Below are 117,925 nucleotides of genomic sequence, written 5' to 3' on the forward strand. Positions count from 1 at the left end.
CTTAAGATAGATTTGAGGACTAGGTCTCCCCTATTCTTGGTTGGTACTTTCTCAATGAATAAACTCTGGCATTTTGAGTTTGGCCTTTTGAAGCATTGGGCACACGGACTTTGGATTGGTAGGATTCCTACCACATGGCCCCCACTGGAGGGAGGAGGCTGGGCTAGGCCACCTCAGGCACTCTGTCTGGGATCCTGAGCCCAGCTTGTGAGCTTTCCCCAGTCATTACCCACCCAGCCACAACCGCACCACATGGCATGCACAGGGGACCCAGACCCATCTTCTACTTCCCCACAGTCGGAAGGCCTGCCCTATACTGCCACAAGTGGGGTGGGGGTGGGGGCAACAGAGAACCCCACCCAGCATTTGAGGGCTCTCCTGCCAAGGAGGCATAAATAGGAGCAGCAAAGCCTGGGGCTGTGACAAGGCATTGCTAAGACAAACATCAGTGATGGGGTTCTGGGGCCTGGCCTCCTCTCTCTCTCAAGCCCTCTGGATCTAGATCCCCAAGCCTATTTCTTCACCAGGAGCTGCAGCTCAAGGACATAGCTGAGCAGCTCCTGAGTAGCCAACTGAGGTGATGTTGTCCAGCCACAGACAGAATAGGGAAATCCTCAGGCCACCAGTCTAGACTTCCAAGTTTCAGGGCCTCCCTGGCCACAAACTCACCTTCCCAAGATGGCAGCCGAGAACAGAGTTCTGCCTGCCCCTACGCACAAAGGAGACCTGCACATAGGACCTGGGCTCTCCCTAGCCTCTTACGTCAAGCACCAAGCTCAAAACACCCATTCAGACACCCTGAGCTTCTGCACGTCAGCTTCTTCATGAGCCACAGCCAAGCCAGACCAATGCCAGACCTGGGGCTTCATGACAGACCCCAGGGGTCGGTGACAGAGGATACCGGGCAATCTTGGCTACCTGCTCATTGCCTCTCTGACCAGACAGGCAGCTCTTTGAAGACCCTGATCCCTTCAGAACCCAGCCCTGCTCAAAGAAGGCCCTTAGTCCCAACCGCCAGGCCCAAAGCACGTGACTCCAGGTCTAACAGTGGCCTCCTCTGCGGTCCTGCCTGTGCCACTGGCTGGACATCTGAGCAGCAGGTAATGGTAGCCCTTCCAAGAGCAGAAATGCAGGGCCTAGGGGTTCAATCTCATGTCAGCGACCAAGGCCAAGACTCTGCCTCTTTCCCCAGCCAACAGCATAAGAGCTTCCCAGCTCAGGAATTCAGACAGGTTCGGGTCTCATTTGGAAATGAATCATCACCAGGCACCCAGAATCCAGGGCTGAACAAAGACTGCACCCCACAGCCATTCCCCTCCCTCTCCCGGTTCTGTTCCAGCCCCATACTCCATAGCCAATGTCAGGTTCCCTTCCAGCCCAGGCCACAGGTGCTGCCCAAACTCCAGCTCCCTTTCTCCTTCCTACTCCACCCATCGTTAGGTGGGAATGCTACACGGCTGTGCCCCAGGGGTTCCTCGGCCCAGGTGGCTGAGAGGTCCCCAGGTAGGCTGCTGGGCTGAGAACATTGTCCCCCATCTCCTCTGATCAGGGCTACCTCAGAACCTCCTTCCCTGGATAAGGCTGCCAGGCCCCATCCAACCAGAGCCGCCTGGGAGGGGGACAGAGTCCTGGTAAAGGCAGGACCTACATCCCCTTAGGACCTATGCCAGGTCAGCAGCCTCCGACTCCGAGCCCTGGCCACCAGATAACACCAAGCTGAGGGCAGGTCGGTCCTCAGAGTTCCCACACCGTCTCCTCCCAAGTCAGACAGGCATAGCCAGTGAGCAAGACAGTCATCTTCTCCCGGCCCAGAGCAAGCACATCACCTGGAGAGGCAGCCTTCAGCCTGGTGGTCCCAGCCTTCTCTCCCACCTTCATCTCCAGCCACCAGTGTGCGTGCGTCCCCTAGGCCATGGCTTTCCTAGAACCAGGCGTCCCCTTTATAAAGAGCCAGGCAGGTGTGAGCACCTCCCAGCCCCGTCAGTACTTCCTGCCCACTGGCCATGAACTGTCTGTCATAGTTCAGCCAACACTTATCCAGGGCCTGTTGTATGGCGGGCACTGTGCTAGGTGCTGGGAGGGGGCAGTAAAAGATGCCACCCTTTGCCTGGAGGCAAAAGACCTCCAGAGGCCGGCTGGGCATGCAGCTACAGCAGAGAGGAGGCAGTGCAGTCTGGTGAGGGACAGACAGGAAAACAGGGGTGAGTACAGGCGGCAGCAAGGAGCCCCTCCTCTTGCCCTCTGCACATCCTTTCCCCTGGAACCTGAAGAGAAGAAAAAGCAGCCAGAGGGGAAGGCCCCTCCAGTTTTTTGGCGGCCAGTGGTCTCCCCAGTTCTGAAAACCAGCTTTCAGGGGGAAGCATGTATTTAAATTAATGCAAAACCAAGCTTTTACAATTTATTCTCCTTACCCCTGCAAAACACATCTGAGGCAGACTGCAGGCCTATGGGAGCTGATGTTTCATTGTTTATACTGAGCTTATAGCTCACCAAGTGTCACATGGGTTAAGATACCAGGCTCACAGACTCTGGGGGCAAGACCCAGGCATTGGAGGTGGTCTGTGCAATCTTTGGCTGGTTGGTTGGAGAATCACTGGTCTAGACTAGGAGGAAAAAGACCTCCAGACGCCAGCTGGGCGGGCAGTTCCAGCAGAGAGGAGGCGGTGCAGACCGGGTTCGGAAGGCAAAGCTCCCTGTGTGACTGCGGGAGGCAGAGTGACAGAGGGTGGAAAGGTGGGTTGGGCCCGGTTTTGCAAACTAAGGGATTAGGCTTTTCCTTCAAAGCCAATGGGGGCATGGTGCCATCAAAGCTGAGTGCCAGCCTCAGCCTCCTCCTGCCACTTCCATCCCTCATACACTTGATTGTCTCAGTCATGTGATAAAAAGGAAAGGGCTTGGGCCTCAGGGGCCCATTGTATTAGAGAATGCAGTTTTGGGTGGACATTGGTCCAGAACAAGAGATGAGAGATGACAACTGTCAAAGCCGATGCCTGTTCTTTCGCAATCATGAGCACTTTCCTGTGTGGCCTTAGGCAAGTTGGTTACCGTCTCTGAGCCCCAGTGGTCAAAGATGGCTCCTCCTGCCTGCCCAGGATTCACAGGCAGCACGCAGAGGCATGCTGTGAGGAGAAAGCTGGACCTCACACAGGATTCATTAGTACCCTTTGCTGAACCCAGCTTGGCCGGAAGTGCTGAGAGGCTAGGAATCAGATGGCTGGGAGAACATTTGAGCTTCCTGTTAAGTCCCAAACCTGGGAAAAGTATAAGGGTGTGTGAAGTAAACACATCTATTTTTCATGATCCCAAGCTCAAATGTGAGAAGACGGTAGTGAGGTGATCTGAGATAGAAAGCAGATGAAACATTGATAAGAACAAGATTAATATTGCAGAAGGGGGCAGGCTGCAGGTGTAGAGGCAGGACCCTAGGACATCCCTCCCAGATGTGGTGTACCTGGAAAAATGCAATTGTACCCATGGCTTTAACAGAAACTGCCTGAGAACCAAGCTAGGGCAGGAGCTGGGACAGGGGCAGGGGCAGGGGCAGGGGCAGGGGCAGGGGCAGGGACAGGTGCTAGGCCTGGGGCTGGGGCGGGGGCAGGGCCTGGGGTTATGATGAAGAGTATTCTCTTCAGAATTCAAGCTCCAGTTTTGCTGTGTGACTTGGACACAGAGTGTCACCTCTCTGGGACTTATTAGTGCTGCTTTACCTGCTCCCCCTAATGAGGCTAGAACTCAAACCCTTGCTTGGGTTACTAACTCATGGCTCTGATCATGTTGGCATCAATACAGGACCATGTGGTGTAAAGAGGTAAGATGAGTCTAAAATGAGTGATGAGAAATAAAAGAGTCATTTAAATAACTAGAATCAGCCCGGCTGGTGTGGCTCAGTGGTTGAACATGGATCCATGAACTTCGATTCCTGGTCAGGGCACATGACCGGGTTTTGGACTCAATCCCCGGGTTGGGGTTGAAAGGGCGGGGACTACGCCCTCCATCTTGCCCTGGGTCCTCCATTTTTGGGCAGAGCCATGTGCTCAGCAAGGCTTCTTCCCGGAAGCCCAAACCTCTGCTAGCCACACCCAGGATTTCTCTGGACTAACCAATGATAATCAAGGGAAGTGCACGCCATCAATATGACCACATCCTGTGTACCGACTTGCGCCTGGCCAATCGGCAGGACCCACAGTCACCTCTCCACCCCTTACTCCACCCCCCTATAAAACTCCTCGTTCCATCGGGCTAGCTCTCTCTCTGCCACCTGCTGCTGTGTCAGTAAGGAGGGTGGGGGACCCAGACCTAGGTTTGAAATAAAGGACTCTTTGCTTTTGCATCGGACTCGCTGGCTCCCTGGTGGGCTCTTGGGAATCTTGAAATCTGGGCATAACAGGGTGTGCAGAAGACAACCGATCAATGATTCTCTCTCATCATTGATGTTTCTATCCCTCTCTCCCTCTCCCTTCCTCTCTCTGAAATCAATTAAAACATAGAAAATTTTTTTAAATAAAAATAAAATAATAAATAACCATGATCCTTCAAAATGATTCACTTGGCTCCACCCCAGCCTCAGGCCCCCAGGACTCAGCCAGCAGGGCCCTCCCCAGGTGGCCAGCCCTAGGGCAACTGGGCCCAGCTGCTGGTGGCCTGCCAATTCTAGCTCCCTGACTGGGGTGAGTCCTTTGATCCTTGGCGCTAGGGACTGGCTGCCCCCAAATAAAAGTCTCGCCCCAGGGTGGGCTACCTAGTGCTCGTACAGCCAGCAGCTCCCCCAAAGGTCCCTCTGCTGTAAGGCCTCAGTCGCCTCCAGCCCTCCCCACCCCCACCCAACCCCACCCTGAAATCTACTGCTGAGAGTCTGGGCATCACAACAACTTGGCTTTCATTTCTTTTCTTTTCCTTTTCTCTTTAAAACTTGTTTTTTAACCAGTATGTCACCTCAAACAGCCTAGTAGCGTACAACACAGGTCACCTTATTTAACAACTGCCATGTTCCTGTCCCCAACCAAGATGCCAGGGAAATGGAAAAGTAATTTAAAACTTTGGCTTCTCGTTCTACTTTCCTTTTTACACAAATGCTTATTGAGTACCTAACAGGAGCCAGGCACTTCCTCGGATGCCATCTGCTTGGGTCCCCACAGCAGCCCCACCAGGACGGGAGACCAGGCTCTGAGAGTCACAGAGCTGGCAGGCCAGGATCCCAGTCCAGGCTGACTACCCTCGGAGCTGTGCTCTGCCCCAGGGCCCTGCCACGAGGCGGGAAAAGCTCCACTGTGGCCTCAACATCCCCCTCTGGACAGTGGGTATAGTTTGCTCTGCCCTGCCCCCAGTCAGGGTGGTCGTGAGGAGCTGGGGGAGGGGGCAGGGCCCTGAGAGCCCCACAGACCTCATCCCAGCTTTGCAGATGGCGGGTGGGCTTCTCTCCATGGCTCCCCCACTCCTCTCCCACCCACGGCAATGGGTCCCACGCCAGACAGCACATGCACCTCCACCCACTTTGGGGCAGAAGAATGCAGGGAGGGTTGAGATCTGGAGCTCGACACACTTGGGTTAGTATTTGGCTCTCACAGGCATGGTCTCCCACGGTCTGTGTGGCCTTGGTAAGTCGCTTCACTTCTCTGAGCCTCAGGGGTTTGCTTATTTTCCCCTGTCCCGTAAGTGGGGATCCTGCTACCTCACAGGAGTGTTGTGAGGCTTTGACATGACAGTGGCATAGCAAGCACAGCAGGTAGAAGGCCCGGCGCTGAGGTTAGAGTGAGCAGCCCCGATTGGCCACAGACGGAATTCAGCTGGAGGGAGGCTGACCGACACCCTGCCCGGGGACTAATTACCAAAAACCAAAGACATCCGTGCCCAGGTGGTCTCACCTGTGAGGGGCTTCCAAAGGATGGCCCGAGAGCTGTGGCCTACAGAGCCTCGTGAAGCCTGGGCAGGGGGTATTGCTGCCCCCTTCTTCACTTTTAGGGGGCACCTTTAAGCCTCCCCAACCCCAAACTGCCTGGCCTGTGACACCTGCTGAAAGCTGAGCCCCAGACTCGGCCGCCCCAGCTGGACCTTTGAAATATTTCTGCACTGGCCTTAGAGCTGGAGGAGCCTCAGTGAGCACCACACTCCTGTTACACGGACGGGGAGAGGAGGTTCGGAGAAGAGGGAGCTGCCGTCGGCATACCCGGTGGGGCTGGACCAGACCCAGCTTCCCCACCCCTAAGCTTGTTAGTTGCTCTGTGCTGGCTAGAAGTGTCTTCTTTTCTTGGAAAAACAGAAAAAGCAACCACTTTGTAGGTCAAACTAGTAGCTGGGGCCAGCTTTGCCCACTGGTGGATTTGCTTTGCCAGTTCCCCTCCTTTCAATATTTAAGGTTTTAACCCACATGTAAAACTCAGGAGCTTTTTCATCCGCATTCCCACTTCTGATCTCTAAGTGAACGTGGCAACGCTAGACCCATATACCCGGCTGGCATCATTAGCTGTGGCCGAGTGGTCGCCCCCTATTTTAGTCACGACATGCATCTCCAATTTGCCACAATCCCCACCATGCCTTATAGTCTCACACCCAGCTAGCTTCATTCACTGTGTAGTCCCTACAGGAAGCTTGTATGTGTTCTCAGTGTTTCACCCCCTTTCTCTCCAGCCCCCAAAGTGTATGGCCTCGATGCTGCCCAAATAGCAATAACGACCACCCTCAGACATTCATCCTGTCAGTCTTGGCTTGCAAAATGCCTTCCCCAGCTTTCCAAGGCAGTAACATGCCTGCTTCCCACACCACCCTGAAGTGTGGTTGGAGTGGGGAGAGTGAATATCAGCAGCCCCATTTTACAGGTGAGAAAACTGATGATCAAGTGGGTGTAGGATCAGAACTAAATAAACTGACAGCTGCCCATGGGGTGGGCTCTGGAGGCACTACCTGTCTGTTTGAATGTTAGACTGAAAGGCAGGCCCCGCGTAGGGAGCGGGGTGGAGTCTGAGGCCTGGCCTGGCTCAGTGTTTGGAAGAGACAGCTCTGTGAGGTGGGAAGAGCTGGTCCAGCAGCCTGACACCCTCCCTCCCACCTTGGCCAGCCCAGCTCTTCTCTTAGGTCAATGGGGGCGGAATGGTCAGCAGGCCCAGGGCCAGGACCAGCCCTGCATACATTAGGAGTAACACAATTGCGCAGAGAGCTGTAGGACATCATTGCCTGTGCATTATTGATAGTTATTGTACCCTGCAAGCCATAAATTATTGACAGGACAGGGGATGGAGAGGTGGGGGCTGTGGGCTAAGGGGAGGGGACTGGGGCTGGACATGCAGAATGCCTGCCTGGGTGAGTTTGGGCAAGAGAACCCAAGTTGGGGGGAGGGGTGTCCCTATGCTCACTCCCAGGCAAGGGAGTAATGAGTTTCTGTCTCTCACCTCTTCTCAATCTTTTCTTGACTTCCCTCTTCCTAGATGCCATCATCTGTTCCCTCCTTCCCCTTCTTCCTCCTCTCCTGCTCCTCCTCCTCCTCCTCCTCCTCCTCCTCCTCCTCCTCCTCCTCCTGCTCTCTGACCTCTGGTGGACTGATTGACATCCAAAAGAGGCCTCGAGGACAACTCCAAGTGCCAGACACCCAAGCACTGGGGATACCGTGTCGTGAAATGGAGGAAAGCTAGGAACAGACAATTGGGTGGGGTGGATCCAATAGTTCCGGTTTAGGCAGGTTCAGTTTAAGAAAATTGTCAGCCGTGAGGTAGAGGTATGGGGGTTGTTATCGTAACAATGGCTAACACGTAGTGGTCACCTTCTACGCGTCAAGCGCTTTAGTCATGTTCCCTTAGTCCTCAGAGCGAAGTTCTCGGGCAGTACAGAGGGGTTAAGGCATTTGCCCAAGGCCACACAGCTAGTTAGTGGCAGAGCAGGGGCTCAAGCCCAGGTAGTTAGGCCCCACGTCTGGGCTCTTAACCGTCACACGGATATGTGAGTGTCCCTGAGTGGGGAGATTAGGAGGGGCGTTATTTGCCTTTTGTGCTTATCTCTATTTTCCAAATTTTCTACAATGAATATTCATTGCTTTTGTAATCAGAAAAACACACACAACAAATTACTTTTTTAATAGCATCTCCCCCCCTCCCAGTCCCCATATGCCTCTAGCCTATTGCCCCCACACATGCCCAGCCCCGTGGCAGCCCCAGCACCATCCTCCAAGCAGGAGGGAGAAGGAAGAGGGCCGCTGACTGCATACACTCCCTCCTGCAGGTGAGAAGGGGATGCCTCCTCCATCCACCTCAGCCAAGTCCAGAGCTGCAACCACAGGCCCTGGGGATGGGGCTCCCTCCAGCGCTCTGCCAGGCTTGGCAGCTTCTCTGTTGGCTCTTCAAGGACTGGGGGGTCAGCTCCAAGCCACCCCTACCTCAGTTCTCTCTGCCACAGCAGCTGGATTGGCAACTGGGCCCAGGGCCAGTACCATGGAAGGGGCCTCCATAAGCCATTCCCAGCCCTTCCTGTGCCTCCCAGAACACCATCTCCATCGCTTGGTACCAAGTTCCCCGGATTAATTCATGTTTCTAAACTGGGGCCACGGGGATGCTGCTCCGCTTTCATCCTCACAGCTCCAGCTAGGACATTCTCCTACCCTCGCCCCTCCTGGCTCTCCCCAGGAGAGACTGGGAGGGGTCCAGCCCAGCCTGCGTGGCTCTGTGGTTGAGTGTCTACCTATGAACCATGATATCATGGTTCAATTCCCAATCAGGGCACATGCCCAGATTGCAGGCTTGGTCCCCAGTAGGGGGTATGCAGGAAGCAGCCAATAAATTAGTCTCTCTTATCATTGATGTTTTTTATCTCTCTCTCCCTCTCTGAAATCAGTAAAAATATACTGATTCCAAAAAAAAGACTGGGAAGGGTCCAGGAGGGAGCCAGAGCCCATGCTAGAGAATAGCTACTTAGGAGAAAGCCTGAAAGCTGCCATCAGCCTGCCTGCCCACCTTCCCAGCAGTAGGCAGAAGGTGCTCACCCAGGCCTCCAGCATCCCAGGGACTTACAGCGCCCACTTATACGGCTGCTGGCAGGGACATCAAGTACACCTAAGAGAGAGCATTTGTGAGACCACTGGCCTAGGCAGCCTTGAAGCATAGCTTGTGCGCGCACACACACACACACACACACACACACACACACACACACACACAAAGAGAGACCTGAAAACAACTCAAGTGTCCATTGGTGAAGGACTGGCTAACCAAATGAGGATGCATCCAGTCTATGGAACACCATGTAGGCATTGAAAGAATGATGTAGATCTTTGTGTGTTGACCTCCAATAACATCAATGTGATAATGTCATGTGGAGAGGCAAGTTGTACCTCAATATAAAACATTCACCCATTTTTAATTTTTAAAATAGCTATTTTAGCCACGTTGATCTAAATTGACATGTTTGCACAATCTTAGGACTTGATTGAGAAATGCACCCGGAAACTGTTAACAGAGGTTAGGAGGTTAGTTGGCTGCATTGATAAGGGCAGACCAGGAGGAAACTAACACATCTTGTTTCACGTGATACACACACACACACACACACACACACACACACACACGTGACATTCTGTATTATTTTTCCCTACTCATCATAAATAACACTTCAATAGGAATTAAGTATGGTCATAGTCTTCAGACTCTAGCAACTACTGTGCAGACTGGAGAGCAAGTGACAGGTCTTCTTGCCTCCGAGCAGTGTCCCTCTCCAGGGTGTGCCGGGCACCGCCTTGGCAACTGCTGGTCCGTGGGCACTGAGGCCAGGTGGCTCTGGGCTCCTTTGCCAGACTGGTCTCGGCGCTGGGAAGATTCGATCATTCTTTCAACAATTGTGTCAGGCACCTCCTCTGTGCCCGCCTCCGTCCCTGGATCCTTCTATCGCATTTCCAGCCTATTCCCTGAGAGGTCCTTGCTGAGGAGAGGGACCTCTGACCTGCTCCTCAGAGGAGACTAAGTCCACGCCTTCTTTCAACTTAGGAAGCCCCCAATACTAGTATGTGCTGGGCATTATGCTAGACAGTCTCCTTCCCCATCTTGACATGGCTGTGTAACTTCTCTGGGCAGAAAGCTGGGCAGGTGTAGGAATAACCAGGGATGGGATAGGTAACCTGGAAAAGCACATGTAACATGCGTATCTATTGTTCTTGCAACCACAACTGTGCAAAGTTGCGTTCAAGGCCACCTGGGCTGGCAGGAGCCACGAAGACAGAGGGGAGTGTGAGTGTTTCACTGGAAAGAATTGGAGCTCATAGGACACCATCCCAAACTCATGGCCCAGAATGAAGCAAAAACATCTCCCAGGGGAAGGAACTGAGAAGCAGAGAGAGCTGGTCCTTCTTTGATGGGGGATTGACAGGGGAGGAGCTGGTGGCGATATGAGGGCCTGTGCATATGCTACAAGGGGCCTCAGATCCACTCTGGATTGACATGGACTCCATAGGCACAGGCCCTGGGGCCTGGCTGAGCAAATGCTCCAGGTGTCCATAGCGGCAGCTGCAGCGTGGGCTGGATTTGGCAGGTGCACCCTGCTGTCCTCCCAGAGGTCACCATCTTCAAAGAATGAGGAGGTCCCAAAGGCAGATAGAAAAACTGGAGGCCCAGAGAGGGTGGGCGGGCCGGAGTTAGAGTCGATGCAGGGGCTGTTCTTGGGTAACGGCCATGCCTACTCTGAGTGGGGATCAGTGCCCCCTGGGAACCCTGCACCCCTGCCACAGTTGCTCCTCTCCCTGCTCCGGAGCTCAGCGTTCTGACGAAGGGAAGCAAGGCTGCATAGTCCCTTTCCCCCTCCCCCCCCCCCGGCCACCTCCCCACCACACACACACACACACACACACACACACACACACACAGGCAAGGCCTGGAAAGCCCCGGAGAAGGGAGTCTGCGAGGACGCCAGCATTAGGTTATAGAGCATCACGCTGTATCTGCCTCCCTAAGCCTGGCCCAGCTCCAGGGGATCCAGCTCCAGGGGGACGAGGGGAAGAGGTGGAGGAAGGATCTGGGAAAAGGGAAGGGTGGGCCCTGGTTCCAGCTCTGCCGCCAACTTTCCAGGTGGTGACAGATGACCCTCACAGGCCTCGGGGCAGGAAATGACAGGTCACAGCGAGAGCAGGGGACTCTCGGGTGGGGTGCTCATTCCTGACACCTGCTGGTGGGGCTGAACATTGTGGGGTCTGGGTCAGGGGGTGTGGACAGGAGGGAAGGGCAACCTGGGGAGTGACCTGTGTGAGGGACAGGAAGGGGGGGGAGCTGGGCCCGTTGAGGAGAGGCTGCAGGGAAGGGAGCATGAGCACAGGCTGGGGATGAAATCTAAGGTGCTCGTCCATGTCTGTGCGGTCCCGTGCGGTAGCCACTGCCACTGCCACAAGTGGCTACTGAGCACTTGAAATGTGGCTGGAGTGACTAAGGAGCTGAATTTTTAGTTTTAATTTTATTTTTAAATTTTAAAAATTGACTCGAGAGAGGGGGGAGGGAGAGAGAGAGAAAAAAAAACACATCAATTTGTTGTTCCACTTATCTATGCATTCATTGATTGATTCCTGTATATGCCCTGACCGAGGATCGAACCAGCAACCTTGGGGTACTGGGACGATGCTCTAACCACTGAGTAACTGGCCAAGGCCTTGATTTTTAAGATTTTAATTCACTAAAAAAAATTTTAAATTTAAAACTAATACTATTGGAAAACTTGGTATGTTTAGAACAACACGGGCACTTTTCTACTATAAATTTTATGAAATCTAAACACTGATAAGTGTTTCTAATGAGAATGTAGCGTCCAAATCGAGACGTGCTTTAAGTGTAAAATGCACACCAGGTTTTCAAGATTTAGTATTTTAAAAAGGGAATGTAATACCTATTAATAACTTTTATGTTGATTACATGTTGAAATAGTATGTTGGGTATTTGAGCTAAATCAAATACATCAGAATAAATTCCACTTTATTTCTTTTTAGTTTTTTTCTCAAGATAGCTGCTAGCAAGTTTTAAATTACGTATGTGACTTCTGTTGTATTTCAAGGAGACAGAGCCGAAGGTCTTGAATGCTGGCCTAAATTTAGCATTAGAATATGCATTATCCAGTAAGTGGCTCAGGTGCGAGCGGCCCTGGGAAGTCTGTGTGCTTCCAGCGGATCCCATTTTCATCTCAACACCGAAGAAAAAAAGCGCTATGACACGGAGGACTTTATAAGTGTATTTTATTCCGGATGCCCAGCATCTGACTGCAGCGTGTGAGTTGGAGGATCTGGTTCTAGGCTCTGGTGCCCCCCCACCACCACCCTGAGCTGTCAGCAGGCCCATGCCTAGAGTGTCCTAAATCCAGCCAGGCGTGAAAAGCAGGCATCACCTACCCTCCCTGCCTCCCTGCCTGTCACTTAATCAAGCGCAGACAGACCCAGGGCCACATTATAAGCCCAGACCTCTGCAGGCTGGCCTGCAGCCGGGTGCTGGCAGGGGCCTCCCAGGGGAGCACATGGTGACGCGTCAGACCTGTCAGCTTTGATGCTACAGAAGGGATACACAGGCCAGTGAAATATAACCCCAGTTCCTGCTTCATGATGTCTGGGCTTGGGTCAACAGCGTGCAGGGCCGCCCAGGTCCCAGGCCTGCCAGGAACTCCCTCGCCCAAGAGGGATCTGCCTGAGGGGAAAGAAGGCTGGAGCCAGTCTTCCCCAGCCCAAGGGCGGAACCAGATGGACTTGCCTGTCCTGTTATATTTCTCTCTGTCCCTAGTGTCTCTGAACCCTTTTCATGGGGCAGGTTTCACTCAGTCCTTGAAATCACCTTTGACCTGGTCCTTGTCACAGGGAGAGACTCTAGAGGCCCAAATTTTGGACAAGACCATTTCTAGGGGCTGCAGTGCTGGAGTGGAATTACTGTGTGGTCTTAGGAGAGTCACTTTGCCAGTCTGTTCCAAAGGGGTGAGTTAATTAGATGTTTGACCAAATATAGCAGGCTAATTTTTAGGCCGAGAAGACTCTCCCGGAACCCCCTCTTATGTCCCACCCCTGATGTTGGTCAGGCCTTGAGGAGGAAGGAAAGCTGTGCGAATGTGCAGACAGGAGACCCAAAAGGAAGCAGCGATGCTGTGGAGAGCTGGGCTTGCAGGCCAGATGGTACATGAAGGCGGCAAACATCCTGCTTCCCATTGCTCTTCACAGATTCCTCTCTCTGTCTGAACACTTTGGGCACCTTACCAGCCTCTCTGTACAGGAACAGGCCCACCTTGTTATTTTTTTTTTCCATCAACAAACATCAATTTCATACCTTATGAAAAATGCCTGGCCTGAAGCTGAAAACACACTAAAATGCATTATTATTATTACAATCATCATCTTCTTCTTCTCTGCCAGGTGTTGACATGCTCTTTCCCTGGACATCACGTGCTTCCCTGAGGACTGTCAGCAACTAAATATTCTTTTCCTGCACCAAACTGTCCCAGGAGAGGTGTGGGTGGGGCCTGCACAGCCTCACACAGTCTTCACCCTGCATGCCCCTTACCAGGATTGGCGGTTTCTCAACATATTTCTTCCAGTAGTAGGCCTCCTCCTTTACACAGACTCCCTAATTTGTAAACCAGCTACTCTTGAGGAGGTGGGTAGGATCCTGAAGTCCTGCACCATCCCACTCTGTGGCAGCGTCCTCTGCAGAGCCCTGGGACTCCCTGGAGCACAGATGGAAATCACTGAGGAGAAGAAAGCCTGGGAGTCCGAAGGACTGGGCTGTATAGCACAGGCCCATTATCTTACTGTGTGATTTCGGGCAAGCTACTACTCTCTCTGGGCTGCAGGTCCATTTTCGTTGAATGAGGACGTGGGGATGGGGGAGGCTGAAAAGATGACCACCCTATAATGGGGAGAAAGGGGAGAGTTACCACTCACATGGGTGAGACCACTTCGCCATCCTTCCTGAGACCGGGGACCAGCCACATGTCTTCAGGTGGCAGATCCCCTCTGGAGTGAGTCACCGCACACGAGAAAGGCTTAAAGGTTTTGCTTAGTCACTAGTTGCCCCCAAATATGTCTCCTCTAGTCTTCCACCATGTCTAAAATTCCACCATTACCACTGCATCCTGGAGTCCCAGTACTTCATGTTCCACTCAGATCTTGTGAAAATACAGGTAACTATACACTGAGTGGCCAGATTATTATGACCGGCCAGATTATTATGACCACCCCATCAGTACTTCCTTGGGCCACCTTTTGCCTTCAATACTGTGGCGATTCTTCTTGGCATTGACTCCTCGAGATGTGGAAAGGTGATGCGAGGAATCTGACACCATGCCTGATGAATAGCACTGTCCAGTTCTGTGAGATTGGATGGTTGTGGAACCAGCTGCCTGATGGCTCTTTTAACTTCATCCCACAAATGCTCAATTGGATTGAGATTGGTGATTGTGGGGCCACCTAAGCAAGGTAAAGTCTCCCTCATGTTCTTGAAACCACTCCTGCACAATACGAGCACCGTGGCATGGCGCATTGTCTTGTTGGAAGAAGCCATCTCCATTGGGATACGCCATCAACATGATAGGATGAACTTGATCAGCAACGATACTTAGGTATGTTGTGCCATTCAGACGTTTATAATGATCTGGCCCTCTAGCAACGTCAGCGCAAAATTATAGCCAATTTGCCTACAAATGTCAGGTGGTCATAATAATCTGGCCACTCAGTGTATATGAGACAAAAACAACTCATCAGCTAAGACCTTGGTGACAGTGAGCTGTCATCTGACAGAGTTGGGCTTGGGGTGACAGTCAAGGGGCTCGGCCCAAGAACCAAAGACCAAGTTCACCAATGTCATCATTTTCTGCAACTAATACTCAGGCAGACAAGCTTGAGATTCTAACCAACTGCAGGATCAACCCAGTGCAGCCAAGCTGCCCCTACAAACTCACCTCCCATCAGCCCCATTCCTGCCTCTCAGCCCAGCCACCGTGCTTTGCTGATTCCACGTCATCAACAGCCACTGCCAGGCACCTACTATTCACCAGGCACTGTGCTCTGGGCCAGGGATTCAGCCATGAGAGGACAGACATCTTGGGTAGCCCCCTCTGATGCTGAGGTCAATAACAATGGCTCTGCTTACTGAGCACCAACTATGCTTCCTGTCCTCACAGGAAGACCCACAACAAACAAGCAAACAACGCCCCTGACAACTGTGCAAGGGTATGATCTGGTTTATGCTTTAAAGCAGGGTGAGGAACATCTGGCCTCCAGGCAGTATAAGGCCTGCGAAATCATTTGGTCTGGCCCTCTCAAGGGACTAGGGGTGACTTAATTAAATGCCTGACCAAATATAGCAGGCTAAATTTTAAGTTGATAATTTTGGATGGCCTGGGAATGATGTGATAAATATCTAAATGGCCCTTGGCAGAAAAAAAGGTTCCCCATTCCTGCTTTAAAGGGTCACTGGCCACTGGATGGAGAAGGGGCTTCTAGGGGACAAAAATGGAGCCACTTCCCATGAAGCTGGAAAGGAACTAATCTGGTCCAATCCCTCGTTCACAATTGGGGAAACTGGGACCCAGAGGGGGAAGTAGCAGCAGAGTGGAGTAGTGGAAACATCCCAGCGGATTGGCCTCGTCTTAACCCCAGCTTTGATGTTACTCATTAGGTGGCCTTTGCTGGAGTTACTCAGCCTTCCTGAGCCCCACCTCCCACATCTGGACGTGTTCCCCACCCATCCCACCTCATACAGGTCTATGAGTGTGGATGAGATCACTTGTGCAAAGAGCCCAGAGCATAGTAGGTGCTCAGTAAACAGAGCCATTATTATTGGCCTCAGCATCAGAGGGAGCTGCACAAGGTCACATAGGAAGTGAGGGGACAAGTCAGAACTGGACCCAGGTCTCCCAGTGCCCTGACCACCCCACCAAGATCCAGTCAGCTATCTGGAGTTTCCAGGTCAGATCATGGAGGATGAAAAAAATTAATAGGATGTTATGCAATTGACTAGCATCCAGTTAAATGATTTTTTTTAAAAAAGGAAGGAAAGTGCTTACGCGAACACACGCAGGCTGCTACTCTCTGTTTCCCAGCATGCTTTTCCCTGAGGTAAGCTCAGTGGGAGACACAATAAATTACTGTTCAATAGGAAAAGATCATCTCAGCCCAGGGGAACCCTTCACCCCCCCCCCGCCTCTCCACCCCCCCCCCCCACCTCCTCCAACCAGAGCCACCAGGAAGGGGACTTGCTTCTCTAGCAAGAATGCCTGAAGGCTGCAGGAGTGCTTCCCTGGACCAGGCAGGCCTGGGGACAGCCTCAGAGCAAGCAGAGGCCCAGTGCAGGCCAGCCTGGGGCAGGGCAAACAGGAAGGCTTTGGAGCCACGCAGTCTGATTCCTGCCATTCCCCTCAGCTGCCCTCCTGCGTTGGGCAGGTTACCCAACCACTGTGAGCTCAGGGTCTTCACATGTGACCACAGGGCCCGCAGCACCCTCCTTGTAGAGGTGGGGCTGCAAGATCCCGTGGGCCATGCAGAGCTCAGGAGCACAGGAAGGGCTCAAGACTTGCTTGGCTCCCTGTGGCCCCAGGTGTACCCTTTGGAGAGTGAGGGGAGAGGTGGTTCCTGGGAGTGAGAGCAGGATGAGACTGGGTGCAAACAAAGGGGAGAACCTGTAGCTTATTCTCCGGGTGGGGCAAGGACAGTGGCAGCCCCAGAGCTCAACTAGGAGGGACTCAGAGGAAGAAACTTGATACTGAGGGAGCACAGAGAGGGGTGGGGTGGGGATCGTTCCTGGTTGTATACTAGTATAGGGCCAATAGAGTAACACTTTCTAAAGGCGCATGAATTCTTTCCCTAGGCTGCCACGACAAGGTGCCACAAGCTAGGGGCCTTAAAACAACAGACGCTCACTGTCCTGCAGCTCTAGAGGTCACAGGTCTGAGCAGGTGCCAGCAGGGCTGTGCCCCCTCTGAGGATGGATAGAAACCCTCTTTGCCTCTTCTCAGCTTCTGGTGGTGCTGGCTGTCCTTGGGTGTCTTGGCTGGCGCTGCATCTCCCAAATCTCTGTCTTCACAGGGCATTCTCCTTGTGTCTTCATGTCACCTTCGCTCTGTCTGCGTCTGTGTCCAGATTTCTTCTTTTATAAGGACACCAGTCATATTGGATGCAGGCCCACCTAAATGACCTCATCTTAACTTGGCTAAATCTGCAAAGATTCTATTTCCAAATAAGGTCACCTTCTGAGATACTTGAGGTTAGGACTTCAATGTATCTTTCCTTAAGATGTGGACACAATTCAACCCATAACAGTACCCTTAGATATACTTTTATATCAGCTTGCTAAAAAGTGCCAATTGGCCCTAACCGGTCTGGCTCAGTGGATAGAGCATCGGCCTGCAGACTGAGGGGTTCCAGGTTCGATTCTGGTCAAGGGCATATACCTTGGTTTCGGGCACATCCCCAGTGGGGGGTGTGTAGGAAGCAGCTGATCAATGTTTCTCTCTCATTGATGTTTCTAACTCTCTATCCCTCTCCCTTCCTCTCTGTAAAAAAATCAATAAAATATATATTTTTTTAAAAGTGCCAATCGTTCAGATCTAGCAATATTATTTTGGGTGATGGCTTGAAGAAAGGGCAGGTAGCAATTATAGGGGGACTAAAGCTCTTAATAGGTCCCCTTTGTTGTTGCCACTGGTAAGAGATGGGGCTAAGGCAACCCCCTGAGATGAGTGCTTTGCCCTCAGAGGACTGGAATAGCAGTGAAAAGGAGTTACTGTGTGTCAGGCACTGTGCTGTTCGGATTACATACCTCATCTCATTTCTTCCTCATAATAATCCCAAAAAGCAGGCATCAAGCCCATTTCCAAGACAGGGATTGAGGGTGAGACAGGCTAGATAGAGGTCTTGTTCAAAGTCACAAAACTGTCAAAAAACAAAAACAGTCAAGGAGAGGAGCCCAGATCCCAATCCAAGCAGTCTGACTCAGCCTCCGGGTGCTACCACTAAGCTAAGCAGCCTTCACATGAGAGAATGGCGTGGTGCTACGCCTTCTCCCAGCACTTCAGTTCCAAGGTCCTGCCAGAATCGAAACCAAAGCTAAACCCAAAGGCCATCTGAAACTGCAGCCAAACCCTTTCCCAGCTCAATAACAAGATCAAAAAGCTGCTCATTGCACTTGAGGTTGGGAATAGAGTTAATCATAGGTGAACTCAATCTATTTAAAGCTGAAGCCCAACACCAATCAACTCAGCCTCGGAAGAATCTGATCGACCTGTTCCTTATTGTATGACAGAGGAAAGTGTTTATACTGTCTGTGGAAGACTTAAGCATATAAAACAAAATTATGTTTCAGTCTTCACATTTTTTTCTAGATAGCAATCATAAAAATTAAAATAATTTTATTGATTTTTTAAGTATATATATATATATATATACACACTTTAGAGCAGCGGTTCTCAACCTTTGGGTCACGACCCCTTTGGGGGTTGAACGACCCTTTCACAGGGGTCGCCTAAGACCATCGGAAAACACATATATAATTACATATTGTTTTTGTGATTAACCACTATGCTTTAATTATGGTCAATTTGTAACAATGAAAATACATCCTGCATATCAGATATTTACATTACGAATTCATAACAGTAGCAAAATTACAGTTATGAAGTAGCAACGCAAATAATTTTATGGTTGGGGGTCACCACAACATGAGGAACTGTATGAAAGGGTCGCGGCATTAGGAAGGTTGAGAATCACTGCTTTAGAGAGGGGGAGAGGAAGGGAAAGGAAGAGAAAAAGAAAAACATTGATGTGAGAGTAGAACATTGATCGGCCGCCCCTTCCATGCCCCCCAGCAGTAACTGAGCCCAGAAACCCAGCATGTGCCCTGACCAGGAATCGAACCAGCAACCTTTTGGTGCGTGAGATGACGCCCGACTAACTGAGCCACACCAGCCAGAATTAAAATATTCATTGGTATTCTGGAACCAGCTCTGCTCATGAAAGCCAGTTGTGCACGTCTTTTTATAACTCTGTATTCAGTTATATCATTATGTTATGTTGATAAATTGAACTCAGCTATGGTGGAGTTTTTACAGAATGGAAATTGGCAAACACTACAAATCAGGGCCATTGATGCTGCTTCTGCTTTTTCTTTTCTCCCTATTCTCTTCCTCCTCTTCCTCTTCCTCCTCCTCCTCCTCCTCCTTTTCCTTCTTCTCCTCCTTCAGAGAGCTGATTGTTAAACATTTATAACATACCACTGAAAATATGATGCAAAAACAAGAGAAAAAATACCCACTAGAAGCTGATCAATAGATGACCTACTTATTGCAATAAGCAGAAAAGGCCTTTTAAAAAATATCATAAATATTTTAAAGAATATATAGGGAAAGATGGGCATAAAAGGTGAAGAGAAGGAGGGTTTCAAATGAGAAGTAGTAACTCTAAAATGAACTAAACAGAAATAATATAAAAGAAATTATATGAAATAAAGAATTACTTATGGACTTAGACTGCAAAAAAGGGCATAAGTAAAACTTGAAGCTAGCTCAATACAATTGTTCAAACAGAAGCAGAAGAAGAAAAGTGATAGAAAAACAGTGACCTATGGAATGACAGTAAGCTGTTTGACATGTATTTGTCGTCCCAGAAGGAAAAAGTAGATAATGGGGCAAAAAATTATTTTGAAGAAATAATGATTAAATGATGAAAAATATTAACTCACAGATCTAAGAAGCTCAATGAACCCTAAGCAAGTTGAGTATGTCCAAAATTACAAAACAAAACAATAAAGCCCCACCGTTTTCAAACTGATGAAAATAAAAAATGAGTGTGGGCTGGACTCAGTGACTCCCTTATACTAAAGACTGTGGCAGAGGAGACAGTGTGCGAGTGAAGACTAGGACATTGAGAGGTGCCTTCCTCTGTGCTCACTCTTGGATCACAAACTGTAGGGAAGTCAGAGGCCATGTCACGAGGGGACTAAAGCCGACCCGTGGGGAGAAACTGGGACCTCCTGCCAACAACCAGCAAGGAGCTGATGCCGCCTGCCAGTGGCCATGTGAGCAAAGGATCTTGGGAGTTCACTCTCAGTCAGACCTTTAGATTACTGTGGTCCGCATGCCTGGAAACCAAAAGAGAGCAGGGGCAGCCATACTTCTATCAGGCAAAGCAGACTGTAAGCCAAAAATGGTAACAAGAAGCAAAGAATGTCATTCATAATGATAAAGGGGTCAATTCATTAAGTAGGTATAATAATCATGAATATATATGTACCCAACATCAGAGCACTTGGTTAGGGAGGGATTGGAAAAGTCAATAACCAGTAAGATGTCAATTCTCCTCAAATGGATCGATACATTCAATGGCATTTTATCAAAATCTCAAAGGTTGGGTTTTTGTGTGTGTGTGGAAATTAACAAGCTGATTCTAAAGGTAATGGAAATGTTAATGATCTGGAAGAGCCAACACAATATTGAAAAGATGAACAGAGTTAGAGGACTTAAGATTACCTATAAACCTATATAGCATTGAAGATGGTGTGGTATTGGGGTAAGGACAGATAAACAGATTGATGACTAGAGGATTCAGAAATAAATCCACACGTATATAGTCTATTGACTATATAAGTAAAAATAACTCAATGGGGAAAGGAAAGTCATCTCTTTAAAAATGTTATTTCTCAATTACAGTTTACATTCAATATTATTTTGTATTAGTGTCGAACGTACAACGTAGTAGTTTGACAATCATATACTTTACAAAGTGCTCCCTCAATATTTTAAGTACCCATCTGATACCATACATAGTTATTACAATATTATTGACTATATTCCCTATGCTGTACTTTACAACAGAATGGAGAACCCAGAAATAAGCCCAAGTCTATATGGTCAATTAATTTATGACAAAGGAGGCAAGAACATACGATGGAGTAAAAACAGCCTATTCAATAAATGGTGTTGGGAAAATTGGACAGATATATGCAGAAAAATAAAACTAGACCACCTTCTTACACCCTATATAAGAATAAACTCAAAATGGATTAAAAACTTAAATGTACGACTTGAAACCATAAAACTCCTAGAAGAAAATATAGGCAGTAACATCTCTGACATTTCTCTTAGCAATATTTTTTTCTGACATATCTCCTTGGGCAAGGGAAACAAAAGAAAAAAATAAACAAATGAAACTACATCAAACTAAAAAGTTTTTGCACAGCAAAGGGAACTATTTACAAAATGGACAACCTACTAAATGAGGAGGAAAGTCTTTTAAAAAATATGATGCTGGAACAACTGGATAATCATTTGGAAGCAAATGAATTTCAACTTCTAGAGATGGATAAACTTACGGAGGTCAAGAGATACAAGCTTCCAGCTATACAATTATTAAGTCATGGGGCCGATGGTTAATAATAATGTATTGTATATTTGGAAGTTGCTAAGAGAGTAGATCTTAAAAGTTCTCATTACAAGAAAAAAAGTTGTAACTTTGTATGGTGATGGATGAAACTTATAGTGGTGATCATTTTACAGTGTATACAAATATAGAATCATTATGTTGTACACTTGAAATTAATATAATGTTAAATGTCTATTATATCTCAATGAAAAAAAGATGGCTAGACTTGAACAAAAAGGCTAATGGCCATAAAACTTTTGGAAAGAAACAGGAGAATACCTTTATAGTACAAAATGCAGTAACCATAAAAGAAAAATTTGTAGAATTGATTTTTATCAATTTAAAAATGAAAACATTAGCCGAAACCGGTTTGGCTCAGTGGATAGAGCGTCGGCCTGCGGACTGAAAGGTCCCGGGTTCGATTCCGGTCAGGGGCATGTGCCTGGGTTGCGGGCACATCCCCAGTGGGAGATGTGCAGGAGGCAGCTGATCGATGTTTCTCTCTCATCGATGTTTCTAACTCTCTAGCTCTCTCCCTTCCTCTCTGTAAAAAATCAATAAAATATATTTAAAAAAAAAAAAAATGAAAACATTAGCTCTTTGAAACACGTTAACAAAATGAAAAAGCAAACTATAGACAGGGAGAAAATATTCGCAATGCATGTCTGACAAAGGATATGTAATCAGAATGTTTAAGGAACTCCTACCAAACAATAATTAAAAGACAAACATCTCAATAAAAATTTGGACAATAGGCCCTGGCTGGTGTGGCTCAGTGGATAGAGCATCGGCCCAAGGACTGAAGGGCTCGGGTTTGATTCCCAGTCAAGGGCATGTACCTGGGTTGCAGGTTTGATCCCCAGCCCAGGTCCCAGAGGCAACCAATTGATGTGTCTCTCTTGCGTCAAAGTTCTCGCTCTCTCTCCTCTCTCTCTCTCCTCCCCCTCCTCGCTTCCATTCTCTCTAAAAATCAATCGAAAAAAATATCCTTGGGTGAGGATTAACAACAAAAAAAAATGGACAACAGGTTTGAACAGATTCTTCAGAAAAGGAGATATACAAATGGCTAATAAGCATATAGAAAGGCGATCAGCATCACTAGTCATCAGGGAAGTGCTAATTGAAACTAAATTGAGATACCCCTTCTCACCCACTGGCTAACACTAATAAGACTGACAGTGTGGGTGCTGGGGAGGGTGTGGAACAACTGGAGTTCTCATGCATTGAAGGTGGGAATAGAAAAGGTTACAGTAACTTTGGAAAACTGGGCAGTTTTCTATAAATTTAAGCAGGTACTTACCTGATGACCCAGTAATTTCCTCCCTGGGTATTTGCTACAAAGAAATGAAAACATATGTCCACACATACACACAAAAAGGTTTGTTCAAGAATATTCCTGGCAGCTTCATTCATACCAGACTAAAATGAGAGACAATCCATATGTCCATTATAAGAGAATGAATAAACAAATTACAGTGTGTTCATATAATACTCCTCGGTAATAACAAGGAATGAACTTCTCTCACCACAACGACAACACCCTGGAATAAATCCCAGTCATTATGCTGAGCAAAAGAAGCCAGTCACAGAAGACTACGTGCTCTCTGATTCCATGTAGGTGGCATTCAAGAACAAGCAAAACTGCCCACCGTTGTGGCTCAGCCATTGAGCATTGATCTATGAACGAGCAGGTCCTGGTTAGATTCCAGTCAGGGCACATGCCCAGGCTGTGGGCTTGATCCCCAGTAGGGGGCATGCAAGAGGCAGCCGATCAATGATTCTCTCTCATTATTGATGTTTCTATCTCTCTCTCTCCCTCTCCTTTCCTCTCCGAAATCAATAAAAATATAAGGGGGAAAAGAAGAGTGAGCAAAACTAGTCTATGGTGTTACAAACCAGAGCAGTGGTTGCCTCTGCAGGGTGAGAACTGACGGAAGAGGCGGGAGGGAATTGTTGGAGGTGGTGGATATGTTCATATATGGATTGGGACTGGGGTTACTAGGTGTTTTCCCTTGTCAAATGCCATAGGACTTTACATTTAAGGTCTGTATATCCCATATGTAAATTAATACCTGACTCAAATATTTTCAAATGGGTTTTAGAGAAAGAGAGGAAGGAAAGAAACATCTATTTGTTGTTCCGCCCATTCGTGCATTCTTTGGTTGATTCCTGTATGTGCCCCAACCGGGGATTGAACCCGAAACCCTGGCACATGGGGATGACCCTCCAGCCAACTGAGCTAGCCGGCCACCAAGGCTACCTCACTCAGATGTTTAAAAAGAGAGAGAGAAGCCTGGCTGGTGTGGCTCGGTTGGCTGGGTGTCATTCCATGCACCAAAAGGATGCTGGTTTGATTACGGATCAGGGAACATCCCCGGGTTGTCAGCTTGATCTCCAGTAGGGGCTGTGGAGGAGGCAGCCGATCAATGTTTGTCTCTCTCTCTCTCAAAATTAATAAAAAAAAAAATATTGGAGAGGGAGTGAGAGAATACAGGAGAGAGGAAGCACTGGCCAGGAACATGAGTGTGTCAGTTCTTCACTCTTCCTTTCCCCAACCTTGACCTTCACCACTCGCCTCTCCTAGTTCCAGCAAGTAACACCAACCAGGCAACAGCAGTCTAAGTCCTGATTTCTGCTCATGTCCTTGGGTGATGATGCTCTGGGCATCAGTCGCTGGAATTTTTTATAGCTCTCTTAATTTATAGACGTTTTCACTTGTTTAAAAAATGATCACCATACAACTTAGCAAACAATTGAAAGAACAGGTAACATTCTCAAAAAGCTTAGCTATATTCAAAGAAAACATATATCTCTATACACATGCAGACTGGCAGCCTGGAGTTCTGCTAAAAAGATGCCAGCAATGATAGAGTCATCAGAACAGCAGATCTAGAAGCAACCACTGGAAAGCTAAATACGTCCAGCTTCATAGTTCAGAGTGGAATCGATTTATAGCAGAAGAGCTGAAGGAAGAGAATGCTACATATTCAGAACCAGATGAATGACTGCTGATGTTACAAGAAAGATAGAGCCGGGGATCTGACAAGGAGCGCTCCCCATCTGGCCCTTCATCAAAGAGTCAGTATTCACAAGACAGGTTTTCGTTATTCCCCCTACACGCTTCCACGCAAAAACACATACCCTCTCCAGGTTACTATCGGGTTTCTTTCCTCTGCCTGATCCTCCAATTAAGATCTTTGTTGCCAATCATCCAAAAGAACCTGCTACCGAAAATGCAGACCCACAACAAGAAACAGGGATTCTGTCTCTCTTCCAAGTTAATTCTGAATTATCTCTCCATTTCAGTTTAAGGAACAGCTTTAACTTAAGTGATTATACATCTGCCCAAATGAAAGCTTTACAGAATTATGATTAAGATATAGCTTGTAAATAGTGTTGATTTAATAGGAACCTCACTGAGTGAATTATTTACGTTACCTTGTACTCTTTGAATAGTATTAATATTGTGTTTAAATTGGTTAACAGTCCATTATTACATCACTGGGAGCATCACATGAGCAATTCTGAAACTGGACATATTTGAAATGGCAAAGGCATTTTTATATGCCAAGATCTGTATTATCATAGTTTTAAGACAAATGTGAAGTGACTTGATGGTTACCTAAATATATTTAAATTGAAATGTTTAAAAGAATAAAATAGGAGAAAGTTTAAAAGGTCTATACTGTTACTCTAAACCACTGGTTCTCAACCTTCCTAATGCCTCGACCCTTTAATACGGTTCCTCATGTGGTGGTGACCCCCAACCATAAAATTATTTTCGTTGCTACTTCATCACTGTAATTTTGCTACTGTTATGAATCGTAATGTAAATATCTGATATGCAGGATGTATTTTCATTGTTACAAATTGAACATAATTAAAGCATAGTGGTTAATCACAAAAACAATATGTAATTATATATGTGTTTTCTGATGGTCTTAGGCGACCCCTGTGAAAGGGTCGTTCAACCCCCAAAGGGGTCGCGACCCACAGTCTATTAGAACCGCTGCTCTAAACAGTCTATTAGACTGTAATTCCCCACTCAGAACTCCTGGCAGGGCCTGGAAGAGGCTAGTAGTGTGGACTGGTCCTTAGAATGTGGGCTCAAAGCTGAGAGTCAGTACTTAACAGCAGTCCCTTCCCCTCTGGGAGCCCCAGTTTCCATTTTAATGGGTTCACGATTAACACCTACCTCCAAGAACAATGGAGATGAACAATGGGAAATTGAGTCAGGATAAAAGAACTAAGCACACCCAGGCCGCTGTCTCTAGGGAAGCAGGAAAAGCTGAGGTACAGTTTCCCCCATTTTTCAAATGGGGATGATCCTAGCATCTACCTCACGGGTTACAATGGAGGTGAGGAGCTGATTCAGGAAGAGCTTTGGGTCATGTCTGGCTGTAATCGTTAATCCCTCAGTGTGCATTAGCTGGCCTTGTAATTTTCTAAGACAGCGACCACTCCCAGAAGCACTGGTCAGTCCTGTGTTCACAGCTGTGTGCCGAAAAGTCCACAGGCACCTCTAACTCACCGTGTACAAACCCAAACTCTCCACCTTCTCCCTAGCCCACCCCTCCTCCTCATCTCACAGTTTCTCCCATTGAAACCCCCTTCCTCTGTTTCCCTTCCATCCACCCCCCCGCCCCCCAAATCCCACTCTCACAGAGGCTCAAAGTCTGGAGACTTCCTCCTCTCTCCCAGAGTCCCCAGGCACCCCCATCTGCAGCTCTGGCCAGGCCCTCTGGGGGGCAGGAATAAATCTCACTAGTTTCCCCCTCCCCTCTGAACTGTCCGCCTCAGTCGGCGCCATACCCCAGCCTGAAATGTGCTCCCACAGCACAGCTCCCATGTCAGCACCCACGACTCCCATTTCCTACAGAATCAGTCTCTAGCACCGCAGTCCGTGCCCTCCCTGAGAGATTTCCCCTCCTGCCTTCACTGCCATTTTACTCCCTGGTGGGTACGCAGTTGGATGGAAAGACCAGGACCTGGCTACCCCCTGACCACACCAGCCCCACCCCTGACCTCAGGCTTTTCTCACACTGTTCCACGTGCCTGAAATGCGTTCCATTCTGTGTTTAGGCTCCCTTCTCTCCCCGGGTCTAGCTCCCAAATCCCGCTTCAGAGCACAGAACCCACCCACACCCTCTCAGAACTGAGGCATGCCTGCCAGTCTGCAGCATGTCCCAGCCCTGGCCCCATAATGCGCGGGACTTAGTGCAAACGTATTTTTAACAGGGCCCCTTATTGAAAAATTAAGAACTTCAAGGCAGACAAGTCCCAATTGAGGGACATGCTACACAAGACCGGATCAATAAGCCCAAAACTGTCGAGATCATTCATGTCTGAGAAATGGTCACAGCCAAGAGACGCCTCGGGGGTCCTGACTACCATGCGTCATGTGGTGTCCTGGTTGGGATCCTGGAACAGCAAAACGACATTAGGGGAAAACTAAGGAAAGTGAATGAACTTTGCTTCATAATAATATATCAATACTGGCTTATTAATTGTAGCACCATACTAATGTCAGACATTACTAATGGGGAAACTGGGTGAGGGGTAAATGGAAACTTTCTCTACTACATTTGCAGTTTTTCTGTAAATCTAAAACTACTCTAAAATAAAAAGTTTATTTTTAAAAATTAACAACAAAAAAAATTTTTTTTTTTTTTTTGAAAAGGTGACAGCACAGTATATTGTTTAAGACACAGTCAGGATTTGAAACTGGATCTACATGACCCCAAGGCTCTTGAACTCTCCCCTAAAGCCCTCCCCTAAAGGGAAAATAAAACTGTTTATGAGGGTGGGGGCTGGGGGGGGGAGGTGGGGGAGGAAGGTTGTCACAGTATTTAGTAGAGGTTATGATTCCAAGCTTGATGACCCAGGTCACACAGTGTATGATTCCATTTATATGAAATTCCCAGAACAGGCAAAGCCATAGAGACCAAAAGTATATTCTTGGTCGCCAGGGGCTGGGGGAGGGGGAATAGGGAGTGACTGTTGAAGGTATGGGGCTTCTTTTGGGGGTGACGAAATGCTATCAGATTAGATAGTAGTGATGGCTGCACAACATCGTGAACATACTAAAGAACACTGAATTGTATCCTTTAGAATAGTTAAAATGGTACATTTTGTCTCAATTAAAAATAAGAGTACAAACTTGAGATCCAGTCTGTCTGCGCTGCGCCATCTACTAGCTGTATGTGAGCGTGGGCAAGTTACCTGTCCCTGCCTCAATTTCCTCATCTGATAAATAGTAGTAATAACCGCTCTTATCTTCGGCATGTAATGGACCAGGACAGTACCGGCACACAGCAGCACTCAGCATTACCTAGAATAACATTATTACAAAGAGGTGGCAGAGCGGCAAGGACTTCAACCCTGCATGCCTCTCTCCCCAGGGTCCAGGCGTTTGGAGTGCATGCTGAACGGGACAGTGTGGGGGTGGGGAGCCGAGCGGATTGTGAACTCATCTCCAAACCTTCCCACCCAAAATCCTGCAAACCCAGTTGTCTGAGAGGTTCCTCTCCATGACAGTCCCGGGTCTGAGATCCACTCCAGGGCGGGCCGCAGGTGGAAGCCTTCCGGAGCCCAGGCTCTGGAAAGAGGCTGAAGCCGACGGAGGAGGTGTGAGCTGCAGCGCGCCGCCTAGTGGCACCCGTGAGCACATGGGTACCGGCCGCCAGCTGTGGGTGCAGGGAACCGACAGCTGCCTTTAAATCCTCATTGGTAGTTTGTCTTCGGCCGAAGTAGGGGATTTCCGTATATTCTTTACAATCCTATGGGCTAGTTATTGTTCTCATTTTAAGACGGAGGAAACTGATGCTTGGAAAGGCTCAGCAGCCAGCCCAAGGTCTCCCAGCAGGTAAGAGCATCCGTCAGCTCCGATTCCTGAACTCCGGCTCTCACACTCTTCTGGTTTTTGAGAAACGAGGGAGCCCTGGAAGCATTTGCAGTCCCCTCTAAGAGTCTAAACTGGCTTCGTGACTGATTTTGAAGCAGCTATATTGTACAAAGGCTTCCCCACCGCCAGCCTCCAGCCTAGATGACCGCCCCCCCCCCCCCAATCACCCAGGAAACGGAAGGGAGGTGGGAGGCTCCTTGTAGGACTCACTTGGCTAGGCTGTAGGCCCTTTGACCAGTAACCCCTCTCTCCCCAATCTTACTGATGTATCCATTCAACCAATACTAATGTATGCCTACTACGTGCAGGATACTGTGTTAGGTGCTGCTTATTCAATGGTGAACAAGAAAGAGTGTGGACCTCTCCTCCAAGCAGCTCACTGCATCATCCTTTTTCTTAACTCACAGCAGGACCCCTTTGCTGTGAGTCCCGTGGCTCTGGGTTTGGGAATACACTGGTGTAAGTCTTAATCCAGCCACTCCAAGGTATTATCCCAGACTTGGGCCTTGTCTGTTCTTCACTCATCCCAGGGAAAGGGGTGGGCTCAGGGCAACCTGACTCCCTCTAAAGTCCTCTCCCTGGACCCCAGAGATGCCCAGGCTGCAGAGGAATCCCATCTTCAGCAGGTTGCTTAGCTGCAGGTGGCTGAGGAACGGGCACATCCCAGATGCTTGCAGGGCATGGGATGGGGTGCAGGGGAGTTAGGGAGCGATCCACAATGTGGGATGCTGGAGTCCTGGAGGGGAAACAGGGCCTAGGACCTCCCATGGGTATATTTCAAGAATTGAAAGAGTTTTTAGGCTGGGAAGGGGTGCAGGGACCGGCAGGAGAGGGGAAAATCACCACTCTCCCTTTGCTTGCCCCGCCCCCTACCCCCACCCCCCCCAAGACTCCCATTTCTCCAGCCAGAAATTAAACAAAGTCATGAAACCTGACACTTGGACTAGAGGCCTGCCTGGTGCAATTACTGCCTGAACAGGACTGGACCTTGTTTGAAAAATCTCCAATATCCCACTATCCCACTGGCCTTCTGACAGAGAGAGAGAGAGAGAGAGAGAGAGAGAGAGAGAGAGAGAGGAGAGAATGCAGGCCAGGTCCTCTGCTCAGATCTTTGCTGAGTTATCCAGTAGAGTGTCCTTGACCATATGCCTACATACAGGGGTTGACAGGCAGATGTGGGTCTTGGTACCTGTGTCCCTGAATGATACTTAAGTATCTAAATATCTATTTGTCTTTAGTGTCTTCTGCCTAAGAGTATATTTGCGCTTCTGGGTGTATGTGCCTGTGTATGTGTTTGTGTCTGTGATGAGGCATATGTGTGTGCTTTTCTGAGTCCTGTATTTTGGGTATGTGGTTGTCTCTGCAGTTGGGTTCCTGTTTGTACACAGATGTTTCTGGGAAAGTCATTTTGCACCTGTGAGTTTTTGTTGTATGTCTACTGTGTGTACCTTTGTCGGTGTGTATCAGCCACGTGTACCCTGTAACTGTGTCTAGGGATTTGGGTGTGCATAGGTGCCTGTAGTTATGTGGATAGGTGGAGCTGGCTGGGTAAAATAAGCTATTGACTCTCATCCACTGCCCTTGCCTGGACTGCCTGGGCCAAGCTAAAAATAGCCCACCTACCTTCTCCCGGTTTGCCAAAGTTCTTCCCTAGGGAGTCCCACTCTACCCATATCCGCCCTCCTGAACCTGGGTGCCCAGCCAGAGAGGGCTGGGGAGGTGGACTGCTTACATACATCCTCCCCCAAATGCTCCAGACCCTTACATGTGGGGGAGTGTTATGGAGGGGAGGGAGTCCTGGGAAGTCCTGCCTTTATCTCCTTTGGAGAACAGGTGGGGCAAGCCCTTGTTGCTTCTCTGCCCCCACAAAGTCCCCTTCCAACCCGCAGGTCTGGCCCCAAGTCCTTTCTCCTCCAACCTAGGAAGCACCCCTGGGGACGCTTGGCCCTATTCCAGCACATCCTCTGGCTCCTGGGCCTGTCAGGACCCCTCTCTGACTTCCTTCATTCCTCCGGAAGCAGCCCACTGCATCTGTATTTGAGGAGTGATTCTAGATCCCAGCTCCTGGAAAATCCCAAGTAGTGAACAGATCAGGGCTAGGTGGAAGAGGCAGTCTGCTGGCTGCCAGCCCCTTCTCACAGCCAATCCAACACCAGACGGCATCTTCACAATCCCATCTCTCCTGCCCCTTTCATTCCCTCACTCGCTTATTCACTCAGAGCTGTGTGTTCTTGAGCAAATAACTGTACATCTCTGTGCCTCAGTTCCTTCATCTGTAAAATGGGGATACAAGTGGTACTTACCTCAGAGAGTTGTGAGGATTCACTGAGGCAATGCATATAAGGTGCATGCCTAGCACCCCATGCCGGGCACCTAGAAGGTCTCTGCTGATCCATTCTTTCTGATGTCTCTGGGTTTCAATCTCATGACACCCATCCCCAAACTCCACCTAGTCCCCATGTGCCCCTTAGCCCACCCTTGGGTGGTCAGGACTTTCCTCCAGAAACCAGGCTGGCTGGGAGGGGAGATCCTGGGGAGATTACTGACATTTGTGCTACAGTTTTCATACTTTTTAAAAAACTTCTATTCCATGTCCCCTTATGAAATAGCTATTATCATTATTTTCCATTTTACAGATAGTGACAAAAGGAGCATCAATGGTTAAGTAAATTGTTCAAGGTCACACAGCAGGTAAGGGGCAGAGCCCAACTTTACACTGAGCCAAAAATGGCTGCCCTCCCCCCCTCTGCCCTCGGTCACTCGGGGTGGGGGTGCGGGGCTGGGTTTCTAACACCCTAGGACCTGTGTGCTGAGAGGCTCAGAGATCTGGGAAACAGTTCTGCCCAGGGTCACACCAGAATGACCCAGATCTGTGCCCAAGTTCACAGAGCCGTAAGCCCCAGCTCAACCAGGACTTGAGTGTGAGAGTTTCTCACTTATGAAGCCTTTTTGGAAAGACCCCCACATGTGGAAGGCATAGAGGGTGGTATGCACCAGAGAACTAAAAATGAAAGTCCTGGGTTCAGAGAAGAAAGCTGACAGAGCCAAGCCAAAGGAGAGCACAACGGTGCATTTCTTTAGTTTTTGGACAAGAAACTTGAGCAGAATCCGCTCCCAGCGATGATCCAGCAACCGGATTTTCCAATGCCTCGGGCACAGTGTCTTGCGAGGTCCCCCCTGAAGTACCCCCAGTGCTTCGGAGGCCGGGCCCTGGTGGCCGTCGGATCCCCCTCACGAAAGGCCCTCCGCCGGCCCCGCCCACTCCCGCCCAGGCCCCGCCCCGCGGCGCTCTGTACCCGCCCACTCTCGGACTCACTGGGGCTCGCGAGCCGCGCGCTCGGCATTGTGGCAGGCGGCGGGGACCCGTGAGGCCGCTGGAGCCGCGGGCTGCGGCGGGGCGCAGAGAGGCGCACCACACCGGGGCTCGGACGGCGCGGCGCCGGCCGCTGCGGGCGCTCTCCCCTTGGGTCGCGCAACTTCGGAGCCAGGGGCGGGAGCCCGGAGAGCGCTGGGAGCCCGGGAGCCTGAGGAGCGCAGAGAGGGGCGCGCCGGAGCCGCGCTCCGGAGGGGGCGACCAGCACCCTTCGCACTCGGAGCACCGGGCGGCCCTCTGTGCAGCGTGGCTGCCGCTGCCCCCACGGAGGGCACGGGCTGGCGCGGCCGGGCGCCGGGGAGGACGGCGTGGAGGCGGCGGCGGCGGCGGAGACGGCGGCGGCGAGGCTGGGGCCAGGGAGAGAAACCCGGCGGAGAGGCGCCCGAGCCGGGCCACGGGAGCATGTGGTCCCAGAGCGGAGCGCGGGGCGCGCTGCTGCTGGCGCTGCTGCTCTGCTGGGACGCGAGGCTGAGCCTGGCAGGTAAGGAGCGATCGGGCCCGGGGGCGGGAGCGGGGCTGGGGGCGCGGGGGACCCTTGCTCCTCACTCTGGTCCGAAATCGAGGTGGTCGGTTGCCGCGCCGGTGCGCCCAGGGAAAGTGGCTTGGGCGGCCAAGTTAGAAGGTAGATTTCTCGGCCCCACCAAAGTGGGCGGTGGCTCAGCACCTCGTTGGGTGGTTGGTGGGGGGGAGGGGGGGCGCAGGCCATGGGGTTCAGAGTAAGCCGGAAGCCTCCTGCTTGCTCCTGGAAGAGATCGCTGTTTTTTGGAACGGGTGTCCGAGTGAGGGTCTGCGCTCCGGGAGGACCCGCCTCGTGGGGACCCCTGGTCCTCCGCGCGCCCTGTGGTGCCGCCGCTTCAGAAAAGCGATCGCTGAGCGGGCCCGGTGTGCGCTCGCTTGCATTTCGCCGGCAACTTCCTAGCCCGGGTCCGGCTCGCCCTGGCGAGAGGGAGGGAGACCTGCGGAGCCCGGGAAGCGCGGGTCCGCTCCGCGAGCCGAGGTGGCAGGCGTGAAGGGCTTTGGCTGCAGAAGAGGGGAGGGCGTCCACGGCTTCCCCGAGGTCGTGAGACCCACAGGTCTGGAAAGATTTTTTTCTGGGTGTTGTTATTGTTGTTGTTGTTGGTGGTGGTGTGTGTCCGAGTTTCCTTTTAAATGGGTCGTTGACATTTCCCCTACCCGGGGAGCAGACAAGGTGCGCTCGCCTGGGTACCGCTCCTACTCTGGATCCAGCAAGATGCCTTGCAGTGGTTCTCAACCTTCTCGCCCTTTAAATACAGTTCCTCATGTTGTGACCCAACCCTAAAATTATTTTCGTTGCTACTTCATAACTGTAATGTTGCTACTGTTATGAATTGTAATGTAAATATCTGATATGCAGGATGGTCTTAGGCGACCCCTGTGAAAGGGTCGTTCGACCCACAGGTTGAGAACCGCTGCGGGTTGGTGGGCTCCTAAAATAAAGTCTCTATTCCCACCCACCCCACCCCCGTCATGGGTGAGTACACGTCTTGCTCGCCTGTAGCTGGGCCCAGCGTCCCTGCCTGGGCTGCGTCTTCCCGGAGAGCCGGCGGACGCACGGCCGCGCGGGAGCCAACCTCTCCGGTGCGGAGACCCAAGCCGGCGGGCTGGCCCGGCCGCTGGGCGCCTGCGCCCCTGGGGCGGAGTGGGAGGCGGGCGGGCGGGGCGGGGGGGGGGGGCATCCTGCACGGAGCCCTCTGAGTTGAGGCTGAGAAGGGGGCAGGAAAACTGGTGCAGAAAGTGGATGAGATGAGGAAGCCCTCCCTCCTCCGCCTTCCACTGGGATGTTGACATCCGCCCCCTTTCCCCCAACCAATAGGCAGAGGTTCCTCACTTCGGAATTCATTCCTCACTTTGGAATTAATGATTCCCACGGCCCAGAAGTAAGGGCTTGGTTTTATCCCCCATCCCCCTTCTCCCTCACACACTTTTCCCCCCCAACCCTGTGTTGTAAAGTTACGACACAATCATTTGATCCAAGTTAATTATGATTTGGGCAGACTCTGGTATTTAAAGCAGTGTTTTGAAGTTGGAAGGCAATGATGGGGGTGCGGGGCAGGCTGCTGAATGACCAGCCTTGTTACAGAGAGTACAGTTGGGTGTGGGAGGTGCTGGGCTGGGGTGCTGGTTTCTGGTTTGAGGGTGTTTGAGGAGAGTTGATTGAAGGGTAGGGTGAAGTCTCTGTAAGTGGCACATGGGCAGGGTTGGGTCTTGGGAAGCTGTTTTTGTAGCAGCAGGGCCATGGGAGTGGGAATAAACACTGAGGCAGGGGTTTCGGGGAGGCAGGAGAAAGACAAGACTGGTTGGCCTGGAGTTCTCGGAGCTGCGCAGTAGTCTCAGCTGGGCGGCTGGGGGTGGACAGCCGCTCCTGCTTAACAAAGCATCCAGCCCCCACCTTCCCCAGAAGAACCCCGAGCCCAGGGCTTTGATGGATTTGGGCACGAATGGTGCCCAGTCGGAAATGGCCTCTAATACCCGGCTTTGATTTCTCACTAGCTAGCAGAACTGGTGTTGGAATTGTGCTCATTACTTAGCACGGCAGGGGCTGCCTGCCCACCAGCCTGGACAGGGGCCAGCTGGTGGGGTTGGCGTGCAGCCTTCCCTTTGCCCAGAATGTGCAGCCCTTAGAAACCTGCCTTCAGGAGGGAGAATGTGTCCCTCCCTCCTCCCCAGGCCCAGAGCATCTTTCACAGTGTCCTTTGGGTCTTCCCAGTGAACCCCTCATGCGTCCCATTTCACAGATGAGCAAAACCAAGGCAGGAGTGTTGGCTTTCTTCAAGTCTTGCCTTCACCAGCTCACGGATCCACATCGCAGACTTGTATGCAGAGCTCCTGTCCAACAGCCAGGCGGATTCAGGCCCCCTGGGACTCTTCGGGGTGGCCCCACCCATTTCTCCACCAGGAACTGGAGATCAAGCTGGGGCAGAGAAAAGGCTGTCCCCACAGTGGGGACACCTCCTTTGCCCCAGCCCCAGCCCAGTGAAGATGAGAATTTTCTTAAGTTTGATGCAGAAACCAAACCTGGAACCATAAAGCCCCAGACCTTTAGAAAGACAAGCCAGCGAATGACTGAGCAGGAGAGGCCACTTCAAAGCTGGGTTGGCTCCCCGAGTCTCTTCCCACCCCACCCCTCAGCCTCTCCGGGAGCATTTAATGAGCCTTTCCTTGGCCTCTGGCTGGGATGCTTGAGGAGGACCCGAGGTGTCATGATAACACTTCTTTTTAAGGTGCAATTAAAATCAGGGTTTTCCTAGTGTCTCTGCTGTGTGTGGGGGGAGTGGGGTGGGGGTGGGGGGCCTTGGCTCCCTCTGCACTGTGGAAAACACCCATCTCACTTAAACAAATGGGAAATCAAGAATGTCTTAATGGGCTTCTCATTAAAGTGAAAGTACCACTGCAGGGGAGGAATTTCGGATGCAATCCCTCTCCTCTCTTCCCACCCCAAACTGGGGATTCTGTAAGACAAAACCATTCCCCCTTTTCCAGCCCACGTATTTAACTACTGAAGCTTTGGGACAGGCCCCGACTTGCCCAGGGTTACTCTGGGGCTCAGGGAGAGAGCTGGCATTGGAACTCAGTCCTCCTGGCTCCTTCGCGCCACCTCGGCAGCGGACCAGCCGCCAGGGGCCTGGGATTGAGATGCTGAAATCCAGGTCCCACCTGAGAGAAGGTTGGCTTAGCTGCCTTAGATGGACTTGTAGCAGGAGCGGGGAAAGAGAGGAGTTGGGAGCATGGACCCTGGAGGGTGGAAGAAGGCAGGACCAAAGGTCAGAGGCGAGGCCCGGAGCCCAGGCCGGTGCCCAAAGACAGCTCCACCCCTGGCCCCCCAGCACCTACCTTCTCAGCAATTTCCCCAGCCTGCCCAGGGAAGATGCATCTCAAGCCAAGCTCCCTTGGGCCTATCTTCCTCCCTACCCCACTTTGTTGCTGAGTTTCTCCTGAACTTGACCTTGCTTCTGGCTGTTAGGCCTAAAATGAGGTCTGTCTCTCCCCCCCCCCCCCCCTTCCATTCCAATGCTTAGAAAGCAAGGTTGATGGTGATTCTGAATGGCCAGTCCTGGAGCCTCCCCCAGGGCCTGCTGGCTAAACATATGGCCTTTTGGACTTCCGTGCTGGGGTTGGGGTAGCAAGGAGACACCTTGGAGCCCACCAAGCCTGTAGGAAAGGGGGGAGAGGTTGGTCATAGGTTGGGACATGGACCTTGCCCGCTGGGGCTGGGGCTGGGGAGTAAAGAGAAACTGCTGCCAGGCTGGATGGCCCCCAGGGGGGAGAGAGGAGGAAGCGGACAGCAGAGGCCTGAGCTGGCACTCCTCCTCCTTCCCAGTTTCCTAAACAGCTTCCGCAAAAGGAGTCATTAAAGCTTGGAGGCAAAATGAAACCAAACAAGTGTCTGTGCCCTGTGCTTTCTGTTATTTGGGATTTTTTAAAAAAAGGAACACTTAAAATTCCATAATTGGATAATAAAAGGAGGAGCAGTTTCTGGAAGCGGGAGGGAATCCTGCACTCCGCCCTTTTGAAGTTGGGGCTGAGGCGCCACCTCCTGCTCCCTTGGGGCCTGCACTCAGCCAGATGCCCCTGGGAGCCTGGGGAATTTCTCCCTGACCTGGCATTTCGGTGAGCCAGAGCCAGAGGGAGCCAGGTGAGCCCCTCTGGGCTTTTGGGCAGAAGTCTGGCATCCTGTAGCAGGCCTGGCTCCTCGCTGGTAGCTGAGTGGCACACTGGATTCGAACTCCGTTCCAACGCCTCTCCAGCCGCTGCACCCCCCACCCCGCAGGGCAGGACACGCAAGCTCCTGTGAGGTTAATCCACAGGTCCCAGATGCTCCCCTTTATCTCCTGTCCTCAGCTTCGGAGAGGCTAATGGCAGTGAAAGCGTTTGCTGGAGTGCAGGCATAAATCAGCTGCCCCCCCACTGTTCCCTCACCCCCCTGCCCCTTTTGTTTCCTCTTCCTTCCTGCCCAAAGCACTGGGTCCCTGGGAGTTCCCGAATTTACCCTCTGACCACTCAGCCTGATTGGCATCTCCCAGCATCTCCATAGCTCATTCCACACACCTGGACACCACCCGCTCCTCCTTTCCTTCCTCTCCGGTACCCCCTCCTTCCCCTCCCCCTCTCTTGCTGAGCTAAATCTGTAGGCTGGCGCCCCAGAGCTCTCACCACCAAAGGAGTGAGCGCACTGAGCCTCCCTCTTTCTCACCCCCCAGCACAGGCTGCCCCCAGCGCCTCACAACTTCCCCGCCACTGCTTGGTTCGCTTCTCCAGGAAGGCAGGCTGTGGGTGTGGAGTGTGTGTGTTGTGGGGGGGGGGGGGGTGAGAATATGTGTTAAGGAGGTGGAGGGAGGTGGGAGTGTGCAGTGGGAGGTGAGGGTAGGTGTGGTGTTGCGCCGGGGCATTGAGTGTGTGGATGTGATGTGTGCGGGCAGGCGGGCGGGTGTGTGTGTTGAGGGGGTTGTGTCTTTTGTTTACGGGGTGTGTGATGTAGATGGCTGGGTGTGTATGTGTGGGTGTGTGGGGTGTGTGCACCATACACGTGGGCACAGCTGTGGTGTGTTTGTATAGAAATAGAAATAGGTGTGTGTAGCGAGGGGACAGTGCGTCGCGCCCAGGCAGGGGAAGCTCCATGCATTGTCTTCCATTGTTGGGGGTGCCTCGTGGAGATGGGACCAGGCTGTTTGCCCCTTCAGCACTAATGAGACCTCATTTTGCCCTGTGCTGTGGGCTGTGAGCAGGATTTGGTCCCAATGCAGGTTCTGGACTTGGAAGGGCAGAGGTCAGCTTTTCTATTGGGGGCAGATGGGAGAGGCCTGCCTGAACGTGTGTTGCGCCACTCCGCCGGGAGGAAGGTTGGCCATAGGTTGGCTCTAAAACCAGCCCAGGATCCTGGGCGACTAACTGCCCCCAGCAGGACAGGGCTCTGAGTCCTGGGGTCCGCTGCAGCCCCTCCCAGCTCGCCCAGAGCATTGGCAGGGTTCGTGCTCCAGCCCCTCAGGAGGAGTGAGGGCGAGGATGTGCCGGGGAAGAGTCAGGCTGGAATGAGTGGCACCCCTGTGAAGAGCACCCCCGGCAGGCAGGGCTGGGCTAGGACTCTTCGCGGAAGCAGTGAAAGAGTCACCTGCACACAGGCACCTGGGACTCCGCTGTCCTTTCCACCTCCTTGGTCACGAAGGCTCCGCTGCTTTCTGACTTCTGCCCATGCTGGGGACTGCCGCCCTTCACTCTGGGGTAAGATGTGCCATTGGGGAGCAGAGAGACTATAGGAAACAACAGCCCCCCGGAGAGCATACTGCTTTCCAGTTGATCAAACCCTCCTATGGGCGGGACCTCAGTTGGTCCCTGTAAGAACCCCATAAGGAGGGAGGTGCCCACTTAGGAAGCCGACGTAGGTCCCAGGTCAGAGCCAGAGCGTGCGGGTGGCTGATGCATCCTCCGGAAGTGGTCAGTGACATTCAGAGAGTCGACGATGCCAGGTGAGGGCAGCAGCAATATATGCAGGGAAGCGCTCCGAAGAGTGAAACTTCACGGCTGGGACTTCCTGGCAGGGGTGACAGGGGCCTGACCTTGCCTCTCCTTTTCTCAGAGCATGTCCTGAAGAGAAGATGGGATGGGGTAGCTAGCTGGGCACCTGGGCAGGAGTGCCTGGCCTCAGACCTCCTCCACTCCCAGGAAATCGGTCAGCATCGCTCGGCCACCATCTTGGATGGGTTCCAACCCTTGGTGAGCCACCCCCAGGCCAGGTTTCCCTCTTGGGCCTTGCAGGCCCAACTGAAGGGGTGCACCTTGGGGGCCTGCTACAGGCTGGGACTTGAGCAGGGCTTGAAAGGAAAGATTTCTTATTCTTTATTCTCTTCCTGTGGCCCTTGAAGATGGAATACCTTTTAAACTGAGGGATGCTGTTGGGAGTGGGGCACAGGGAGGCCTACTTCTCTGCCTGCTGCTTTGCTGCCATTAGAGACACAGAGCAGGTAAGAAGGAAAGGATGGAATTGGCAGCCCAGCCGCTCCCAGGAGCCAGCCAGAGAGAAAAGGCTCATCGTCGTCACCACCTCTGGGACCCCCAGCCCCTCTACACACCCCTCCTCACAGAAGCCTCTCCCAGGGCCTCAGCTTCAGGTGCAGAGGCGGCATGGCATGGCCAGCTGGAAGCTGGTGTTAACATAGCCCTCAGTACTGCCGCTTGCTAACTCAGTAGGCATTGGGCAGCTCAGCTAACTGCACTGTGCCTCAGTTTCCTCATCTGTAAATGAGGATAACAGGATCGTCCTCACAGGGTTGTTTTGAGGATCACATGCCCTGATATACAATAAAGCACTTAACATGTGCCAGCACACAGTGGGTGCTCAGGGAGCCCTGAGGCACAGCCTCCTCAGGAGGGAGCCCTGTGCCACCAGGGACATCTTCCTCCAGGGGAACTGAGTGTGTGTATGTGTATGTGTGGGGGAAGGGGGGGAAGGGGGGGAACTGGGGGGGGGGGCAGGAAGAAGAGGGAGAGAGGCTGGAGGCCCAGCAGCTCCGGACCGGGGAGTTTGGAGACTGGTTCTTGCCTTTCTTCTGCTGTGTGACCTTGGGCAAGTACCATTACCTCTGTTCTAGTTGGTCTCCCCATCTCTAAGCTTCGGTGGGGGAAGGTGGACGAGTGAGCTCAAGGCTGTAGGGTATTTATTTATTTATTTATTGGTCTGGTTCCATCTGAAGAGGCCCCAGCAGCCAGCAGGAGACAGAGGTAGCCGAGGCCCAGAACCACTTGTGTTTACAGAGGCCCCTCAAAAAGTCAATATATTGACTGGAGTGCCCTTGTGAGCGTTATTCAGTCCTGGGTGTGTGTGTATCTCTCTCTCTTTCTTTCTGAAGCCATAAATCACCCTCTGGGACCTCGGTCCCTTTTTCTTTCTCCATACGCCTCTGCAGCCTCAGAGAGCCCCAGACACCAAGCAGGGCCCAGGAGGCAGAGAAGGACCCCACCAGCAAAGGCACTTGCTATTCCCCCCCTTTCACTCTCACCAAGGCTCAAGGGGTACTGGGGGTAGGAGGTGAAGGGGGGGGAGGGGGAGGGTTTGGAAGATGTAGCAGGAACAGCTTGCCCAGACCTGGCCACACTATTTTCTGTTTCATCTCTCAGGGATGGGGGCAGCTGAATTTGGGGGTGGGGAGCGAGCCTGTCCCCACAGGGGTTATTAGAACTCCAGCCCAGCCCTACCACTTGGTGCACATGTGCATCCATTCACTCTGCGTAAGTACTGGCTCTGAGGTCAGAGATGGGCAGAGCGCGGGCTTGACCCTTGAATGATGGGCTTTGTGTTGCTTCTTGAAGCATGAGCCACGTGTCAGGCCTGTGATGCTGGGGTGCAAGAGGAGTGTATGATGATTCAACAGAGAGGAGCCCATCAAGGACGAGCCTGAATGTGTATGTCCTGGGAGGGACTTGACATGGTGCTTAGAGGGCAGGCTGTGTAGTCAGACTACTTGGGTTCAAATCTTGACTGTGCCACAATCTGCCTGTGTGTCCTAGAGTTAAGTTGCTTACCCTCTCTGAGTTTTCCTTTCTTTATCTGTAAAATTAGAGTAGCAATAGCACCGACCTCATCAGATTGTTGTGTGGATGAATGAGACCATGCACACAAGTGCTTTGTACATTCAAAAGTGCTTAATAACATACACTGTCATCATCATCGTCGTCATTATTGGTGCCAAATATTGGGTGACATGACAGGAAATGCTTAAGCTGTTAAGAGAAAGCTCCTGTGGGCCTGGGTTGGTTGGTCAGGGAAGGCTTCCTGGAGGAGGGAAGGGTGGTCTTTGAAGGATGAGCAGACTTTGGGTAAACAGAGAGGGTGTTCCTGGTAGGGGATGTGAAGATACGGGGTGGAAACCTTTGGCATGTCCCCCTAGGAAACAAACTCCAAATCCAGCCACTGACCAGATGGTGAGGTGATATGAGAGAGCGCGTGCAGACCTGGCCCAGGGTAGCCGCCACTGATTTCCGCTGCCCTCCCTCCTGCCTGCCGCTCCCCTGCTTTCAGTCTGGCTCACCCCTGGGTTGGGCTGGGCCCTGCTTTTCTCTCTGTACATCTCTGGGCAGGAGAGCGAGGGACAGAGTCTCAGATGGCAGCTTCCAGATTGAGCGGAGAGCCTGGGCGGGGTGCGGGAGAGGGAGACTGCCTTTCCTGGCCCATGGTGCCCACCTGCGCCTGATGGCTACCAGGAGGCATCCCCGAGGCCTGGGAAGAAGGTCGTCTGCGGAGATCACTGAGGAGCCTGCAATCCCCAGGCCCTGAGAGTGTCTGGCTGGAGGCCTTACTGGCCTAGAGACAGCGCTGAAGGGAAGCAGCTCTGTGATGTGATCGGAGGGGCCTGCCTGCCTGCCCAGCCTGGGGCTTGAGCACCCATGGAAGACTCAGAGCTTACAAGGAGTTGAATCAGAAATTCAGGAAACTTGTTCCTGGCACCTCCCCCAACCCAGCTCTGGTCATTCTCTGACACATCAGGGCAGAGTGGGGCGCAGGCAGCACTAGCAGTGACTGGGGGTGTGGCGATGTCCGTGGGGCAGCCTTTCAGTCTCCCTTTCCTTATCACCGAGCCAGGGCCCCTGGCACACAGCAGGTGCTCCATAAATACCGTAGAATGAGTGGATGAGGAACTCATGGTCAGATTTATTCCCTGTTGTGTTGGACTTGCTACTGCAAATGAGTGACCAAAGAATTAGAAGGTTCTCACTGCTTTGCTTTGCCTCCCCTCTCCCTTCATTCTCTCCTGCTTTCTGTCTTCAAGCACTGACTGTGTACCAGGAATGATGGAAGTCAGAGCCAAGTCTTCAGTGGTCAGACCCCCTAGTTAGGAAAGAATTTATTCAATAATCCAATGGAACCGCAAAGAATTAATCAAGTCCTACACTCAAGTGACCTTAGCCCCTCTGGGCTGGTAAACTCTGCACTTGCCTGCAAGGTGGCCTTCACACAACACGGCTGGTCCAGGCCCTTTTAGTGCATTTCCTACTTGTATTTCCAAGCCCACTGATCATTGCCCTCCACCTTGCCTTCTCATGGCTCGAGAGAATGCCTGTTACATGGACACTGACCTTGAGGTCTGGGAGCAGGTGTGGGCTGAGAGGATACATTTGAAGGCCCATAGGTAGGCCTAACCACAGCCCTCAGCCCTCCAGAGCTGCTTGGCAGGAGCTGGGTTTGGTGCAGGGGAGCAGTTTTGGCTGCAGGATCTGGCTGAGCTGGGCTCTCTCTGGCCCTGTGTCCAGTGCTAACATTCAGGGAGCATCCCTGGGAGATTAACACTCCTTCCCCCCACCACCCCCAGGCCCTTGGCTGAGACAGCAGAATGCCTGGCCCAGCTACCATCCTCACAGCTGGGCACCTGCTGGTTCTTGCCAGGAGCCCTATCACAGGCTGGTCTGGAATTCCTGTCTGACAGCCCAAGACAGCTGGGCTGCTGGGCACCATGACCCCTGCTGCAAATTTGATCTGACCCTACATTTTCCTACCAGTGCACTCCACTTCTATAGACACACACACACACACACACACACACACACACACACACACACACACACACATAGAGGAGGCAACAGCAAAAAGAGCCCTGGCTGAGGATGGGAACCTGGATTCTCATTCCAGCCACAGTGCTGGGTGGCATAGAGTTAGTCCCTTTCCCTCTCTGGGCGTCAGTACCCTCCTCTGTCCAAATGAAGGGAGTTCACCTTGAAATCAGAAAACTGAGTTAAGTCCTAGCTCTGTCAGTAACTGCAGTTCCCTGAGTCTGTATCTCCTCCCTGTTAAATAGGGGCCCTGATTGATTGATGGGGAGATCAAACCCAAGGGGCCTCAAACAAGATGGGGCATGGTCAATAAAGGTCAGTTTCCTTTTCTTTCTACCTGGGAGGAAGGCAATCCACAAATCGCTGGTTACACCTTCCTTCTTTCCAAGGCTCCCCTCTTGACATGGGGGATATTAGAAACATAAGGTTCAGGATGGCCCACGGGGTGACTCGGTGATCCATCTGGGGTTACAGTGAGGGGTTGGCCTGCATTGTCATATCACAGGCAAAGCATTCACCATCTTTGAGCCTCAGTTTACCCATCAGCAAAAGGAATAAAAGCAGCTGGATGCTTAGTAGCACTAAGGGAGAAAACACCCAGAGAGGTGCTTTGGAAATGATTCTCTAAACTCCATGGGTCACTGATCAGAGGCAGCAGGAGGCTGGCAGAGCAAGGTCTGTTACGCCAGGGACTGTGCAGTGTGTCCTGAGAGCTGTTTGCTATGGGGTGGGGTGGGGTAGGAGGGCCCACACTTCCCCTTCCCTGGCTAAAACCTCCCACGGGTGTGTGAGCCCTGGCATCTCCTCTTGGCCTGGCTGGCCATGGCTGTTGAGGTAGTTGACAACGGTTTGGGTCGCTTCCCATCCTTCTCCGTGCTCCACACCCCAGAGCAGAGGGGGCCGGGGTGCCACGTCAGGGAACGTTAGTGTCGGTGCTGGGTTTGATGTGTCCAAGCCAGCACGCCATCTGCCATGCCCACCAGAAGTTACATAATCCCTCGGCTGGCAGCCCATTCTTAGAAAACAGGGCAGGTGGGACCAGCAGGGAGTGAGGGTTAGGCACTTTGTTCCTTGCAGCCCATCACCACCCTGGATCAGCCTCCATTCTCCGAGTTCGCTGTGTGGAGCCTGAGACAAATGCCAAGACAGAGTGAGGCTGAGGCTGGGAGGGGACTGGGCAGGCCTCTCGGGCTGCTTGCTGCCTTGCCTTGCAGACTCCGGGGCATCTCGCAGTCTGCTTGCTGACCGCCCCCCGGCTGGCGGTGCTCACCAGCTCCTCCACCATTCTGCTGAGCTCCGTGGGGTGGATTCAGGAGGGCAGCTCAAGCTTCTGGGAAGCAGGGGTAGACCCTCCCTCCAGTTCCCACAGAGATGTTCCCCATCTAACATCATCAAATCATAAGCATTTTCAATACATATAAGTAACAGCCAAGGAACACAGCTCACATATTACAGAGACCCAAGCTCCAGTCCTGTCTCTGTTCATTCCTACCTGTGTGATGTCAGCCAGGCTACCTCACCGTAGTTAGTCTGTTCCTCATCAGTGAAATGGGAATAATAAAGCCTGATTCATAGAGCTATCTTGAGGATGGAATCAGATAATGATATACATAGAGGACAGAGAAACTGTTCAATAAATGGTAGCTGTCATCATTGGATCCAATTCCATTCTCCTTTTTTTAAAAAAAGAAAAGAAAAGAATACATAATGACCATTTTTAGTAGGATCAGTAATAAAGCATGGAGACCCATCATCTCTTCTACCATTCATCAGGGTGCTAGAAGTATTACCCAGTGTGATTAATCGAGAGAAATTAGAGATACAGGAATGGGTAAAGAGGAAGTAAAACTATCCCTACCAGATATTAAAACATACTGTAACACCTCTGCTGGTATCATTAAAACAGTATGGAACTGGTGTACGAGTTGGAAAATAGATCAGTTAAAGATAAAAGAAAGTGCAGAACCAGAACCAAATGCCTGTGGAAATGTTTATGACAAAGGTAGTATGTTGGATCACTGGGATAAAGACAGACTTTTAAATAAATGTGCTGGGAAAACTGGGTAGCCATTTGGAAAAAGATGAAACTTGCTTCATATTTCATACCATACAGAACAATAAACACCAAATGGAATAGGGATCTAGGAGTAAACAGTGACACCAGTGAGCACGAGATGAAACCTGGGTGAATTCCTCTTTAGTGCTGGGTGAGGAAACGCTGTCTGACTAGATTCAAAGTCCAGAGGCAATAAAATATAAAGTTGATAACTTTTATTACATAAAAAATTTTTAAAAAATCTCTTTGGCAACAAAGTACCTTAAAGAAACCCAAAAGACAAAATTTGACAAACTGGAAGAAAATGTTAACAAAGAACTAATACTCCTATTTATAAAGTACTCTATGATACTAAGGGACAAAGAACCAGAAACTTGATAAAAAAAAAAAGGTGGAAAAAAGATATGAAGAGACAATACATAAAGTAAGACATAACAGTGATCCTGCAACACATGAAAAAAAATGTTAAAACTCACTCGCAATTAGAAATATGCCAATAAAACAACTCTGAGATGACACTTCTCACTTATAAGACTGGAAAAAACTAAAAGTTATGACCACACACTTTGGTGAGGAGGCGTGGGAAATAGGCACGTTCAGACTTTGCTGGTGGAAATGAGTACAGTCCTGTGTACAATAGGTAATTTGGTAATACTTAACAAAACTGCATTTATACTCTATTTTTCATCTCAACAATTTTCTAGAAATCTTCCCTTAAGATATACCTTTATCAACACGAAAATACATTATGCACAAGGTGATTCATTGCAGCATTGTTTGCAATTGCAAAATATTGGAAACAACCTGAATGCCCCGGTAGAGGAATTGAATAAACTCTAGTGTGGCTACACGCTGGAGTACTATGCAGCTGTGAAAAAGAAAGATGAAGGTCTTCGTGAACTGATATGGAGAGATTCCCAAGACATACTGACAAGTAAAAGAAGTCAAGCACATTATCTATAGGATGCTACCTGTCATGTATGAGAGAAGTGGATGTAAGACCAGGTCATATCTGGACCACTCTTCTCATTGCTTTCCATGGTCTCTTGAATACGTTATGCTTCCTCATCAGATGCCCGTCCACACTCTGCTTACAGATGCAAGCAGTGAGCCCTGCGTGGGGGACACATTCCCTGTGTTGCCCCTAAGTAAGATGGAGAGGGGCGGGACCCATGAGTGCCGCCCCTGCCCGCTGGCTCCATGTGGTCCATTTCCTCTTCGGTAAAATGAGTGATAATGGATCCCACACCAAGTGGTGTGCAAAAGGCTTTGCATGATGTGGGATAGGATATAACCTACAGGTTCTGTAGCTTGTTCTTTGGCCCTCAGATAAGCCTTGGGTCCTGCTTTTCAGTCCCTGCAAACCACACACACACACACACACACACACACACACACACACCTGCGTTCTATACAGAGGTACCGAGCTGTGGAAGATGCTGAGGTGGCTGCTTAATTGGCTGTCGCCTTGACTTATGAGGGTCCCATCGACATACACTCCACCTGCATGCCAGGTGTATAATAGGCGCTCTGAGTCCCTGGCCTTCCTCCGACTCTCATGCCCATGTGGGCCATTTTGCACACATTTTCTCATTTAATCCTTGTAATGACTCTGGGAGGAGGGTCTTAAAGAAGACCAAAGGGGGCTCGGGGCAGTGAAGTGACCCACGCTAATCTCCCAGTCTTTGCATCAGAACTAGTGTAGGTATAACCCTAGTCTCTGGACTCCAGATTCAGTGTGCCTCCCTGTAGCCCACTCAGCATCACCCCCCCCACACCCCCCCAGGGCTGGGACCAGGTCTTACTGGCTCTCTCCCTCCCTGGATGTCCCAGCTGCTCCGCGATGACTTGTGGAATGATCGCATGGTAGGTGAACAGAAAAACTTGGAGCTGCTTTGTAAAACGCAGAATCTCCCACCCATGTGATTCTGGTCTCAATACAGAGCGAGTGGTTGATTGATGGACAGAACTGGGCTTTTCCCACGGCCTGTTACAGCCAGCATCAGCCAGCCTCTTTTTCCCTGGCCTGTGCCATGTGAAGCATTGCTCCGAGAGGGTGTGTGTTTACATCGGTGCACGGGGAGGATCTTTAGCAGCCACAGGGCCACCTCGGAGCCCTGCAGGACAGACTGTTCTTGGGGAACGGGCTGAGCTGGACCTCAGCCTGCACAGAGCAGGAGGAGAGCCTGGGCAAGGCGGTGGGGGGCATAATTGCCAGAAGGTCATGTTTCAAGCCCTGAGAACTCTGCTTACCAGTCAATAAGTCATTTACTACACCCCTGACAGTCCTCCTCTGCCTCCCCTACCCTCCACCAGGTCCTGTACAACTGACAGAGGGAAGGGCAGGGCCAGCTGAGGGTCTGGCCTCTCCAGGGGGAGGGACCTCTGGAAGCCTGAAGGATTCCACCCTCCACTGGAACTGAGGGATCGCCCCAGCCCCTGGGGGCCCTGAACTGCTGAAAAGAGCTGGCTCAGCAGAAGTTCCCAGGAGCTTGGGCATCTCTGTCTCACTGCCCTGGACTCCTGTCCAAGGCTCCTTCCAGGGAATTGCAGTGCTGATGGGGGAGGGAGCTCTCAGGAGCTACCTACAGCCCGACAGACCCCGTGAAGGGGACATGCCGCCTGATGTCCGCTTGGGTGAGAGCTCGTCATGAGAATCAGCCCCATGCTTCCGGCTTCCTGCCCACCAAATGGCAGGGGGGTGCCCTTCGCTCACAGGCGTGTAGCACTTTGTGCGAAAAGTGCCTTCACGCGTGAATCTGAGCTGCTCAGCAGCCCCCGGAGGGCGTCAGGGAAGTCTTTTCACAGCCTTCCTACAGATGGGGTGACCTGGCCAGGTATCCCCGGGCTTGCTTTGTGCAAGCTGCTTGATTTTCTACCCTTACCAGCCCCTCTCCGCTCTTGGGTGGCTGAGAAAGATTAAGAAAGGAAGCATTCTAGACTATTCTAGATGTTCCTGCCGGGCACCCTGTCTTGCCTCCAGGTTGTATTTACCTCCAGTGAACTCAGCAGGAGATGGGGAGGAGCAGTCGGGGGTTTTAGCTCTGATTGGTCAGAGAGGGCAGGTGCCCACTGTTCAGGGAACAGGAACTCTTCTAGACTCTGTGGCCAGGGAATGAAGTAAGCTGCTGATCCCAGAACACAACAGCCGCTGGCCTCATGGCCTCTTGGCTGCCCCACATTCAAAGGCAGAACTCAGGGCGAGCCAGTGGCCACTTTCAATGGTCTGTCCACAGAGTGGCCTAGTGACTCAGCTTGCCTCCCACATTCTCTGCCCACTCCGCCCTCCCCGCCACATCAGGCCTCTGACCCTGGGTACCTGGGCCACCCCTGCCCTCCCCGGAGTAGGGCATACCCTTCCCTTGATGCTCATCATGGGTGGACAGCTGGGACCAGCCTTCCCCAGAAGGGAAATTCCAGATCCCACTAAATTCCAAATTCCACGGCCTTATCTGGCACCATTCTGTCTGGCCTTTGATGGGCTTCCTGGTGTGGGAGGAAGGACCTCCCCACCCTCAGAGCGATTATGGGGGCCCTCCACTTTCCCACCATCCAAGCTCCCTGGGTGTGTCATGGGCCTGTCCCCTGGCTGGAACACACAGGTTGTTTATACAGAGCAAAACAGCAGGGTATTGGGGGGAGGGGTGGACAATGGGCCTGGCCAGACCAAGCAAGCTCCATAGTGGAGTCCTCCCATTCCACCCTTTCAGAGGAGACCCGCCACACCAAGGCAAACTGCTGCATCTCCCTGAGCCTCTGTTTCCCCATCTGTTAACTGCGGGGTGGGACTTGTGAGTTCTGAGGTCCCTTACAGCTTTGAGCTGTACATCTTCTGAAATCCCCTTAGCCCAGCAGCCTGTAGAATTTCCTGAGTGCCGGAGAGGCAGTTGTGACACCGCTGACGTCTTCCCAGCATTTCCTGTCTATCGGGACCCTGTAAACAGAGGTTGACCAGAGTGTGGGTTCTGCAGCTGGCAGGAGTCCGCAGTTCCCACGTGGGTAAACACGCCTCTCTACCGAGTGGCTGGCTCCTTCCTGTCCTCCCAGTCTCCCTTCCTCAGAGAGCCCTCCCTGACCCCTGTGCCTCTTTTCTGTTCTAGCGCTTGCTGCCACCTGGAATTATCTGTGCCCTTACTTCCATACTTGCTAGTTCATTGTCTGTCCCCAACTAGCACGTTAGCTCCATGTGCACAGGGCCATGTCCTCACTCAGTACTGTGTCCCCAGTGCCCAGAGCAGTGCCTGGCACAGGCTGGGTTCTTGATACCCAGGTGCTCAGTGAATGAGGATTAACATGATCAGGATTAACAGAAGCACCTCCTCGAGTTTTTCCATCCCTACAGGTTCCGGTAAAAATCAGGGCATCTGCATTTTGACAAGGCGCTCCAGGTGACTCCCATGTACACCTCGTGTTCGAAACAGACAAGTTCGGAGGTTTTAAGCCTTAGCAGAACGGTGGGGCCACCTCTGCCTAAGTCCCACCCAGAGATTCTGACGTCATTGGTCTTGGGGTCTGGCCTGGGCATTGGGAACTTTAAGAGCAATCCAGGTGGTTGTGTTGTGCTGCTCAGGTAGAGGGGGCCCAGGAGCCCAGTCATCTCCAAGGCCTCTCTGGTCCAAAGGCCTGCTGTTCATGGAAAGCCCTGCAAGGTCAAGCCACTCTTGTTTCCACATGGCAACCCCAGACCTCCAAGGGCGATCCGCTCTTTCCTTACCCTCCTGCACAGATGAAGTGATACCCTGTTTGACCCTCATAGATGAGTTGGGAGGGTTGCCCCGGGCCCTGCAGCCCCTCCCCAGTGACCTCCCAGGAGCGGCTGGTGGCTCTCTGCACAGCCCTGGCCCTCCTTTTCCTGGCAAGGTGACTGAGCTGTGTTGGAACCTGTCTCTCCCCCTCCCCTGATAGCACACAGTTTTAAATAAGATCTTCATTTACCAGAAGTTCACACCACAGCTTATGTGTTATATGAGAACAGCAATCTTGTGTGCACGGGGGAAATGTTCTGAGACGCAGTCGGGGGCTGCCGGAGAAGCGATGGCAAGAGGGGGTGTGTGCGGGAGGAAGCCGTGGAATCTGAGCTGGCACCGGCCCCGGTCCCGGCCCTGGCAGTGCCACGTTCCTCTTGGCTCAGCACGTGGCCAGTGGGGGAGGTGCCGCCGCTTTGCAAGATGACCTCACGGCTGCTGGACGGCTTGGAGCTGGGTGGGAGTGTGAGGTCACCACCAGCTCCACCAGCTGGCACCCCAGTGCTGCTCTGGGTCATTTCCACGTCTCCAGTTGGTTGAGATCGTGCTCTTGCTCTTGACCTGTTAGTTGCCTCCTGCCTTGCCTTGGAGGCTGTGATGAGGAAGGGGTTTGGTGGCCACGGACAGACCCCACTTCCCCCAACAGTCCTCCTGCCTTACTTCTTCCCATCCCACACTGTGAAGCACCTCAAGCAATAAACGAGTTCCAGTTGTCCAGGCCTTTAGCTTCCATGCAGGCCTTCCAGCTTCTCCGTGGGGTGGCTGTGTGCTTCCTTGCTTGTGCAGAGGAAGAAATGAGGCTCGGGGGAGCCTGAGCACCTCGTAAAGGGCTCCTGTGGCGGAGCTGTGACCTTGTGCCAAGATTCCAGTGGGCTCTGCCCGCACCTGGTGGGGGCCTGGAGGTCAGTCACTGGCACATCTCAGGTGTGGCCTGCGGTGCTTCTACTCACGCTTAGGCAATGCACACACCGGGCATCTGTCTGTTCTGGTGGCCTGAAAGCCAGGAGGTTAAGGGTGAAATACCGGGGTGCCTTGTGACCTTGAGCAAGGCTGATTCTCTCTCTGGGCCTCAGTTTCCCCAAAGGTAAACCAAAAGAGTGGGATTAGGTGGACTTTTAGGATGGAGCTGCCCTTCAGCTCCTCCTTCCAGGTTTCCCAGTGGGCCCGGCAGTGAGGAAGAGGGGGAAGAGGGGTCTGCGGTCCAAGGCTGATGCGCTGGTAATAAATACTGAGCTGACAGATGCTAAGCCGCATCTCAGCCTCTGAATAAATAAAAAGTTGCCCAGAATAACAGCCCGGAAAATGCTGGGGCCCTTCCCACTGGCCATGCCTTTGTGCCTCCTCCTCCCACTCCCTCCCTCTTCCCTCCCTGACCCCTGTCCATCACTCACTCCAGCCCCCAAAGCGAGCCAGTGCTGTTCCAGACTGGCTTTAGTTCACGGCTCTGCAGCCTGCCTCCCACCCCCCAGCTGCCACAGCAGCTAATGAAGACCAGTCCCTGCAGATGACAGCTGGGTGACAGGCCAGCCTGGCCCTCACGGGGCTGGGGGAGGGCACAGGGGAGTGTGCCTTTAATCCCCAGAAGTCTTTCTTTCTTTGTCAGGCATTTGCTGGCATTTCCGGCCAGTCCCTGGGAGATGAACTAACCCAACTCCAGCCGGAGGCTGTCCACTCTGATTGATTTTGGCCGGGCTGAGGCCACCAGAAAATTGGGGCCAGGGTGTGCATAGGTGGCCCCAGAGTGCTCCAGGATGCATGGGTCACCCTTAGTTTGAGGTTTCTTTGATGTGTGTATGTGTGTGTTTCCTGTCTCTTCTTGTTATACTTCAAGTTTTCGGGGGCAGAGCCCCAACTGTTAGGTCAAGCGTAAAGTCACAGAACGTTAGCGTGAAAAGACATCTCCCTCATTTTACAGACGAGGAAACTGAGGCCCCTGAATGGGGGTTGCAGGGAGGGAGGAAGGACATCTGCCCAGGGCCACCCAGCCAGAAAGTGTCAGAGCCTAGATTTGAACCCACATCTCAGACCTGTGCCCTAACCCCCACTGCCAGTGTTCCCTTCCAGGGGCCTCTGCTGGGCACACAGAGATGACCCCTCATGCTCCGGATAATCCCAGCCCCTGAGAAATCTGGGCCAGGGGATCCAAGCTCCTTGGCCCTGTTCTCGGTTTATGGGTCACCCTGGGACATCAGTGCCCGGTCAGAAAGCCTGCTTTCCGCTCTACGAAAGGTACCACTGCCACGTTGGGGCTTCACTGAAAGTCCCTCCCATGGCCTCCTTTGGGTTCCCAAGCTGCGTGAGAACCAGCAGGGAGGCCCCCTAGCATGGGAGGCTCAGAGCACCAGGCACACCCTCCCTTTGCATGGCCCTTTGTGGTTTGCACGTGGCATCTCCAGGGAAGATCCCAGTTCTGTGCAAGAGGCAGTGGGGTTTTGAGCCCCACTCCACAGATGAGAGTCCCGAGGAACCTTGGCCAGAGTCCTGACTCACCTCCGACCCTCTTCTCCTGCTGTCTTGTGGCGGTCCCAGGGCCAGTCTGGACATGTGGGGCCCGAGAGCTGGACTGGGAGGGGAAGATTTGGTATCTAGACCCCCTCCTGGGCAGGCCAGATTCCTCCTCAGGCTCCACTGGTCCAGAACAGACCACCCTGTCCCCTCCCTCCCCTGCACGCCCAGGCCAGTCCCCGCCTCCCCTCCCTGGCTGCACATGCCGGCCTCTGGTGCAGGACTCCTGCCTCTGACATTCCACCCCAGAAGATAAGGATCCTGTCTGGCGCCTGAGTGCTTTTTTCCTCCTTCTTTCCGAATCTGTTCCCTGATTATCTGCAGACAGCCCCTCACTAGGGGGCCACCAGAGAGGGGCCCAGACCACAGAGAAAGGGCTGGGGGCGGGGGACCGGACTGGAGGCCTCCAGCCACCATCAGGCCCTGCGGGCCAGACCTTGCTAGCTCCCCTCACCCATCTGGGGGCTCGACAGCCATTCCCCAAGCCCCCCTGTAGCCTGAGCCCCAGCCTAGTGGAAAGCTGAGGACCGGTTTCCCTGGTGGACTGACCCGCGTCAGTGGGGAGAAGGAGTGTGTGGGCTGGGGTCCAGGAGGGGGCACAGGGTGGGGTCACTTCTGCGGTCAGCGTTCCTCAGCCTTGGACCTGGACTATGCCCAGTGGGGGTTGTGGTTGAAGCTGTAGCCAGCCAGACGGCCACATCCTGTGGGAGACGCTGGCCCTTCCCAGGCCAGACAGAGGCAGAGGACATTTAGGGACGGGGAGAGGGGGTGCTAGAAGGCTCCCAGAGCCCAGCCTCTAGCGCTGGTCTCAGGGGATGGCCAGGGCTGCCATAGCCTCAGCCTGAGAAGGAGAGGTGACTCCCCACCACCCGGGCTTAGGACCTGGCACCATCACAGAACCACAGCGCTCTAAGCATCTGGTCACACTTAGGCCATCAGTGCACACACAGGGAGACTGGTTCAAGGCGAGAAGGGTCAGGTCCTCTCACCCACCGGCAGGCAGATACGCCTCGTCTTCCCGGGGTCTGCATCTTGGTCCCCACCACACTGGGAGTTGGGAGCCCTCGATTCAAGTCCGTGCTGTACCCCTACCAGGTGTGACCTCGACTACGTTTCTTTCCCTCTCTGGGCCTCATACTCTTAAGCGGTAAACTAGGGAGGCAGCCTGTGTGGAAGGAGGACATGCAGCTTTCTCTTGGTGGCGGGGAGGAGGGCACCACAGGTACCGAGCCCACACACACCACCTTCCCAAAACCTTGTCAGACGTCCCAGGGTTGTGAAGATTAAATCTGATGCTGGAGTTGATACCTTGGCTTGGAGTAGGTGCCCTCTAAATACCAGTAAGATCAGCTGTTAGCAGGTCGGGCTGCGGGAGCCTGGGCGGTGGAGTACCAGGAGGCTGAGAGGTCCACCATTTCCCTCCTTGTGTATTTGCTCCTGCTGGCTTGGAAAAGTCCCTGCCCGCAAACTCCACCCTCCACCCCCTGCCCCTTCCCCTCCCTCTCTCCCTCGAAAACCATTTGGGGGAAGGGAAGCAATACAAGATAATTTTTTATGGCTTCCTGGCCCCGGAGCCAGAGGGCTGAGGATCTGGTGGTGTGGGCTGGATTCCTGAGCCTCCCCCTCCAAGCCTTCAGCTCATAAATATGAAGCCCAGGGCTGGGGGGAGCTGGCCGTTAACCTGTCAGCAGCGCGCCCACTTAGAAAGTCGTAAAGCGTTTCTCGGAGCTCCTCGGAGCTGGGCCCAGGGCTCTCCTACCCCACCCTCACTGGTGGGTGCCAGGCTCCCTCTGCCTGAGCCCCCATTCTAACCACCAGTCACTCCTGCTTCCTCCCCGCTCCCCCATTAGCTGTGCCTTGGTTTCCCTGTGCAAAGCAAGTCTGCTGTGCTTCTCCTCTGGGGGGATGGGTGTGAAGGCACAGGCTCGGCGGTCTCTGGAGCTCCTTGAAAGCCAGTGGAAGCTTCACGTAGGCCACAGAGGGGGTCTGCACATGATTTCTCCTCCTGAGAACAGTGAGGCCCCCATTATTTCTAATTTCCTTCTCTGTGACTAGCCTAAAGGGACCCAGAACCTGCCCCAAGGAGCTTACACAATTGCAGTTAGAGAGAGAGAGACTGGATGCCTATGAAGAAAGCTCACGTTTTCTCTAGCTCAGAGGAGGGGTCTCTAAGGCTGGAATGGAGGAGAGCTTTCTAGAGCAGGCTGAAATGTGGGCAGGTCTGGGTGTGGGGAGGAGTGGGGGTGGATGGGCTTGTTGGGTGAGGAGGACAGCTAGGAGCCCAGGGTGGGTGTGGAGAGGCCGAGGCCAAGGAGCCAGGACCTGAACTTGGGGGCTGTGTGAGTCACGGAGCTTTGTGAACGCATTGCACAAGGATCCCTCTCTCTTGGTCACCAACACTCACGCTTTGTAAACAAGCTCTTGGCAATAGAAGGGGTTCAGATGCTACCTTCCCCACTCCTTTGTCATGTGTCCTTGGGCCAGTTAGTTAGCCCATCTGAGACTCATCTTCAGCTTCAAAATGGAATTAATAGCAGTCTACCCCATATCATCCATCAGCATGAAGTTTAAATGAGATTCTGTAGGAGGGGAATGCCATTCAGTGGTTAAGGGGTCTGGAGTCTGGTAGCCGGGATCCAACACTCAGTTCTGCCTCTTACTGACCATGCGACCCTGGGTGATTATGTCACCTCTCAAGGCCCCAGTTCTCCCATCTGTAAAATGAGGGAAGAGAAGTAAGGATTCAGTGTTAGCTCTTATTACGAGGAGAAGCGCATTTATAACACCTGGCCTGGCCAAGAGCAGGTGCGCAGTAAAACTGGCACTGGGAACCTCCTGCCTCCTTCCTCAGCCTGCCTCTAAAGGGCCAGGGAGGGACAGCTTTATTGGGGGCCGGAATTGTCTTTACTGGGGCCCCTTAAGTTCTTTTTTTCTGTCTTAAAAACGTTTGACGCTTACCTTAAGGCAAGTAAAAACAATAAAAGGCCAGCCAGTCCATTTTCCTCATTTGTGCTGAGCTGGGTGGGTCGGGGAGGAGGGCTGGTAACCTGAGCTGGGAAGGATGAGGAAGGTGGGGGAAGGCCCCTGCAGGGCAGGTAATTGGGTATAGAGGGGCCTCCACTGTCTTCCCACGGTAGGGGTGTAGAGAAGGTGGCTTCTACTGTGTTGCCTCATTAACTTCCCCACAAATAGCCCAACTGCCTGTAACTCCCTTAGGCAGAAATCCGGGGCCATTCAGAAACCAAATAAACAGGAGTGTGATCATTAAAAGTAAGCCGGCCCTAGTGCGCCCCCACCATGGAAAACCTGCTTCCTAATGAAAACACCAGTTTCCCTACCGTGGGAGCCCCAGGAAGGGGTCATTCAGAGAACTTGGAGGTAGACTGTTCTGGAGCATGCTGATGGCTACCCACAGGGGCGTGAGAGCTAGAGACACGTGGGGCAGGCTTGGTCAGGGCCAGCCCTACACTTGTCTTCCCGAGGCTTCCCATGACCCCAAGCTTTGCTGTCACACTCACTGCTGTCCCCCTGCTCTTTGCTGCTTATTCCCCTCCCCATTGCATCTGCACTCTCTGCGGGGTGCCCTCCAGCTCCAACTTAGAAACTGAGGCCTGATAACCCTTTACTTACTTCCCTGCCCTTGGGCTGCCCTGGATGGTGGAAGATGGGAGAGGGGGTGGGTTCAGGTTTGCATGGCCTGTCCTTTAGCCACACTAAACCACCCTCTGCTGGTGGCTGTGACCTAGGAGAGGCTGACCTAACCTCCTGTCACCTTGCAGACACTTTGCAGGCTGGGGTTTACAAGGCTAGGGGGTGGGCTTTATTTAGCATCAGCTCTGGGATAGGGAAGGTCAGCAGTGACTCCCTCCCCCAGGAGAGTCTAGTAAAGGGAAGGGGCTCCTGAAGCAGCAGGAGGCCCAGGCACAGGGGAGGAGTGAGACCGAAGGCAGTCATCTCATTTGCAGGGGCTGGGGGTGGGGGTGTTGGTGGACAGCGGAGCAGGCTGTGGTTCCCCATCCTACTGAGCAGTTAGGACCCCCTCACGTGTGTCACTGAGCAGAGGCTTCCCTTCTCTGCCCATTCCCCTCTCACTGGTGGTTCCTACCTCATGGGAGGCCCTGAGGGTCAGTTGGAGGATCCTTGAGAAGTGCCCGGAAGTGCACGCCAGGCCCCTCCCAATGCTAATGTTAGGATTTGGTGCTAAGACAATGGGGCCCAGCCCAGAAAGCCAACTCCACACACCCACCACTGTTCTCTGTTCAGCAGCATGAGAGCAGGCGTCCCAGTTAGGCAATGGGCAGCAGGCTCCTGGACCATGTGTGGTAGCCGCTGTCGAGGGTTCTTGGGTAAGCCTGAAGTCTAGATTCCACAGGTAAGCTCTCCTATTTCTCCATGTGTGCCCTGTACATGTAAACCGCCGGGCCTGCCCTCAGGGAGCTGCCCACCTCGTCGGGGAGCCTGGCCTTGGGATTGTGGAGAAATAAACAGGTGCCTTATGTGGGTTGCGTGGAGGCTTCAGACAGGCGAGAGAGGGTGGCACATTAGATGCCGCCCCTGCTGAGCCGACCTCCCCTTCCTGTACCTACCTCCAGCCCCCTGGTCTCTCCTGCCCCCCAGAAGCTCTGCCCCCAAAAAGCCCCAGAGATTATGAACTGCACTTCTCACATGCCAGCCTCTGCTTCCCACCCCCCAGTGGCACGCTCACTCTTCTGTCACATGGCTGCCTTCATTTTTGGACGACTTGGATAGATGTTGGTATCAAGCCCAAATGTGCCTCCTCTGGCTTCCACCTGCTGGCCCTGGGCCAGCCACTGTCGCTAAGGACACTGTAATTCCTCCCGAGCCCTAATTCCCCTTCCGCTCTGGGACTCCAATACCCCCAATAACGAAGGAAAGCTCTCAGGGCATGGGCAGTGTCCCCGAGGATCAGTGGTCTCAGCTGTGGAAGTGATGCGTGTGGCCTGCATCTGGTACGGGACCAGCAGGGTGGGTGTCGGTAGCAAGCCTGCAGGCCCAGTCTCCATCTTTCGTCTGCCTTCTGCTCCTTCAGACTCTGGCCTCCCCAGGGACCCGCACAATCGCTTCCTGTTAGGGTCATGGCTAAGCAGAGGCCAGCAGCAATGACTTCCTCCCTGCCCAGCGACGCCTGCTTCCTCTCTGACCAAGACAGACATACCCCTTTTACCCCTCCATATACCTACTTCCCCCACTCCCCCTCACTATGCAGTCTCATTGCTAAGAGACCAGGGGAAAGCAGAGGCATATTTGGTAGTCCCAGCCATCCTCTGCGGCCTGAGACCGGCTGTGGCTGAGAAACCAGAAGAAGGTTCCTTTGACGACCCTTAAAAGTAACAGGAGGCAGGATCCTTGGTACTAGTCCCCAAGGGCCAACAAAGTCTTTGGTGGGATTCCTGTCTGGCAGGAGTTTGGAAAAGGCCGCTAAGCTTCTTTTCATTTGAATTCACGATTCTATGATTCTTTTAATTTTAGACTTGATGTTTCTAAGAGTTCATCATCATGGTAGCCTCCACTTGTATGCTCTACTTGTGTCACCCGCATTCATCCTGAAAGCCTCCTTGGGCAGGAACTCTATCCCCATCTTCTGTGGGTAAACTACGGCCCGCGGGCCAGATCCGGCCCGTTTGAAATGAATAAAACTAAAAAAAAAAAAAAGACCGTACCCTTTTATGTAATGATGTTTACTTTGAATTTATATTAGTTCACACAAACACTCCATCCATGCTTTTGTTCCGGCCCTCCGGTCCAGTTTAAGAACCCATTGTGGCCCTCAAGTCAAAAAGTTTGCCCACCCCTGCTCTAGAATCTAGAGAAACAAGGAACCAGCTGGGGTTGCACACCCTTGGCAGCACGCCGCAGACCCCACACCCGGAATCACTGCTCTACTAGCCTTTCCTGCGTCACGCCTCGCTGCCTTCTATGGCTCTCAGAGGTGATTGACTTCTGCTAGAGGAGAAGTTGCCCAAACCTCCCCGAGAAGCCTGGTAGGTCACAGATGCCCAAGGGGCCCCTAGAGAGACTGTAACTGTGTGGCTACAGAAGAACTCCCCACAGACATCCTAAGCAGAGCCTCAGCTTGTTGCAAAGGCATATTTAAGAAAATATGTTTTCAGAGAGAGGAAGGGAGAGGGATAGAAACATCGGTGATGAGAGACTCATTGATTTGCTGCCTCCTGCATGCCCCCTACTGGGGATTGAGCTTGGACACGTGCCCTGACTAGGAATCCAACCTTGACCTCCTGGTTCATGGGTCAGTGCTCAACCACGAAGCCGCATGGGCCAGGCAGTTGCAAAGGCATTTGAAGTTCTCCCCAGACACCACGATTGTACTGCAGCTCAACCCCCTGGAGTCACAGAACTGGCTTGTGTCATGGAACCTGGTGGCTGACCATGTCCAAGGTTAGTGCTGGCTCCAGTGGCCCTAGTCTGCTCAGGGAACCAGCCAGAGGCTATAGTGAGTACGTGAGCCCTAGGGCCAAGAGCTGCCCTGGGAGTGGCCTTGCTGTCCTCTCCCATGCTGAGCACTCCCCAGGTAGCCTGACACTATCTGGGAGGGGGGGGGGATTTACTTATCAGGAATATCTAGCTTTGTCCCTGGGTGCAGGGGCCAGACTTGAACAATCACAGTAGTAACTAGCACCAAGACAGGAGGCCTGTCTTCTTGGCCTGGCACCTCACCAGGAGATCCCTATCTCTAAATCACAGGCTTTCAGAGCTGGAAGGAGCCTCCCATTACCATTGCCCGAGTTGAGGCCCAGAGCCTCCAAGTGCTGCCCAGGGCTGCAAGATCATACTGGTGTTTCCTGGGCCATTAGAATGGGTTAAGTCCAGGTTAATCCTAAAAATAAACTTCTAACAATGGGGATAATAGCATCCCAGGCCACTGCGCTGTTATCCTACACATCACCTCTGATGAGATGCCAGCCCGGATCAGACATGGGGCTGCCTGGAGTTGCACAGTGAGGAGGTGAGACTTGCCTGGACACCCCTGACTCCTAGTGAGATGCTTGGGGCTCTGAGGGGGTGCAGAGAGACCCGAGGTCTGAGGACCTTCTTCCTGAACTAACCTCAGCACTGTGGAGGGGTGGGAAGGGGCAGGGGGGCTCAGCCAGCCAGTTTGCTGTGGGCCTTCCCTCTGTCCCCCTCCCTGTGTAGTGTCTCCTGCCCGTGTGCCAGGCGCTGTGCTCACAGGAGCTCCCCTGATTCTGCCACAGGGGAGATGAGCTCCTTTGTGCAAGTGAGGAGGCCAAGGCTCAGGGGCCCCAAAAGGAGAAGGCCAGCGAGGAGTGAAATTCATAGGGAGGCGCTGAGAGGTCCCTGAGCTCCTTCAGCCAGAAGAGGGAACCCTCTGTTCAGCCGGGTTGGGGCGCTAGCCTGGCAGGCCAAGAGTGCCTGCTACCCCCTCCTCCCACATCTGTTCCCGCGCATCCCTGAGCCCACTCTAGGCTCTTTGTCGGGGGCTTCTGGAATCTTACACACATGCATAGAGGCACTTCCGTGAGGCGTAGGTGAGGGAGAGCTGGCTATGTGTGCCATCCGTCTGTCCTGGACTTGGCCCTGCCAGCAGCAGAGCAGCAGGTAGGACTGTGGGACACCTGATGAGGACCCAGCCTTCCACTGAAGAGTCAGGGCCAAGTGGAAAGCACCTGGCTTCAGACTCAGTTTCCCCATCTGCGCAGCGGCCATCACACCCTCCTCTAGAGCAGCGCTGTCCAGTGGAACTTGCTGTGGCGCTGGGGAGTTCGCTCCCTGTGCCGTCCAATATGATAGCACTACTGCATGTGGCTGTTGAGCAGTGGCTATACAACAAGAAACTGAATATTTCATTTTAATTAATTAAACATTAAACAGCTGCATGTGGCTAGTGGCAACCATGTTGGATAGCATAGCCCCAAAGCTTCTGGAAAGATGCCATCCATTGTGTGTCCAGTACAGTGTGGGCAGTCAGCCAGGATCAGTCCCCTCCTGTGCTTCCCAGAGGGGTTCCTCACAGACAGTCCCTCACCCATCCCACTTGAATGTCCAAGCCAGGTGGGCCAGAGAGTCCGGGCAGGGGGAGGGGCAGTGGCAGGCGGGAAGGCTTGATTTAAGAAGGCCTTCTACAGCTTAGAGGGCAGTAGCAAGCCTAGCAATGGTGATCACATTCGCTGGTAACTGCTCTTAAAATCTCTCTGTGCTTTGTAATAATAACATTTGTTGAGTTGCTAACCAAGTACCAGACAAGACACTGTGTGAAGGGACGAACATGTCATATAATTTTGGGGGCAAAGCCTTGTTCTCCCCACTTTGCAGTTGAGGGCACCGAGACCCAGGAGTGAAGCAATTTGCCCAGAGTGACATGGCGAGTGTGCCTCAGCACCAGAATCTGCCCGGGTGTGTCTGTCTCCCAGATCTGTGCCTTTTTCACAGCCTCATGTCTCATTTACTCTCCACCTGCTCTGCTGTGGCTAGCACTGGACCAGGCATCTTTGGGGGACACGGAATCGCATAGGGCAAGGTCCCTACCTTCCAAGTCTCCTTCCCACATCACTCTCTATGCAGAAATGGGAAAGAACACCCCAGTGCCCAATCAGCAGGAGATTCTGAGCCTTCTCTGGATGCAACAGGTACATCCCTGCAGCCTAGGCTGAAGCCTGCAGGGAGAGGGTGGCTCCCCGCCCTGGGACCACTCGGGCTTTATGGCGAAACCCTAAACCTGGGTGCTGAAGCCTGACTGATAACCTCTTAAATGACATCCAGAACCCAGCAGCTTCCTGGCACTGCAAAAGGCTTGCAGTAAATACCAGTTTGATTCAAGTGTTCTCTCTCCTGTGAGCCAGGCAGGAGAATCATATCTCATTGGTCAGAGAAGGGAACTGAGGCCTGGAGGAGCCTCCCTCAAGGCTTGCCCTGGGTCCTGCCCCTGCTCAGGTCAGAGCAGGGCGGCCCCCAGCTCTCCCGCCACCTGCTTCAGGGTATGTTCCACTTCCCACAGCTGCTTTTCTAGGATAACCAGGGAGTGGGTGGAAGGAAAACGTTCAGCTCGCGTACGCAGAGAGGCAAATCGTAAATATTATAACATCCACGAGGAGAAGAGGGAGGAGGGAAGGCGGATGCTGACAGCGAGGATGTCCGCTTCCGAGAACCTGTGTTCTCCGGCCCGGCTGTGAGTGGGGGGATTGTGCCGAGTCCCTGGGACAGCCCAGAGCGTGTGTGCGCGCGTGCATGCGTGTTTATCTGTCTGTGTGCTTCCAGCGTGCCAGGGCGCAGTGTGCTGGCGTGGCAGTGCGCGTCCATGGGTGAGCATGGCACACAGGCCATCTCCCGCTGTGTCTGGCCCTCCCCAACTTGCTTCCCAGTTTGCCGGCAGACAGATGTCTCCCAGATGTTTCTCACTTCCTGCCTGGCTCCGAGCAGTGCGTGTGTGTGTTTATTTTGGACAGCCCACTAAATAATAACCATTTTAAGAAAAGCTTTTCATAACCCCGTTCCCACGAGGAGTCAGAGTTCAGGAAATAATCCCAAGTCTATTCACTATTGTCCCCTGGCTCTCTTCTCTCTGACCTCCACTCCCCCCACCCTTGGGGCCACTTTTGAAGAGATTTCCTTTTCTTCAACATGACGTGTCCTCTCTCCGTGACGCTGGCTCCTGGGAATTGGGGGCTGGACGTTTGTGAAGAGGCGGGGGAAGCTGAAGCTCAGAGCAGAGAACCTTTAGAGCTTTGCTCCTCAGTGGTCCCTGGACCAGCCTCACCTGGCACCTTGTTGGAAATGTAAAGTCTCAGTCCTACTCCAGACCTGCACCTGAGTCAATATCTCTGCAGGAGCCCAGGTGATTCATACCTACTTCAGATTTGAGAGGTGCTGGTCTGGACCAGCTCTGCCGTGTTGGTGAGACAATGGGGCTGACACGGGGTGGAGGCCCTGACATCAGACCTTCCTTTGCAAAACCCAGGTGGGGTCTGGTGGTGCAGATTAGGAGGCTCTGAGCCCGAGTGGCTGGGAAAGAGGCGGCCCAGCTAGACCCTGGTGGGGGGAGCCAGGGGGTAGATTTGTCCTAAGAATGCCATCTATCTCATCCCTGGCAGCCAGTAGGGCAGCAGGCTAAGTGGCATGCCAGCCTGGCCACGCATTATGGAAAAGAGGTTTGGGCTGGCCCTATCATCTGCTTCTTGGGCTCTTAGTCCCTGCCCCGCCCCCAGCTGCCCTCTGGAGCTTGGCCTGGCCCACTTCCTCCCCAGGACATCTGGGCTGTCGGTGGGGTGCCACAGCGTGTGTGTTCTCCTGTCCCTACCCTACCTGGCTTGTGGTCCTGCCTCTTATGAAAACAGAGCAGCTCTAATGTCCACTCTGCTCACCTCTTAGGGAACCTGGGGAGCCTATGGCTGTGACTGCGCCCCAAATCATTAAACTCTACACGTTCCCAGGGTTTATCCATCTCTCAGCAAGGGCCTGCAGCAGTCTTGTACACCTAGCTCAGGGTGGCTGTGCCCTGAGAGCCCTGAGACCCTGGCTTGGGCTTGACCTCCTGCAGCTGGTGGGTTAACTGGGGAAGCAAGAGTCCTGCCCTTGGAAGGTTAAGGAAAGATCAGACCCCAGTGCAGGAGACCAGCAGTTAGCAAAGGCTTCTCCTCAAGTAAGGGTAGGGCTGACGGGAGTCCCTTCATGGACAAGTTGGGTGGTGGGGATGGGCTGCTGCAGGCTTGGAATGTTGAGACTCTTAGGGGAGTAGAGAGGTCCTTGCAAGGTGGAGTCCCCAGGGCCAGTGGATCCCAGAGGTTCCTTTTGGATGGATGGCCCAGGGGCAGGCCAGCTTCTAATAGGATGGGGGTCAGGACTGTGGGGGAGCCCTCTCTAGGGAGGGAGTCTGAGGCAGGAAATGCTTCCTGGGCCCCCTGAGCTCCTGTACTGCGGAAGGTGACCAAGTCACACATTGTCGATGAAATATTTCATGTCTACCTACCAAGTCAGAGTAGGGACACGTGAAATACTTCATCGATACTCAATGGATGAAGGATTGGGTGAAGGACTGGATGGAGAAAAGAAAGATAGGAGAGAGAAGGGAGGGACAAGTGCATTGATGGGTGGTCCGAAGGAAGGAAAGGAGAGAAGGATGAAAGATTGAACACAATCTGACACTCTGCATTTGTCAGAACCTTTCCACCATCCTTTGGTCCCATGCTCACCTCTGAGGGACACTAAGCTAGAGTCTTCCTCTGTAGGGTTGTTAAGACTAACCCAGACCCAGATCTTAGAAGCCAGCAGGCAGCCGACAGCCAAAGGCCTCCCGCGAGGAGTACTTTACCACTGCAGTTTCCTGGTGCTCCCCACAGTGCGAGGGCTTGGCACCACGTCATCCACACTCCCTTGTCCATTCCCCGTGTGACCAGGGACCCACCCCACAGGCCGCCTGGACCCGCCTGATCATGTCCTCCCTGCTTAGAGAATGCCGGCGCCAGCAGCGTCTCAGCTCCGGCCTTTCCCCAGATTCCAGCACAAACCAAGTGAGAAAGTCGATGGCCCCAGTTGTCCATCAGAGGCATGTCCAGGCCCAGCAGGGTTGCCGGGGAGTGATCACTAAACATTTATTGAGCACCAGCTGTTCGGCAGTAGTTCATTGAGACAATAAGGATAGTAGAAGTCATAGGCACGGACAGTGTCTGAGAACAGCGAGGTCGCAGGGAGGGGGCAGTTGCTCAGATTGTGGAGTGAACATCTCCAGCTCCTCGTGGAGGGCGTCCTGGAGCAGGTGCCCTTGGAACTGGGCCTGAGGAGAGGGTCAGGCCCATGTTCCATCTGGGCAGCCCCTGCAGCAGTTCCCACCACCCCAGCCTGGTAACATGCCGAGAGGAGAGGTGAAGTAAGGGGCCTGGCTTGTTTCTTTCTCTCCCACTGAGGGCTCCTCTCCTGGACAAGCTCCCAGACGTGGCAGACACTGTTAGCTGGTGGCCTCACCCTCTGCTCCAGACCTGACCCTCTGCATGGCTAGTCTAATACCACTGCCCAGCCGAGCAGAGCTGTTTCAGGAACCTGAGCCTAGGCCTGCCTCACCTCTGGTCTCTAGCCCCAGCCTCTGGCCAGGCTGTGAGCAGTGACCACAGCCCCCAAACTGGAAGCTGTGCATAGTTGGGAGTTCTGTGCCATGGTCCCCAAGAAGCCAGGCCACAAGTGATGGACAGCAGAGAGCCTTAGGAAGGAGGTGCTTCCTTATTTGGTTTGCCCTGGGGTCTGGAGCCAGGGGAAGTTAGGCTCGCTAGTGATTTGGGGTCTTGTGTCTAGGAGACTCCTCTCGAGGAAAGAGGACAGGGCCCACCACACCTGCCTTGGGCTTGCTGCCGATTCCCCTCCTCCTATACATCCCTTTATCTTCTTCCTCTGTGTAACGAGGGGTGGACGCAATGACCCCCAAAACACCGCCTTGCCAGCATGTGACATCTCGGGGAAGGAGATGCGAGCTTCACCCTGGGGACCCTTCTGAGGCTCCTGGGCCCCTGGTCCAACTCTCATCTCCTGGTGGCAGCACCTCTGAGGAGCAGAAGACAGTAGGCTCCCCCCACCCTCCCGCCTGGGCAGGAAGCCTTGCCTCTGGCCTCAGACTCACTTTCCCAAGCAGACCTGCTCTGGGAGGCTGCAGCAGGAGGGGAGGGAGGAAGAGAGCAGGAGGCAGTACAGACAGAGCCAGAGAGAGAAGTCCTGGACCCGAGGCGCCCCCCCCCCCCCTCCCCGGGCTCCTCCTGGGGCCTGTGCATCCTTACCCCAACCCAGGAGGGCTGGACCAGTGGGAGGCCGGCCTCCCTTCTTTCCCTGAGTTGGCACTTTTTTCTCTGGGTGTTAAACTCAGCTCTTCCTCCCTTTTCTTCCATTCTTGACTGCCTATTAAATAATTTAAATATTTGGGCCTAAAGGGGTTCAATTATCCTTTAATTTACATTAGTAATTTATGTATTAGGCAGAATGGACACGCGGTTAGTGTAACAGCCCCCAGTAGACCGGCTAGTATCTGCTACACTCCGTGTTCTTAAGAATCTCATCTTTTTCATTTGCATCCCAAGGTCTTTGTTTGGAAAGTGGCTCCTATACACACACACATTTACACAGACTCATGCAGATGTTCATGTGCACCCACAGGAGGATGCCTGAACTCAGAATGAACATGGACATGCACCCACTTACATGCATGCACACTGAGGCAGAGGACACAGGACACACATACACACACACACATATAAAATGCATTGATAAGTACATGATCAGTCTCCACTCCCACCTGCACCCTTCTTTTTTTAAAAAATATATTTTATTGATTTGTTTACAGAGAGGAGGGAGAAGGATAGTTAGAAACATCGATGAGAGAGAAACATCGTTCGGCTGCCTCCTGCACACCCCCTACTGGGGATGTGCCCACAACCAAGGTACATGCCCTTGGCCGGAATCGAACCTGGGACCCTTCAGACTGCAGGCCAACACTCTATCCACTGAGCCAAACCGGTTAGGGCACACCTGCACCCTTCTTATTACTACCAGCAGTGTATACACACACGCTTGTGTGTGCATCAATTGGTCTGGTGGTCCCAACATAGCTCTCTGACAAAGAGGCCAGTGGGCCCCCAGATGACACTCCGGTGGGCCATTCTGTGTCCTTGTTTTCTGTTCCTCCTTGTGGAGCCCCATACAGGCACCTCACTGACCTCAGGGTTGAAGGCACATAGGAGAACATGATTGTGGCCACTTCTTCAGCCTGCTCACATGCCACCAGCTCCAGACTCCTGCACATTCCAGGCATGCTGCCCACCGCCTTGGCATCAGAGCCTTGCAGCCTGGGCACCAGCAGCTGGAGCTCTTGCCCTGACACAGCCAGGCTGCCACCGGGAGCCCATTCAGAATTGTCCTGGCTGCCCCTTGAATTCTGTGCCAGCTGTCCCAGCACCAGCTTGCAAGGGCTGGGGGCTTTCCAGGGAGTGGGGACAGCAGTAACAGAGAGCGGTGTTCCTGTGTGTGAGTGTATGTTTGCGAGCTCAGGATCAGCCAAGATGTGCCCTGGCCCTGCGGGAACGTGCCTTGCAGCCCTGTGTTGAGACCTTGCTCCCTGGGCAGGCTCTTTGGATCTAGAGCTGTCCCTGAGGATATGGCTCCCAGCTGTCATCCCAAACTCCAGGAGAGTCCCCTGGCGTGATTCCTAGCCCTGCCCTCTTTCACCCCTCCCCTCTCCTCCATAGTCCCCAAAGTACAGGGTGGCTAGTGGGCCGTGCAGATGACCAGATGATAAGGCGATCCATTATACAAAGGGAAAAACTAAGACTGCAGGTTAGGACACCGTACTTATACTTAGAGAGTTTTCTAGTAAAGGCCCCTTATAAGGTCCTGGCCACGTACCCAGCACCTGTGGAGCCTTTTGCAGCCCAAATTTCTCTCTTCCCGACTCTAGAGTTCAGGCTGTGGCCCTGCTGTCTGGGATGGGGTGGGGCTGTGGTTCCCTTCACCAAGGACATGTCTGGGCTCAGGAGAGCAGTCCAAGGAGCCAGATGGAAAGTGTGTGGCAGCAGGTGCCCATCTCCCTGCCCCCTCGGGGACTGCTGTGGCGCAGGCACCGTACCCCTGCAGAGCAGGGCGGGGGCACTGGGAGCCTGTGATAAACCCCACTGGGCCTGGGCCTCCTGGCTGCTGAAGGCCTCCTACCATGTCGGGGTCCAGGCCCGGCTCCGCAGGGTCCCTTTCATGAGGTGGCAGTGGCAGTGGAGCAGATACCAGAGCCCCTTGTATCTGGCCCCCAGGGCTAACCCTGACCCTCCAGCTGTTCTGCTGAATCTGAACAGTATCCTCCCTGCCTTGGCTGGCATGTCTCTGGTCCTCCAAGGAATCCTCACCACTAACCCTCTCCCAGCCTTGGCCTCTCCCTCTTCCTCATACGTCTGATCTGGCCCCAGTTTAGTTCCTGCCTCTCCCTGATAACCCCGCCTCCCCGGGCCTATAGAGCCTGTACCTCAACATCTAGGGCAGCAGTGACAGAAACTGTTGATCTCAGGTGGCTGCTGAAAGCCTGAGGGTGACCACCTGGTGTGTTATGTTGAGAAGAATTCTAGGTCCACATCTGGACTTGTTTGTAAAGATCTACATTCGTTAGTAATGTCTGCTGTGGGCAGGGGATTGGGCTATGATGTCAGGTCTTTGCCATCAAGATCCAGGGCTAAACCACAAAGTCACAGGTTGCTCAGTTTCATGAAGGGTTATCCCGCTCCTGATGCCCAGTGCCCCCACATAGATGACAGCTTTTCTGTGAGCAGAACATGCTTTCTGTCTCCCACAGATCCAGCATAGGGCTAGATATGGAGTAGAAACTGAAGAGGGGAATACTTATGGCATCCTGGAGATGGAAGGGCCTCTGGAGGCCATCGAGTTCAGGGGTGGCAAATAGGTTTCCTCATGCCTACCGACTCTGAACAAGCAGTAACGACTTCCAGGAACCTCGCCAATTTGAGAGTAAGATGAGGCTCAGTCGGAAAGAGTGCCATACTCGATTAGTCATGTCTGTCATGGGCTCAGCCATGGCAGCAGTCGCACCACGGTATTATGTCTCTATTACTCCAGCCTTCCAAATATATTGATATGGAGACTAGGAACCAGAGAGGGGTAACCTGCCAGAAGTCATCCCAGTACTTGTTTGAACAATTGGAGGATCCTAGCTCCTGCCAAGGGAGTCAAGGTAGGAAGGCAGGAGCTCCCCCAGCACACACTCCAGAGTTTCCCCTTGTGCTTGTATGCTCACGCTCTCACCAAAACACATACAGCCACAAGCCTATACAGACACACAGCACACATGAGAGACATGCACACGCGACTCAGCCTTGCCCCTTGACGAGCCTCATCCTTTATAAGCTGGTCAGCGGGAGGCAGGGGCAACTCAAGGATGCTTGGACAGATGTGTCTGTCTGAAGCAGGTCCCTGCAGCTGCAGTCCACATAAGTCTTTGTGCAGGTTTTAAACTTTTAAACTTTCACCTTTTACCCTTTAATATTATAGGTGGGTGGTTGGTGCGATAGAAACGCTCTGTAAATGGCATTTGAAGGTGAATTGGATTTTCTTCTGGCAGTTGCCCTGGACTTGAGGCTCACAGGCCACCGAGCGCACCTCCCTATGTGCGGGAGTGATTTTCCGTCTGCCCCACGATGGGAAACGGAAAATCCATCATGTGCCTTGTGTCACAAAGGCACCCTGCCCTCTAATAAGTGCGCGCTGAACTGCTGTCCGTCTCTCGAGGTGGTTTTGCTCATGCCCGCAGACAGAGAGATCGATGTTGTAGAGCGAGGACTCTGAGCTCCGTCCCCGTCTGAACCCTCCGCCACAGCCCGTCCTGGGCAGATGAAGGAATGAATGAATGAACCAAGGAGCAGCTCCTGTCCTGTGAGAGGCTCACAGCCGCGCAGTGAAGCACAGGCGGGAGAAGTGGGGATACTATTCTTTTTCTTCAAGTTCCTTTTTTTTTTTCTCTGAAAAAAAACCAAAAAACTTCTACAGGCTGGGATGTCTATTTCAAGCGAGTCATTTCATTTGCTCTCAGATGGACCTTATGTCTCTGGGACTTTGTGTCTTTATGTGGACCAGGTGTGCCAGTTTTATAAGTAAATGACGTGAGATTTGGGGGGGTTCCCAACCCCCAACAAAAAAGTGACAAGATCTGAGTTAAAATAAGTATCATATGTATCACAATATTTCCTCAAATGTCTGTACTTTCAAAAAAGGGGAGAGGGTAGGGAGACAGTTAATGCTGCCTGCATCTGGAGTTTTCTCTTTCCCAGTCCAATTCCTTCAGAGTTGCTCCCTCGCTGTGTGAGTATAGGATGGTCTGTTGCCCTCTCTGGGGCTCAGTTTTTGCCACTGTCAAATGGGACAACTTCGGGCCTGGGGCAGCAGAAACCGTGATAGAGTCCCAGACTACAGCAGGTCCTCCCTTGGTGGCTCTGTGCCTGGCACGGCAGGGCAGGGTTTGACCTGCTGCCTACAAGGGGCCCGGAGCAGCAGCCTCCGCCCTCAGCCTCGCCCACTTCTGTTTACAGAGCACATTGCTTTCAGTCCCTCCGCTCTCTGTCTCACAATAGCCCTGTGAAGGCGGGGCCTGCATCGCATTGTACAGAAGAGGAAACTGAGGCTCAGAGAGGCTGCTAATAATAACGGCCACTGGCAGATTTCCAGCTTTATGATGTGCCAGGCGCTGTGCTCAGTTTGTATTAAATTGCCTCGTTTCATCCTCAGAATCCTTCAAGAGGTAGGCAGCATTTCTCCCATGTGGAGGGGAGGAAACAGGCTCAGAGAGGGGAAGTGACTTCCCCAAGGCCAGACCCCTTCCTGGGACCTGCCTAGACCGCCCCCAGGCGCTATGGGGAGAGTGAAGGCATTGAAGACCAGAGAGCGGGGAAGAAGTGACTGAGGGAGCCCCAGAGACAACCAGGGCCCGAGTCAGACCCTGGCAGCCTGCTCTCTCCAAGGAAGTACAGGGCAGGCGGGGAAGGGCAGGCAGGGAAGGGTGGCAGGAGTCCAGGGAGAGGAGAGGGGGTTTCCGTTTCCCTGGAGAACTCAAGGGGTGGGAGGGGGGGCAGAGCACACGTCCCAGGGTTCCCAGGGCAATTCACACCTGTCCCTCTTAAGTTCTGCTTTTTTGCAACTCTGACCTCGACCTCCTCCCCCGCCCCCCCCACCTGCCCCCCGCCTGCAACGGATCCCTCATCAACTGTGGGCTCTGGGCCTGCCCCCTCTGCTTCCCACACTAGCTCACTATAGACTCCAGCCTCAGGGGGTCTCCAGCCTCAGAGGGTCCCACAGTTCTTAGCACTGAGTAGCAGAAGTGCCCCAGCCCTGTCATTCAGTAGGCCACAGCCTTTCCCCCCGTGGCCTGGTGCAGCTCTACTAGCCACCCCACTGCACAGGGCCCAGGTGCTGAGTAGGCAGTTCCCCGAGTTTGGGCGTCCTGCCCTTCCCCCAACACCATGCCCCAGAGATCCTGATGCAAGAGCAGCAACAGCAGTGGCGGAGCTTCCCAGGAATGAGGTTTTCTTTCCACCGTCTCCTTGCCATTACCCAGGAAACACCTGCAGCAGGTGGGCAGGCTTGCAGCGCAGGCTGAGGTGGCAGATGTTGGGAGGGGCACTGTTTTGGTCCAGGCTCCAGTGGTGGCAGCACAGCAGTGGCGGTGGTGGGTGTGGTGGTGAGTGTGTGTGCTGAGTCCACTCAATCCCTAAACATCCTGGGCTTTTCCTTCCTCTTCTTGGGGCCCCGGCAAGCTCCCTGGCACCTGGTCCAGAGCATTTCCAAGGTTTCAGAAGCTTCTGGCTTCCCCAGGGCTGCCAAGGGGAGGAGGGGCAGGAGGGCTGGGCAGGGCCGTGAGCACTCTCCCTCTCCAGGGACCCACACCCCCTGGGGTGAGAGGTGAGCACTGGTATTCCCGGGGGTGGCCAGGAGGCCAGCATATCTGGCTCCGGGATGTCTCCTAGGAGGCATTCAGGGAACACTGGCCCCAGGTGGGGGTCACTTAGGAGGGGGGCCGGGGGGCCCCTTCTTGCTTCGTGTGTGACTTCTTCCTGCCCACCGCATCATGTCAGCTTACAGACCAGCAGTCCCATCCCCAGTTCAGCGGATGGGGAGACCAATACCTAGAGAGGATAGAGATTTACTCAAGGTCACATCATGTTGGTAGTAACGGGACTAGACTCCAAGGTCTCTGGCTCTTGGTTCAATCTTTCCACGATAGCAGGTAGTTATGCAGATTAATTAAATTGTACACAGATATCCATGGCTTTGTACGCCTAGCATGGTGGGACGGGTAGGAGTGTGTCCTAGGGAAGCTTATGGGGCTCTCTTCTCTTTAGACTGTCAGGTCCTGTCGAGCCCTGATCTCATCCACCGCAGGCCGGGGTCGGAGGGGCTGTGCTGACAGGGAGGAGCAAGCAGCTCTGGGACTGTGGGCGCCTGGCGTCCTGCTGCTGTGGAGGCGCGGGGCTGACAACGCCAGGAAACAGCCAGAGGAAGCCTCCAGGATGGGCCCCCAGAGCCTGCAGGGCGGCGTGGGCCCAGCACAGGGACATTTTCTCACGCGTCCTGGGAAGGCTGCTTGGTCTCTCCAGGCCCCCTGGGTCCCCATCAGCAAGCCCAGCTGAATGGACAGGCTGGGTTGGGGGGTTGATTTATTTCCTGGCTTTGGAACCAGCCATCCTCCCTGCCCCCCACCTTCCTCCTGGCCAGAGAACAATGGGGCATCCCCAGACAGGCCTTCCTGGGACAGCAGGTGCTGAGCAGGGTGGATGGCCACTGGCCCCACAGCTCCCAGCCTGAGGCTGTTCGGCACTGGGAGCCTAGTCTGTTCCCTTTGCTTCCAAACAGCAGCCTGAGGGGCACTTGCTAGAGTCCCTGGGACCTTTTAGAAAAACACTGGGCTCTGACCCTCTGCCCAGTATCTCTGGGCCCGAGAACTGCTCGTGTATCCAGTCCAGATAATGTTGCCATATTGCCCCCAAACAATGGGAAATAAAGTTCTGAAAAGTAATCAGCCGTAATCACACCACGCAGACCCAAGCACTACCTGCTTATTACTATGTCTCCTCTCCGGCTCCAGCCCTGGTTGGTTTTAAGGTGTAATCAAAGGAGTGAATCAGAAGTTTCATTCTACACTCTGGTTCTTCGCTTAGCATGGTTTCATGAACCTTTCTCTTGTGGTTACAGAGGCTTCATACTTCGCACTGTCAGTAGCCGAGAATCATCCACACTGGGGATAGACTTCAATTGACTCAGTTTCCCCATTGTTGCATGTTTTATGCTGATAAGTTACACTGCTGCGAACATCTCCGTGCACACAGCTTGGCTGAGCTCCTTAGGAGAGCTTCCTGGAAATGGAATTCTGGGTGAGAGGCACGCCCACACACACCCCCCACACACACCCGCTTCCTTGACACATGGGCAAGAGTCAGGCCCAACTTGTCGTTTTCAGAAGTCCCAGCAGATGTGCAAGGGCCCAGGAGATGGTAAAAAGCATTTCCCAGACAGCACAGACTTCCAGAATTAGCCAGGTGCCCCGAGTTCTGGGGGAAGGGAATGTGAATTGGAGACAAAAGGAGCACAGGGCTCTCACTTGCCGAGTCCCTAACTTAGAGACACAGGGCCCCTAGGGACCTGCTGTACCACGCAGGCCACTCCTTGTTGGTAATTAGCTCCATCAATCTGCAGTGAGATCTGGAAGGAGCAGAAGCCCTTTAAAGCAATTTGCTCTTTTAATATCACCCCTGTGATCTCATTTAATTTTCTCAACCAAACTTTGCTCACTGAGGAGGCCAAAGGCTCCTCTTGCACCTACCAGCCCGGGCTGAATTCTCACCCCTCCCAAGCAGTGGGTCAGACTCCGAAGCTCTGCTGAGATTTGTTTCACCTGTGGCAGTTCGGATCCCAAGCCAAAGAGCTGGTCCTGTCCGGCTACAAAAGCAAAGAGTGTAGTTTAAAAGACGTGGCTTTCGACATAGGCGAGCAGGCCACCACTCCCTGCGCGAGCTGCAGGGGAAAGGCCAGCGTTTACCAAGTCATTCTCTGGCATTTCGTGTGTGTGTGTCAGGGTGGAGTCTCAGGTAACCCTCCCATGAACTCTCTGGGGTGGTGTATGATCACCCCATTTTATACACCAGAAAAGTGAGCTTTTGAGTCTCAATGACTTGCCAATGTCCCTACCATGTCCCCTTCCTTGAGTGATCTCCAGGTGATACTTCATAGGGAGCTGGGGTGCTGCTGTCACAGTGTCATACCCCAGGAGTGATGGGGTGAGTGGCTGTGTGCCTGCCACACCCTTGTGCCACTGCCCCATTCACAGCCGCTCCGGCCTGGTCCCAGCTCCTCCAAGAAGGGAGCCAGCTGAGCCAGCAGAGCTCCCAAGCTGTCAGCAGCCCGGCTGGGGGAGAGAGCCACTGTGATTTATATTACCTCGTCCCCCAGCACCCCCTCCCTGCCCCCCGCCCGCCCCCCATGGGCCTGGTATACTTACTGACTAATGAAAGCCCAGCACAGAGGGAAATAATTCTGCCAGGATCTGGCTTCACTGACAGGGGCAACCTCCATTGCTTTGGGGCAAAGACAGAGTAGGGAACAGAGGGAACTCGGGCAGAGGCCAGAGACAGAGACACATTGATGCTCTGAGAAAACAGATGGAGCCCACGCAGGGACTTGGGGGCACAGAGTGGCACCGCCTGGCAGCCCAGTCCCTAGACTAGCTTCTCCAGGGCCCCAGTGGGGAGCCAAGAGGTGAGCCAGGAGTCCAAGCTTCCAGATGCCCACAGCCTACCAGCCTGTCCATTTGGTGTGGGTTTTCATATTCATAGGCCATCAAAACTTCTCATCTAACCCCTCAGTGACAGATGGGCAAACGGGGGCCCAGAGAGGGGCAGGTTCTTGTCCAAGGTCACTCAGCTTTTCAGTTATGGAGCTAAGACAAGAGTCTAAGTCCCCTACCTCCCTGGGCTGTCACAAGAACACTCCAGCCATGGTGCAGTCTAGTGGGGTAGAAGGAAGGTCCCAAAGATGGCAGAGAGTATGGAGTTGCCGGTGGGGGAGCAGTTGGGGTTCAGAGAGGAGGATGGGCACCAGGATTAAGGAGGTTTCCTAAGGTGGAGAATAGGAACAGCCCCAATAGCAGGAAGGGCAGGCGAGGGGAACCCTGGAAAGCCACACCCTGATGTGTCTCCTCTGTCAATCAGCAGGTGCTCCCTCTTCTTTGCCGGGCACCGAGGGGCCGGTGGGAAGAGAGTGAACAGCACTCCTAGATCTCACCTGGCTCCTCTCGCCAGCGTGCCTGGCCTTGTGGTGGAGACGAAGAGCCCTGGGGTCAGACCCAACACCAGCTCAGCATGGCCTGCCACTCACCTCTCCTGAGCCCGTTTACTTACTCATCTGCAAATGGGACCATTCTGCCCACCTACCACAGAGAGAGAGAATCAGGAAGTTGGGGTGGAGAGGAAGCCTTGGTGAGAGGAGGTCTGGCCTCAGGTCAGGTGTCTAAGGACTGCTGGTGCCTCTCCTGGACCCCTCCCCCCTCCAGGCCCACCTGGACCAGTCACTCAGGTGGCTAATGCCTCAGAGATGTGTTCCATCTGTGAAATGGGCAGAACCAGGGCGGCTTCCCCACTCCCTGCTCTTCTCCCAGCCCCTGGAAGGTATGCCCACTAGGCCATGAGCTCCCGCCCCCTCACGCCAGGTGCTGCACGGAGGTGCTGTGTGGGTTTGGAAGGTGTTGCCCCTGGCGGGGGGCCCAGCAGCCATCTGGAGCCTGACAACCAGGAGTGAGAAAACCACTAAGCCTGTCACAGGGCAGAGACCAGGCTCTGTCCCCTCCCTGGCATCGGGGTGGGCTGTGCCAGGTGTTCGAGGAACTCTGCCAGGTCACCTGGCTGCTACGACTCCCATGGATGCCCAGAGTGCTTGCTCTGCACCAGGCCTGAGCCAAAGCTTTTCATATGTGGGATCTCCTGGAGTTAGGCAATGTCCTGATAACCCACTTTGCAGACAAGAAAATCAAGGCCCAGAGACTGGATGCAGTGTGCACCAGGACAACACTGCTTCCACTGGAAATGGTTTCGGAGAGCTTACCTTGAGCCAGGCACCAGGTCAAGTATTTCACACACGACCACATCTATTCCTCCCAGTTGTCCTCTAGGATAGGGACTGTTAACAGCCCCATTTTCCAGATGAAGAAAGCAAGGCCCAGAGAGGTAAAATCACCTGCCTAAAATCCCACTGAGATTCTCTCCTGGGTGTATCCCACCCTCCTGGGGAGACATGGGTACCCTCAGCTCTAGGCAGGGCCCCTACCTCTCAGTCTGGGCTAGAGGAATCTAGGCATTGCTTCCTGCTTGTCTCTGCCTGCCTGCTGGCCAAGCCCAGGATGGGAGGAGGGACTGCAGATTAAGAACTCGTGGGGAAGCCCTGGTGACTCTACCACTTTAGCTTCTTGAGCATCCAGGAGGCCACCCCATGTCTCTCCAAACTGAACCCTGAGGCCCCTCCAGGGGGGCCTCGGGCTGAGCTGTGCCTTTCCTAGAGCCCTCTCCCGAGCATCCAGGAGCAGCAGGCCACGCCACGCCACGTACTGTGAGAGCACCCTTTTAGAAAAAGCGACTTGCTCAAGGTCGCACTTCTTGGGGCATCCCAAGGAATCATTCTGGAGTCCCCCCCAGAGAAAGGATGGGCTTTGCTCAGCTGGCTCCTGCCCGTGCCCACCTTCCCAGGGTCTCTCGGGTCCCCAACCTGTTTCCACCCACCCCCACGTTGCCTTTTCCCTTGGGGTTGATGACCCACCAAGCAGAGGATCTACCCTTCCCCCCCAGAGAATTAAGCACCCAAAGACCCTCCTCCTCCCTGTCCAAGGACAGTCACCTCCCTGTCCAGGAGGCAGCTGGCAGGCAGCAGGGGACAGGCGGAGGCTCAGGGTGGGCAGCCATGTTGGGGCCAAGTGTCACCAGTCTAGAAATGGCCCAGCCTCACCCCCTGGGCAGGGTGGAGGGAGGATAAGTATTGCCACTCATTAGACTAACCTTAGACCTGGACAGTCTTTACAGGTTATGAATCCCTTCATATCGGTATGAAGGTACTAGTCACTTCATCCAAAGAGTAAGACGGAGGCTCAGAGAGGTGAAGTGGGTTGCCCAGCTTTCCATGGAGTGAGTACACGGCAGGACAGGCACCACTACAGTTTTCCGGGTGCGCGGTCAGAGCCTGTGCTGATTGCTTTCCCATGTGCCACTCTGTAGCTGAACAATAGGCCTGGGAGGTTCATGCGGATCTCCCCATTTTTATGGAGGAGGAGATGAGGGCACACAGTGGACCTGTGGGCACAGTGCCTCGCTCACAGCCTAGCTCAGACAGGTCAGTGGGCCCGGGGCCTCTGCCCCCCTCCTGACATTTAGGGGCAGACCGGCCCCGGGCAGCTCCCAATCTGCCCATCTCAGATGTGGGAGAGCACTGTCTGCTGGTCCCGCCTGGCACAGCAGGATTTGGGTGTGAGCCCAAGCCTCTAGGAGACAAACCTTTGTCATTGTCCCTCCTGGTGGCCACTGCTCCCCACCTCCTGCCCTGAGGTGGCTTCTCCGCTTTTGCCAACCATCGCCAGCACCCCTGGGTCCATGCCTGAGATCCCAAACTAAGCTCAAGAAACCACACCTGATTCATCCAGCCTTCCTTTCCAGGGGTCCCACTCTGGGGGCAGCAAGCAGGGGTGGTCGGGACCTGCCCTCCCCACCACCCCAGGGAGGAAGTGGCTGTAGGTGGAGGCGAGAGCAGGCTGGGCCTGGGAGCTCAGAGGCCTCTGATGGCACCGGGTGTGGCCTGTAATCCCGCTGGCTGGCTGCCCTGTTCCCTAATTAAAGTGTCCTTTTGAAAATGCCCTCGGGCCCAGGACCGGCTCTGCCAAGTGAAGCGGGCACCTCCCAGAAATCTCAGTGGCTTCTGTACCTTCCCTGGAAGGCCTCTGGACTCGGGGCCTTTGGGCATTGGGTGAGGCTGGGGGTTACATAAAAGCGAGGACCTCGGGTTGTGGCCACTGTCTCCCCAGACCCCGTTCTTCCATACCCCTTGCTGCAGGCGCAGCGTCCTTGTGCAGGAGCCTGGAGAGCCCTGATCAAAGGCACTATTGAGGAGGCTTGTCAGAACGGTGGACGCCAGGGGAGAAGGGGGGGCGGGGTAACAAGAAGACTGAGTCACCACAGGCCAATTGCGGTGAGTGGGCAGTGGGTGGCTGGAGCCAGCTTTTCGGGCTGGGAGGAGGGCTCAGCCAAGAGGCCCAGGAAGGGGTGTGTGGGCAGCTCGGGGCGTGTGGAGAGGTTGCACTGTTGCACCAGGACACTTCCATGGGTGAGCAAGCCTGTGCCCCCGCAGTTCCTTACGAAAGCCACCTTCTGGTCAGAGCAGCAGACCAGCCAGCTGGGTCAGTCCTGTGGAGAGGGGGCTGAGTCTTCCCACACAGAATGCCCAGAGTTGACAGGGCTGGGCTGAGGGTGCAGTTGGGAGTGGCAGGTTGGCATCCAAGGAGACTGGTCATTAAGGAGTAAGAGCCACTCCGTTACGAGACAAGTCACCCCACCTCTCTGGGCTCCATTTCCCCCTGGGGTTTACTGAGGGTGAGCAGGGAGGGACTCATCAGATCAGGAATGGTGGAACCCTTTCCTCTTGGCTTGATTGGTATGGCTGAGTGTAGTCCTGTGCTGAGGAGTCTGGCCCTGTCCAGGCATGCCACGATTGATTAGCGATGCCTGCCCCCGCCTTGGGCTGGACCAGGCTGCTGTGTGTTTGCTCCTGAAGTAGATTTTCTCTAACCCTTGCGCACCCTAACACCCCGAGATCCTGAGGACACCAAGGCCTCCCACGTCCTGGCTCTGCTTCTGGATCCTGATGTGCCAGTGGACATGGAGCCTCAGTTTCTCCATCTCTAACAGGAAGGACTCAGCTGGACCTCTCAGGCCTTGACTTGCAAAACATGAATTTCTCTGGGTTCACTGAGCCCTTCCTTCAGGCCCTGAATCTGCCTCTGACCGAGTGTGTGATGTGGGGCACGTTAGTTACCCACTGAACCTTGGCTTGTAAGATGGGAGTGATGGTGGCTGTGCCCATGAAATACAACTGTGCAGAGCCCGACCTCCGACCTGCACAGCGCGCTCAGCCCTGGATGGGACTGTGCTGAAAGGGGTGGAGAAGCAGCCTCAGTTGTTTTCTTGCCCATTCCTGACCTTGGCTTTGGGTGGGAACTTGGTCGAGGGTGGGGCAGGGGGTGGTGTGAGGACAGTTTCAAAGCAACACAGGCTCAGACTGTGAGCGCGCCACTCTCCCCGACAGAAGCCCCAGCTTGAGCTGTCTCCTCTGTAAACTCCCCACTCCCTCCCTCTAACCAGCCCCATAAAAAGGGAATGGGGCAGGAGGGAGTCCGGCTGCAGACTTTGTAATTTGGCTTGGAGGCGGCTCCTGTTCGTTTTAACCAGGCTGTAATTACGGCTGGCACCCAACACCCCTCATTACCGGAGCCTGGAAGGAGGACTCTAATTATAGCGTGCTAGGTCGTGCCCCCCCCCATGCCTCCCCCCACCCGCTGTAGCGGTGTGGGGGGGGGGGTGGCAAAGCTAGCTGCCCTAGACTATGGGTACCTTTCCCAGGGCTCCTCATTTCTCTTGTTTCCAGAGCCATCCCTGGAAAAGGGTGGGGTATAGATCCACCTAGAGGAGTCCAGGAGGTTCGTTCATTCATGCAAGAAGCATTTATTAAGCATCTACTGTATGCCAGGCTGGCACTGGGCTCAGCGGTGAGCACACCGGGCATCCAGCCAGGAATGGGTGTCCAGGCAGAAAGCTCCCTGAAGGCCATCGGGCTGCTGAAAATACTTAATATACCCACACTGGATGGCAAGTAGCCACGTCCCACACCTCGAGTGCCCCCCGTTGCCCAGTTAATCCCCTGGGGCGCCTCCCTCACACTCAGTTGGCACAGCAGGAACGCTGGGACTCTGCCCCAGAACCCACACAGATGGGTAAATCTTCTTACTGTTACTACTCATGAACCCCCTGGGGCCCCAGGATCTGATAGGGACCCAGGCATTAAACAAGGAAATATACAAATGAGTATAGAACGAAAAAAAGTGACAAGGGCCATAAGAAGAATGCCAGAGGAAGAGCCAGGGCCTGTGCACTTGGAAGGGGCACAGTCAGAGCCAGGCTCTGAGGAGGTGAGCTTTAAGGTGAAACGTGAAGACGGAGGGATTCAGCCAGGTGAGGGAGGGAGGTGGGGGCAGGGCAGCACTCCAGGGATCCCCGCTGGAGGCCAAGAGAATGGGAGGCTTGCAGTCTGGAATCTTGCACTCTGAGGTGTCCCCACACTGGGTGGGAACATAGAGAGAGGTGGGATTTCTCCTGCATGTGGTGTTAACAGCACTGGGCCATGAGTCTGTAGACTTGCAGTCCAGGCTCAGCTCTGCCAGAGTGCTGTGTGACCTTAGGCCAAGCACAACCTCCCTGAGCCTCCCCTTCCCTGGCTGTCTACCGGGAGGCCCTTTCAGGCTACAAGCCTTCCCTCTGCCCCCACCCCTGAGATTTGAGGAGGCTGTGACCAGCAAGTACTGTTTAAATGCTACACTTTGGGATGCCTAATTCTGTGAAGTGAGGGCCCAGGCAGCCAGGGTGGGGGTGGGGTTGACAGCTCCAGGCTGTCCCATCCCCTTCATGAGTTATTAGGAGCCACCCGGAAGCAGACACAAAGGGAATTGTCCTGAGCTGGAGTCAGCCCCCAGCCCCCCAGCTGAGAACAATTGAGGAGGAAAACCAAGGCCATTTGTCCAGCTCAGAGTGCGGCAGTGGCGGTGGCTGGGAAAATGCCTGGGAAAATGCGGAGTATTTCTCAGCTAAAATTAGCCACCTACTAAACCTTTACATCAAGGGCAACCTGAAGCCGCTATTGTTTTGAACTTGGGATCCCAGGGGACATGGGGGCAGGGGGGTCTCAGGAGAAACAAGTGACCTTTCCCTCTCCCAGGGGCTGGACCAAGCCAGTCCTCAAGCCTTGAGGGTATCCAGTAAGGAGGAGCAGGCCAGGGGACAGAGGGACAGACAGGGAGGGAAGGGGCCTGGCTTCCCAAGGTCAGCGCTGTGGGTGGCTGACAGCCTCTGGTTCCCTATTGGGGACATTCTGCCCTCACCAATGACACTGATTGCACCCCAGGCTAAGCTGGCAGGGGGTGGGGAGAAAGGTCTAGAAGGAGGTGCAGGAAACAAGTAGAAAAATAACTCTCCACCCTTCCCAGAGGACGCGGAGTGGGGAATCTCCCTGTTCGTGGTGGCCAGTTCCAACCACTGGGGTCCCACACCTGCTTACCATCCTTCCTCTGCCACCAGTGACTTTGGGCAAGTTACTTATCTCCCTGAGGGCCATTAGGTAACCCGTGGAGGTGGGTGTTGATAGCAACCTCCCAGGCTGTTAGAAAGATGATATGGATGATGTCGATAGTAACAGTAGTAATAATAACAGTGATGTAGCTTATACTCAATAAGCCCTTTGATGTGCCAGGCCGTCCTCCAAGCAGTGTGTATATGGTGTGTTTAATCCTTCCTAGAAATACTATTACCCCCATTTTGCAGATAAGGAAACTGAGGCCCAGAGAGGCTAAGTAATTTGCAAGAAGGCAGATGCAGGCGATGGCTGTCAGTGTTGATAATAGGCATTGCAGCACAGCAGTGCCTGGTTCAGGCCCGGGTCGCCGGCACGTGCTGCCAGGTCATTCCTTTCGTTCCTTGTGAAGGGTCTGCAGCTGAGCCATAGAGGGGCTCAGGGAAAGGGAGCTGGCCTGTGCTAAGCACTGTTGTCTGCTATTTTATATTTCTGTTGGGAGGCAAGAGAGCATGGAGCAGTGGACCAGCCACAGGACCTGGGGGCTTGTTAGACATGCACATTCTCAGGCCTGCGAAGTGGGAAACCACAGCACGCGACCTGACCAACCTCCAGGCTGTCTGGGTACACGCTAGTTTGAGAATCGCTGGCATAGAGGTTAGGGAGACCATTCGAGTGCCGATGACCCTGTTCTGTGACCTTGAGCAAGTTCCTTAATCTTTCTGTGCCTTGGTTTACTCACCTGCAAACTGGGGGTGATAATGGGAGTACCTGCCTCCAAGGCTGTTGAGAGACTCATTTAAAGGATGTAGGCCTGGTGCTCTGTCAGTGCCTGGGTGTGGTTAGCGCACAGCGGTGACTGGCTCCCCACACACCTGCTAGGACACAAAGCTGTCCTAAAGGGAAAAGTGGATCTTTGTGGCCCAGGAAGCCCGTGTGTCCCTACCTGCGTGCAGCTCCCCATCCAGAGCAACCCAGCAGAACCAAGGGCTCAGATAGAGCAGGTGGTCCCACTCCACCCTGCCCTTCCCCACCCCTCGGGGCTGAGAGGTCTGGAGGCTGAGATGGATGTCTCCCCACCTGGCTGGTTCCTGTCTTTCAGGAACTTTCAGTAGCAACCAAAGAGCCCAGCCGGCATGGCTCAGTGCTTGAGTGTTGACCTATGAACCAGGAGGTCACGGTTTGATTCCGGTTGCGGGTTCAATCCCCAGTAGGGGGTGTGCAGAAGGCAGCCTATCAATGATTCTCTCTCATCATTGATGTTTCTGTCTTTCTCTCCTCTCCCTTCTTCTCTCTGAAATCAATAAAAACACATTTTTTAAAAAGTCCACCAAAGAGACACGTGAACTAGGTAAGGTGCTCCTCTCCCCTTTCTCAGGGAAAGAGCAGAGTTGTCTCCTGGGAAACCAGCTTTGAGAGTTATAGTCTGGAGACAGGTCATCCCAGACCTTGGGCTCAGGGGTCGGTGGCCTTACAGTCTCCAGGAGTGTGTCTTGGCTCTTGTCTGCACCACCTGTGTGTTTTTGATGGCTCCTTAGAGGCCTCTGGGAGCCGTGTGCTCCTCTTCTCTTCTGTGCCTTCCTCCCCAATCCCGGGGCCAGGCCAGGCAGAGCACAGCTGACAGGCCCACTCCAGGGCTCCTGGTGAGAATTCCTATCCACCCAGCCCCCCGCACCCCCAGTCCCTAGCTCCCTGGAGCCATCCACATGCTTCAGTGCCATGTTACACTCTCACACCTATGGTCCCAGCTGTCTCTGTGAGGTGGGCACCGTGATGTGCCCATCCTACAGATAGACAAGCCAAGGCCCGGGAGGTGAGGCAGCTGGCCTGAAGTCACCCAGTGAGCTGGTGGCTGGCCCAGGACTATTCTGATATTTTTCTTCCATGGAGCCACACGCCCATCCCTTCTCTTTTCCCCTCACAGACGTCCTTATTTGCCTCAAGAAATCCATGGAGAGAGTGACAAGCTGAGTGCCTGCCATGCACCAGGCTTGGGGACATGGGCCAGCTCCCCTGAAGTGACACAGTGGTGGCACTGGGGTTGACCCGTATCCTGTGTATTCCGGGGCGCTTGCTCATCATCTTCGTAACACTTTTCCGGGTCTTTCCTCCCTCTGCTGGAGCCCAGTCGCCCCTCCCTGGAGAATAGCCCTCTCCTGCTGCCTGCGGCTGGGCGCCTGACCTCCTGCCCTCAAACTCTTCCTCTGGCTGCAGCACAGAGGTTGAGGTGAACAGGCGGGAGTCCTGAGCCCAGGAGGCCCTCTATTACATCAGCAGGTGCAAACAAGCGGGCAGGGGCCGTGCCAGAGTCCCCCGGGGCTGGGGGTGGAGCTCCAGCCGCACCACTTGAGTCTGTTTCATTCCCTCCTTCCAGCTTGCATCAGCCTTTTGCAGCTTCACATCATCATGGAGTGGGCCAGAGTCACAGCTGGGAGGCTGGGCCAGGGCAGGCGTGGGGAGTGATGCTCAGACCCAGAGGAAGACCCTGGCAATCCCAGGGAAGCACGCCCACTGTTTCTTACGTGAAAAGCAATAATCGAAATTAGCAAGTGCACAGGGCTGCCTAGCTGGCAAATAGGCTTCATACTTCTGACCTTCATGTTTCCAACAACTGTGGGGCGGGGAGCAAGCAAAAGTACCCCATTTCCAAGAAGGGAAGGTTGAAGCCCAGAGGGGAGTGGTTTACCCAAGTTCCCTTCATGAGCCAGTGACAGCACCGAGGTGTTTCAGCCCAAGAAATACGAGGGCTTACAGGGCCTAGAGCATGAGACATCCCTGCAGTGGCCACGTGGGAGCAGTCAGAGCCTCTTCCTGGAGGAAGGAGGCTGCCTCCGTGACTGAGAAAGAAGGAGCCACAGACAAAGCTTCAGATTCATGTCTGCACTGACGGGTCAGCAGGCGGAGGAATCAACATGACTGCAGGCTGGAGGCACACCGAGCGCCGGTCAGAGTCAAGGTGTCTGGACCCTTAACGTTGAACCTTTGCTGTGAGCTTCTCATTGGTAGGACTGAAGCTTGGTCATTACCCTCCAGGCCCTCCCATAGGCACGGTCAAGGGGAAGCTCGGGGAATGCTCGGATAAAGAATGGGGTGAGTCCTGCCCACCACCCTGCCTCCCTCGAGGTGCACCTGCGAGGCCATCTGTGCCTTCCCCCTTGGCCAGTGCACCTGTCTCCCCCCATCTCCACCACCACCAACTCAGCTTCTCACCCAAGCTCAGGGCCAGGTCTTCACCGCAGTTGGAACCAGAGAGAGACAAAGAAGAGCATTGGGCTGAGTGCCAGGATGCCCCTGTTCCACTCCCAGCTTTGCTTCTACCGAGCTGTGTGGCCCGAGGCCAGTTACTCCCCATCTCTGGGCCCAGGGTATTCCCGAGAGTGCGAGTCTCCAACGCCTGCCCTCCTGGCCTGTGGAAGAGGCAGAGCAGGAGTGAGGACGAAGGCCAGAGATGGATGGCCACCTTCCTCCCTGGCCCCCAAGGCCTGAACAGGAACCCAAGTGGACTCCAGGCTCAGAACATACAAGGAGAAGCCCACACACAGCTCCACTCACCACTCTTTGCTCTCAGGTTTCTCTTTCTCCATCACTCCCAACTCTCCCTCCCTGTTCATCTCTCCCTTTCTGTCGCAGGCCCCGTTTCACAGATTGGCAAGGGCCTGTTGGGCACCCCTTTTCCTCTCTCCCTACTGTGACTCTCTTTTTGCCACCATGATGCCAGGACACCAGGGTGCTGCAGCCGACTGGCTGTTTGACCGTGGACAAGTTGTTGTCCCTTGCTGGCCTCAGGGTCCCGCTCTGGAAGTAAAGGGTGGGAGTCAGGTCCAAGGGTTCCATTTCCCAGGGTGCGAGCTGCCTCCTGGTGCCTGCCAGGTGGCCCGCAGCCACCACCGGGCAGGGTCTGGCCAGGCGTGGTGACAGTGCTGACAGCAAGCATCAGAGTTTTTCCACTTTGCAATGTGTTGGCAGTTGTCTTTGCTTTTCAAGGAGGGGCTGTTTGGCCCTTGAGCATGGAGCCGGAAAGGCAGAGGAAAGTGTGCCTTGGGGGCACTCTAAGAGCAGGCATGGCCCTGGACTTCCCAAGGCGGCCTGGGGACACCTCGCCCGCAAGGGCAGCAGGACGTAACCACTGCCTGCCAGGCAACCCCTGAGCCAGAGGCTATAGCCATGTGCGTTTTTACTTTTCTGGGAGACGGACAGGACACCGGGCGTCCTCCTGCCCAGCGCCCAACCGTGCAGAGCCAACCTGATGTCATTGCCGGTGGCTCCCCACACATGCTCTGCATCCTGCAGCTCTTCCAACCCCGACAGGCTGTGCCAGGGGAGCCTGCCCAGCTGGCCTGTGCCCGTCTGACGTGTGTGACTGCCAAGAGAGAGATGCCCTGTGCATTTTGCTTATGGCTCAAAAGTCCTCTGCTAACAGCCTTGGAAGGAAAACAGAACACACAACTGTGTATAGTGAGGCCCCTTTAAGTAACAAGATATGCGCATCTACAAAAGGCAGAGAGGACCAATGCCCAGGGTTGATTCTGGTAAACTGGGGATGGAAATGGGTGATTTTTATTTTCATCCTTTTCCCCTAAATTGTAAGTGTAAAAAAAAAAAGAGGTGTTTTTATTGGAAAGAAAAGGTGGTTTTTAAAATAAAGTTCCCCCACCTTCCCTGAGAGTCTAGAGCCCAGTTTCTCTTCCGGGCTCAGCTGCTCAGATGCTGTGTGGTCCGAGGCCAAGCCACACCCTCTCTGTTCTCCATGCTAGAGGACAGTGATTAGATGGTCGCTGAGGTTCCATCAGTTGGTGGCATCCCACAGGAAGGGGTTTCCACAGGGACTGGCTCCCATGGCCCAGGTCAACAGCCTGTGCCCACGGCCCTGGCTGCTCCCTTCTACGCTCACCTGCCACCCCAGGTGTTGCCAATGAGGTTGGGTGGTGCAGCTGCAGGAAGTCCTGTGTCCCCAGTAGGCCCAGCTAAACAAGCAGCCAGTTATTTCCAGGCCCTCAAGGAGCTTGCCTTCCAGAGAGCAGACCTGTTCCGACACAAGCAGCAAACAATCAAATACAGGAAGGAGGTAATTTCAAAGAGATGAGCACAGTCAAAACAAACACACACAGAAACCATGACGATGCGATGCGGACATAGCACCCGGGAAGGGAGAGGAGGAGGAATTTGCATGTGGTGATCAGGGGAGGCCTCCCTGGGGAGAGATGGTAGGTGGCACTTGAGCTGAGATATCAATGACAAAAAGTCAGCCACAGGAATATGGGGACATGGTTGAGGGGTGCATCCCAGAAGGAGAGAACAGCCGAGGCCCCGGTGTGTGTGACTGCCAAGAGAGAGATGCCCTGTGCATGTTGCTATGGTTTAAAACCCCTCTGCTAACAGCTTCTGGGTGCCTTGGTGCCGAGTGGGTGATACATGAGCACCTGAAGTCTGAGGGTTCAGTGGGGTTAGGGCTTCATTCGGATGCAAATGGAAGCTGTTGGAGGGTGTGAGCAAGGGAGGGGTTTGTTTACATTTTGCAAGATCCCCTTGGCTACTGTGAGGAGAGTGGATATGAGGGGGTGGCGGGGGAGGTAGGGAGCACAGTGAGGAGCACTTGGGTAGAAGGACATGGGCGTGGAGACTGCGGAAGGTGGTGATGGGTGGTCGTGCAGTTTGAGGCACGTCGGAAAGTTGACCAAATAATATAACTCGGGTCCCCCACAGGCCTTACTCGCTGCCATTGTCTTCAAATGTGGACATAGGCAGGGTCTCTGCCCAGCCGGTTGGGGCTCTGGGTGTCCAGGGGAGGTGGCTGTGGATCGTGACATTGGGTGGTGTATGGGTGAGTCTCTTGGTGTGAGTGAGTGTCTGAGTGTGATTTCTTGGGGGCTGCACCAAGCTAGCAGTGGGCCCCTCCCAGGCTAGGATGGATCTATTTGTCTGGGGCATCTCAAACAAGTCCAGGACTTTTCACTTCTTTGAGCCTCAGTTTCCTCATCTGTGAAATGGAACGCCTACTTCGCAGAATTGCAGTATTGCCGATGATGTTCTCACTTGTGTGCTGGGTAAACATTACCTGGAGTATGACAGATGCGAGGGCTTTGAGTTCCATTTGGGGAGAGGAAGGGGGAGCAGAATGAATGCTCTCTCCTACAACACAGGCCTCCAGGCACAGCGACCACCTGGGACCTTGGACTTGGAAAGGGAACCAAAAATTAGTCCTAGGGGGACCCAGATCCAGGCTGAGGGAGCCCAGTGGCCAGAGGAAGGGACTGGAGGGAGGGTCCAGGCTCATGGATGTAGGACACAGCCTCTCCAGGTACCTCCGAGAGCCTGAGGGTAGACCAATGATGCAATAACCAATGTGTTCCTCCCTACTTTCTAAGTGGTGTGGCTCCCTTTAGAATGGGCCTGGGGCCTGGTCCCCAGCTTCCTATCGGCTCCTTCGCTTGAGTCTTTCCAGAAGAGAGATTTCTCAGGATCAGTCAGACACCCCCTTTAGGATGCAAGCTCCTGCCTTCGCTGGCCATCTGAGGCCACTTCCTGCACAGGAAGTGATATCATGGGCACAGGCAGGTCTGCAGAGGGTATGGGAAAAGGCCGCCCAAGGGGCCTCCTTTGTTAGGGATAGCTCAGCCTCCCCTAAGTCCACCAGCCCCCATTTGTCATCAGTAAAGGCCATTGTAACCATCTCTGAGGGGGGCCCCCAGCCTGAACCCCATAGCCGCCAGGAGCCAGGGCCAGATGGAAGAAGGGCTTTGTGTCCAGGGAGGGGTCCTTCCATGTGGGGTTTGTGTGTTTTTAAAACATAATAATAAATGGGCTCCTCTTCCCCCCTCTCCTCACTCCCCACTGAGCACATCAGCCTCCAAGTGAATGGGAGAGATTTTCCATGCGGTGGGAGGCTGGCGAGAATTAGCCAGTGTCCAGGGGCTAGAGAGAGACTGTGATTGCTGATGATAAATGGGCCCAGCGTGGGGCGTTTCTCTCTCCCTCACCTCCCGCCTGCCCCCCTCTCCCCTCCCAGTCCTGTCCCTTCGTGTGGGCGTCACCTCATGCCAGCCAGCCCTGAGACACAAGGCCTGCTGGGCTGCAGATGCTGAGCCTGGGGACCCAGGCCTGGTCTTGTCACCCACCTGTGACAAAAGCCAGTGGGAGGGGCGTCAAGGCCCTCCCTGCCAAACCCCTGCAGCCTCGTGCTGAGGCCTCTGCCTGGGCAACAGGGCCAGCCAGAGGCGGACAGATTGAGATGGATGGGAGTGAGTTTTGAGTTTTCGTCCCAGGCCTGGGAAGACAGAGCCCAAGCCTTTCTCCGCGGCCCTGCTGTGGCCGTGCTGTCTCCACACCCAGCCCCAAACCAGAAACTGGGCAGTGGTCCAGCTTGGCTGTGAAGTTGCTGTGTAGTGTTGCATTAGTCACTTCCCCTCTCTGAGCTGGTAGAGTGGAGGGCCCCACTTTGGGCACCTACTTTCTATGCTTCTTGCCTGCTGGGTCTCAGTGTCTATAGGCCGAGGAACCTGCCAATCTGGGCTTTCAGGGTTTCCCTGCACAGAGATGTCCTGCCTGGCCCCTCCCCCTGCTGCAGGGCACCACCCAGTCAGTGGAGCACATTTACATCTGTTTTTTCATAACAGCACCTCAGAGGTGACAGGTCAGCACCTTTTTCATGGATGGGGAACTAAGGCCCTGAGAGTAAGCGGCCTCCCAAGGTCCCGGGCAGGGTGAGGAGCTGAAGCAGTCTGCTGGCTCCCTGGCGTCCCCCAGCAGCAGGGACAGTCTCCGGTCAGGAATGTCCAGACACTAGTTTTAGCCTCTCCCTCCTTTCGAGAACTTCTGGGAAATACATTCTTTTTACCTTTGTCCTGAAGCCAATTCTCCACCTCCAAGGCCCTGGGCCCTGCTTTTTCTGTGGCTTAGATTCTGGTGCCTCATAAACAAGCCTGTGGCCTCAACTTCCTCCCCATCTGGACCTCCCACCTGCCAGGTGGCAGCCTGCGTCTCCACATTGGGCATTGCCAAGGCCCAGTCCCTGGGAAGGAGCGTGCGGCCGGGCATGAGTCCTGCCGTCGGGTGGAGACTGGGCTCAGGCTCCCCGCTCTGTCCTGCAAGCTCCGCTACCCTCCCAGGGGACAGGTGCCCTCCTGGACCCCGTGGGGAACACTGAGAAGGGTGTGGTGTGCTCCCTGCCCTCCAGGAGCAGCTGCCAGAACCTGGAGCAGGGAAGTGCCCGCCAGACCCCACCCTCTCCCCCCCTCCCCTCCCCAAGCTTAAAAGTGGGTTGTGAGCAAACTGAACTTGTCCATGAGGAAGCCAGGTTGGTGGTGAGAGGATGCAAAAGGGTGTCTCCTGAATATTCAAAAGGAAGACGAGAAGGCCAGGGAGGGCAGGCCTCAGCCTCCAGACACAGGGCAGCTGTCAGCGGGGCGGAAGCACACTGTTCAGTGTCACCTCGGAGGTGAAAATCGTCGCGGTGGCTGCAGCCTCAGACAGCAGATTCCAGCTGAAAGGAAGGAGGGCTTTTCTGGTAGGTCTGTCCAGAGGCGCACCCACTGAGAAAGGCAGCGGGGAGCTCCCTCCCAGAGGTAGGAGTCAAGGTTGGGGAAGGAGTTGGTGGGGGATGCTGCACAGTTGGTCCTTGAATAACCTCTGTCGCGGTGAGTCTGTGCCACCGAGGGACGAGCTGACAAGAGACCGCATCCAGGCAGGTACAGGTGAGTTAGAAGCGAGGGTTTGCCTGGTGCCCGCAGGAGGTCCCACCCAGGCTCTGGTGGTCATTGTGATCTGAGGCCTGGGGTGGGTGGGCTGGGGCACAGAGAGAGCCCAACAGCACCTAGTTCCTCCTCCTCCCTCCCCAGGCTCCCCCACGCTGTGTCTTAGGACCACGGGAGATGCTGGGTGTGTGAGCCACGAGTAAAAATGGCAAGAAAGGTGATCTCATTTTAAGCAAATTGACTTCCTGAAGAAAACATTTACACCCGGGACCTTGTCATACATGAACAGATTCCCCCATAAGGAATCTTCAAATCTCCACGTGTTAGAAGTAGAGTAGGGCTTGAGAGATTGGCTCAACCAACTTCCGGATTTTAGAGACGGGGTCTCCGAGGCCTGAGAGGAAGGCCACACAGCAAAGCCGGGGTGCAAACCCAGGGCCCCTGACTTCAGCGGCGGCTCTTCTCCTGTGTGTTAACTGTCCGCGGTGACATCTGTGCAGGGATGCGTCCGCTCCTTGGGAGAGTGGGGCCATTCGTGTCTGTGGCTTTAAAGGCAGTTTGCAGTTTTGCAACCATCGGTTCAAACGAGTTCTGCTATTTGAAAAAACACACTTTATGCGGACGTTTTCCTGCCAGCAGGAAGTTCGGGTCTGGCCTGGCAAAGGCCAGGTCTCCTCCAGGGGAGTCTTCTCAGGTGTCCAGTGGGGAGCGCTGGAGTGAGGCCAGGGACGGGTGACTGGGAGCCTGGCTTCCTCCCACGGACAGGTGACCTCAGGCAGATCCCTCGATGCTCCATGTCCTCCGGGGAATGGGACGATAATCCCCACCTTGATGGTTGCGAGGAGTAAATTAACTGAAATAGTCAAGGCACCTGGCACAGCGTGGACGTGAATGCTGGTTCCCAGGCCCGGCGGTAGATTCGAGCATCAGCCTGCCTGAGTTTGCGTTCCACTCGGCTGCTCGCGACCTCAGCCTCCTGTGCCGGTTACAGACCCCCTGGCTCAGCTTTCTCATCCGCAGTATGAGGATAACAATGGCACCAAGCATATAGGGTTGTGGGTCCAACTGTGCGCCCAGGCACCCCAGGGTGCCGCAGCCGATTCACAGGGGTGCTGTGAGATATTTTTAATCTTCAAGGAAATGCAGTAGTACTGGACGGCTGCCAGCCACTGCGACAGCTACTAGCTCAAGACAGCTTCTAGCTTCAGCATTACATCACACTTCTTTCCTTTGGATGGCATCATGGCTCTGAAAAGCTGGGTTTGGGCATTCGGGAGTGCCCTGTGACCAACAGTGAGGGGGGCAGTGTCCACTCTGATCCCAAGACTTGAGCACTTACGGGGTGCCTCATTAGTCAGGCAGTCCCTGTGGCTTGTTTAGGAAAGGACTGCAAGTAATCTTTTACTTTCAACTTACGTGTATTATTTTTTCAAATGGCTGCTAAGGTGTTAGGCTGTGCATGCAGGCGTGCACACATGCACGCACGCACGCACAGACGCTGTTTAGATCTAACAAGCAGAACCCCTAGGGATTTCTCTTGGCCTTGCAGTAAAAATTGCCCAGAAAAATTACTGTGTAAAAATGACCAAGGCACCAAAGACCAGAAAGACTCGGGACACCCTGACTAGGGATGGTGTGGGCTCTGTGAGTTCATACCAAACGCTTCCTGACAGCATCTGGCAGAGAGAGCACCCAGGAGCCCGAGACACCGCTTTCCTCCTCCCTCCACGCTGGCGCCCACGGGCGGGCTCAGGTGGCCCTCGTCTGGGACACCTGTGGAGCCTCCCTCGGCCGCGAGGCCCGAGCCAGGGCCAAGGAGGCGGGGAAGTGTCCAGCGGTGAGGGCAGGGCCCAGCTCAGCTGCTACCGCCCCGGCGCAGCCCCAGCCCCCCTGTATTTAATTTGCACTCGCTAAGCACATGCTGCAGGCCAGCCTGCCTGTAGTCTGCCAGTGGTCCCTCTGGGGAGGAATCTGAGGTCGGTCCTTGGTTCATCTTCCTTGTCTCTTGGCAGCATTTGCCTCCCGGAGCCTGGGGGGTGGGGTTGTTGGCAAGGGGCAGTAGCTATACCGAGAGCCACCGGCACTGCCATGACAGAGAGGCGCTGAGGAAGACGCCCAGCCATATTCCTGCCAAGGCCGAGGATGAACCTTTGTGCCAGGGCTGAGAGGAGGGGTGGGGCAGGGAGGGCGGGGCCTACTGCACTAATGGATGTCTAATGTTTAAATGTTTACTTTCCCCGGTCGTGTCTGTGCCAGCTTTATAAATAAGCCGCATTAGGGTTATAAAACTGTCATAAACACAGCCCGCAGGGCCGCAGCCAGCCAGGGAAGCGATCACCTGGGGGCCACGTGGTTAGAAGGTAGGGTGAGCACACAGCTGCACCCAGGGGTGCCCACACACCTCCTCTTGTGGTCACCACCCCCAGAGGGAGGTCCAGTCCCCCCATTTCACAGATGAGGCACCTGAGGCCAGTCAGGCCTGGTTCAGACCCTGGGGTACCTCCCACTGACAGGTGACCTCGGGCAAATCCCTGCCTCACACATCTCAGGCCTGAAGCTGAACAGGATGCTGGTGGTGGGAGGCGGGCATGGAGCCTGCGGGTTCTCTGCTGCCCACCTGCCCTCTTGTCTCCAACCTGCTCTCCCTAGAGCTGCCTGCCTGGCAGAACGGCCACAGTGACAGCTCTCAGGCCACTGGGAGACCATGTCCAGCTCGCTGGGCACTGTGTCCTCTCACCACCAACTGCCCAAGCTGCCAGGCCCTAGAGGCTACGGTGTACCTACAGAGAAGGCGTCTCCCTGCCTGGCTGAGGGAAGTGAGAATTGGGGAGCCCTGACCTGGCCTCAGGATACTCACTGCTACTCCCACCAACCAGCTGGCGGTGGGGCAGTCACTTGCCTCATTTGGATCAGCGTCCGTGTCCGCAGCTTTGAAACAGGAAGGGCGCTTTTAGGCTCGCTGGACCTGTGGTGAGAGAACCCCCACAGTGGTAGAGTCCCGGCCAGTGTCTGGGTCTGTTCGGATTCTCAGGGGACACACCGGTGCATGCAGCTGCTCCAGTGATGGGCAGTGTGGAGTCCTGGGCAGTGTCCTAACACTGAAGTCTGATTCTTGGGTTCAAACTTTGGCTGTGCCTCTTGCTTGCTGTGTGCCCTTGGGCAAGTGGCTTAACCTCTCTGGCCTCAGTTTCCCCATTTGTAAACTGGGGACTAATATAACATGCCTTACAAGAATTAGGTACATTTTCAATTAAGTATTGAAAACATAGCACCTAATGTGGGGCGAGCATTAGTTGTGTTTTTAATACAGTAACTTGTACCTGCTATGTGCTCGGCCCCTCCTCGGCACACATGTATGGTTATCTCATAGGACCTGCCCTCTTCGAGATGAAGTAACTAGGTTGGAGTTAAGGGGCTCTCCCTGGGTCACCCACAGCATACTGGATGGAGCTGAAGTCACACCCCTTCTTGCTGGCTTTTCCTTCTCTCCCCCTGGGATCAGTCCATCTCTCCCTCTCTCTCTCTCTCTCTCTCTCTCTCTCTCTCTCTCTCTCTCTCTCACACACACACACACACACACACACACACACAGCCTGGAGCCCGTGTCAACCCAGCATTTTCTCAGAGCTCCTGCAGCGCCCGGTCTTAGCAGGAGCTGCTGGTGCGCAGAGTCAGCGTGGCCTGGGCATGTGAGGTGTGATTGGTTCCTTCTGGAGGACAAGGGCCGGTCCCAGGGCGCTGGGGTGCTGGGCCGGGGACGGTGGCTGGCTGGTGAGGGCGGGGCGGGCCTGGGCACCCCTGCAGCGTAATGTGTGCTTCCTCTGGAGCGGTGAGCAGAGGAGGACAAGCCCCCTGCCGCGTGTCCCCGCCACCTGATCGCTTGGCACTTGGCAGTGGAAAGTCAGTTTTCCTAAGTGGATTGTGAACCAATAGCCTGGCCCGGCCTGGTCGCCCCCATCCTAGCGCTGGGTGGCTGGCTGCTCTCCCTTCCTGTTTGTCTCACCTCCTGAGGTGCTGTTCTTTCCAGGGGGGCGGGCAGCCAGGGTTTCCTGTGGCCCCTTCAGGGAAAAGATTGACAGCCGCAGTGTGTTCCCTCACCCTTAGGGCAGAGGGACGGACTTGGCCAGGTGAGAAAGGCTAGGATCAGAGCCCCAGACCAGAGGAGGGAGACTCGGTGTGGAGCTGCTGGGAAGGCAGTCTCCCGCTCCATGCTGCCTCCTGCCTTGGACTTCCTGGAGGAGGAGGCCTGCCGGGCTGCACCAGGGAGCCCAGGCCTGGTGCAGCCGCCCCACCTCACCCACCCAGCGCCCTATGGGTCTTCGCTCTTCTCCCCACTCCCATTGCCCGGCTGGCTGGGGCTTCGGGGCAGAGCTGGCCTGTTGGAGCTCCAGCCTCAAACGTACTATGGTATCACCGTGGGAAACTGGAGGGAGGCCGGCGAGGGCTCATGCAGGGGACATGGGAGGGCTGGAGGGCCTCAGGGGTGCCTCACCTTGATGGGTCCCCTGCCTGCTCCAGGCCACCCCGATTTCTCCGTCTGTACGGAAGATCACACACAGCATCGTGGAGCGGGGACTGGCTCCACAGCAGAGCCTCCTATCGGCAGGGCAGGATGGGGAAGCTGAGGCGCAGGGGAGCCGGACCTTGCCCGGGTCACAGAGGGCACCTCCTGCATCTCCAGACGCCCCCTTCTGTCTGCCAGGGGCTCCTGGGCGGTCAGTGGGTGCCCCTGGCCTCCTCAGCCTTCGGCCTCACAGAGCCTTCCTCCCTCCACAGGCACTGATTCCGGCAGCGAGGTGCTCCCTGAGTCCTTCCCATCGGCGCCGGCCGAGCCGCTGCCCCACTTCCTCCAGGAGCCGCAAGACGCCTACATCGTGAAGAACAAGCCGGTGGAGCTGAGCTGCCGCGCCTTCCCTGCCACACAGATCTACTTCAAGTGCAATGGCGAGTGGGTCAGCCAGAATGACCACGTCATGCAGGAGGGCCGGGACGAGGCCACAGGTGAGCCGCCCCACTGGCCTGGTCACGCCCAGGACACCAGGGACACCCCCCGCCCACAGGTGTCAGGGACACTGGGTCCTGGGCTTCACCACCCTAGACTCCGTGTGAGACTTCAAGCAGCCAGGGCGCCCCTCTGGGCCTCAGTTCCCCTCTGTGGTCCACCCTGGGTCAGTATTTCCCAAGGGTTGGCCGCATGGCGCAGGCTGACGTTGTGTGGTCACATGAAGTTGCGCCTAATCCCTCGCCGAGCTGAGCGCTTGTTCCCTTTCCCAGTGTCTTCCCATCCTGCTCAGCTCGGGGAGCAAGTCTAGCCGGGGGCCAGGGTTCCTCACCAGCACCAGCCAGGGCTCTGCCTCCTGCTCCCCACGCCTCAGAAGCTCCAGACACGCTCCCCTCTCCTTCGGTGTGGGCTGCACCCAAAATACCACGTGCGGGTGCGCACGTACAGTGCAATTGAAACTTCGTGGCCCATGCGCAGAAGTCGGTATTTTGTGGAAGAGCCACACTCAAGGAGCCAAAGAGCCGCATGTGGCTCGTGAGCCGCAGTTTGCCGACCATTGGACTCTAGAACCCTGCCTCGGTGCAGCCCAGGCTGGGGCTCCCGGACAGAGCCAGCTCCTCTTTGTTAGGGCGCGCGGCCGGTGCTGGCCACCTGCAGGCCACCCGTGTTGGGCAGCCCCAGAACCCAGGCCCAAGGGGGCTCCCTGGCCCCAGTGACTGCCTCGGCTTTTGTGTTCGCGTTTCTTCCTTGATCCGTTTCTTTCTCCTGCTTGTCCAGCCCCCTCTTATTTCCATCTGTGTCCCACCTCTCCCTTCTGATCCCCGTCTCTGTCTGCGTCTTTTTTCCTTATGCTCCCCCCCCCCCGCCTCCCTCCCCTCTCCCTCTCTCAGTCCCCACCCCCACCTTTATTCTTTCTTTTTTTTCTCCTTCTCTCGTTCAGCCTCACTCTCTGTGTGTCTCCCCTGACATTCTTTCTCGTTCTCTCTTCTTTTTTCTCTCTTCCCCAGCTTCTGTTTTTCTATGAAAAGCTCACACATTTCAGAACCACCCAGGCTTAAAACTATACCCCATAATGTACTTAATATCACGGAACTAAAAATGGTTAAAATAGGTAAGTCTTATATCATGTATATTTTGCCAAACTTTTAAAAGAACATTTAAAAATAGACCCAGAGTTGCATTCTTACCCCAAATCTAAAAATAAAAAAAGCAATTTTTAAGAGACAAATAATCTATGCCAGCTACCCCCACTGTCGGGGTGCGTGATCCTGGGGAAGCCACCCGGCCTCTCTGCGCTCATTCCCCTCTTTCTGGACTGGGAGTTGCTGGAAGGTCCTGGTGAGACCCGCACAGCACTGAGCATGCAGGGCCCAGACATGCCTTTTCCTCCGTCCTCTTCCTTTAAAACTTGGCCTTACTTCTCTGTCCTCCTGAGCCCCTCCGGCCGGTATCAGAGGTCAGCCGTGAGGGTCCAGGCAGAGCAAGGGGACAGTGTGCCCTGCTGGGGACCCTCACAGCCCCTGTGATTATTAGTAATAGTAGCAGCGTGGCTCTTACACTCCCGCTACCAGGCGCATAGCCCTGCCAGCCCTAGAAACTGGGGCACTGTTGTCCCGTTAGCTGCAAAGAATGGACAGTGGTCCCGTGGGCCACTCCCCTGGCAGCAGTGTGGCCGGTTCTAATCGAGCCTCCTGCTCCCCACCCCTGGCCTTCCCTGGCCTTCCTGAGGCCCTGACAACGCAGAGGAGGACAGCTCTGGGCCAGGACAGGCGGGACTGGTGGCATCTCAGGCCAGGATGTGGCAGGCAGCCCAGTTCCGTGTCCTCACCGAGGCACTGCCTACCAGGCTGCCATCATACTGGGGGGCGGGGGAGCACCTGGTGCTGGGGCCCCAGTCTAGGAGACCAAAGGCCCCATCATCCTCTCTGCCGGCCGGGACCATGACCAAGGTGTCAAGCTGCCCGGGATGATGGTTTCCCTCTGTCCAGCTGGTGGGTGTTGCCGAAACCTTTTGGATGGATGGGCCCCTTGAGAGGAAGCACTGGGGAGGGCTGGCTCACCACCTGGACACTAAGGGCCGGGCCCTGCTCCCCGGCCGTGGGCCACGCAGCATCACTTGTTGGGCCAGCATGCCAGGCAGCCACTGGGAGCGAGCAGAACCCCTCCCTCCCACCTCAGAGCAGCCTCTTCCCTCCTGGTGCTCCCAACAGCAAACTCTAACCCCTCCCATGTAGGTCCCTGGCTATCGAGGGGCTCCCCACGGTCAGCCCCTCCCCCTGTGATGCAGGAGAGTTAAGGCAACGACTTTACTGGGAGAGGTCCAGAGAGACGTCATGTTTAGGACAGAGTTCTAACCTGGCAGGACACCAAGAGCACTGATCTCAGCTCTGCCGGCAACTTGCTGTGGGCTGTTGGGCCTGCCCCCGGCCCTTTCTGAATCTCAGTTTCTCCAAATGTACAAGGAAGGGCTGGGTGAGGTCCAGATGACCCGACAGAGTGGCTTTGTGTCCGGCCTGAGCTGTGTGCTGTGGCCCAGCAAGTGCCATGATTCATTTAGCATTTACCCTGAGTGTTTTATTGTGATGAGGGACCTGAGGCTCAGAGAGGCTAAGTAACTTCGTGAAGGTCACAGAGCTGGGGGGGGAGGGTGAGGCCAGGATTCAAACCTGTCCATCTGTCCAGCTTTGTTTAACCACCATGTCACAGTACTGCATGTGTACAGGCGACAGTCCTGCCCTCAGGGGGCTTATTAGAACCCATGTGCAGCCATGAAAGTGTGAGCTGGGACACATGGCAAGGAGGAGCAGCTTTAGGGATTCTGGGGCAGGGGAGTCTGGGAGGGCTTCCTGGAGGAGGAGGTTTCACAGTTCTCTCACAAGCTTTGGGGAGGAGCCTCAGACCAGCACCCTCATCCAGGAGGGCTCACTTTTTTCCCTGAGCCTAGAAGGCTTTGCCAAGGGAGAGTTGGCAGAAGAGTGAGTGATTCCCTCTCTGTGGACTAGTGGGTGCAGTTATCCAGGGAGGCCTTCAGGTCCTGACAGGGAGCCAATGAGAGGTCAGGGGGCTCCCAGGAAGAGGGTCACATCAATAAATGATGCTGTTCCAGACAGTGGTGGGTGCTGTGGGGAAACCAGGCTGGCAGGAATGACAACCAATGTCTGGTGCAGTGGTAGGGGCACTGAGCAGTACTTTGAGAGCCGTGGGCATGGACCAGGGTCAGGGGGCTTCCCTCCAGAAGTGAGGCCCAGCCCAAAGCTGACTGGGAGTTCACTGGACACAGGACAGAAGGGAGTTTCAGGCAGGGTACTGATGTGTAAACAGCCTGTGGCTAGAGGGGCCAGGGTAACACGAGGGTCTGGAGGACGCCCAGGGAGGCTGTAGTGAGTAGATTGTGCAAGGCATGGGTGCCAGATGAAGGGCAGGGTCTTCACACTGAGAGGACTGGAGACGTAACCAGGGGAATGACAAGCCATTGTGGATTCGGAGGAGCCCACGCTGGCTGCAGGGGGAGAGCGGATTGGATGGGGAGAGCTGGCCTGTGTTAGCCATTGCCATTTCCCGGTGAGCTGCAGTGGCGGCTGGGGTCAGGGTGGAGCAGAGAGATGAGAAGATGATGGAAATGAGAGGCACTTGGCAAACGAACCAAAAGGACTCCGGGGTGGAGAAGAAGACATGTCATGGTGCCCTGCCCTGTGTCCTGTGTCCTCAGACCTGCCCCCTGACCGTGTCTCTCCTCCTCCCAGGCCTGCGGGTGCGAGAGGTGCAGATCGAGGTGTCCCGACAGCAGGTGGAGGAACTGTTTGGGCTGGAGGATTACTGGTGCCAGTGCGTGGCCTGGAGCTCTGCGGGCACCACCAAGAGTCGCCGGGCCTATGTCCGCATCGCATGTACGCCACCCTGACATTCCCCTCCACACACCCCAGTCCCTGGGCCCTTTCCCCTTCCCTGTGGATCCTGGAGAGGGAATTCCACTGCCGTGGGGGGGATCTAGCTGAAGACGCCCACCACAGAGACATCAGGGCCCATGGGGACGCCAGCCAGAGAGGGCTTCTAGACCCAGAACCTGGGCCCCCTCTGGCCCAGAGATTTGTAAAGGCCAGTTTTCACCACATCTATATAAGGAAGCTGCCAGCTTCCTCACCATTCCAGGCCATGGGGAGGGAACTGTTTCCGCAACTCCCCCTGGTCAGGCCCCAGGTTAGAGGAGAGGCTATTCCCCAGGTAAAAGCCAGGTGTCCCCACGACCGTTGCCTTAGTGTGCACTGCCACCTGGTGGCTAGAATGGGGCACTGCAGCCTCCAGACTGTGCCTTGTCCCCTCCCTGTTCCCAGATCTGCGCAAGAACTTCGACCAGGAGCCTCTGGGCAAGGAAGTACCCCTGGACCACGAGGTTCTCCTGCAATGCCGCCCACCAGAGGGGGTGCCTGTGGCTGAGGTGAGTGGGGACATGGAGGACGCTGGGCATGGCATTTGCCACCAGCCATGATATGATGCCTCAGGCTCCCAGAGCCGCCCCATTTCACAGAGGAGGGAACTGCAATCTCTGCACAACTCAGCACAACCCCATGGGATGCGGTAGAGCTGGGGCAGGAACCCCCAGGACTCCTTGGGTCGGCCGCAGGCTGTACACGCCATCTCCCCCGGCTCCACCCAGGGGTCATCTTAACCGCTGTGCTCTGTGGTGTTCCGTGGATGCCTGGCTGGCGGAGGCCCCGCCCCACTGCGTCCCCACGGTGGGTGGACATGGAGAAAACCGCCGCCCTGCCTATGGTCAGACCTCCCTCACACTCCAGAGAGGGAGCAGGCACTGGGTCCTCATGCCCCTCCACCCTGTTCCTGCAGGTGGAATGGCTCAAAAATGAGGACATCATTGACCCCACCCAGGACTCCAACTTCCTGCTCACCATTGACCACAACCTCATCATCCGCCAGGCCCGCCTGTCAGACACAGCCAACTATACCTGCGTGGCCAAGAACATCGTGGCCAAGCGCCGCAGCACTACGGCCACCATCATCGTCTATGGTGCGGGCCAGAGGGAGTCAGGCATGGCCCGGGGGTGGGGGTGGGGGGCAGCCCAGGGCTAGATGGCCACCTGACCCACCCTACTCAGGACACAGCCGGACCCTGGGCAGCAAGTGAGCAGGATAAAGCCCACAAGGTTACATAGCAAAGCTAGTGGTCAAGTGAGGCCCCCTGAGTCCCTAGCCAGGAGCACCCACCCTTCTCAGACCCTTTTCCTGCCCCTGAAGGAGAAGACCCAGCTCTCTCAGAGTCAGGTCTGGGGCACGGCCAGTCAGGATCCCCATACCCTAGCCCAGTGGTCGGCAAACTCATTAGTCAACAGAGCCAAATACCAACAGTACACGATTGAAATTTCTTTTGAGAGCCAAATTTTTTAAACTTAAACTATATAGGTAGGTACATTGTTATTAACTTAATTAGGGTGCTCCTACGGCTTAGGAAAAGCCACACTCAAGGGGCCAAAAAGCTGCATGTGGCTCGTGAGTTTGCTGACCAGGGCCCTAGCCCATTGCCCTAGCAGAGTTAGGGGCTGCTGGCCAGGCCCGTAGGCTGTTCCTTGCTGTCCTCTGGGTGGGAGGGGCGGAGCCACACCTGAGATTCCTTGGATGTTGTAGAAAGAACCCCACACTGGGTTCCAGTCCCAGGTCCCCCATCGCTCACGGGAGATCCTGGGTGTCAGCCCTCTCTGGACTTTGCCATGTTACAAGGGGGTGGGGAATAGACCATGACCTCGAGGGTCCTGGTGCTGAAGGTTGCAGCCAGGCCTGCCTGCTGGTATCTGAGTGCCTAGCCCCATAGGCAGGAGGGGTCCAGCTAGGAAGGGCCAGCCTCAGCAGAAGACTCGTCAAGGGTGGAGAGATAGGGTTTGGGGGCCCATGGGGCCACAGAGCCAGGCCAATGGGGTGACACCTGCTGCCTCTGCAGTGAACGGCGGATGGTCCAGCTGGGCAGAGTGGTCGCCCTGCTCCAACCGCTGTGGCCGCGGCTGGCAGAAGCGCACACGGACCTGCACCAACCCCACCCCGCTCAACGGAGGAGCCTTCTGTGAGGGCCAGGCCTTCCAGAAGACTTCTTGCACCACCGTGTGCCCAGGTAAGGCCTCTGGCCGGTGAGACCCTGCCCACATCACGCCCACGCCCAGCCCCCAGCCCTGTCTTCTGCTGTGGTGTCTGCCAGAGTCAGGACGGCCTTTCTCTCCCCGCCTGGGGAACAGCAGATGCTTGTCCCGGGGCCCACAGCTGGCTGAAAAGGCTGGGCTAGGTGCTATGACCTCTGACCTTTGTTCTTCCCTGGCTGCTGAAGAGACAAGGCAGAGGCTCTGAGCCGAGCTGCGGTCTGAGGGGTGGGCTCTGCTGCCCTCTACGCTGAGGGTGCCAGCCCCCTGGGCCGGAGTCCCAGAGCTGCCTGGGGTTAGGGCGCCTGCACTCCTGTACTTGACTGTCAGGCACACCGAGGCTGCTGACCCCGATCCGCTTCTCCTTTTGTCTTTGTGTGACTGCCTCTCCATCTGTGTGTCTGTCCTTGCTTGTCTGGCTGTGTGTCCTCTGGTTACATGTTTCTGTGAGTGGTGTGGCATTTACTGGGTTTGTATCCTTGTGTATGTACTGTGCGTTGGGCTGCCTCTGTGTGACTCTATGCATCTGCTTGTGTTCTCTTTGCCCACGGGCACACCTGGCTCTGCATTGGTCTGGGGCTGTGTGGGTGTGGCATGGATTTCTCTGTATGGCCTGTATGGTGCTTTGTGTTCTGTGCACGTAACTGTGTGTATGTGTGTTTGTGTGTGCATGTGTTCTCATGTGCCATGTGCTGTGCTCCTGTAGTGGATGGAGCGTGGACAGAGTGGAGCAAGTGGTCAGCCTGTAGCACCGAGTGTGCCCACTGGCGCAGCCGAGAGTGCATGGCACCCCCACCGCAGAACGGAGGCCGAGACTGCAGCGGGACCCTGCTCGACTCCAAGAACTGCACCGACGGGCTGTGCATGCAGAGTGAGTCCTCGAGAGGACGGATAAGGGACCCCCAGCCGCACCCCCAGGCCTCAGTGCCCAGCCTGCAGCGGAACAGCCCCTCGGGGCCTCTGCCCACCCACCACATCCATCATCTCATCCGGGCCATTCTCTGTCACCTCCTCTACTACCTTTCCTGCCACCTGTGTCATTGTCTTTCCCTTTATTTCCCTCAACAGATAAGAAAACTCTAAGTGACCCCAAAAGCCACCGTAAGTCCCATTTCATGGCTGTCCTCTTCCTCTGGGGCTCTCCTGGGCTGGCCTTTCCCCCCCAGGGTGTGGGGGGCCGGGCAGGGGTAGTGGAAGGTGCCTCCCCCCCGACCCTCCCCGGGGCTCCTAGGACCCGCTGTAGGTGCCACGCCTCCATTACACGCAGATAGGCAGACCCTGGGCTGACAGGCCCTGGGGCAGCATCTTGACCCTCACAATACAGGACAAGAAGCTAAATCCGAGAAGGCACTTGCCAGGGACCCAGCCAGGTTTGAACTGGATGTTTTCCTGGCAAATCTGCTGCTCGCAGCCCCATCCCCTTGGCCTCCGCTTGGGACCAGGGACAGGGGGCAGGCCCACACCTGTCCATCATGGTGCCCCACTCTGTCCCCCAGCAGCTGGCCAGACCCTCCCCAGGTCCCTGGACTGCCTTCAGCCCCGAGGGCTTGGCCTCTAGCCCCCAGAGGCTGCGCTGCATTAATTCAAGAGCAGTAAAGCCGCCTGGGGAGATTGGCCTGTGGTAATGAAACCACAATTTCCAAATAATTCTGGAGTCATAAAATCAGCAGTGGGCCCCTCCCCCAGTTCACTGGGGGCCGAGCTGTTGACTGATTAGAAAGTGTAAATCTCCAGGCCAGTGGCCCACTGGTTAGCGGCATGTCAGGAGGCAGAGCCCGGCCCTGGGAGTAGAAGCCCCCAGAGGGGTGGGAGTCCATCCCTGAGGGCTGCTGAGGCCAGTGGGGGTACTAGAAGGTGCGAAGTGGGCAGGCACGGTGCCCTCCCCCAGGGACCAGGGACCGGACAGATGCCGCCTAGAACTCCCACAGCCATGATCTTCGTTCTGCCTGTGCTGTCCAGTATGGCTCTTTAAACTTACATTTACCTCAATTAAATTAAATATATTTAGAAATTCAGTCCCTAAGTCTCACTGGCCACAGTTCAGTGGTTCAGTGGCCACATGTGGTTGGTGGCTGTCGTGTGTAGCAGCACAGACATAGCATGTCTTCATTCATCATCATGGGAATTCTGTTGGCCAGCCCTCCGTTAGTCCCTGAGTCTTGACCTAACCCTTGCCTGCCCGGCTGTGCGGAGTTCTTCCAGCTGTGCGGCAGCCTGCCCTGCCCCCACCAGAGCGGGTGTCCTCCAGCCCAGTGGCCGGCCTGGGGGAGGGGCGTGTAGCCAACGGTCGCCTCCCTGAGCCCCTTCCTTCGCCTCCACCTGCTCACCTCCTCTCCACCCCATTGCCCTGCATCTCATTCCCCTCCACCTGCTCACCCTCCTGCCCCTCCCCCTCCCCCTCCCACCCCTCAGCACAGGGGGAGCCGGGTGGGTCGACACCACCACTTGCAAACATTGGCGGAGCCTGGCCCTCTGGCCCTCTGGAAGTTTGCCATGGGCTGCAAGGGAGACTCTAGTTTGGATCCCAGCTCCGACAGGACAGACTGTGACCCGGTGCCTGAGCCACAGACCCTGGCTCCTCAGCAGTGAGCAGTGAATTATTCCTGGGAGTGACAAGTCACTTTGCCTCTCCTTGCCCCATTGAGAGGGGAGCAGGCCAGAGGTTTTGAGACCATTTTACATATAGAGACTGGTGCTCAGAGAGGTTCAAGTCTTGCCTGAGGTCACCAGCCTGTCGTGGCTGGGATCGGACTAGAACCCAGGCCCTGCCCCTCCCTAGGGACCCCGGGCCTCCCTGGCTCCCCCAGGCTGGGCCCCTGCCCCGGTCCTCACACAGCCCTCCCGTCCTGCAGTCCTGGAGTCCTCGGGGGACATGGCGCTGTATGCCGGCATCGTGGTGTCCATCCTGGTGGTGGTGGCGGTCCTCATGGTGGTGGCGGTGGTGGTGTACCGCCGCAACTGCCGTGACCTGGACACTGACATCACCGACTCGTCCGCCGCCCTCACCGGAGGCTTCCACCCCGTCAACTTCAAGACTGCGAGGCCCAGTAAGACCCGGGGGACACCTGGTTGGCAGGTGGGGACAGGGCACCCAGCAGGGTGTGGCAGACAGACTCCCTCCTGGGGTCCAGAGTTTGTTCTAGAGCTGACTGTGGGTTGGTTTGGATTTGAGAGATGCAGAAAAGGGAAAAAGGGGCGACCCAGCCTGGTGGGTCCCCCAAGCCTTTTGCAGCTGGACATTTGGGTGCAGGTTTTGCAACAGGTGGGTCCCTGGCAGGAGCGTAATGCGGGACTGGGCGGGTGAGGCCATCTGGGTCTGACTGCAGCCCCGCCTCTGCAGACCACCCACAGCTCCTGCACCCTTCTGTGCCTCCCGACCTCACTGCCAGTGCCGGCATCTACCGCGGGCCTGTGTACGCCCTGCAGGACTCGGCCGACAAGATCCCCATGACCAACTCGCCCCTGCTGGACCCCCTGCCCAGCCTCAAGATCAAGGTCTACAGCTCCAGCACCACCGGCTCCGGGTCAGGCCTGCCAGATGGGGCTGACCTGCTGGGGGTCCTGCCGCCCGGCACGTACCCTGGCGACTTCTCCCGGGACACCCACTTCATGCACCTGCGCAGCGCCAGCCTCGGCTCCCAGCAGCTCCTGGGCCTGCCCCGGGAGCCGGGGAGCAGCGTCAGCGGCACGTTTGGCTGCCTGGGCGGGAGGCTCAGCATCCCCGGCACAGGTGGGTCCCCCTCTGCTTGCCTGTCAGCGTGGCCTTGGCACATCCCCTGGACAGCCCCAGCACCCAGCAGAAGATAGGCCTTCCCAGAGCCCATTTCACAGATGGGGAAAGAGAGGCCCAGGGGGAAGAGGTGACCATTAAATAGAAGGCCTGGGGTCGAAGCCTGTCTCTGCCTCACTATGGCAGGGAACCCTTGGCCCAGTCACGCTCTAAACCTCAGTTTCTCTATCTGTTAAGTGGGGGGAGAATACCCCATTATAATTCAACGGAACTACAGTGCTATCCTAGGTTTTGGCATCAGAAAGGGCAGAGGTGCCCATCTCAAGGTTGCAAAGCCATTAGTTAACAGCCACCCAGCGTCATGCCCAAGGCTGGAGGCAGCACTGGGACCTTCAGATGCCAGGCCTTTGCCCCATCTCTACACCCCATTGCTATGCCCGAGGCCCCTGTGTTACTGACAAGCCCTCTGGTCAGTGGCCAGGCCTCTCATTGATCCCAGTCTCCAGACCTTCTCTCCCATCCCCTGCTGGTGACCACCTGTTCGAAGCTCCTGGACTCCCTTCAACCCCTCCCTGCTGACCTCCCTCTCCCCCTAGGGGTCAGCCTGCTGGTGCCCAACGGAGCCATCCCCCAGGGCAAGTTCTACGAAATGTACCTCCTTATCAACAAGGCAGAAAACGCCCTGTGAGTAGAGACCCCAGCCCTGGCCCGGGTTGCCCCCTGCTCTTCCTCTCGCCCTGCTGCCTGTTTAGCCTGGGCCCAGACACCACCTTCTCCCCTCCTGAGCCTGATCCTAGGCCAGGGCCAGTCCTCCGAGGAAACCACTGCTAGATCTTAGGTCCACATCCAAAACGTGCAGAACCAGCACAACAAATCATGTAACGCGAAAGGCAATTTACAAGCCAGCTACAGTATGACAAAAGGCTAATCTCCTTACTATGCAAAGAGGTCTTAGACACCAATGAGGAAAATTTAACATCTCAGTACAAAAACGGGCAAAGGATATGAACAAGTGATTTACAAACACTCTGTTATGCACACACACACACACACACACACACACACTGGCCAATAGGTTATGAGAAATTGTTCAACCTAATTTGTAGTCCAGTAGTAGCTCAAACAGCCATGAGATATGGGGAGTTTTTTTGCTTCATGAATTCATAAAGATTTTTTTTTTCCCAAACGAGAATGCCTTCATGCCGGCAAAAGTGTGGCACGCAGCCCGCCATGGCATGCTGGCAGGAGTGTAGAGCAGTGCCAGCTTCCCAGAGGACAGTTGAGCAGCACCATTAAAACACTCCACCAGGCCCTAGCTGGTCTGGCTCAGTGGATAGAGTGTCGGCCTGCTGACTGAAGGGTCCTGGTTTCAGTTCCAGTCAGAGGCACATGCCCAGGTTGTGGGCTCAATCCCCAATTGGGGACATGCAGGAGGCAGCCAATCAATAACTCTCTCTCATTGTTGATGTTTCTATCTCTCTCCTGCTCTCTCGGAAGTAAAAAAAATATATATTAAAAAACAAAACAGAAACAAAAAAACTCCACGAGTGCAGTCTTTGAAATGTGAGCAGAGGTTTGGCTGTGAGAGCGTCCTAGTGTGATAGCACAAATCTGGAAACAGTCTGCAGGTTATGCCGTTTCTCTGCCTCTCCTTAACCCCTGACCTCTGGGAGCCCCAGGGGTGGAGACCTGCCCTCTGTCACCCCAGGAACAGGGACAGAGGTGGGAGCCCAGCACCCCTCTAAGCCCTGGCTGAGCGCTCGGCCCCCCCTCACTGCCGCCTCCTGTCCCCAGCCCACTTTTGGAAGGGACCCAGACAGTATTGAGCCCCTCGGTGACCTGCGGGCCCACAGGCCTCCTGCTGTGCCGCCCCGTCATCCTCACGGTGCCCCACTGTGCCGAAATCAGTACCAGCAACTGGATCTTCCAGCTCAAGACCCAGGCCCACCAGGGCCACTGGGAGGTGAGGAACCACAGCTGGGTCGGGGAGCCGGGCCCACCATCTGAACCTGCCTCCTTTCCCCTGGCCCGGCCTGGATAGACCCTGCACAGCCTTGACTGTGACCTGTCTCCCCACCCCCCACTCTCGCCTGCAGGAGGTGGTGACCCTGGATGAGGAGACCCTGGACACCCCTTGCTACTGCCAGCTGGAGGCCAGGTCCTGCCACATCCTGTTAGACCAGCTGGGCACCTACGTGTTCACGGGTGAGTCCTACTCCCGCTCAGCAGTCAAGCGGCTCCAGCTGGCCATCTTCGCCCCAGCCCTCTGCACATCCCTGGAGTACAGCCTCAGGGTCTACTGCCTGGAGGACACACCTGTAGCGTTGAAGGTAAGGCCAGGCCACAGGTACCCACACAGCCCTGGCACACTGTAGATACATCACCCCTGGCCAGCCAGCTGCATGGTACCTTCTAGTGTTCCCCTCCCCAAGGCCATGGTATCTTTCAGGCACCCTCCATCATCATCAGTCTCATTCATTCATTCATTTCTCAAACATTGAAATGGCATCAGACTCTGAGATACAGAGGAATCAGGCACAGGTCTTGCCCTCACCAATCTCCAGGCTGGAGGTGGGAGACAGACAGGCGGTCTCTGATGGTGGTTGTCCAGAGGGCCAAGGGCCGAGGGCCGAGGGAGCACCTGCCTGGAAGGGGCTTTCAGGGCCCGGGTTTGGGGGAGGGTCTGAGAAGGCTTCCCAGCAGAGCTGGCAGGTTCCAAAGGACGAGTAGGCATGCAGATAGAGGATGAAGGGCATTGCTGGAGGCAGCAGCTTCTGCAAAGGCAGGTGTGTCTTTCTGCGGGAACGAAGCATGCAGAGGGTGTGAGCGTGTGAGGGAGAAGGATGGGGCTGGAGAGACAGGCCGAGCTCAGCTTCCCAGCACTTCTGGGGCCATGCCAAGGGATTTGGAACTTGTCCAGGGGGCAGGGGCATCGACCTGGAAGACACCAGTTCACAGGTGCTCCTTTCCAGCTCCTTTGTCTCCCAGTCTCATGTGACTTGTCTCAAACTCCGAGTTGCCAGATGATGCAACAGAGGTGAAAAGGCCTCATGGGAGAGTGAGTGTCGCCTGCTGGGACCACTCTGGCCTGAAGTTCCAAGAGGTCCAAATGGGCTGGAGGCTCCTGGGGAATGGCCTAGTGGCCTGGATCTCTTCGTACTGGGCCATTGGCTGATGTCCTGCTTTGCTCAGAGATTGGAGTGGAGATTAAGAGGGACATTGCCACATTTTGGCACGATGGCATTTGTTGTTACTCAGTCCTGGTCCATCTGCCCATCTGTCCATCCATCCGTCCAACTTTCTGCCCATCTCTCTACATACTCTTTCAGTCAACAGTCCCTCTGTCCATCCAGCCTTCACACATCCATCCATTTGCCTTTCCTTCCATCTGTCCTATTTTACAACCATCCATTTGTATATCCATCTGTAGATCCATCTCTCTGTCTGTCTCTATCCATATCTGCTTATCCATCCATTTGTCTATTTATCCATCCATCCGTTCATCTGTCCACCCATTTATGTATAAATCCATTTATACCTCCCTCCCACTATGTGTCCATTTATCTAGCCGCTTTTTTCCTGTCTGTCTGTCCACATATCCACAAGTAAGCCTTCTGTGAGCATTTACCAAATGCCCAGCCCTGTGTTCAGGTGGGTCTCTGCCCTCCAAGTTTCAGCCTGATTCCTTCTGCCTGAGTCTGTCCCAACCCCCAAGCTTGCGGTAGGAAAGGGCCCATTGGCCAAGTACGATGGGCTCCCCCTTCCTGTTGCCCCACCCACAGGAGGTGCTGGAGCTGGAGCGGACCTTGGGCGGGTACCTGGTGGAGGAGCCCAAACCCCTGCTGTTCAAGGACAGTTACCATAACCTGCGCCTCTCCCTCCACGACATCCCGCATGCCCACTGGAGGAGCAAGCTGCTGGCCAAATACCAGGTGAGGGCCGGGCTGCGGGATGGGGAGAGCTGGGGCTGGGGTGGGGCACACGTGGGGATCGGCCCAGGGAAGACCAGTTCCCCCTCCCAGGCTCTGGTCCCCCCTCAGCCCTGCAGCCTTGCCCCTCCATCTTTGTCTCCCTCCCACCCCCTCTCCAGGCTCCCTCCCAGTCGTGCTTAGGCACCCCCCCACCATTGACAGTCATACTCCCCCTCCCACCCCGATCACACTTCCCATGCACAGATGTCTTCCACGTCATCCTCAAAAAGGCCTTGCCATCCCCGAGAGCACCCAGGCCTGGCAGACAGTCCAAACTTATCTTCGATGGTCACACCCCTCTGCCCCATCCACCCGGGACACCACTGAGTCCATTGGCTTCCCAGCCCCAGGCACACCGGCGCACACACACGCTCACACATTCAGGCTTGTGCCTTCTTCTTCCCTTTCTCAGCTGAAGGGCCCTTGGCCAGCTCTTCCTCTGCCCCGTTGGGTGGAGAGGCCTGAGCTGCCCCCTGAGAGGTCCCAGCCCTCCCTGCACTGCCCATTACCTCCTCTGCCTTCATTCCCGGAGGCAGGGCAGGCTGGGCTTGTCTCCTTGACCCACCTCTCTCCTTCCCCAGGAGATCCCCTTCTGTCACATATGGAGTGGCAGCCAGAGGGCCCTTCACTGCACCTTCACTCTGGAGAGGCACAGCCTGGCCTCCACCGAGTTCACCTGCAAGATCTGCGTGCGGCAGGTGGAGGGGGAGGGCCAGATATTCCAGCTGCACACCACACTGGCAGAGGTGAGGCGGGGGCCTGGGGCGGCATGCACACCCCATGCTCGCCCACATCTGAGTGGAAACGCCGTCTCCCACAGAGACATGCCCCCCCAAGTCTGAGCTGGGACTTGGGCACTTTTTGCCAACATCTACCATTTGTTGAGTGCCGACCCTGTGCTTGGCATGTACTGTACCAAGCGACCTACATTTTCTCACTCAGTCTCCACAGCCACCAGGGAAACAAGTCCAGTGATCCCCCGGGAGATGAAAAAGTAGGTTTCAGGGAGGGCAACGTACCATGGACCTGTGTCGGGTCCTTGCTCAGCCCCAGCCTATAGCTGTGCATCCTATAAACCTGGATCAAGGTCCATGAAAGCCAGGGGGCAGTGCAGTGGGAAGAGCACTGGCTGTAAGCCAGGGCCCAGTTCTGCCACCAGTTTGGCATGTGATCATGGCAAGTCACTTCCTGTTCTAGACTTCGAGCTCCTCATGGCTTCCTGATCTTGAGGCTGCATTAGCATCCACCCTGGGCAGTGCATCAGCATTGTGCGCCCCCTGGGGGCTGGGAGGCAGGCATGCAGCCCTGGCCCACAGGAGCTGGCCCTCGAGGGGAGAAGGCCTGTCCGGGGCAGGTGGGGACTGACCAGAGCCTCCTCTGCCCCTCTCACCCTTGCCCCCTGCCCTTCCAGACGCCCGCTGGCTCCCTGGATGCCCTCTGCTCTGCTCCCAGCAGCACGCTCACCACCCAGCTGGGACCCTATGCCTTCAAGATCCCGCTGTCCATCCGCCAGAAGATATGCAACAGCCTGGACGCCCCTAACTCGCGGGGCAATGACTGGCGCCTGTTGGCGAAGAAGCTCTCCATGGACCGGTAAGTGTGGGGACACGGACCTGGCCACTGGGTGTGCTACGTCTGAGACGCCCATTGATTGAGAGGCGTGGCGCTTAGCGTGCTGGCCCACGGCAGTCAGATGAGGCCAGGCACCAGCCAGTGTGAGCACCGTCAGCACCCCAGTGTCCGGACGGAGCAGGTAGAGCAGAGACTGCTTGCTGACAGAACTTTCCTGGAGAACTTAACATGCAAGAGTAGCCATTATCATGATGTCATACTTGCTGAGAAACCAGTTCATAGACCTGCATTGAGCAGATGCCAGGTTTACGACATCTTATTAGAAATGGGTGGGGTTTACGAAGACGTCTGAGGCTTTCTTCCTGCTCTCGGGAGCGCACGGGGCCAATCAGGCAAGGTTGGAGGTAGGAGGAAGAGAGAATGGAGAGCTGGTTTCTACAGTCACGCCTGGACCCCAGTGTCTTTCAGTATAATAATGAGATGATGAATGGTGATGATCAAGACAGTTTCCATGTTACAGCTGAATTGACTAAAGCTCAGAGAGCTGCAGTGACTTGCCCAGGGCCACGCAGCCTGCAAGCAGAGGAACTGGGACGCACACCCAGGACTGTGGGACCCCAGAGCCCCCAGGCCTCCCCACTCCTCGTGCTCTCCCCCCACCCAGGCTTCGGGAGGGAGGTGCTGAGCTTTGGGGCAGCCCAGTACCCTTCTTCCCTCCGCCAGGTACCTGAACTACTTCGCCACCAAAGCGAGCCCCACGGGTGTGCTCCTGGACCTCTGGGAAGCTCTGCAGCAGGATGACGGGGACCTCAACAGCCTGGCCAGTGCCTTGGAGGAGATGGGCAAGAGTGAGATGCTGGTGGCCATGGCCACCGATGGGGACTGCTGAGCCGCCCCCGCCTGCGGGCTGCTAGGGACTGGCAGAGGGGGTGCAGGGAGGCCCAGGCACCTCCTGTGTGGCAGTTCACCTCTGCTGCCCCCCAGTTCGCAGCCGGGGTCACCCTCCTCCTCCTCCCTTGCCCTACCCCAGATCACGACCAGCCTTAGGAATCCATGGACTCTGGCATTCCTCTCTCCCCCCTAACCCGCTCCCAACCCCACCATCTCTCCTGGCTCAGTCCTTCGTGCAGAAACCAGGGTGGGCTGAGGCCTCTGGAAACGGGAGTAAGGGGGTGGCCCTGCCTCCACCCCGACCCTCTACCTGCAGCCCTGGTTTGTCTTCCTTTCGTTCTTGATTTTCTTCCTCAGCTAATGATTTCTCCCTGCTCCCTAAGCCCTCTGTCTTCACACCATTTTCCTCTTTGAAGATCAGTCAAGTCCACATGCTTTCTCCATCCAAAAGCTAAAAGGAAAGGAAGCAAACTTGCTTCAGGAAGAAGAAAAACACCAAAACCACAAGGGAAAAGGAAAACCCAGTTTCTTAGGAAACGCAAATGATTTATTATCCAGGTATTTGGATAAGTCCTTTTTAAGAAAAAAAAAGAGAAAAAGAAAAAACAACACAAAAAAAATAGGAAATTCTTTTCTTGAGTGTGGGTGTGCTCACAGTTCTGGCCAGGAGCCAGTGTGTGAGTGTGTGTGTGTGTGTGTGTGTGTGTATGAGGGGGGGGGGGGGGACACTGAGCTGGAGCACTTTGCTGCTGCTGACCCCAGCTTGGACTGATTTTTACAAGGCCTCCGTGTCCCCAGTTGTAAAGGCTCAAATGGTACACGTTTCGCTCTAAAGTCTTACGCAGACGCTGCACGCATAAAGCCAAGGCGCTCTGGAGTGGGGTGAGGTGGGGCTCTCCCTCCACGTCCCAGGCAGACGCCCCACGGGCTCCTCTGGGCCCTGGGATGGAACATGTGGGCCACCCAGGCCAGCTGTGCGCCTTGGAGATGGTTTCCAGCACCAAGATCCGGTGGCTCCTGGGAGGGGGTGTGCCCAGAAGCGGGGCCCTAGCAGAGAAAGGTGTGGGAGATGAGCCTCCTCTACTCCACCCGAGGGTGGGGCCAGCCAGGGCCCCCTCCCAGCAGCCTCTGGAGCAGGTGGTCTGGAGCAGGTTGGCATTCTCCTGAAACCCAGGCGTCCAGGAGGCACCCTTCCCCAGCCTGTTTCTCTTCTGTAAGACAGAGGGGTGATGAGAGGGCCTTGTGAGCAGCACAGCCTGTCTGAGCCTCGGTGTGGCTTTGAGAAGCGTGTGGGCAGCAGCCCTGCAGTGGGAGGCAGGGAGTGGGCGGCCCACCTGCGCAGGACATGCCCTCCGCCCGCCCCGTGGAGGAGAGGGTGGAGGGCGCTTTCCCAGCTCTGGTCTCCACAGGCACCTCCCTGCCTCCTCCTCACCCTCCCTCTGCTCTGGGAGATCCTGAGTAGGTCACCTTTGAACAGGAAGGGCTGCCAGAGTGGAGGGCTGCACCCCCTCACCAGCCTGGACCGGGATGTCCTGAGGGGCCCTTGGCAGCTATCTGACAATGGCTGGGACCAGGCTCCCGCAGCTGGCACGGAGACCTCATCAGAGGCCTCTCTTTGGCACCCGGGCAAGGCAAGTGCCAGCTCGCCGACAGCTCCAGGCACTGGCCCCACGGCTTGCCCCAGCAGGCCCAGCTGCAGCCGCCAGGACCAGCCTGGGCACCGCCTCGCCTTTGAAAGGATGCTTGAGGGCTGCAGTCCCAGCCGCGTCCCCAGCCTGGCTTCCTGCCACCTCAGGGTGGGGGTCGGCCGTGGGCAGATGAGGTCCTGCTCCGAGTTTGAGAGAGGAGTCCCTGTGTCGGGACTGAGGGACAGGCCTGCCTCAGGCTGGGGCCCCAGCTCCTGACCCAGGGCCCAGGTGATGCTGCCTCCCTGGGGCTCAGCCTCCCTGGTCACTCCCAGCCCACGCCAGGGGGCCTGTGTGACAGCGTGGAGCTGGCAGCATAACCAGTGCCACCGGGCTTCATGGTGCCCTTCCCATCACCGACTCTAGAATGGCCATGGGCACCTGCACCCCAGGCCAGCACTCAGCCTTCTAGCTGTGCCGTGGAGCTGTGGGACCTCGGGCATATGGCTGCCTTCTCTGGGCCTCATTTCCTTCTGTACCTGGAGGGCCCCGCAGCTGCCGTTTGAGGCTGTGGGCTCTGACACGCCATCATTCTAGGCTTTGGGTGGGAACCCCGGTGGGTAGAAGTTCTGTGCTCCGCCTGCCCCAACCCACCCTCAAGTTTGCTCAGTGCCTGGGACAAGAGCTCTTTGTGGAGGAGGCCAGGCCACCTGTTTCTAATCTGATTTCTGGAAATTATGCACCAGGGCCTGGCGCACAGAACCCATTGGCTGGGGCCTCCTGGGAAGGCTCCCCGCCCGGCTTTGTAAGAAAAGCCAAGGAGCCGTTTCCTGGCTCCGCCCATGTTTCCTGGCTCCGCCCATCTACCGGGGCTGCTGTGACTGCTCCCACGCTGCCCGCCTCAGGTGGGATCCAGGCAGCCCCACGTGCCCAGGTGCATGGAAAGCAGCAGGTTAGGTCCCACTGTGGGGCCTGTGTGGCCCTCACGTGGGTGTCTCTGTCTCTCTCATCTCGGTATGTTTGTGCTCACGTGTGTGTGCACGTGCTCTGTGTGTGCGTGTGTGTGCACGTACTTTGTGTGTGTGTGCATGTGCTTTGTGTGTGCGTGTGTGTGCACGTGCTCTGTGTGTGCACGTGCTCTGTGTGTGTGCACGTGCTCTGTGTGTGTGCATGTGCTTTGTGTGTGCGTGTGTGTGCACATGCTCTGCGTGTGTGCTTTTATTCACACGGGCACATCAGGGCTCCCCTCCGGAAGCGTGTCCCCATTCGTGGGAGTGTGCCCTCCTCGAGCCCCCCGTTGGGACATGCAGAGGCTGGCGTGCCTGTTTGCTGCCCTCTGAGTCCACAGGGTCCGTCGGTGTATCTTCTACGTGCCTCTCCCTCTGTCCTCTCATGAAGTGCCCCGGGGTTGAGTCCGGGCCGGGGTCCTTCTGAGGGCACGAGAACCCGCCCATCTCCCGGATGATCCAGGGCCCGCAGCCCCCTTCCCCCACACCGGCAGCTGAGCCAGGTCCCTTAGCAGGTCCCCCGAGGGGAGGTGATTCAGGAGCTCGGTCAGGGAGCAGCTCTCCTGGGGGCAAAGGGCTGGACCTCCTGCCTGGGCCGCGTCCGGGGGATGCAGGGCTGCAGGAATGGCCCCCATCCCGCCTGTTTATTCTGTAAACTACAGCCTGTAAATAACATTTAGCATTCCTATTGTAACAAAATTAATTTTTATGAAATAAATTATATTTCCTAGTCTAATAAAAAAACAAAAACAAAACCGCCAGTTATAGTCTGCTGTCTTCTGGACTGTCTTCCTCTCAGCAGCTGGGAATGACCTTCCCACTTTTCCCAAAATTCCGGGGGTTCCAGGGCTGAGGAGGTCACTGTCAGGCCTCTGAGCTCCTGGAAACGATCAAGCTCAACTGCCTCCTTTTACGGAAGGGAAAGCTGGCCCAGAGAGGGACAGGGACTACCCCGTGGCCACACAGCAAGTTCAAGCCCAGGCTGGATCTCAGACCCCATCCCCCACCCCCACCCCCACCCTCAATCAGTGCTCTCCGTGCAAAGGCAGTGTGTGCCGGGTCGGCCCCTGAGCCTTCCGTGGACTGGAGATGTGCAGGCGGGACGGCAGGGGGAGACCCAGTCCCCCTGTCTGTGGAGCTCAGCTGCGCTGGGGCTGAGCCGTCAGTTCCGAGCGCTGGCCTGGGGCAGGAGAATTCGTGCAGCAGAAAAGGAGTGGGCTGGGGCCGGGTGACTGGACCCGGGGCTGCCTTGCCTGCGTGGGCGGGTTACACACTGGACGGGAATACCTGAGATGGGGGCGGGGGGTGCCCTCCCACGGGGATTGTAGGCTTGAGTATTTACGAGAAGTTTCCAGCAGGCGGCAGGAGAGGGTCCTGTTCTAACAAAATCGCACTGGAGCTTCATTTTCCCGCTGATGGGAGTGTCTTGAGGGGGCTTTTCTTCCTAACATGCTGGTTTCGGCTGGTCCCCTCTGCCCTGTGGACCCCAGGCCTCTGGGAGTGGGTCTGGCCCCAGCATCCCCCAGCACGCACTGCCTGCTCTGTGAGCGGGTTCCGTGGTCCTCGTTCATGGCAGGAGACGCCGTGTTCACCAGCACGTGACAGGCTCCGAGAAGTCGCGCCTGAAGCAGCCGCTTCCTCACATCAACACGGGGTGTCCCAGGTGCATTTGGCCATGGAACCCCTTGTTATGCTCTGAAGTATATGGTACCGCTGGGCCCGGCCAGCTCTGACTCTGGGACCTGTGTCTGGGGTGTGCCCAGGTACCACCTGCTGTCGCCTGGGGGTAGGAGCACCTGTGGGCTTGTCCTCTGGGGACGTAGGGCCTAGCGGGGTGGGCACAATGTTTGCACAGGTACACACAGCCCCACCCGCTCAGACTCCTCACTCCCTGCTTCCCCGGCCGCCACGGTCCAGTGGGTCAGTCAGGAGGGAGGAGAGGAAGGGGACAGTGTGTGTGTCTGTCTGTGTGGAGGTAGGCATGGCCAGTAGCCTGAGGTGGGAGCAGCAGCCCAGGGAGGGGGCAGCCGAGTCAGGTGGGCCAGTAGCTCCCACAGGCAGTTGTCTGGGGTCCTCCCAGGAGTGACAGGTGCCCATCTACACCCCCTAACCCTCGGCGCCCCCTAAGCATGAGGGCCCCTCCTTATCACCTGCCCCTTGGTGGGATTCACAGAGTTCTGGCCTGGGAAGCAGCGGACCTGAGTCCTAGCTCTGATTCTGTGAGGGTCACTGTCCCCTCAGCCTCAGTTTCCCCATCCACGAAGTGTGGGTCTTAGACCTGCAGCTCCGCAAGGGCCTTCTGGCTGGTGTCCCGCAATTTGGGGGGCGCTGGTTCTAGGAGGGGTGTGACAGCCCCACCCCTCGGGCCCTCCTCTGTCGCAGTCCCAGAGGTAGATACAGAAGAACCAGTTAGGAGCAAAAGATGGGCTGGTTCTGATCCTGTGACCGAGCGGCTGCCCAGTGAGGTGGCAACGCTGGCACACATGTCCAGCCCGGCGGCCGGCGGCCCAGTCCGCAAACTCAGGCCACCAGCTGTTGCCTGTGAAGGGTTGCTGGGTGCGGTGGGCAGCCGGCTGCCCCCTCCTCCACTAGGGCCCTAAGAGAAAACCCATTTCAATCCACTTTACGGTCAGACTCAGGAAAACCTCGTGCAGTCCTGTTTAACAACATTTTTTAAAACTTTCACCCATTTTAATTGAAAAGATCACACATGCCTATGGTATTAGAAAATTCAAAAGGTACAAAAGAATAGATGAAAAGTCGATTCCTTCTCCCCAGGCCTCCCCCAGAGAGGCCACTGTTACACCCACATATCCTCTCGGGGAGATCTATGCAGATGCAAACATATTTGTACATGTAAATATTTAAATATAATGGATTTGGCCCAAGACTCTCAACCCCTCGAGGTGTAAACATGAAATGGTTTTATTTTTCCAATAACTGTTCGGAGCTTCATTTTGTCATCTCTGACGCTGGCTTTCCCAGCAGATAGCAGGCTCCCTTCATGACGTCTCCACGGAGGCCTCTAACCCCGCCCTCCCTGCTGTTATTAAGACGACCTCATTTTTGTTGCTAAGGCTCAACCCATCCATCTCAGAGCTCCGACCTCATCTTTAACTAAAGTCCTCCGCTCCCCACGCGGTCACTGGCGTGCTGTGGTGGCCTGTCTCCACGCCTCCCCTGCCCCTTCTCTTCACAGACTCAGCCAACCGGCCCTCACTCCCAACGCGGGACATCCTCCCTCCGCGCCTCCTCCCTCCCCACTTTATGGGAAAGCTGCCATCAGACCCACCGGCACCTCCTGCACAGGCGCGGGCCTCTCCCCCAAGCCCTCTTCGAGCTGGGCCTGGAGAATTCTCAAAGGGACGCTGTTCCTAAGCTAATCCCGCCCTGGATACCACATTCCAGGGCTGGGGGACCTCGGGATCGGGAACTCCCGAGTCCTGGTTTTCAAAACACAAACTGGCCGGGCAGGAATGGGGCTCCTTGCTCGCTGCCCAGCAACTGACTTGGCACATTGTGCGGGTCACTCCGTGGCCCCCGGGCTGGGCGCACACGGCCCCCAGAGCCCGCAGTCCAGGGAGGAGACAGAAACAAACGGGCGGGGGGCCAGCGGGCTTTCTAGAAGAGCCGCTCCTTTGGACCCCTTTCCCGGAGACCGAGACGTGCTTTCTCAGGTGCGCGTTCTGTGGGAGATGCTTTCCGGCAAAGGTTTGCGGCAACCTGCTTTTAATGAACCTTCGTGCCAAGAGAAGGCGCTGATGTCCTTGCAGCAGGCATGATCCAGGTGTGACGGCCGCTGCCTGCCACAGGTGCACTATTTGGGTGTACGCGTGGGGGGTGTGAGGGGAGAGGTGGTGTCCTCTCTGGCCCTAGCCTGGGCCATGGGGGAGTCAGGGGGTGGGCTCCAGTGAGCCCGTGCTACCCCAGCAGCCATGAGGGGCTGGCCAGCCCAGGCCGCACTGTGGGTGGCTTGAATCTGCTCATCCCAGCCCCTTAGCCTAGGAAGCTCCCCCCACCCAAGGAGGAGGTCTGGGACACCCGGGAACCCAGTCCATATTTAGTGATCTGCTCCCCACGTGGGCACAGCCAGGGGCAGAGTTGCTGAGTCAGGCAGCTCCCAGTAGAACAGGAAGTGGATCCATGGCTGCTTCGCCAGGACCGAGGAGCGGCCGGCCTGAGGGTCACCAACAGAGCACGAGGAGCAGGAGGCAGGAGGTCATTCCAGCGGGCCCGTAGTATGTAGGCAGGTGGAGAGGGGGTGGGCATGAGGCTGGGTCCAAGGGGCCACCAGGAGGTGGGGACAGCGTGATGACAGGTGTGGGGGTGAGAAAGGCCCAGTGAGGAAAGCGGGTGGGCGGAGTCAGAGGCAGTGCATGGCCAGGCTGGCGGCAGGGAGGGGCAGGCGCCTGGCTGGCCCCACTCCCATGGGGCGTGGCTCCCTACAAGACCGCCCACTCTAGATTCGCACAGGTCTCCTCAGTGGGGGTCAGGAAAGTCCCCCAGGCCAGGCCTCAGGGCTTTGCCCATAGGCCAGGGGTCAAACTCATGCGCCTGCTGGGTCATGTGAAGAGAGAAGCAGCCACGTCAACAGTTCACAGGCAAGAAATGTGCCCTCTTGGCTGTTTCGTGAGACGTAAGGCTGCCTCAGCACATTGCTCACTTCCCACTTTCGTTAGCAGCATGGGTCTGTCCTTGCGTGAAGCAGGAGGGTAAACATTCTGTTAAATGGCTTCCACATATCTCCTCCGTGCAGTGGAGGGGGAGGGGCGATAGGGCAAAGTGGGGACTGTGGCTAACTCAGCGGTTTTCAACCTATGGGTCACCAACCTGTGGGTCACGACCCCTTTGGGGGTCGAACGACCCTTTCACAGGGGTCGCCTAAGACCATCGGAAAACACATATATAATTACATATTGTTTTTGTGATTAATCACTATGCTTTAATTATGTTCCATTTGTAACAATGAAAATACATCCTGCATATCAGATATTTATATTAGACTCATAACAGTAGCAAAATTACAGTTATGAAGTAGCAACGAAAATAATTTTATGGTTGGGGGTCACCACAACATGAGGAGCTGTATTAAAGGGTCGTGGCCTTAGGAAGGTTGAGAACCACTGTGGCTAACTAGAGAGCACACGGGCCACCCGAAGGGGAAGGTCTGCACTCCTGGCTCAGTCTCGTGGTTGCCAGGCAGGAGTGAGTGCCCAGACTCACAAAGAGAAATCAGAAGTCAGGATTAGAATGTGTATGTGAAATCATTCCGTTGTGATTGTTGGCCTAATCCTTTTTAAACACTGCGTGGGCCAAACAAGCCCTTCCCAGTGTGTGATCTGCTGGGCTGCGGGAGCTGGAAAAGGCCTTGGGAGGAGGGAGGCCAGGCTCAGAGCTGCCGGTGTCGGGGTTCACTGGCTGTGACGGGGCCTGAGGCCCTGGCCCTCCTCCAAGACGGCCAGGGCCCCTCCACGGGCACGGCGTTCCCTGTGTTACATCAGAGGGACAGTAGCACTTGCCCCCGATCCCCTCCTGCCTCCCTCCATGGGATGGCGGCCTTGGCGGGTCCTCTCCCCAGGACCTCTCCTCTGTCTGATGAAACTCAGGGCAGGACTTGGCTGCCAAGCCCTCGGGTCCCAGCAATTCCCCTCCTACCCGGTGCCCAGGGACAGATGCCCAGTGCTCACCCCAGCAAATACCGTGATTACCCAAGGGGTCACACTGGGCAGAGGCTGCCCCTTCTCAGGGGCTCCTCAGGGTCTACTGCACAGACTCTGAGGATGGCAGAGGCTAGATCCTTGGCCACCATCGAATCCAGCTTCACCTGATGCAGGATTCCCTCCACAAAGACCTGGACTCTGGCGTGTACAGTGTCTGTTTGAATACTTCCAGAGATGGGGAACTCACTACTTCCAACAGTCATGACAACAGCTGGCATTCACTGAGTGCT

The 117,925-nt window shown here is 54.9% G+C and overlaps 1 protein-coding gene across 2 annotated transcripts; it reads left to right on the forward strand.

Moving 5' to 3' along the window:
* The first annotated feature begins 31,569 nt into the window (after nucleotides 1-31,569).
* UNC5B (unc-5 netrin receptor B) lies at nucleotides 31,570-112,730 on the forward strand. Of its 2 annotated transcripts, XM_036336997.1 has the most exons (17): nucleotides 31,570-32,092; nucleotides 92,817-93,041; nucleotides 96,786-96,929; nucleotides 97,374-97,477; nucleotides 97,885-98,065; nucleotides 98,990-99,157; nucleotides 99,886-100,050; nucleotides 100,248-100,280; nucleotides 102,032-102,226; nucleotides 102,520-102,909; nucleotides 103,506-103,593; nucleotides 104,704-104,872; nucleotides 105,006-105,239; nucleotides 106,692-106,841; nucleotides 107,462-107,626; nucleotides 108,292-108,473; nucleotides 109,176-112,730. In XM_036336997.1, exons 1-17 carry the CDS (start codon nucleotides 32,014-32,016, stop codon nucleotides 109,339-109,341), a joined length of 2,838 nt encoding a protein of 945 aa, XP_036192890.1. In that variant the 5' UTR covers nucleotides 31,570-32,013; the 3' UTR covers nucleotides 109,342-112,730. The 2 variants fall into 2 exon arrangements, with proteins under 2 accessions (XP_036192890.1, XP_036192891.1); XM_036336998.1 differs by lacking the exon at nucleotides 100,248-100,280.
* The last annotated feature ends 5,195 nt before the right edge of the window (nucleotides 112,731-117,925 follow it).

Source organism: Myotis myotis, unplaced genomic scaffold, assembly GCF_014108235.1.
Source record: "Myotis myotis isolate mMyoMyo1 unplaced genomic scaffold, mMyoMyo1.p scaffold_m19_p_15, whole genome shotgun sequence".
NCBI classification, from domain to species: Eukaryota; Metazoa; Chordata; class Mammalia; order Chiroptera; family Vespertilionidae; genus Myotis; species Myotis myotis.

Bases quoted from the DNA above. Each gene is read 5' to 3' on its own strand.
- UNC5B (XM_036336997.1), top strand. From the start codon at position 32,014: ATGTGGTCCCAGAGCGGAGCGCGGGGCGCGCTGCTGCTGGCGCTGCTG. The intron at 93,042-96,785 runs GTGAGCCGCCCC...TCCTCCTCCCAG, and splicing joins GGGCCGGGACGAGGCCACAG to GCCTGCGGGTGCGAGAGGTG. The intron at 98,066-98,989 runs GTGCGGGCCAGA...CTGCCTCTGCAG, and splicing joins GGCCACCATCATCGTCTATG to TGAACGGCGGATGGTCCAGC.